At 32.2% G+C, this 120559-nt stretch overlaps 11 protein-coding genes across 24 annotated transcripts in view; 6 read left to right on the top strand and 5 right to left on the bottom strand.

The window, feature by feature from the left end:
- LOC105128395 (bromodomain testis-specific protein-like) overlaps window positions 1-1927 on the bottom strand; it is a 10321-nt gene extending 8394 nt beyond the window's left edge. For 4 of the 6 annotated variants that reach the window (XM_011030035.1, XM_011030034.1, XM_011030036.1 and 1 more), the window contains exons 1-3: window positions 1695-1927; window positions 686-1172; window positions 455-532 (exon numbers count right to left, since the gene is read on the bottom strand). In XM_011030035.1, coding sequence (XP_011028337.1) covers window positions 455-532; window positions 686-1162 — 555 coding nt within the window. In that variant the 5' untranslated portion in view covers window positions 1163-1172; window positions 1695-1927. Of the gene's footprint in view, window positions 1-243; window positions 387-454; window positions 533-685; window positions 1173-1694 lie in introns of those variants that run through there. The other 2 variants (XM_011030038.1, XM_011030039.1) reach the window with 2 other exon arrangements.
- A 5174-nt stretch (window positions 1928-7101) lies between these two features.
- LOC105128394 (uncharacterized) lies at window positions 7102-8494 on the top strand. The gene has a single exon (XM_011030033.1). It carries the CDS (start codon window positions 7660-7662, stop codon window positions 8353-8355), a length of 696 nt encoding a protein of 231 aa, XP_011028335.1. The 5' UTR covers window positions 7102-7659; the 3' UTR covers window positions 8356-8494.
- Window positions 8495-10592: 2098 nt separating this feature from the next.
- LOC105128393 (ion channel DMI1) lies at window positions 10593-18014 on the top strand. The gene is made up of 12 exons (XM_011030032.1): window positions 10593-11236; window positions 11484-11552; window positions 11831-12457; window positions 13018-13200; window positions 13293-13352; window positions 13444-13647; window positions 14172-14420; window positions 14727-14825; window positions 14945-15139; window positions 16054-16146; window positions 17092-17358; window positions 17505-18014. The coding sequence occupies exons 1-12, from the start codon at window positions 10736-10738 to the stop codon at window positions 17721-17723; spliced, it is 2766 nt and encodes a 921-aa protein (XP_011028334.1). The 5' UTR covers window positions 10593-10735; the 3' UTR covers window positions 17724-18014.
- Window positions 18015-20454: 2440 nt separating this feature from the next.
- On the bottom strand, window positions 20455-51576 carry LOC105128389 (uncharacterized). Of its 5 annotated transcripts, none has more exons than XM_011030028.1 (5): window positions 51552-51576; window positions 41414-41421; window positions 22831-23052; window positions 20849-21183; window positions 20455-20764 (listed from the first exon to the last, which is right to left on the bottom strand). In XM_011030028.1, the coding sequence occupies exons 3-5, from the start codon at window positions 23043-23045 to the stop codon at window positions 20658-20660; spliced, it is 657 nt and encodes a 218-aa protein (XP_011028330.1). In that variant the 5' UTR covers window positions 23046-23052; window positions 41414-41421; window positions 51552-51576; the 3' UTR covers window positions 20455-20657. The 5 variants fall into 5 exon arrangements, with proteins under 5 accessions (XP_011028330.1, XP_011028329.1, XP_011028327.1 ...); XM_011030027.1 differs by lacking the exon at window positions 51552-51576 and adding an exon at window positions 46332-47007 and having other exon boundaries at window positions 41414-41429; XM_011030025.1 differs by lacking the exon at window positions 51552-51576 and adding an exon at window positions 33751-33756 and having other exon boundaries at window positions 41414-41426.
- On the bottom strand, window positions 37144-39041 carry LOC105128391 (Ubiquitin carboxyl-terminal hydrolase family protein). Its single transcript, XM_011030030.1, has one exon. The coding sequence runs from the start codon at window positions 38851-38853 to the stop codon at window positions 37549-37551; it is 1305 nt and encodes a 434-aa protein (XP_011028332.1). The 5' UTR covers window positions 38854-39041; the 3' UTR covers window positions 37144-37548.
- On the top strand, window positions 39840-49829 carry LOC105128392 (alpha/beta-Hydrolases superfamily protein). Its single transcript, XM_011030031.1, has 13 exons — window positions 39840-40262; window positions 40348-40409; window positions 40867-40964; window positions 41259-41348; window positions 42542-42664; window positions 43075-43152; window positions 44772-44857; window positions 45031-45079; window positions 47047-47103; window positions 47184-47314; window positions 48112-48195; window positions 48501-48570; window positions 49074-49829. The coding sequence occupies exons 1-13, from the start codon at window positions 39886-39888 to the stop codon at window positions 49509-49511; spliced, it is 1743 nt and encodes a 580-aa protein (XP_011028333.1). The 5' UTR covers window positions 39840-39885; the 3' UTR covers window positions 49512-49829.
- A 1619-nt stretch (window positions 51577-53195) lies between the features above and the next one.
- LOC105128388 (uncharacterized protein At5g49945) lies at window positions 53196-56671 on the bottom strand. The gene is made up of 3 exons (XM_011030024.1): window positions 55609-56671; window positions 53791-53994; window positions 53196-53702 (listed from the first exon to the last, which is right to left on the bottom strand). Exons 1-3 carry the CDS (start codon window positions 56587-56589, stop codon window positions 53472-53474), a joined length of 1416 nt encoding a protein of 471 aa, XP_011028326.1. The 5' UTR covers window positions 56590-56671; the 3' UTR covers window positions 53196-53471.
- Window positions 56672-60965: 4294 nt separating this feature from the next.
- Window positions 60966-89614, bottom strand: LOC105128387 (RNA helicase family protein). Of its 4 annotated transcripts, XM_011030020.1 has the most exons (34): window positions 89271-89614; window positions 89098-89203; window positions 88779-88987; window positions 88308-88361; window positions 87138-87288; window positions 86659-87053; window positions 85841-86059; window positions 83831-83942; window positions 83548-83730; window positions 83014-83093; window positions 82606-82728; window positions 82324-82410; window positions 80582-80682; window positions 79479-79536; window positions 79142-79207; window positions 78040-78122; window positions 77767-77950; window positions 76604-76750; window positions 76413-76514; window positions 76161-76313; window positions 74533-74637; window positions 72704-72844; window positions 72479-72568; window positions 72336-72392; window positions 70622-70705; window positions 68542-68640; window positions 68287-68427; window positions 67454-67524; window positions 66495-66564; window positions 66141-66233; window positions 64031-64243; window positions 63245-63337; window positions 62282-62404; window positions 60966-61218 (listed from the first exon to the last, which is right to left on the bottom strand). In XM_011030020.1, the coding sequence occupies exons 1-34, from the start codon at window positions 89565-89567 to the stop codon at window positions 61141-61143; spliced, it is 4368 nt and encodes a 1455-aa protein (XP_011028322.1). In that variant the 5' UTR covers window positions 89568-89614; the 3' UTR covers window positions 60966-61140. The 4 variants fall into 4 exon arrangements, with proteins under 4 accessions (XP_011028322.1, XP_011028325.1, XP_011028323.1 ...); XM_011030021.1 differs by lacking the exons at window positions 60966-61218; window positions 62282-62404 and having other exon boundaries at window positions 63271-63337; window positions 64003-64243; XM_011030022.1 differs by lacking the exons at window positions 60966-61218; window positions 62282-62404; window positions 63245-63337 and having other exon boundaries at window positions 64063-64227.
- Window positions 89615-93227: 3613 nt separating this feature from the next.
- LOC105128386 (WEB family protein At1g75720-like) lies at window positions 93228-94226 on the top strand. Its single transcript, XM_011030019.1, has one exon. The coding sequence runs from the start codon at window positions 93352-93354 to the stop codon at window positions 94063-94065; it is 714 nt and encodes a 237-aa protein (XP_011028321.1). The 5' UTR covers window positions 93228-93351; the 3' UTR covers window positions 94066-94226.
- An 8464-nt stretch (window positions 94227-102690) lies between these two features.
- Window positions 102691-106567, top strand: LOC105128385 (nifU-like protein 2, chloroplastic). The gene is made up of 4 exons (XM_011030018.1): window positions 102691-102920; window positions 103026-103137; window positions 103297-103607; window positions 106192-106567. The coding sequence occupies exons 1-4, from the start codon at window positions 102834-102836 to the stop codon at window positions 106378-106380; spliced, it is 699 nt and encodes a 232-aa protein (XP_011028320.1). The 5' UTR covers window positions 102691-102833; the 3' UTR covers window positions 106381-106567.
- A 6851-nt stretch (window positions 106568-113418) lies between these two features.
- Window positions 113419-120559, top strand: part of LOC105128384 (Transducin/WD40 repeat-like superfamily protein) — an 8763-nt gene continuing 1622 nt past the window's right edge. The window contains exons 1-16 of one of the 2 annotated variants that reach the window (XM_011030016.1): window positions 113419-113673; window positions 113935-114018; window positions 114403-114507; window positions 114622-114776; window positions 117294-117411; window positions 117538-117639; window positions 117837-117993; window positions 118073-118181; window positions 118261-118363; window positions 118463-118613; window positions 118708-118840; window positions 118923-119029; window positions 119113-119183; window positions 119307-119367; window positions 120109-120336; window positions 120430-120514. In XM_011030016.1, the coding sequence (XP_011028318.1) occupies window positions 113530-113673; window positions 113935-114018; window positions 114403-114507; window positions 114622-114776; window positions 117294-117411; window positions 117538-117639; window positions 117837-117993; window positions 118073-118181; window positions 118261-118363; window positions 118463-118613; window positions 118708-118840; window positions 118923-119029; window positions 119113-119183; window positions 119307-119367; window positions 120109-120336; window positions 120430-120514 (1913 nt within the window). In that variant the 5' untranslated portion in view covers window positions 113419-113529. Of the gene's footprint in view, window positions 113674-113934; window positions 114026-114402; window positions 114508-114621; window positions 114777-117293; window positions 117412-117537; window positions 117640-117836; window positions 117994-118072; window positions 118182-118260; window positions 118364-118462; window positions 118614-118707; window positions 118841-118922; window positions 119030-119112; window positions 119184-119306; window positions 119368-120108; window positions 120337-120429; window positions 120515-120559 lie in introns of both variants that reach the window. The other variant, XM_011030017.1, reaches the window with a different exon arrangement.

Genomic DNA, 120559 nt, shown 5'->3' with positions numbered 1-120559 from the left:
TGTGGTCATGGTTTAATAGCGCATAATTTCCTCTAGCCTAGGCAGCATTGCTTCATTTAGCAAACAATAACACCATTAGAACATTATGCCAACCATTATTCCTCGCCCTTCCAAGTTCAAGGTCAAAATGAAACAGAAAGCTGCATATATGACATCACAAATTACTTCAGTGATTATCCATGCAACTAAGAGAAGGATTAATGCAAAGTGGTAACTGGACACATATTAGAAATGAGACCATTCCTTTTATTTCTCAGTTAGTGCCTGAAGGTCCCACGCTTGACCCATAGATGTTCTGGACACATAAACTGTACCCTCACTGCAGTGCTACCACATCCAGCACTCGTACTTCCACATGAACTTGGGGTCACAAGCAGTTTCCTATCCTGCCAGTTTTAACGAGTACACACCCATCCAAACTTATGCATTACACTAAATAGCAATTCATACTTACATGTAATCCCAGAGAAGCAGGATCCACAGGGGAATTGAAAGACTTGGCCTCATCCATTTCCATTATCTTCTTAATCACCTTGAAGACAAATCCAATAACAGAGACCAAAAGAATCAATAAGTTCAGTATTGAAACATTGCCTAGAGTCTAAACTTAACAAGAAGAAAGTCCTATTATACACAAGTCAATAAATGAAAAACAATCATTAACCATAGAAATTGTCAGACATACTGCAAAGCAAGCTTTCAATTCTTCCTTGTTATATGTAGGATCGTGAGGTGGCATGTCTGTTTGTTTTCCTTTCCTAAACGTAGAATGCAACCCCTTTGATGACTTATCCTGCACATCCATAGCTTTGTTTATTACTTTCCCTTTCTTAGGAGGTCGGCCACGCTTTTTAACTGATTTTTGCACTCCCTTATCATGTGCTGGTTCATCACCACTGTCAACATGCAATGATCCATCATGTCCACTCGAAGATGATGCCGATGAGCTAGACTCTGAACCGGAATCAATTTCACCAAACTTGCCAACACAAAATTCATTAAGCCCAGTATTTTGTCCAGCATTTTGGTCGACTTCATTAAATTCAGTGTTCTGTTTGGCATTTTGGTCAACAAAGTTCAAGAACGCTTGTTCATTACTAGTCACAACAGGGGGCTTCTCTTTTGTGATTTTCTTGTTAGCACGCTTCTTCTTCCTCACCATTTTTCTTTCCCTGCCAGATAACATCCTCTCAGTTCGCATTCTTCCGGGGAAAAAAAAGAAAAAGATTCTAAAACATTATCCCAAACTTCTTACGCTACAAAAATCAAACAAAACCTATGCTAAACTAATTACCACAACAAAAATTGCTAACCTTTTTTAGCTTAAAAATTCACTCCACAAAGCTTAAAAAATTATTAATAACATCTTCACCACTTAAAATCTTTAGCTTTGTCTGCTGCTAATTAATTCTACCAAAAATCCAAATAAGAAAACAACATTATGATCAGAAATTTAAGTTCAATAACCCATAAAACAGAATAAAAATTACATTTTTACTCTTACACAAGAACAATAAAAAACAGAAACCCCAAAGAAAAGAGCTTAAACATTCAGTAATAAAAGGGTACAAAATTAAAAAAGAAAAAAATCAAAACTATTTCATTTATTCATCAAAAATTTAGCTGCTTCTTCTACAAGATCAAATCATTTCTAAATAATAAAAAAAAAACAGAGAGAGAGAGAGAGACATTACCTAGTTTGGTTTTGGTCTGAGATTGAGAGTGTCTAGGGTTTAAAAAATATGGGGGGGGTTATTTAGGGTTTAGAAACGGAAAAAAAATAGCCTGTGTGTCTGTTTGTCGCTAAAAGTACAGAGAGAGAGATTAGCGAACAGCTTTAGTGGCAGGGGTTTCGCTTTCACAGCAGGCAGTGATAAAGAAGTGTCACTTTTTGTGGAAAGCCAACGCTAGAAACTTAGAAACGTCAGAACAGGCACTCTATGTTCTTTACTATTCACTCCCTCAAACTTATAACTGCCCTCCTTTTCTTTTTCTTTTTCTTTTTTCTTTACCTTTTTCAGAATTTCTAAATTTATTTTTTGGTCATATAAATGCAAATGATCGAGACGTTTCATGGTATTTGTTCTTCAAACCAGAAAAATTCATCATTTTTTTTCTAAGATTTTGATATTTATAACCTAATTATAAAATCTTAAGTAATATGATAAATGGATCGGAGCTCTTAACTAGTTAAAATTAAAAAAATAAATAAAACTTTTAGCTGATTTAATTAAAATTCTATATTCAACTATCAATTTAGTGGATTTAATTATAATCCAATAAAAACTTAATTTTTAATTTGTTAGATTTTTTAAAAAGTATATATTTTTAATTAAATTAATTTTTTATTAAAAATAAAAAATAAACCTTTTTTATTCATGATTCTTTCTTATCTAGGGTTAGGTTTTACAATTATAATTTATAAGGTTTCTAGTATCAAATTTCAAATTATCAATGATTTTAAACTTGAAAAATACTTAAAGTCTACAAAAATAAATCATATAAATGGCATGTTTGAGATTTTAAATAGAGAAAATTAAACATATCATGGTTTATTATGAGTTATAATGGTAAAACAATGTTTTTATCCTTCAACAAAAAACCAATGAGGGTCGATTTATCATTCTAGAATCGCTAGGCAATAACTCTCTTCTTTTTTTTGTAATTTTTCATCCCAGTTAAGTTACTTGGTTATCCTTAAACCTAGGGATATTTGAATATTTTTAAAATTTTATTTTATCATGCACAATGTCATCACTTTATTGTCCTTGTACCCAAAAAAATTTAGGCTTGGATCGAAGAACATATTAGTCATTTTGTTGATACTATTCATGTGATCCTGGAATAATTTAGTAATTTAATTAATAAAAATATTAAAAAAAAAGTTGTTAGTATGTTTATAGAACACACCAACAATTAAGTTACGAAGATACTGTTTGGAAATGTGGTGTAAATTGTGTTTTTAAAAAATTTAAATTTTTTTTATTAAAATTTAATATGTTTTGGATTGTTTTGATATGCTAATATTAAAAAATTTTAAAAATTAAAAAAATATTATTAACATGTATTTTAATACAAAAATTTATTTAAAAATTAACACAACCATACTACCAAATACTCTTAAACAATTTATACAGTGGCTTGCAAAAAGAAAAAATATAACCTTTTTTAATATTTTATAATTTATCACGCATGGGGGTCTATCTTTTTAAGTGACACATGTACTTGAATTCCTCCTTCTTCTTTTTATCTTTCTTTTCTCTATATTCCTTGGTTTTCATGGTGTTGCAACATTTTAATAAACCTTCAATTTGTGTTTTTTCTAAGTATTCAATTTATATTTTTTTAATTTATATTTTTTATTTGAATTAATTCATTGGATTGAATTGTTTTTAAATTCACCTTCCATCAATTTTTTTTATTTTTTATTTGGTTTTTATTTTTTATAGTTTTTAAATTGATTGTATTTTATGATTTCATCCTTTTTTATTATATTTATATATTAAATTTTATTCCTATTCTTTTGAATGTTATTCTTGTTATCTTGATAAGTTTTTTAAATTGATATTCTTTTCCTTTTAATTTCATTTATTAATATTAAATTGAGTTTCTTGATTATTTTATGTCTAAAATTTAACGGGTTATGAATTTAAGAGATTAACTAGGTTTAAGAAATTCTCTTAGGTTCATTTGTTTTTTTTTAACTCAAGTTTTATATTTTCATCCTCTAGCATTTGATTTAATTGGATACTGAACTTCATAATTTTTTTTATATAGAATTTTCATTAATTTTAGAAGTGACCTAAATTATCTCAGATTTTTTGATTTGTCATTCTTTGTTAAATTTAGCTTTTTAAAAAATAAATTTGTTTAGAATTAAATTAAATTAATTGTTCAATATCATTTAGTATGTCATCATCTCAAGTTTTTTTTACATTTTTTAAAGGTTAGGAAAAAAATATCCAACCTACACGAGGCAAAAATTCATTTTTTTTAGATTATGTTTTTTAAGTTTCATACTTTAGCATTTAGTTTGTTTTGAGATTGGACTCTGTTATTTTTATTTTTATTTTATTTCTATATAATTTTTCATTAATTTTAAAAATAACCTGGGCTGCATCAAGTTTTTTATTTTATTGTTTTTTATTATTTTTTAATTATATTATTAAATTAATTCAGCTTAATAAATCTAGTCTGGTCAATAACCACTCGAGTCTTGAATTTTCCTTTCTTCTTTAAAAACATTGGCATCGCTTAAATATCTTTATTTTACATTTAAAATAATTTGGTCCGAGCCACAATAGAGCACGAGCCACCTATCTAAATTTTACATTTAAAACAATTTGGTCCGAGCCAAAACATAGCACGAGCAACCTATTTAGATTTATTTGAATTAATTTTTATTAATTTTTTAATTAAATATTTGTTTCATTTTAGACCTTCAATATTTAGTAAATTAGAATTAGAATTTCTAAGTGATCTTGATTTAAATTTCAAGGGGTTATCATGAGCTATATCCCTCTATATCACATTGGGTCAAACATTGTTGGTTAAAGTTGATTTAATTTATTATAATATTATTTTTTTTAAAAAAAAATATCATCCATACCAACTCAATATTTTAAAAGTATTTTGTCCATTAAACATTAAGATTTTAATTCCCCCATGTCCTTATAATTTTTTTAGGTTAATTATAAAAAAAACCTAGTAACTAGTTATGGACAGCACCCATAAATTAATATTTAAAGCACCTAAAAGAGTATTTGATTAATTTTTCATGTACTTTAAAAACAAAATGATTAATAAGCACCATAACATATTGAAAATATAAACATTTTTTTAATGAGAAAAGTTAAACTTTATCATGTGCAAGTATAAGGTAACACACAGCTAGAAACAGTGAAAAACTAACAAAAAGATAGTAGAAAACACGATAACTCTTTGAAAATAGATTAGATGCAATCAAACATATAAATATAATACAAGGATATCTGAAGCCATAGATATTATATATTTAAAGAAAGTATCAAATATCAATGCTTCAATACTCCCCATCCCTTAATTTATTTCTGCATTATATCTAATTTTCCACTATGAAAGTGACCTTTGATCTAAGTGCATAAACACTGCAAGGCAATTTGAGATTTTTGTTTCAAAAACAAGAAGAAAAACTTCAAGTAAAGCGACATGTACAGTACTGTTGTTAACAGGATAGTTTTTCAAACCAAAACATTAGAAGAGGTTGGATTGAGGGGGGAGTTTAGATAGCAAAGCAAACTTTCGCAGATAAAAATGGATCCAGATAGAATTGAAACGAAAATGCACTTTCCTTTTCTTTCTGAACTTCTTGAAAAACCAAGCACGTACACATTACAATTTTTCAAAATGGTTCTGCGACAGAAGGTAGATTGTATGTTTCTTCATGTTCAGAATAATTTCTTTGAAACCCCATGTTTTTATAGTCGTTTAGCTGGGGAGAAAAGCAAGAAAATTTAGTCCAAAGTTCATGAAAGAAATCAACAGATCATCTCTCAGGTTGGAAGCAACTCCAGATTAAACCTGTCATCCAGCTGAAGTAAAGGTGCATGTTGAAGTAATATGAACACGGGGCCTTTAAATATTGAGACCAAGCACAACACGAGATAAGATCAGTTGTATCTATCCTGTATTTATTGCTACATTATCATCCACTACTGTGCGTTTTTCCTTTTCCTTAATTTCCTTTAACAGGTTTTCTGTATCCACGCTTCTTCGCCCTTGCCACTCCCTATTTCTTTCTTCTATTTATACAACATTATCCATATTAGCTTGCTCTACAATGAGCACCATAACGGGCTGAGAAATTTACAAGAACAAGAAATCAAGTGAATTTAGGACTTCCAAAAGGAACCCAAAACAGAGAATACTCATTAGATTAGCGGGTTCATTTCTAAACAACAAATAAAGTAAAAAATACATATATATTTTGCGATGGGTTTTTCGAGTACTCGTCAAAGCTCCAAACTTTAACTTCAAGTTTCCAGTTAAGAAGGTCTGCCTCTTCATTATTCAATTCTTAGATGAGCAACATCAGAACAGCAATTAAAATTAATTATGAAATTGAAGTATAGAACGAGAGTTTTGATATATAGAGGGAAACACCTTGACTGACAACATGTTTTCTTATATAAAAAAGACTTATTACAGAGCTGGGATTAAAAAGAAGAAGAAATTGAGGATGGGAGGAAGAGGAGAAGAGTGTAACTCGGTAAGTTATAAATTAAATATTATGTTAATAAAAATGATATATTATTGTATATTTTAGCTTTTTTATTATTATTATTGTAATTTATTCATTATATATTGATGAAATATTTTTATTTTTATTTATCAATAAATACAGTGAGAAAATATTCTATCAATAAAGTTCATTGTAATCTATCAATTATATTTTTTTGTTGATATTTTTATTTATATTTGTTAATTTTTTAATAAAGTAAAAACATCTAATAAATACCATTAAAGTATCAAGAAACTAATTCCTCAACTAAAAAAAACCCTAATATAATTTATTGACATGAAAATTGATTTTTTTTGCTAGAATATAGTCTACCAACAACTTCATCTCCCTTTCATTAATGTTTGGTGACTCTTTTTCTCCACTTTTAATTGAGGGACAAAAATGTGATAAAATAAAAATTCAAACCAAAACATATATTTGTCAAATTAAAAGAACCAAAAAAATTAAAAAAATTCAAAGGAGATTTTTTTTTCAAAACTGCACCAAATACATAGTACAAAAAAAGCTATAATTTTATAATCATTGTCAATTTTGGTCCTCCCATTCTCAACTTTCTCCAAACAATAATTTTTTTTTAAATCAATTATTAGTTCATTGTTGAGATATTTTCTTAGACACCATAATAATCTTATAAAAAATAAATTAAAATAAATTTCCTAACTCAATCCCTAATTATTAATGTAATATAAAAAGATAAAATTAAGAAATTAAAAAGTTTAATAACAGGAGCACCAAAAATGAAAGGACTAAAAAAAGGAAAAACAAAACACCATGAAATCACCACTTTTTTAGGGTTTTATTTTTATTATTTTATTGTGTACTTGTTTCGTTTGCAATATGATATAGAAGAACTCCAACAACATGGGGCGAGTCACCCACGAGCAAAGCAATACACCAACTATTACGTACAAGCAAACCCTAGAAATTTGGGCACATGACATTTTCCATACTCAGGCACTAGAAGGTTCGGAAAACGCAAGTCCTCACAGCCAAGATGACGACAATGTCAATTGCCCAGGGCATTGACACTCTGTAATTATACCGAATGGATAATTATTCTATAAAACAATCCTCAAAGCTTAACGTCACGCATACAAATTGAGACTAAATTATGCATGTCTACACATGGTCACGGCGTTGAAGTCGTCAAAAAGTTTGAGCCTAACAGGAAAGCAAAGAGGAAACTCCATGGAAATCAACAACCTTTCTGGCCAAGTAATTAGTTAAACATACCTAATCCCCCTTTTATTTTTATATATACACACATAATTATCTTCAACCTTCTTCAAAATCCTTCAAAGTAGCTTCATAGATATCTTTCTGGTCTCTATATCCTCACAATTTCTCGGAGAGCTTGACGACCCAAAGAACCCAGCAACATGTCTCTTAGGCCGCGAACCACATCCTCCACCAAGCAATTATCCATACCTGAGGTATCCGCACAAAGTTCTAGCTCGACTACGAGCAACGATAACAGTAACAACGTGCAGCCTGAGACTCCAAAATCCCCATCAAGACCACCCACCTTGTCTCAACGTGCAATCTCGCAAACCCTAACAAGCACAGCCAACCTAGCCAACCTTCTTCCTACAGGAACCCTCTTAGCCTTCCAGCTTCTCACCCCATTCTTTACCAACAACGGTGCTTGTGATTCTGCCACACGCCCAATGACTCTAATCCTCCTTGCTCTTCTCGCCCTTTCTTGTTTTCTTGCTTCCTTCACGGATAGCGTGAGGTCACCAACGGATGGAAGAGTTTACTATGGTCTTGCAAGCTTTAAAGGGATGTATCTGTTTGACTGCCCTGATCCTGCTGCTTCAGGCTTGGTTGATCTGAGCAAGTTCAAGATGAGGTTCATCGACGTGGTTCACGCAGTTTTATCAGTGCTCGTGTTTATTTCTGTGGCTCTGAGGGACAAGAATGTTTTGAGCTGCTTTTATCCTATGCCTAAACATGAGACTCAGGAGGTTTTGAGTATTGTCCCAGTTGGGGTTGGTCTCATCTGCAGCTTGTTGTTTGTGGTTTTCCCTACCAGAAGGCATGGGAGCGGCTACCCCGTCGTGCAAGGCAAATAATTGCAGCTAGTCCTTTGTATCATATGATCTCTTCAATTTAATTTGTAATATTTCTTAGATTTCTTTTTTTGCTATTATTCTTTTTTTAAAAAAAAAATAATTGTTGTTGAACATTCACTTGCATTATTTTAATTTTTACATATATAGAAATTAATGGGAAGGTAATGAGATTAATTCAATTCATTGTTAACCAGAAAATTATCTTAGCTTATATTTTTGTTGTACAATTAATAATACATTGGTGTTGACCCAATGTACTTGATTGAATCGAACCTAATTATCTTAATTAAAAATTAATTTTATTTTTTTAAAGAAAATTTTAGAAAGAAATCACTTAAACTTTTTTCTTTTTAAAAAATCTTAATTAAAAAATTAATTCAATTCATTGTTAACCAGAAAATGATCTTGCGCTTATATTTTTGTTGTACAACTAATAACATATCGGTGTTGACCTAATGAACCTGATTGAATCAATCCTAATCATCTTAATTAAAAATTAATTTTATTTTTCTAAAGAAAATTTTAAAAAGAAATCACTTTAACTTTTTTCTTTTAAAAAAATCCTACTCTGATTTAGATCAATCTCGTGATTTAAATTTTGAATAGAATAATGAGTGGTTTAATAATAGTATTATCATATGCAACTCCCTAAAAAAAAATTGAACCCAAAAATAAATTAATTAAAAGAACATATGGCTGCGTGGACTTTGATTGAAAAAAAATTAATTATATAATGCATAGCAGTACAACAAAGAATATGTCAATAATGCCTTTTTTTTTGGGTAATTGGATGATGACGTTTCATGAACAAAAAAATCATAAATTATGCTGTATTTTATTTCTTGGAATGTTTCTGTCTATGTCTCCTTTAATAAATGTGTTCCCTGTCACAACTTTATTGTATTTAAATAAGAACTACTGATATTGATTAATTATAAACACCAAATACGTGTTATATATATATATATCACAATAAATTTTATAATATGAAAAAATAAAGATTAATCTAAAATATAAAATAACTATTAATAACTAAATAAGGCCACTCAACCTTTAAACTTGTATGATATTTAGAGGTACTTTTATTATATTAATAATAACTACAGTTTAGACAATATATGTAGCCCACTATAATTATTATTGTTAATTTTTTTATGTCATTGAATTTATCCTGTGAACATTTATTTTTATGGTAATAAAGCTTCGGTGTATTTTTTAGATTTGTTTCTCTCCCCAAGTAAAATTTAAACTATATTATTTTGCTAAATTCTCAAATAGTTCTAATTTATTTTTTTTTTAAGAAAAAATGAATATTTAGTTTAGTGTGTCGGCTGGGAGACAACAATTATTTGGAAATTTCGTCGCCTGAAAAAGTCTCCATTTCAGTGTCTGGTTATGTCCAACAAAAAAAAAAAAAAATGGTAGCTCGCCGAGTCAAGGCTGACAGAGACCGGCGGCACCGCGTGCATTCAATTCGAGAATGCCGCCTCCGAAATTTCGTCCCATGACTCACGCTTGTATTTTCTTGACCAATCATCAAATTTCTTTATTGGTTTGATAGTTAATGTTTTTTATTTTAATTTTTAGGCTCTAAATCCTAGAACTAACAATCCAGTAAAGTTTATTATATTTATCACATGTTCTTAAGATTATCTAAGTGGTCTTATTAAACTAAATCTAGCATAATAGATCACCTTAATTACTCGTTAATCTAAAACTTAATTTAAAACAAAATTAGTGTGGATAATATTCTTCCATGGAATTAAAAAAATAAATAAATAAATAAATTTCCTAGCATTTTGGAAATTGGAATGGACCCACCACCGAAAAAAAGCACTTCTCTTTTCAATGAATTGTTCCTACATAAAAAGAGAATAACATCTGAAAAGATAACAGAAAAAACTGAAAGAGAATCCACCACCCATGTGCTGCTACGTGTTCACGGGCCAATCGAAATGGAAAGAAAAAGGCGGGTCCACCATCCACTTGCCAAGCACCCTCTCAGTACTCCAACTTCTACATCTTGCATCTTTGTCCTCTCTCCGGTGACATGTGCCCCGCTTTGGTAGCTTCTTTGGGATTAACAGTTAACCACCTTGTAACTGTTTAGATTTCTCTATATTAGTTGTTAGTTTAGTTAGACTTGGATTCAAGAAAACTCCCTTTATTTTTCTCCATCTTACAGTATAGTTTTCAAGAATCAATGGCAAACGTAAAGGAAGACTCGGTCTCACCAGCAGCTACAAATGACGACACGAAAAGGGCAACTGAAAGACCACTTCTAAAGAAAACAAAAGGCACATCATCATCAATATCGGATGACACTCGCTTTCCTGGCCCACTGTTTCCTTCTGTTCGCCGGACTGCTGCTCCGCCACTAATGCCATCCATTCACCACCACCACCACCACCACCACCTCAGCCCTCAGCCGTCGGATCTCCTTCTCTCCAAAGATTCAGTCTCCTCAAACAATAACTTTAACAACAGTAGTGCTAATGGTGCTACTAATAGCATTGATATTAGTGGCAGTAATATTTCTAGTGATAATTCAAGCTTCTCGGTTGATAGGGACTGGATGTACCCCTCTTTCCTTGGGCCCCACGTGGCTAGAAATCGGGTCACGGTGAAGGGTAGCCGTGGTAATAATAAGGCGGATGTGGAGGTGGAGGAGAAGCAAAACACCGGAGCTGCCGCCTCTTATACTACTGCTAGTCATGATACTGATCAGGGGAGAGTGAAAGATGAGAACTTGTTGAAGGTAGATAACAATAATAATATTATTAAGGAAGTGAAAACAGCTGCTACTGCCGCTCAAGTTTTGGTGACTCAGTCTAGCGTCAACAGAAGCAGGGGACTCAAATCTTCTTTCATCTATTATTTGGTAATAATTACTGCCTTTTTTCTTTCTTTCTGTATAGTTGTTACTATGGTTTCTTAAAATGGAAATGAGTGGAAAAGTTTCTGGTTAATAATTTTTTTTTCAGGCAACCAAATAGCCAGAGAGCACTTATATTTCAACTTGATTTCTTGCTATTTTTGGCTTATATGTTGAATTGCAGTTCCTTTCTGGGTTTGCTTTGTTTTGATATTGCATTGCTGATAATTTCGTTGCTAATCTTCTATTGCAGCTTAATTTCACTTGTATAGTATCTGTGTCTTGTTCAATTTACTTGTGGGATAGAATCGCGAAACTGGAGGTATGTTTTATGTACATCTCTTGACAAGTTGAGTTATGGGTTCTTTCTGTTGAAATCTGTTTTTGTCTTAAACAATTTGGAATATGCTTGCCCAATTGCTGAAATATAAAAGGAAAGGTGAAATTCAAGAAGACTTGGGTATTCTGGTTCTCGAAAAGGGATGGTTTAGGAAATGGGGAAAAAAGTAAACAAATTCTTGTAAAATGTTCATGGTGACTGAAAACAGGACTGTGTGATTTCTGCTCATATGTTCGTAATTATGGTTCTTTTACTTGCAGGAAGAGAATATTGACCGCCGTACAGTGTGTTGCAATAAAGGTGGTGATGGTAATGACAGCAAGGGAGTTTTGCAGGCTGAAGACAACAGTTCGTTTTCTTTCGGAAATGCTGATAGTAGGACTGTTGCTTTTTATACTGTCATGTTCACACTCATCATGCCATTTGTGCTGTACAAATATCTTGATTATTTTCCCCAAATAAAGACACTCTCCAAAAGGACAGTGAATAACAAGGAGGAGGCTCCGCTGAAGAAGAGAATTGCATATATGGTGGATGTCTGCTTCTCTGTTTATCCTTATGCAAAGCTCCTTGCACTGCTCGTTGCGACCATCTTTCTTATAGGATTCGGTGGGTTAGCACTGTATGCTGTCAGTGATGGTAGCTTGGCCGAAGCCCTTTGGCTTTCATGGACATTCGTAGCTGATTCAGGAAATCATGCCGATAGGGTTGGCACTGGCCCAAGAATCGTTTCTGTCTCCATAAGTTCAGGAGGCATGCTAATATTTTGCATGATGCTTGGACTTGTCTCGGATGCTATCTCAGAAAAGGTAGATTCGCTGCGGAAAGGAAAGAGCGAAGTAATCGAAAAGAACCATATACTAATTCTTGGATGGAGTGACAAATTGGTAATTCATACATGCTACTTTGAACTCTCATTCACTGTTTCCATTGCATTTTCATTTTCAGTAACTAATGTGACTTGTGCATAAATCAAGAACTTGTGAAAAAGCAAGTGCTTAGCTTTCCAGGGAACTAAACATGATGCTATATTTTTTTTCAATAGGAAGGAACTACACATGATTTTGGCTGTTCAAGTTACTTGGAACATGAAAAATAGGACTGTTATGTCTCTTTTTTATATGTAAATTTCTTGGTTCTTAAAAACCGATTTGGCTGTAGTTTATTTCAGTGCTTGATAAGAAGTAGAGGTTTTTTGCTTTGGGTTCTATATTATATGTTTGCTTCTGCATCTATTCCATGTCTTGGAAGGTATCTATCTATATTGATGTTTCCCTTCCAGCCACAAACTGAGCCTTGTAAATGTTATGATGACAGTGCAAGAAGCTAAGGTGTTCTTTGAACTCTTCTTATACTGATATGAGAAGTTGGCCATGTAAATCTTATGATGATGATGATGCAAACTCATTTTAAGACTAAAGTGTTAAAGATGATGCATTGGTTGCAGGGCTCACTTTTGAAGCAACTAGCAATAGCAAACAAGAGTGTCGGTGGCGGTGTTATAGTTGTACTAGCAGAGAGAGACAAGGAAGAAATGGAGATGGATATAGGAAAGCTCGAATTTGACTTGATGGGAACTTCTGTTATATGCAGAAGTGGAAGTCCTCTTGTCCTGGCTGACTTAAAGAAAGTATGTTTAAGTGATTTTTGCTTCTTTTTTTTTTTTTTTTGCCTTTCGAAGTCTTTTTTTGTGGAATAATTTTTGCATTTTCATATTCGTAGGTTTCAGTATCGAAGGCACGTGCTATTATTGTTTTAGCATCTTATGAAAATGCAGATCAGGTTCTTTTCGTTCTCAATGTTGTTATGCAACTTCTGGACTTTTATGCTTCTCTGCAATAATTACAAAAAACTTCTGCATTTCCATTACCAGAGTGATGCGCGAGCCTTGAGAGTTGTTCTCAGCCTAACAGGAGTTAAAGAGGGTTTGAGGGGTCATGTTGTTGTAGAGATGAGTGACCTTGACAATGAACCTCTAGTGAAGCTTGTTGGAGGGGAACTCATTGAAACTGTTGTTGCACATGATGTAATTGGACGCTTGATGATTCAGTGCGCTCTACAACCAGGTCTTGCACAGGTTTTACCCAGATGAGCTTTCACTATTCTTTTCATAAATTCGAGAAGAAAATTTTATTTTGTTATTTTTTATTTTATATAAAAAGCAAGAGTTTTATTAAAGAACAATTAGCAAAAAGGCTAGAATCCCAAAAAGGACGAAAACACAACACCGTACCAAAGGCTCCCAGATCCCTGAAACAAAAGAAGTGAAAACACTATTAGAGGAATTTCAATATCCAGGCTAAATGACCTACCACGCAGGATACTAATCAAAATGCAACTTTCTGGAGAAGCTCAGAAAGCAACGCGAGTCAAGAAATTACCAGACAAGTAGGAAAAGCATATGGAAACTAGCCACCAACCAAGAGCAGCAACAAGAAACCGGTTTCTTTCTTTGTTTTTTGGGCAATAGAACAAGGTGCTTCAGTTGTGTTATGTTGTCATACATGTGCCATGCTCTTTTAAATCTCCATGCAATTCTAATTTTCCAGTTACTCTTGTTTTTTGTTTCAACAATTTAGAGTAATTTTTTTCTGTGGCCAGATCTGGGAAGATATACTGGGGTTTGAGAATGCAGAGTTTTACATCAAAAGGTGGCCTCAATTGGATGGGCTGCTTTTTCAAGATGTGCTCATTTCATTTCCTGAAGCAATTCCCTGTGGAGTTAAGGTTGCAGCTGAAGGTGGAAAGATAAAATTAAATCCTGATGATAACTATGCTCTAAAAGAAGGAGATGAAATCCTTGTTATAGCTGAGGATGATGACACCTACGCTCCAGGTCCTCTACCAGAGGTTATCCTTCTTTTCTCACTCAGTGTGCAGAAAGTTGCATTCTCGTTGATGATTTTCAAATTTAAAATTTTGCTAAATTAATCTCTTATTGATACATTCTATCATCTGGCTAAAGTTCATCATATCCTTAGAAAGAAATGAACAAACACCAGAACAATTGTACATCAATCAGACGGACAAGTTCATCATATATGCTTATCAATTTTTTTCCATTTAAAAACAGAAAGACCACTTGATACATTCTTCGTGAAACAAAAATGTATTTAAGATGTGTTTTCTTATCTTACATGCCATTTCTGATTCCAGATACATTGGAGTTCTTGTCCGAAAATAATTGATCCTCCAAAATATCCAGAAAAGATACTATTCTGTGGCTGGCGACGTGACATTGATGACATGATAATGGTATAATGTAGCCCTAACCTCCTCCCCCTTGCAGTGGAAGGTGGTTGAATTGGAGTAATTGACTATGAAACAAAGGGAAAAATTAGCCACGAGCTCTAACTTGATTCCTGTTTTCCCAGGTTCTGGAAGCATTACTTGCTCCAGGTTCAGAACTGTGGATGTTCAATGAGGTCCCAGAAAAAGAGAGAGAGAAAAAGCTTACTGATGGGGGACTTGAAATTCCTGGATTAGAGAACATCACACTCGTCCACCGTGAGGGAAACGCTGTCATCAAACGGCATTTGGAGAGTCTTCCTCTTGAAACCTTTGATTCTGTAAGTAGCATTACCTTATTTGATATATCTCTGTCTCACTCTGAGATTGAAGGTGACTACTACCTGTGGATATAAAGGTAGGTTTTTTTAAGGGCTTGCTCAAAGTAGTAAAATGTCTATAAATCCTGATATTAGGTTCTTGGTAATGGTTGAAACTCCAAAGGAAACAAACGTCTGGATACAATTTTCAAATTGATTGTATTGACAATTTCTACTTCGCTTAAAAACACCTAGCACCGATCCACCTGCAACATCCTAAATACTTCGACCTGCTTCGATTTCACACTGAGTATTGTTAGAGAATTAATTCAGAGACTCAACCTATTTGATGGAGGAGCATTCTTACATTAACACTGATGCACCTCATTTAGTCCATGTGAGATTGATCAATGCTGCCCTTCATGTAAGAATAATAGCACGATTGACAACAGTACTACGAGGCAAAATCTAAAGCCATGTAGAATAATGAACCCAAAAGTTGAAACTGACAAGTGGAGAGGCCAGTATTTCATGCGATGCTATACCATGTTGTAATAGTCAGTATGAATTAAGGAATGTCGGATTATCCAACGCCTGTCTAACGGTTAAGGTTAGCAGGATTACCAGTGGGAAAAATAACAGGGAAATAAATATTTATTGTCCTAAAATTAGTGTGTTGAGATGTTCTTGCACAATATTAATCACAAAAGGGCTCTTTCTTATTCTTTTTCCCTGTTTTGGTTAGAGAGATTATATTTACTCTCCTTACTTGATAAATATGGGACGACTGGACAATTATTTTTGGCTAGGTATTCACATTTGAAGTTGCACAGTTAAATTTTCTTGCTATCTTGCATAATTGACATGCAAAAAAACCTTATAACTTTCTTCCATGAGCTCAATTCCACTACTGATTGCTTACTTTAAATGGACAGATATTAATTCTTGCAGATGAGTCATTGGAAGACTCCATTGTGCATTCCGACTCAAGATCTCTAGCCACCCTCCTCCTCATTCGAGAGATACAGGTAACTACTATTGCAGTGTCCTTCCTTATGTATTTGAGATTTCTGATTAAACCAACAATTTGAGTGCCTCCCCACCTCTCCTCTCTTTTTCCTAGCTATTCTTATTTGCCTGTGCCTTTAAGGAAAAACCATGGTTTTGCTAGTAGATCTATGTCTTCCAACTTTCAAGGTCAATGCGTCAGTTTTACATGAAACATTTCGAATCTCTTGAACATGGTTTTATTAACAAGAAACTAGAGGATGGTGCTCAGGTGATGTACATTATTGTTCTTGCTTAAGAATTAGTGGAGGTTTACTTTGAACTCGAGGGAAACAGTTTGACAGAGTTATATGGAACTTTGTATGTGGAAAATTCTGAGAAGTTCCATGATGACACTTGCATGTGTAGTTGTCACAGTTGTGATGTAGCATGGCATGAAAGGTAGTGTTTGAGTGAAGTAGAAGCCATACTATCCCGTAGTCATTTCCGCTTTCCTCTAGCCTAGCACGAACAATATCCTGCTCCTTTTCTTTTTATTTATCTGATAACAAGAGAAGAGAACCCACATGGGTATATTCAGTATTTCACAGAACTTGTGATTGTGAATTCATCCTCCCTTTTCAGATCAAAATGGATTAGTTACATAATTAGTCATTAGCCTTAATATTGCTTGCCTGTATTGTTTGGAAGAAGAAAAAAATTCCACCCCTCAGTCTTGCATGTGCCTACATTTACAGCAGGGAGAGGATTAAGTAATGGGAGATGAAGTGTAAAAGGGCTTGGAGGAGATTAGGTTCAGACGTGTAGAATTGAAGAGCGAAGGTTTAAATTGCATGTGTTTTTCCGTTCTTGTTTTTGTTATCAGAAAACCTGAATTCACTTGTAAAAGCCGTTTTGCAGCATGTACATGTTTTGAATAAATGATCACTGATAAAGCTGCCTCTTCTTTGCTTCATGGAATGCAGTTAACGCGTCTCCCTTACAGAGATGTTAAGCCAACTTCTTTACGGGTTTCTGGGTATTCTCACAGCTCATGGATCCGTGAAATGCAACAAGCTTCTGACAAATCAATAATTATTAGTGAAATCTTAGACTCTAGGACTAGAAACCTTGTCTCTGTGTCCAGAATCAGTGATTATGTGCTATCAAATGAGCTGGTAAGTATGGCACTTGCAATGGTAGCTGAAGACAAGCAAATAAATCGTGTTCTTGAGGAACTGTTCGCAGAGGAGGTACCTTTCATATCTTATCTAATGCCTGTTAAGCTTTGCCTTACGTAGTAAATAAATGCATGGATATCTGTCCCTGCAATCGTCTCTTCTTCTCCCAACACCCAACTTCGAGATTTTGCAGGTTGACGACTTATTCCTGTTTGCAGGGCAATGAAATGTGCATTAAACCAGCAGAATTTTACCTGTTTGATCAGGAAGAGATTACTTTTTATGAGATAGTGATTAGGGGTCGTCAAAGAAATGAAATCGTGATTGGTTTTCGCCTTGCAAATGCCGAGCGCGCCATCATTAACCCTCCTGGAAAGTTGCAACCAAGAAAATGGTCCCTTGCTGATGTTTTTGTTGTCATCTCGTTGGGTGACTGAAAGGACACATGCACGTTGCTTTCCCCTGCCTTTCTGCCAAGTCCTCTCTACTATACATTTACACACCAACCCCAACACAACTCACTTCTATGTTGTCTAATGGGCGCATGGCTACTTGTAGCTTGAGAATTTTTATCTGACAGAGGTAGGTGCTGCAGAAAATAGATTACAACTATAAGATAATTCGAAAAATGGGTTATGTAACATTTTCTGAGGCTAAATCCCTCATGATTTGTTCAATGTATGAGTTATCAGGCATTGATTTTGGCACGATTGTGAATGTTTTGGACACTTGAAATAGCTTTCTATCTTTTTCGTAGTTCCATACACCGCAGGTGTGTTCTGCTTCACCTTTAGTATGGACACATCCCATTGTAATTGCCAAGAACAGATACGTTTCATGGATGGGGATGCTGCATGAACCAGCCCCCTAGTTCATTCAAAACCAAACCTAATTTGCTCAAGTTTTGGGTGAACATATCACCGGATTAACCTTTTAAATCAGATCGAATACATGGGGGATGAAGTGGAATTCACTGAATATTAATAAAGAAGAGTTCATGAGGGGAGAAAATCAATCAATTCTTCCATTCTTGTTCACATTATGTCTTGTTATTAAAATGTAAGGAACTCTTGTCCTAGTTCAATTAATATACGTAGTTTATTTTTGAATTTTTTAACATAGTTGTGTATGGAAGAAATTAGGGATTTGAGAGATTTTTGCTTGGCTTGTTTAATTTATATTGGAATCATGTTAACATGCATATTTAGTTGGTAGGACAAGTTAGAATTGAAGCAATTAAGGAAAAAGTTAGTGCCTCTTTTCTTTAGTGTAGGTGTCGGCTTAGGGGTACCAAGGAAGGTGGCGAGGAATATTTTCTTTATATTGGTTATTTATAGGATATGTAAGTTTGTTTTGATCTTTATAGTTATGAATTCATGCAAAGATTTGAAGGAAAACAACAAGAAATCCATGATTTCTTTGGTATTTAAGCATTGATCTAAAAACCATTGAAAATAAATGGGTGAGTTTAAAATTGATTTGTACGTGTTAAATATATGCATAGTAAATGATTATATTAAAAGGGATGTGTAGAATGAAAGAAAACAATTTTTAGAATTCTATGTAAAGGTTAGTCGAAACAATTCCTAATGTGAGAAATGAAATAATAAATGTTATTGATATATTTGACATAAAAATATGATAATTATTTGGAAATAATTGAGTAATGTGTTATATGGGTGAGTTGATATAAAAAAATAATAATAAAATATTTTGGTTGATAATAAAAGTTATTAAAAAATAATAATAAAATATTTTGGTTGATAATAAGAGTTATTGTTATGGTTATGGTTAGATCTTAAGAAGCGAGAAGTTCAGGATTAGCATGTTAAATATATGAGATTTTTTCTTGATTTATTTTAACTAATAAAAATTAAGAATTAAAAATAATTTTGGTATATCATTAATATATATTTGAATTATTATTATTTTGGTTATGTTGGAAAAGAGAAAAATATAAAGAAAACTTATAAATGAGAACTTGTTTAGCCTACTAGGAACTTAGGGGTTAATGATATCAACATATGTAAGGGTTAAATTAAAAAAGAGAGACTAGAGTGACAAAAACAGGTAATTTATGATAGGTGTGCAATTTATTTGAAAATTTTATTTTTATCTCTCATTAAGCAATTAAGTATATTTTATAATTAAACTTGATTTTTTTAATAATGTTTTTCTCATATTATAAAAAATAGTTTTAAAAAAAATCATATTATTAAACTTTATAAAATACATGGACATGTTTATAAGTTTGACTAGTTGATCTAACTTGAAAATCTGGTTAATTTAACTATTTCTTGTTTTTAATTATTTTTTTAATATCTTAGTCTTCAATTAGTGTTTAATTTTTCAATTATTATCTTAGTCTTCAATTAGTGTTTAATTTTTCAATTATTTATTTTTTTATCATATAGTTAAATAAAAAAATTATTTTTAAAAAAATTATAATCTCACTGAATTCATAGCTGATTTATAAGTTTAGTGTACTTGTTCAAATTATCTAGTTCATAAATATCAAGATTGTATTTTAGCATATAAAATTAATTAATTTAAATCAAGTTAGTTTCCTTGTAATTTAGTTGGAAACTTGAGGTAAACAAATAAGTTGTGAGGATTTAGGATTGATCCATTAAACCAGACTTACTCAAAAAAATTGTTTGCACTTTTAATTTTTTTATATATTTTAAAAAATTAATCCCAACCATGGCATATCACGTGCTAATAAAATATATTGATTGTATATGATGTATATGTCTAATGAATGGATATTGTTATCAAAAACAAATTAACATACGTATAGACACAGACCCACACAGTGCAGATTGATAGTGGGGTTTTTTTGGAGCAAGAATATTTAGATCAAACCAATAGATACGTAATTAAAATCAAATTAAATCAAATAAACCTCAACAACTTTTCTACTCATTTATAGAATTGTAGATTAGTAAAATTTCAGCTCAATTAGTCGCCATGCTTGTTTTCATAGTAACCATGTGAGATTTAAGTTCTCCAAGTCAGGAAACCTAACCCTATCTAACCACAACTTTTCTTTGATCGCCATTGAAACCCCACCAATTTGCTGTCTCTGGTGTTTCTATAATGAATGGACTTTGCTGGTAAAGAGAAGATCAACACAAAGAGAGACACAGACGCGCAGGGAGCACATGGATGAACAGTGGATCAAACTGAGCACTACATATATATATATAAGAGTTATTTAATAGAAATCAAGAACGTCCTCAAATCCTAATCGTTTTTCTTACATTACAAAGCTTTAATTTCAACCTCTCTTTACAAAACGTGCATGAAACAATTTTGCAAGCAAGTTGCAGAAGAACCAAAACTTGGCATCCACCATTCTTCCTGAATCCTCATATTGAAAAATCCATCATGTTCACCACCAAGTTGTCCATCATCAGAGAGGCGACTTCCGCGAAGCATTGCAACTCCCAATTCTGCTTCCCTGCCATTGATTTTCCTGTAAATGTTAGGATCGTAATAGATAATGTATAAGAGAGAAGTTAAAATCTCAGCAGCAGTTTCTGCTTGGAAAGAACCTTACCACACAGTGATGGTACTGATGATGCCAGCTTCCCGTTGGTCTTAGGTAAATTGATGGGGCATGCAGAGAGTGGAAGAACAGGAAGATTTTGACAGTTGCATATTTCCACCATGTGGCCATCAGGGTCATGGAAGAAGAGCTGGTCAACTGTGATGCCACCTTCTTCAACCACTGCAGTAACATATTCAATGTTCTTCTCCTCTAGTTTCTTGATAACAAGATTCATGTCTGAGCATTGAAATGAAATGTGGTTGTCTTTTGGATTGATCTTACTCTTCTTTGCTGGGGCCTTGTCTGATTCAAGCAGATGGATGCCTATACCATAGTTGAACAACCTGTAAAGCACCCACTCAATTAGTTCATTGATTAATAGACAACAGGCATTAATTACTATTATAATTCTTCCAGTTATAGTACAGCAGCCATTGATTACTATCATCAATGCCAAAAGTTCATCAATCAAGCCTACTTGCAAATTAACTCTAGCAAGCACATGGGTAATGGGATCAATGCGGCATGATGGATGATCCACATGCATCGATGTAATTTTTCTTTTATTTACCAATAAAAAAAAATTAAGATCAATTTATACATCATCATGCATAATTGGCCATGCTATTATTCATCATAGTTATAAGACATGCCTAGCTCGATGATTCGATTCAATGACTTGTTGATCTAGAACTTTCTTATATAAAATTCATTTTGAAATTAAACGTGTTCAGCTTAATGAATCAATTCAATGACCCTTTCATCTAGAGTTTTCTTATATAAAACCAGTTTTGAATTAGCTCATCCAGCTGCTAGTCAACCCATCAGATGGCCAAGTTGACTAGCAATTCAAGAGGGACAGCATATTATTAGCCTTTTACGTCCCAGAAAATTCCAACGTAACCTTTTCACTTCTAAAGGGTTTTAAGAATGCTTGTGAGGTGCTGTAACATGTACATGCATGGAGATCTAAGAGTAAAAAACGAATGAAAACAAGAAAAGAAAAGGTTAATTTCACTAGTTGCTTAATAGTGAAGGACCAAATTGGAACTTTGTAAGAAGAGATAGGATTAAAAGTGGAAAAAACACTTTATCCTTTTTATAATAACAAAAAACATGGGCGAACCACAGAAGTTCACCAGGGATCAATTGATTAGCTGGTTGCCAGCACACCTCCATGGTTATGGCAGGAGGTTCCGGGTGCGATGGCACAGGGCATGGGGCACTCAGCGTCCCCACTTTGCCATGATCAATAAAGAAAGAAAAGAAGGCTCAACAGGGACATTAATGCAAGACTTTTGAGCTGTATCGTAACGAGTGATGATTATGCTTAAGGCCTGGGTCAATAATTCAGGCTATTCATCATAAATGAGCATTATTTTAATTTACATAAATTCAAGGGGTGGTTTTTGAAGTGTTATTATCAATTTTTTTGAAAAATAATATCATTAATATATTTTAAAACAAAAAAATATTTTGAAAAGTGCAATTCCAATCACGGTATGAGTATGTAAAATGGTAAGAAAAAGGGTAGTATTTCCATTTTTCTCTTAGAAAAGAGGTAAAAAGGATATTTTAAAAAACCAAATATAGGTTGATGATATTGTAATAGTGAACAATCTCTCTAGGATACAATCAATATATATATATATATATAGAGAGAGAGAGAGAGAGAGAGATGGGTGGACAGATTTCAATTTTGAATGTAAACATAAATGGTAAATTAACATTATATTCTTATAGGAGTATTGCTCTAGACTCAAGAGTATAAACCATTTCAATTTATTGTGTGGAAAACATAAGTTAAGCTAGGAGGAGGAAAGATCGAGACTATATATAACAGTAAGTATGTAAAATTGTTTTGCGCATCTGTCTTTCATGATCCATTTTCCTATGAAGTTAGAGAACAAAGAGGCCATATATATATATATATATATATATATATAGCTAGAGAAGATGATACAGAGAGAGAGAGGGGTGTGGATACGTACCATGCTCCTTCAAATTTGAAGGAAGAAGGTCTTTTGATGAGAACAAAACCCAAAACATCATAGTAGAACTCGACAGATTCGGCAACAGACTTGCAAACAAAAGAGATATGGTTTAAGGCTAGAGGCATGGGTGTTGTTCCTGTTGAAGGTGGGAAGGCCGGTGAAGGAGAAACCCACCTCTCTATTTCCTCCTGAATCTCTCCAATATTCCCCATGATCTCTCTGTCGAAATCAACTTGTCTGTTTTCTCCTGGATAATGCGTAACGTTGTCAATATAGGGTAATGGTAGGGAACAAATTAGTAGTGTATTTGTAAGGGACAACAGCTAAAGAAGACGAAGAAGAAAAGCCAGAGTTGTCGTGTTCTCCATTTATTATTAGTTGGAAAATAGTCGGAGTAAATGATCTTATCAACTACAAGCTACCAATCACCCACCAACACAGTTAATTATTAGTTTGACATTATAAATTAGCACATTGTTAGCTTTCTTTCACGTTTCTAATTTATGTACCTGTTGTACTCATGAACTCTCCTCTCCTAAATTTAAAAATATTAAAACATAATATAAAAAAACAAATTTAAAACAAAAAAACAAACAACTTCTAAAACTTACTGGCATTGTAAGACACTCGTTAAGTTATAGAGACTTTGTTTGTTTTGGCGGCATAAATGATATTTTCAAGAAAAAAAGATTTTTTTAATTGAATTTCTTTTAATAATTTTAAATTATTTTGATATACTGATTGTTATAGAATAATCTCAGCATAATATTTTAAACTATTAAGTAAAATTTTAAAATATCTTATATATTATTTTCTAATATATCCTATTAAATGAAAGTCCTTCAAACTTGAAATTTACATAGATTCATACTATTTTATATTTAATTTTTATCAGATAAATAGAAATAATTAGATTTGAACTCGTAATCGCTTGGTTATTAAGGCTTTAATATTGTGTCAAAGAATCATCTTAACACAATTGCTTTAACTATTACATAAAATACAAAAATATAATTTATATTATTTTTTAATATTGAGATAAAATATATTCAAATAAAAAATACCTTTACAAAAAAATTCTGCCCTTTATTATTATATACACACCAAATCAATTATGTTGCTTGTAAAGTTTTCATGTTTAATTATCACAGGGATTTTGTTTTTTTTCTAAAATTAATTATTTAATAAAAAAATAGTAATTTATTCAGAAATTTAGATTACCAAGTGAAGTTCAAGAATCATCATTATATATTTTTCAAATTTTATAAACAAAATATGTATAGACAAATTATAATTTTATAAGATATAAAATTGAGAACGACTCAATTATCATAAAATTTTAATTTTTGAATAAAAAATATCAATATACTCTCATATAATATATATTTTTTTAAATTATCTCTTTCTATAAAAATATGTAGTCAATTATATTTTTTAGTTTATACCATTTGATAAGTTCATCCATCAATTATTTTTCTGTTATAATTAATAAATTCAGTTTGGTGTTAGGAATTTTAAAATGTAGAATGCCAGGAGTATGTGCCATTTGATAACTTAATAAATAAATAAAAACTTCATGTGAGGAGAATGTGGAGAAATGTCATAAAAACTAATCAATCCCAAGTTAATTCTTAAAAATATTAATTAAAATAAAATATAACATCGATAATCGCTGGCCGCAAAACTCTAAGTCTCTTGTGTGAATGGATCCAGCTACATATTTACAAATTCTACTCACGTTGTATTATTTAATTTCTACTTGTCTCCCGATAAAATTTAATATTTAGAGTTTCATAAAATCAAAAACAAATCTCAAGATTTTAACCCATGCATCACTACATGACAAAGATCAATTCTCACACTTTAAATTAAAATGATTTTGTAATAAAATATTAAAAATTCTCATATTTGTAATTTTTCAATTAAAAAAATTACATATCCAAAATTATAAAATTTCATCTAATAACTTAATTTTTTTAATTATTATGTTGTTTATCATTCTATTACTTTGCGTAAATTTATAAAATAATTTTCAACAAATAAATTAAATCTAAAAATTAACTATAAAATATTTTTTATTAACCAATTTATCTTCAAAATATTTTACAAAAAACAAATACTAAAATTTTTCAAAAAATATTTTTCCATAAAATATTTTACATAACAAATATACCTGAATCTAATTGCAATTCATGTTGTTATCTCAAATGATAGATAAAGAAGATATTTGAAAGTATAGTAGTAGTTACGGTTTAAAGTATTTTTATTAAAAAATACATAAAAATAATATTTTTATTTTAAAAAAATTATTTTTAACATCAAAACAATCTAAAAACATAAAAAATAATTTAAAAAAAAAACTAAATTTTAAACAATACAAATCTAAAAACATAAAAAAATAATTTAAAAAAAAACGAAATTTTAAACAATACAAATTCAACCTTATTTCCAAAACCAACCGTGCGTTTCATGCCATCAATTTAAAATTGTGTAATCATTCCTTCTTTTCTTTTTTCTTTTTTGGTGGTTCAAATTCTTGTACTATTTTTATTTTATTAATTAAAGATGCATAAATGGATCTGAGTCATCGTAATCGATGAGAAGAGTTTACGGATTCTTATTTATTCTTGAGGTGTAAGAATCCGAGTCATCATCTGTATATATTTGATGGGAAATTGTGAAGGAAAATCAATGGAACTTCGTGGCCCAATGATATATATATAAAATAATAAGAAATAAAATAAAATTTGAAAGTGTTGCTGTCTATTTTACTTCTACTCATTAATTATCTGCCTTCGCATGTAATTTCGTCCACAATCATTTTCGTGTCTAATTAAATTCAAATAAAATCAACTACCTACAACGAAAATATATCAAATCATTGCTCAGCAACCACAAACTTAAATATAGTCTTCTTTCCCCCAGCAGAAAAATAAATAAATTTCAGTAAAATCAACAAGTTGTTTCATAATTAATTATGGGAGGGAAAAAACAAAGTATGGCAACCACGATACTCCAAATTGAAGATGATCTTTCAATAAAGAAAAGAAAATATTATATTAGTCTAGCTATGTGTTTTTTTTTTTTATATAAAATTCAATAAATAAATCCTTTGCCTTCAAGACCATAAGTTAGTCTCTTAATCAAATTTTATTGTTAATTCTTGTTGGAATTTCAAAATCACCCTATTTAATTTTTAATTATTTTTTATCTATAATAGGTTGGATTAGAAAATTTAATTAAAACTAAGGAGAAATTTAAGACAAAAACAATTAAATTATCGTGAAAAACACACATCCTTCTGGGAGTTTATACGTGCATGGTACAATAATTTGAAGCCAAACTTTATTGAAAGATTCAGTTAATCTCTGCGTCAAACTAGTGGCACACTTCAACACCAACATGTCTTCCAAGAAAAGCTCCACAAAGCTATTTGATATTGTCCAACAAGAGAAAAAGTTTACTCAGACATATTCCTCCCTTATACCTATCACTCAGATCACCTCAGGATGTATAATCCTTAATAGGAATGTAAGTTTATTTTTGAAATAAAAATAATGCATCTCTAATATATATTTGTTATCTACAGATCTCTAATGAGGAATTCCAGACATTTTCCAAGGAAATGATTGACTTGGTCTCCCGAAGGCAATAACATAACTCTCCTCCAAGAGGATCTACTTGGTTTCCCTAGGGCAACAACCCTATAATCTTTAATAGATAGGTATGATGTCTCCCTATTACAAAAATATCATTCTCTAGATGATGCCTAAGAGCCTTTCACCAATTCACTAAGGTTGATTTTAAATCACTTATTCTATACTGTAGTTTTGAACTGACACATTTTTTAGGTGATGCTAAAAGACCCCACCAATTCTCCAAAGATTAATCTTGGATCTCTCGCCTCTCCAATAGAGTCTCAAACTGGCATGACTCTTTAGTAGGGCTTTCAACCTTTATATTATCTCTAGGGATGATATTAGATCTCTCACTCTCGGGTATAACCTCTCTCCAATATAGGACTCTCACATCGTATTACATCACTAGGAAAGCCACAAGCCATCCACTATCACAAAATAACCACTCTTCAGTAGAGGCTCTTAAGCCCTCATACCATCACCAAGGAGGCTATTAACCTCCCACTATTTGTAAAGATCTTTCTCCAATTAAGGGTTATCATACCTCATGTCATCTTAGAAATGTTACATATCTCTTACACTTCATTATCTACTCTTCAATAGAGGGCTCTCATCTATATCATCTTAAAAAGGTCACATACATCTTATGTAATAATATGATCAATCTTCAAATGATGAACTTGATCTTTATGGTGCAATAAAACCACTATTTATAGGTTCACCCCGTTTACCTCTTAGAATTTTATCTAAGTATAGGCATCGATATAGGTCTGTCCCCTTAGCCATTTAGAAAATTTTTTAAGTATAGGCTTCTCCTTTATAGGTTTCCTTTTCGCCCCTAAATTTATTTTTTTTCTAAATATAAGTCCTCTTTTATGGGTTTGTCCCCTATACTCCTAGAAATTTTTCTAGGTATAAGTGTTGACATTAAAATTATTTCACCTCTAATAAAGTGAAGCACTTTACTCAAGCTTAACACTCTTTAGAAATTTTTTTCAGGAGCCTACGCGGGTCTATTAATATTTTATACTGATCCAATACTTATTATTTTGAGTATAATACAATTCAAAATATCACAAGGGTGAAATAACACTTTAACCCCTTTTCTCCATAAAAAGACAAGATTCATGGGTTATAACTTCACCATGAATCCTTTAAGCTCTAAGTTCATAATCTCTTCATTTTTAATATTTTTAGTATACATATTTTCACAGTTTATCTCTCTAAAATATCATTGTATTTTCTCTATTTATAAAGTTATTGACTTAAATATATTAGAGTTTTTACATCCATCAAAATGAATCTTTTTGCAAATACTAGTTACCAGTCATTTTAATTTATTAGACATCACTAGTTATTAGTTATAAATCATCTAGGTTTTTCATATCAAGCTATTAGACAACTTAGCTAAAAAAATAAATCAAATTATTTAAGTTAAGAAATTAACTGATTATTCAATATATTAATTTTATTTTTAAATATCTTAAATTTTAGAACGTTATCAATAGAATCCAAAAAAGAGACTCTCAAGAAAAACAGGTTATCCAAAAGAAACAAATTCAAGACCATTTCCGATCGTGATACCATGACGAAAGATGGATCCAAGGACTCGTTAACCCCACTTTAAAATAAATATAAAGGTAGAGTACTATGTTAAGACTAGACTTGGTAGAAGAAAAGTATTGATTATGTGGTTCAGTGCAGGGAAGGAGAAGGAATCGGGAGGCTCTCTAGTCTCGAAAGTCCAAGCATGTGCATGCGAAATTTATTTAATACATGTCACCTTTCATTTTCTGGAAATCAAATTTCTTTCACCAGTTCTTTTGTACAAGTAATGTAGTTTGAAAAGGGTTACTTGATTGGAATTAAGATTATACAAATTGGTAAACTTTAGAATATTATTAGGTTTAATTAGCTTGTAATGGTTACCCCCGAGCTAGCTATACCAAACAAACTTGGATGTGATTTATGACTATTTTGCCAGGATTACTCTATGAATTTAAGCTTCCAACTACGTGCAATGCATGCGTTTTTTTTTTATAAATAGTATTGGGGTTAGAGTTTTTTTATATATATAAAGATAGTATTTGTTTGTGAAAATAGCACAATTTATGAACACATGAAGGTCTTAAATATGTGCAACGACAAGATGCTTGGGTTACACATGATAAGATGCGGAGGTGAGATCTGTGCATCCAGCAAAGACGCGAATGTGCGACCTTAACATTGCAATATTATTGGTGTTGTTCCTGCCTTTCAACTCTCTGTTCGAAAAATCAATAAATTGTGATGTTTTTATATTTTTAGTTGTGTTATTTTGTAAAAAAACAATGTCATTATGCTATTTTTCAAATTAAAAAAAAAAATCTATGCAAGACATCAAGGAATTGATTTGATAGCAAGTAAAGTATGTTGTTGTTTTTTTGTTTTTTAAATTTAAATTATAGAATTAATATTAAGATTAACGTATACAATATTAAGCTAAGCACATTTACTATTTAATAAATAAATAAAACACCATGCTAGGAAATAACTAATTCAAATCTTACAACATCCCATTATTCCCATATATATATATATATATATAGGCAAAATGCAATATTATAAAGATAACAGTGGTTTTCAGCTATTGGATCTGACATGGATCCTACAAAGCTCATACAGAGATATGATCAAAGATATGGAGGCAACATCTTCTATTGTTAAGACGTATGGACATGCTCAAGAGCTGAGCTGTAAGCTTGTACACATTCACATGGTGGGGGTGGACAAGTTTCTCCATGAAACACTTCCACGTGAAACCTTTGATTTAGGGTTTTGACTTTTCAAAATTGCGTGTTGCCACCTATGATGACTAGTCTGCAGCAAAGACTGATCAGCAGCTGCCCAGGCTGTTCTTGCCGAGGGTCTGGATCATTCTGATAAGACTTCTTGTCTTCTTTCTCCCTTAATTCTTGGCATTTTACAGACAGCGAGAGGGAGCGTCGAGTGGGTTGAAGAATTCTTTTGCCTCAGGAACTTGACAAATCATGATCTGGCGAGGGAAAACTCTAATCGGAGGAGGGGTAGATGACTTCACATTCATATGAGAAATATTTTAGTTTTGATTAATTAATTTTAGAATTTGAACGAAAAAAATAAAATAAACAGTTAATTAGCAGCTCATAAAAATAATTAAAACAAAAATAAAAATAAAAACATTAAGAGAAGATATGGAAATAGACAGCTCGCAGCTCATGATCAACCATGTGTGCTTGCATATATCTTGGCCTTCTGTGGAGAATGTATTTATTGTGTGATGTTTCTTAAAAATATTTTTGAATTAAAAATTTATTAAAATAAAGATTTTTTTATACTTAACAGTAACATATTAAATTCATCCAAAATTATCTAAACAAATATAAGTTTAATGCATATTTAAATAAAAATAATTTAAAAAGCATATAAGGTTACTTGTAAAAAAATAACTAAGGTCCAATTTAAAAATATAGGAATGAATATAAACCTTGTCCAATCCTGTATAGTTTAAAGAAGTTTGCTTTTAATAATATTAGCAATTTGTACAAAAAAAGAACAATAAAGACTTTACGAGTCCTTTTATATAAAGTAATCTTATAATTATTGGGTTTTGTTGACCTATTTTTAAGTATTTTTAGAGTTTTTATAGTCAAAATAAAGTGTAATAATTAACTTAGAGATAATTTAAAATACTTATTTTTTATTATTTAAGATTTTATATGATGTATAAATAAGCATTTAAAGGAAATAGGAGATTAACCTATATTTTAGAAATTATATTAATTTTTAATCTCTATCTTTTTAAATATTGAGTTGAATTTATATATTAGCATTGACACATAGTTTGAAGTAGCTTGTATCCTAGTGTTATGTTATGAATGGACAAAAAAAAAAATTAAACGTGAGAAAAATTTAGGTTTTGAAATTTTTTTGGTATTGTTATTAAACCAAAAAATACAACCATTTTGAATGTTTTTTTTCATAAGGATAAATTTCTATATTAATGTGTCTCTTGTTTATTGTAGCCAACATAATATTTTTAATTGAAATCATTATTTTTGTTTTTAAAAAATATTTTATGGTTGTTAAAGTAAGTTAAAAAGAAATATTTGTTCATATTTTGTGTGATTGGAAGCTACACAAATCATAAATATAATAAACCTATGTTCAAAATCTATTTGAACATTTTAATAATAAAACACCGATTTCAGTCCATTTTTCATGAAAAAAATTATTATTAATATTATTATTTTCAAATTAGATATAAAATAATTGAAAAAATAAAATTTAAATATGAATTTATAATAATATTTGAAAATTAAGTAAAATATGGTAAGTTCTTTTTAAAATGTCAAAAAACAAAACAGAAAAAAAATGAAAAAAACAAAAATGAAAAGAAAGAAATTTTTTTTAACAAAAGGCTGGCCTAGCTCCCAGCCCATCATAGCAGGCCAGGCATGCAAGGGCCTAGAGACTGACCCGCACGCTTAACTTGTTTTTATTTTATTTTATTAAGAGGGCATGTGGTCCGCCCCTTATTGTTCTTAAAAATAAATGTGATAATAAAAAAAATAAAAATAAAATATTGATTAATATTAATTATCAGTATTTATAAATAAAAAATTATTAAGAATTAATAACAGTAATCATAACCTTTAAATCCATGCGTGCTTGCATATATCTTGGATTTCTGTGGAGAATGTATTTATTGTGTGATGTTTCTTAAAAATATTTTTGAATTAAAAATGTATGAAAATAAAGAATTTTTTACACTTAACATTAACATATTAAATTCATCCAAAATTATCTAAACAAATATCAATTTAATGCATATATAAATAAAAAATAATTTAAAAAGCATATTATAGCATAAAAACAAACAAGCACTCAATGATTTCTAATTTCTATTATGATCTAAAAAAAGGCAAATGTAGATATAAAAAATATTGAGTTGAAGATTGATGTTCAAAAATAGAAATTAATTAAGGTTTTATTAGTAGAGTTCGTCGAAAGGTATAAATTTGTTACCCTAAATAAGCCAAAGCTAGCACATAAGACAATAACTAAGGTCCAATTTAAAAATATCGGAATGAATATAAACTTTGTCGGATCCTGTATAGTTTAAAGTTAATTTGCTTTTAATAATATTAGCGATTTGTAAGTAAAAGAACAATAAAGACTTTAGGAGTCCTTTTATACAAAGTAGTCTTATAAGTATTGGGTTTTGAAAAAAATTTGGCATTGTTATTAAACCAAAAAATACAACCATTTTGAATGTTTTTTTTCATAAGGATAAATTTCTATATTAATGTGTCTCCAACATAATTTTTTTAATTGAAATCATTATTTTTGTTTAAAAAAATATTTTATAATTGTTAAAGTAAGTTAAAAAAAATATTTGTTCATATTTTATGTAATTGGAAGCTAAAAAAATCATTAATATAATAAAAATATATTCAAAATCTATTTGAACATTTTAATAATAAAACACCGATTTCAACCTATTTTTCATGAAAAAAATTATTATTAGTATTGGTATTTTCATATTAGATATAAAATAATTGAAAAAATAAAATTTAAATTAGAATTTATAATAATATTTAAGAATCATGTAAAAACTAAAAAGTAAGTAAACTATGGCAAGTTCTTTTTAAAATGTCAAAAAACAAAACAAAAAAAAAGGAAAAAAACAAGAAAGAAAAGAAAAAAGAAAAATTCAACAATAGGCTGGCCTAGCTCCCAGCCCATCATAGCAGGCCAGGCATGCAAGGGCCTAGAGACTGACCCGCACGCTTAACTTGTTTTTATTTTTTTTTATTAAGAGGACATGTGGTGCACCCCTTATTGTTATTAAAAATAAATGTGATAGTAAAAAAAAATTGATTAATATTAAATTATCAGTATTTATAAATAAAAAATTATTAAGAATTAATGACAGTAATCATAATCATAACCGTTAAATAATTTCTACTAAAATTAATTATCACCGTCATAAATTTTTTCCTTTGTTAAAATTAAAATCATCAACATCTTTAATTTAAATGATGAAAAAAATTAATTAATTTGAAGTCAATCCATTTAAATTAAAAACTTAATTGATAAGATAAGAGGTAATATATTAAAAAAAAATTTAAAAAAAAATGAGAGGCAAGGAAGAAAGAATGAGCGAGAGTGGTGGATGAGGATATGTGTTTTGGTGAGAAATTAAAAAAAAATAATGATTTTGAGGGTGACTGTGAGTTTGAGAGTTGGGGAAGGAAAACAAATGTGTAATATTTTTAAAAAATAAGATATGCTGTGTTACAAATATTATATCATAAGGCGTTCAAAATAATTTAACATATATATATATATATATATACTACAGCATAATAATACCAAAAACATCATAAATATAAAGGTGGGCCCTCTGCCAAAAGGTGCATTTATAATTGTAATGTTTGAACACAACTCGGAGAGTTAATTATAGGGTCTCTGCCAATGAAGAGCACCTACACGTATGCAAGTCCTTATCCTTAACCTTAACCTATATCAATTACAAAATAATATTTTAAAAAATAATTCAAAAAACTGAAATAAAATTATTTTAAAAAAAATCTTAAAATTAACATAATCAGATTTCATTTAAGTTTGATTAGTTCAATCAAATTATAAATTAATCTTTCAAGTGACTTAAAATTGATTTTTCTAGTCAATATTTAAAACAACTTGAAAATAAATCTAATTTGGGGTGAGGTCCCGAATCAACATGCAAATAAATTAATCCATCATATAAGATAAAATTTAATAACTATAATCAAAATTCATGTTGAGATGAAATGGATTTAAAACCTGAGAGTGAATGAACTGTCCTCTCACCACCCGAAGTAAATCCCATGGAGGCAGACATAATACAAGAGGTGGAGCACATATCCTCTCACCACTCGAAGTAAACCTCCATGGAGGCAGACATGATACAAGAGGTGGAGGACTTATCCTCTGTTTACAGAAATGAAAATCGCAACCCAACATTGTTAGTTGTCATGTGGGCCAAATAATAAAGGGTGCTCGACGGCCGGCGGGACCATGACTTGGGGACTCATTTCTGAGGGTGAACCCTACATCATAAATGTGGTGGTTGATGATGATATCACTTTCTGATTATCGACTGACTTGGAAATATCACTTGCATTTTTAACATGGAAAAAAGATGATGCTTAAAAGCGTTTTCTGCCCACCAGACAAAACTAAAATATACTTCTTGCCGTCATGGTTATGAAACCTCATTCTAAGATTCTTTACTTGATTAATATAAATTAATTTAAAATATTATTGTTTTTTTTAAATTATCTAGCTGAGTTTTTGATTAAATCTGGTGGGTTGACTTATTGTTCTCGGTTATTATCTCAAGATAAAAAATACAAAAATAATAAAAATAGTGAAACATGTTCCAATCCTTCTTTTTTTTTTTTTGATAAGACATAAATTTTATCTATATAATTTATCATGGTTATCAAACCTTGTTCTAATCTAGATTCTGTATTAGTTGAATTAACTCAAATTAATATAAAATAACATTATTTTAAAAAAATTATCTAGCTCGTGAATAATCAAGTCCCTTGTTCTCGGTTATTTTCTTGAAATAGAAAATAATAAAAATAGAGGAAACATGTCCTCTATCTTTCTTGTTCTGATTTTTCTTCCAATCAAATACATTTGTATCTCGTACTTCTCTTTGGTCGGGGGACACTAACTCAATGCAACCTAAGCTATAGATTAGCGAACGTATCAATGGCCCCACTTCACTCAGTTTCCCACTTCTCTACCCCAATGTGCCTAAAATCAAAGCCGCTAAATTTCGGTGATGCCCAGAATCTAGAAAGAAATGATGTCAGGAAACTAAAAGAAAGCACAACGTCATCTCACTTATCTGATAACCGCAAACATTACAAGGCACTTGTAGAAGCTGACGCATAAATCCCGGGCCTCCTGATATGATTATCATTAACTGTCCGAAAGTCCCAAGTCCAGCACAGAGAGAACGACATGAAGGTTTTCTGCTCTTTCTGTAGCACCACAAAGATGATGCCACGTGGAAAACCCCCCTGTTTCACCTTCACCATCTTAACGGTTTATCATAATGGTCCAAACAACTACGGGATTTCAAGCCTTCACAGTCTACATCAATCTATAAATTTTAGTATCATTCAAAAATTTAATTAAGTTATATACAAGTTAGCCTGGATATTCATGTTAATGAAAAAAAATCAAGCATATGCACATGTTAGAGTGGAGAATGTCTGGGTAGATCATGTAACCAGCAGCCTGCAACTCACAGTTTCTTTGGCTTCTCAGCTTATTTTTCCAGAAGGCGTTGGTTAACTTGCAACTTTCTTAAGCACATGTCCCCCAGTATATCAATAAAGGCTATTAATATACTTTTCATTTTGGAACACTGACTCTTTGTAGGGCAATTTGTGCTCTCAGAACCAAAGTCTAGTATAGGACCTGCAGATGCATATAGCCAAAGCCAACAACTTGTAGGAAAAGTTTAGGATTTTAATGACAGATTGTTACGTGAAAAGTAGTTTTTTTAAAATTTTGAATGAAAAACATTTTTTAAAAATTATAAAAAAAATTAAAAATACTATAGTATTTATTATTACATTAAATTTGATTCTCAAATTTTTAATTATTATATATTTTATTTAGAATTTTTTTTTAATTTTATTTCTTAAAATTTAATTTTTATATTAACTTTGATCCTTATTTTTATAATTGTTATTTACTTTTCTCTTATTATTTTTTTAATTGAGACTTTTTTATCTATTAAATTTAGTCCTTATTCTTTTGATTATTACTTATTTTATTTGAAATAATTTATAAAATTATAATAATTATTATTTTAATTTCATCATCTTTAATTTTTTTAATTTATTATATTTAATCTCCATTAATTTGATTATTATTTATTTTATTTGAGATAATTTATAAAATTAGAATTTTTTTCAATTTCATTTTCATTCAAACATTTAATTTGTAAGATTTGTTTTTTTATTATTTTAATAAATTAAAAAAAAATTTAAATTATTTTCCATAACATAATTAAATATTAAAAAATATTTTTTAATTTATTTTTTATAATATTATTAAACATCAAAAAATAATTTATTTTTTTCAATTGGAAGACACAAGTCACTCTTCCTTTTAAGGAAGTGAATGAGCATGCCGTTTTCAGAAATTATAATTTTTTTATTTAAAATAATTTTTTATATTTTTAAATTATTTTGATGTATTAATATCAAAAATAATTTTATTTTAATATATTTTTTAAAAAAATAATATTTTAAATCCGCTACCGTAATTTCAAGCTATAGAGTAGATTGATCAGGATGTTGTTTTGGAAAAGCCTTCTGAACTTGACACCCAAGGCCAGAGGACATACCGTGATGATGACCAGAGTCCAGACCCTTGGAAAAGAAATGGATCCAGCAAAAGAGGCATGGACCACACAAATTGAGGAAGATTCTTCTGAGAAAGGAAATGAACCAGATGAGATTACTAGCAAGGCTCAGCTCTCTCTATTTCTTCAATGCTGCTGCTCTTAAAAGTTTAGCCATCACAAAAAACACTACAGACCTGAACCTTACCTGTTAAGATAACAGCTTCAGTTGGGATAAGAAATTAAATCCTTTACTAAGAAAATGATTGCCAGCCATATGAACAGCAAAATTCAGGGTAACTGGCATGGCAACATGTCTACTCGATAACCTCAAATATCTCTACCCTGAAGCAACAATTAGCTGTCCTCTTACTGTAATGCTTTGTAGTAGCAAGCTTCCCACAATAAGATAAATTAAATAGCAACATCACTTATCTGTGAAACCTAAAATTATTGCGAATGAAAAGAGGGAATTCTCAGCAAATACCTGTTAGATTTTTCAGGGAGGAAAACCGTAACCAAAGTCATGTTTCAGTTCTCGGCCTCCCATCAAAGGCATACATCACGACTTCAAGATGTGGAGTGTTAAAACTTCATTCATAGAAAGTGCATATGAATGATTAGCAAAGGCTGAGGCAGGATGCAGCAGACTCTCCTTTCATTGAAAAAGAAATCATAAATGAACAAGTCAACAAACAGTGAAACAAAAAGAGGCCAAGTTTGGGTTGCGATAAAGCATGTTATAGTAAGTTTTTTGTCTTTTTTCACAGTGAAATGCTTTCCCCTCTGGCTCTAGTTTCCTGTTTTTAGCTTCTTGTACATCATTAACAAGAAGTTGGAGATAAATACCATACCCCAAGTGATCTACAATACCGCAAAGAGAAGAAGCCTCTGACACATCAAACATTCAATCCATGTCATATTTGGAGCAAAGAAACAGCCACCAATAAAAGATGAAATGACTTGGTATTCGACTAAACGGAGCATATATGCCTGTAAAATGCACTACTATAAACTGGGTTGATTCATTATGATGTCAAACTGAGTATGCATGTAAAATGTCAGTCAATCAAATAAGAATGTACTGATAACACATATATAAGAGAGGATACTCCAATTTCTAGATTAAAAGATCTTTCCTTCAACGTCTTATGGGTTGGAATAAATGCAGTACCAGGAGAAGAGCTATGTTGTAAGTAGTTTGGTAGTTTTTGACTTCTTTTTTTATACTTTCAGTGTATGGGAGGTGGATACCCTCTTTTTGGTACCTTTATTGATATGCATTTGAAAGGGAGAAATAGTCAATGTAGGCAGAGAAATAAAACAGAAAAATATTTACAAGGTAGTGCTGTTACATATATGAGCAAAATCAAAACAATTAGAAACACAAGAAGGGAATCAACCCCCAAGAGGCTGTAAGCAACCCACCAGATTCCATCCACTGATATCAACCAATAATCTCCCTCTTGTTATCAGGTCCAAAGGTTATTGGACAATGCCCTTGCCAAATTCTTGTTTCCTAGAATTTTCTCCAACAAATGTAGCAATCGACAAGGCACTTTCAAGGAATCATTTCAATATCCTGATGGCGAGCTCTTGCTTCCTTGTTTGTGAGACAACAATTCTCATTGCACCAATTCACATCTTCATCTTCATCATCCCTTCATTATTCGCATCCTCAAGGTTGGAGTCTGAAGACCCCACATCCTCAAATTCAGATTCTGAAGAGTCATTTGATCTCTCTACTTCTTCCTCCCTGCTTTTATATTTAGCTTTTCTTTCTATCCCTTTTTTGGTAGATGAAACCTGCCTTTGCAATTGAGAATGTGAAACACCACCAACTGATTTTCTTCTCTTCTTCTTAGCTTTACTCATAAGACGAATATACCTAAACCTCATTCCCATTAGAAGATGCTTATGCACTAAGAAGCCCTTCCTATAAGCCTCTTTAAGCACCACAGTCTGTGTCCTAATCTTATTGGAAACATAAAAAATCCCTGGATGATGCACCAAAGCCTTATTAAACCTGTTCCCAAACCCCAAATAATCCCCCAATTGAAGCACATTCTCTTTCTCCGTCTTCTTTGACACTAACAACCACAACAACTCATGTAAAACCGTGACAGTCCACTTCTCAGCTTGATCCCCATTGGGATTCAAATGAAAAGCATTTTCATAGGGCGATATGTATGGCAAACCTTGCCATTCAAAAACCCAATCTCTCACTTTCTTCTTTAAATCAAACCCATTTGGGAAATTTAAAGGAAACCCAATTCTCTCCCCTCTCTTAACATTCCTCAAATCCTCAAGTGACACTCTTTTCTCCATTTCAGACACAGCTAACTCATCTTTCCAAGAAACCAGCTCTAAAAAGAACGTGTCTTTATTAGTTAAACAATCTTTATCCTCGCAGACATTGAAATATTCAGGATAATCTGATAAAAGGGCAGTAATATAATCATGAGGCAAACCCAAATCATACTTGAACCTATCAACAATATGCAAAGGCAATCTTTTTGCCCCGGAAAGCATTAAGAGTTTAGCTAACCTTTTTATGGTGTCATCACGTAAAGGTTGTGACTTTAGAATTAGTTGCTCCTCCTTGTGAAGTGAGATAGCTTGAGGGCTGAGTTTGATGTGGAAGGGGAGGGAAGGGGAGGGCTGGAATTGAGAGAAAACTGTGGAGTACTTGTGGAAGAAATTGAGGGCAGTAGTGGAGAGGTTGAAGTAGGGTTTTAGAAGGGAAAGAGAGGAAAGAGGGAGGGATTTCGAGGGAGAGGAAATTAGTTGGTTCTTGAAAGAAATGACTTGTTTCAAGTCTTTTTCTTTGGAAACAGCTGTGTCAAGGTAAGGGTCACAGACCCATTGGATCCTGGCAGCTATGAAGGTCCTGGCTTGGTTGAGTTGGTGTGAGAGTTTGATGCTGTAGAGAGACATCATCATCTCTCATGGAAGAAAATGGAATTGATGCTACTGTGTTCACAGTGTTGGGGAAGCGGGAGCGGTGAAGGATTGTTTTCTTAGTGATCAATGGTTTCCAGAGACGAAAACAGTAATCTTTAAACTTATATGCAGTGACAAGAGAGGATGAGAAAGCCGAATGACTAATTAAACAGAGAAAATTGAGTAAAATTAATTTTAAAAAAATTGTACTGAGAAAAAAACTTCAAATGAACAGTTTTTTCACCATCAATTCTCCTTTGAATACCAATTGAAAAGTTTATTCATATATTTAATAAAATAAATTAAAAATTATATTAATAAATAATAATAAATATACTGATTCCAATCAAGATTGAGTCAGTAAGCTATGAAAAAAAAATTCTTAGAAAAAAAAGGTTAAATATTCATTTTAATTTAAAATTAAATTCCTCAAATTTTAATTAATTTTAATTAATAAAATTAAATATTAACTCAACATCAAAATTTATTTTTAATACTATAAAAACTCTAAATAAAATAAATCAAAATAAAACACCAAACTCAATTCCAAGTTAATTTAATGTAAAAATATTAAATTGAGAATAAAATATTCAAGTGACAAAAAAAACAAAAAAAAAACATTACACTTAGGGTCTAGATTCCATGTTATATTGAGTTTTTCATGGTTATTTTATTCTATATTATCCCATTTCAAATATTATTTTATTGTTTATAATTTTACAATATCAAGTTAAATTAGGAACACAAACAAATAAAAAGAAGGGAATTTTTTTGGGTCTAGATGTAATTTTCTCTTTTTCATCCATCTATCTCTCATATATTATAAGTATAGGTAGGAACCATATATTTTTTTGAGGAGAGAAGTGGAGAAGAAATAATAAATAGAAATAGATAAAATATATAATTTCTAAGACTACAAGACTAATTATTTAGTTTCATTAAACTACAGGGACGAACTTTATAAGTAACTCCATCTTACAAAGCTTTAACCACCTTCTCTTCTCCAACCTCCGCAACCTCGGAAATCTTGAAATGGAAGAAAATTACAGAGCATCATCATACGACTACGACGAGCTCTTCGTCAAATCTCTGTCTCTTTTTTCAATCTCTCAGAACCATCTCCTACTCCTCCTCCTCCTCCTATTCCTCCTTCTCCTCCTCTTCCTAGCATTTCTAGTATTTTTCTACAACTTTTTTGAGATACACTTTCTCGCCGATTTACTCACCGCCTTCAGAGGCAACCCTGTGTCGCTCACCTATAATCCCAGCTCTCAACTCTACACATCCGTCGCTTCCAATTGCCGCATCCTCCACGGAAGGTTTTTGCCTACTCCATGGCTATCAAGTCCTCATCTCCAAACAGCTTTCTTGAATTTTGTTGCAAAATCTCCTCATGTCACCTACAAAAGGTTATTTTTTCTTTCTTTTTTCTCTTTGCTTTTGTTTTTTTCTGCAGACCCTAATTTTATACGTTTATTTTTTTGTACTCTGCAGACACATGTTTTATGCTACTGATGGCGGTACCATTGCTCTGGACTGGCTAATGTCTTCTGATGGTTAGTATAATACAAATTTTACGTGAAACTAGCTGAATCTTGAAGAAAACATGAGCTATCTTTGACTAGATTATGATAAAAAAATTTCAATCTTTGATGCAATAATTCGCAATGGCATTGGTGTTTGATCTTTTTTTTTTCCCTCGTTGAATCGTACTGGAGAACTTATGTAACTTGAAGTAAGCTAGGATTACTGCTAGGTCGAGTTCATCTTTTATCCACTGCACATTATGATCACTCTTGCTTGGAGTTTCCCAATATATTATTTTCTGAAAAGATGCAAACTTTGGGTCGAGTTGTGATTACGGTGACTTCGAACCTTGGGTCGAGTCGCGTGTATCATTTTTTATTGGGGAATGATTTATGTCTTGAATTTAACATGTGTGTTTTATATTTTTGCTGCTTTACTTGTTGTTTGGTATTGTTTAAATCTAATTTTTGCTTCTTAATTTTTCAGTTAAAGGTGCTTCCGGCACAAATGATGCGACTCGAGAAAATGATAAAACTCCTATTTTGATAGTGATTCCTGGCTTAACAAGTGACTCGGGTTCTGCTGTAAGTCCTTTTTATCATTTTGAAATTGAAGTTTTTTTCATTTTCATGTAGTTGGTACCTTCTGCTGGAGATTCCTTCACTTCTCGCGTTCATCCCCTAAGCAGGACCTCAGTTGGCTGAATAGAAGTAACTTAAGTTCCTTTTTGATGCTGCCCTTTTCAGTTATGTTGGTGATAGACATGCTGCAATAATTGTTGTGTCTCTTTTGAGGAGGTTTTTTCCCCCTCTTGTGGTCAGTAGGGTTTTTTTCCTTTCTCCTTTTTAAATGTCTCATGGAATTTTACGGTGCAACAGTATGTAAAGCATATTGTAGATAAGATGGCAAAGCATGGCTGGAATGTTGTTGTGAGCAATCATCGCGGACTTGGAGGCATATCAATAACTGTGAGTGTCAAATATTATATGCAAGCTTTTAAAACAACTTTTCCTTTCCATTCTTCATGGAGCACCTCTCTCTCTCTCTCTCTGTTCCCCTTTATGAATATTATACGTAAGGGCTTGCATTCATTAAGAAGTCATTGCATTTAGTATGATATCATCCAAACAAGGTTTTTGAAGAAGAAAAACAACAAATACGGAAGAGGGGTACAGGCTAGTAATTGTATCTTGACTTTGAAATTTAGTGAGAAAGAAAAAAAATGTTAGAATTTTTGAAGAATTTGACAGATCGGTTAAACCAAATTGAAAATCTTGTGAAGTTTGTTCTTTTGGTTTTCTTTTTCCACAGTTAAATTCTTGGAATATCTTTTAGTTGTTGTTAAAGTACTGGATCCTAGGCTTCGACTTTCCTCCTCTCTCACTCTCTTTATTTTACAACTTTATTGTCCCTACATATGATAGATTTTGGGTTACAACCAAGAGCTTATAGGTTACAGGAAAAGAGCAGTGTTTTGATTTAAAATTGTTTTAGAGGTGGGACTCTCTCTACGGTTTTCCTTCACAAAACCTTGTTTCAGTGAAACAGAAACTCAGTTAATTAACCAGAAGTTTATGAAAAAGCATCAGACATGTTGTGCTACATGCCCACATGGACAGATCATCAAAAGCCAAATAAAATAAGTAGCAAAAGCTTTTCAAGAAAATGCACATGGCTTCACTTTGTTAAATAGTTTTCTCTTAAGGTAGTTGTCACAAGTTAAAATACTGGAATGGAAGAAGGCAATTTACAAGAAACCTTTCTTTCTATTCATCCAAGTGAATAAAAGAAATATACTGCTAAGATGCAGGGAGCTCTTTTTGTTTCTTTTTTTTGTGACAATTCTGAATGTGAAATTGCTCATTCACAGACTTTTATGCCCATGGGTTTCTCTTTTTTTTGTTGAGAGGGGATTTTATATATGTTATTTTGTTAATAGATAATGTGCTTAATGAGGATCTTGTTATTCAGAGAATATTCAACTTTGCATAATTGTGGCTGCTTTTCTTTTTTAGGTTGCTTGAATATGTTTTCTTAAATGTCAAACTTTCATGTGTGTTTTGAGCTGCATCAAAGCTTGTTCTGACATCTCTTAGGGTCTGTACTTATTACAATAAATTGTTGACTAACAAGGTCATTTGTTATAAATATATATGGTCAGTCTGATTGCTTCTACAATGCTGGGTGGACAGAGGATGTACGAAAGGTCATTGATCATATTCATTGTCAATATCCTGAAGCTCCTTTATATGCTGTTGGAACTAGTCTTGGCGCAAATATTTTGGTATGCTTTTCCTTTTATTTTTTCCCTACTTGTGAAGGAGTATGTGTAGTTTTTATCTTGAAAGACATCATATTGTCATCTCAATAAACTACCTTCCTGATGAGATTTTTATATATTTCATTTTTAACCTGCCGCATGGCCATGTTGCTTCATGGTTTATAATGCCAATGCCTCCTGGTAGATATTGCTAAATGGATTATGACTTTATCAAATTCTGAACGAGTTTGATTTGTCTAATTTGGAGGATATACTCTAACCATTCTTATTTATAGTGGATTTGTTAAGCTAAATCACACAGTTGGTAGGATTCTTTTTGATGCACATTGAACAAGGGTGTATACTAGAAATTGCTTTGTTTAGAGTTGGAACTTTGAATCCAAGTGATGTGTTGTTAACTTTAATTGTTCCAGGTGAAATATCTGGGAGAAGATGGGGTTAATTGTCTTCTTGTTGGAGCTGCGGCTATCTGCTCTCCTTGGGACCTTTTGGTGAGTGCTTCATCTATATTTACATGTTATGGGAGTAGTTATATCTTTGCAGTTTTTGTATTTATCTATTGCCATGCCAGATCAGGTACCTTGGTGTTTCATTGGCACATCTTGATTTTTTAAGATGCAAGATATTGCAATTTATATATTCTTATTCGCCCCAGCAATGAAAACAGTTATGTGACCAGAAAATGTTAAAGGTAGATGTTGGTGTAGTGGGGCTCCAACAACCAGCGACATGTTGAAGTGAATCGTAGAAACTAAAATGTCTTCCACACAGAGAGAAAACATCTTCATTTTCTTTTGCTTTGTTTTCCTGAGAAAATTGCACAGCCATTACTTCCTAATAAGTGGGTTCCTCTAGAAGTACTAGTACAGTGAGAATGTAGATCTAGTTCTTCTTTACTTGCGGTTTTAGTTAAAGAATAAATTTACAGGTAGAATTTTAAGAGTACGTCATTAATGAGAAGAAGACTATATAGGGTGGTGGTGGAAGAGAAAAGAGACCACACCTGTTGCTGCTTTTGCTAGAGCAATGTTGGGAAGTAACCAGATGGGATCTAACAACCAGCATTTCACGTGAAGTTGCTGTTGTCTGATGACTCACTTCTGCTTTGCAGCATGGCATGGGATTTGTCCCATTGAACGGAACCACTTGCCTTCGAGTGGATAAACTAGAAAAGAGAAGAAATTAAAGGAGAGGGAATAGAAGGAACAACTTGCGTATCTTCATTGATTGTGGAGTACTAAAAGGAATAACTTGTCTTGCCAACTGCTCCCCATGCCTCATGTGCTTCGGAAAATTGCAAAATTTGTTCACATTAAAGGAATTTCTCAGTTTCTTTTTGCAAAGAAAGTATGATAGTTCTATTAAAAAAAAGAAAAAAAAGTTTGCAGTTGTCACAGTAAAATGGAAAATGGGTTGTGCAATAGTGATTGAACTGCAAAATCATGAACGTTAAGGATATTCTCTCAGTAGATATTTGATGGATATTAGTCTGTTCTAATAGGAAGTGTCTTTGCACTGGGTTTCCTTGGGCTTGCTTGACCAACCAACTTGGTTGTTTATATTAAATTTATGTGGTTTTTTATATGAATTTGTATAGGTTTTACATATAGTTTTTATTGAATGTTCATCCATATGAATTCCATGTGATGCGACCAACTATTTCTTTGATCATCTCTCCCTCTATATGCTTGGTTGTCTTTCACTTGGAAGTTCTTGTTCAAAATATTCCAAGCTTGTTTGAATCTATAATGTCATGATTTTATTTTATTGATACAATACTTAAAAGAAAAGACACATAATTCTCCAGTGGATGTTATTCTGAATATCAACTCTGGTTATGAAATTCCTTCATAAAAGTCAAAATACAACTTTGGAGGCTAAGTAGAAGAGAATTGTTTAAGAAAATTTGTAGAAAAGATGGTGGGATCAATGTCAAGATCTTTAGTTAGTACGAATCTGGACAGGTTCAACTAAATCAGAAGTTACATAAATTGCTTTCTTATTGAATTATAATTTAATATATTATTAAAATCCTTGTTTGTGTTAAGTAATCCACTTATGGAACTAACTGTTGAAAATTATTTGAAGTCCCTCTATTGTTGCTTTACAGATATGTGATAGATTTATCAATCGTAGACTTGTGCAGAAATTGTATGGCAAAGTGCTAACAGTTGGCCTACAAGGTTATGCACAACTGTATGTCTCCATCACTGCTTCACTAATTTTTCTGACAATGAACCTCTTTTTGCTTAGTTATCCTGTGTGAACTACACTTGATCACTTCAAAATTATGATTTCAGCTTGTGTTTTTAATTTTCAAAACTTCCATGGTTATTGTTTTCCAAAGATCTAACTGTATTGTTCTGCAGGCATGAGCCTATCTTGTCACGTCTTGCAGATTGGGATGGTGTAAAGAAGGTAATCGCTCAGTTCCTCAAAAAGCATCCTTATTTCCAGTTAAATGACTCATTATATCCTTATATAATTCATTAAGTTTCCAATATATCATTGTGTTTCTAATTGTGTCAATTATGTCATTGTATAATATCCACCCTCAGTTCCTCAAAAAGCATCCTTATTTTCAGTTAAATGACTCATTATATCCTTTTATAATTCATTAAGTTTCCAATATATCCTTGTGTTTCTAATGGTGTCAATTATGTCATTGTATAATATCCAATTCTCCAATATATTTTTATTTCAAGTTTTTCTTTTAAAATTGACATAATTATATTTTTCATTCTGAAAATACCCTTGAGCTGTACAGGAATATAATTTTAGTTGTTTAAGAAAAGATTGAAATCTTTAGTTTTTAAAATTTTAATGGTTGAATAATTTTTGAACTTTTTATTTCTTAAAACATTTTGATCAATCTTAAGAAATTTTTCTATTATATTCTTATATAACTCAAGGACAACTTTAGAATGAAAAAAAATGTAATTTTGTCAATTTGGGTGAAAAAACTTGACCGAATGACATATTGGAGAATTGAATATTATATAATGACGTGGTAGACACCATTAAAAATGTAGGGATATATTGGAGACTTGTCCAATTATATAAGGACAGTTTGAGCTATTTACCTCTTTATTTCCTTACCAAAATGCGTTGTCTATAAGGATCGGTTATGTTACTTGAATACTTTGACTCCTTAAAAATTAAATTCATATGCTTTTTCTTTAACTGCATTTAATTTGGAAGGGTAATGTAGTTAATGCAATAAAAATAGATGGTCTGGCACAACATTTATTTTCTTTTTTTAATATGTGTGAATAGTCAATTGGGACATCCTTTGTGGGATGGAGGGAGTGCCTTCATTTTATTTCTTTCTTAAACTCCTCTACTTAAAGTGAATATATGAAGTTGGTTGTTGGAGTAGTAAAAATATCATTCGATATGCTTTTAGAAGCAAGCCCATTTTAAACCATAAGGGATGCAATTATATATTTGTGAAGTGATAGTTTTCTAGTTTTTCTTTTTTACTTGTAGAGATATGTATATATTTGTGCGTGCATAAGATGTAAAGTAATCTATACAATAAGTGTAACAGAGACTTACAAATTTCTTTTTGTTCAGCTCATTATGTTTTAGATCCATGCCAACACATGAGATGCTATTTACTAAACTTAATGGTTAAGACATGTAGGAGAATTAGAAAAATATATATAAACTCTCTCTCTCTCTCTCTCCTTACTAACAATGTACACTATAATTTGTTAACACACCAAACAACCTTTGAATATTAACTTTTCACTTTTAACAATTCCTCATATAATTTGTGTTCTTGTACAAATTCCCTCTCATTTTTTAACCTTGTACCAAATGCCACTTTAATATTGCTTTTGGAGTTCAGCAGTCAGTACACTGCTAATGGAGCAAAGCACAAGTTACTTAAGGGCAAATGAAAAAAAAATTGTCATGTAAATCCAATATAACCAAGCCATAGGTGCTGCATTTCCCCCTAGTTTAATTTATGGGACATATTGGATTACCATGCATTCATCTTTAGAGGGATGCTGATTAATGAGATGTTGTATTGTAGCTCTTCACATTCAACATGCTCATCATCATGTTGTCAATTAAATCACATTATGAAACTGCATAAAATAGTTGCTTATTGTCATTATTTCTTTTGAAGTGAGATTGCATTGGAAAGTGGAAAAAGCCTATATCTATATAAAACTTTCCAAATTGATGGTTTAGATATATCACAAGCAAATTATGCTTCTACTTATTTTTAGCAAAATACATTTGGTTGGTACATGCTCTTTAAGAATCCATTGATATGTTGACATGTAAAGATGAAAAGTAATAAGAGGATTGTATTGGTGAAGCAAATGCCTTGCTTTTAAAGAATCTTTTTTTTTCTTTCCTTTGTGTGACAGTCATGTTCTGTTCGAGACTTCGACAACTATGCAACCCGCATTCTTGGAAAATTTGAGGTGAAAGCTGATTGATCCTCATTTTCACCAAAATGACTCATCATTTCTTGATTGACTAAAACCACTGTTCTTTTCCTCAGACTGTTGATGCATATTACAGGCGTTCTAGTTGTGTGAATTTTGTAGGAAATGTATCAGTGCCTCTTCTGTGCATCAGTGCCATGGATGATCCACTTTGTACAAGGGAGGCCATCCCATGGGATGAATGCAGGTAGGGAATCAGCTTCTTTACTTTTCTCCACTCTCTGATCATTTGAGCGTGTGATTTGTTCTTTATTTATGACATTACTTGAATGCTCAACATGGATTTCTTTATTCCGCTATCTCTGTTGCAGCAGGCCCTGACTGGTTGTTGGCTTCCCTAAAACCGCTCCAATTTGGCCTCTACTGACTATAAATGGGGTTGTTTGTAGGCACACAGACACTGTATAAAAGTTCTGGTCACATTTTCCAATTAAATGGAGGCAAAACATTTATCATGAAGCAAAAGTTATTTTGACTAACTAACACATGCTCAGAGATAGAATTGTATAAATACCATATTCCAAAAATTTATGTTGTGCCACAGCTAAAATGCTTTAGTTATAACGTGAAGGGATTTTGAATGCTGCTGACTTCTACTCAGTTAGCTGAGTGTCCTAGTAAACATTTTATTTCACACCTGGAGTTGTCACATAGGGAAGCAATCAACCATGGAGTGATTACAACACTTGCTTTTGAAATTGATAAGGAATCAGGGTGATATTGATGGATTTTAAATTCCCTCATAGTCTGAAAGAACCAGGTAGATGATGCTTAACACAATAGTTTGAAAATGCCACAACATGAAGCATGGTTAAAGATTTAGATATGATCAACAGTATGTGAATAGCATACCAAATGTATGAATTCTAAATTTTCATAACCGGAATAAGTCTAGCTGTTGCCACTATACTTTGAAGCTCATGATATCATGCGTTCAACAATGTTTTCAATCTATGCAACATTAAACTGTTTGATTCCTTACAGGGCAAATGAAAATATTATCCTTGCTGTCACACGGCATGGAGGACACCTTGCTTATTATGAGGGGATATCTGCAGATAGCATGTGGTAACTACTGTCTTCCTTTTTTGGCATGTTTGACAACTCTTTATTATCAAGCATGCATAGACATCTGCAAAAAAATGAGCATGTCAGAGTCTGTTGTAGTCCTATGTGGAGCTCAAGAGTGATTATTTTTTACCATCTATTAAGGGTTTGCATTAGATATTATGTAGGAGCTCACATGCTAACATTCTTTTTTCTTGGATGATAATCAACAATGTTGTCCATCATCTTTAGCAGCAGTTACTGTACGATTCTCATTTGGTCTCTTGATAAACTTGGATTGAATTGTTTTATTCATTTCCTGGCAGGTGGGTGAGAGCTGTAGATGAATTCTTTGATGTCTTGCAGTCTAGCCCATTAAGCAACAGAAGAAAGAAGGTGCAAAATAGTTCGCTAATGATTTTTGGAGTCAATTGATAGAAATTAGCATGCATACATTTTAACACACAAAGAAATGGACAAGGACATGCCACATACTCTAGCACCACAGAGCACATTGCCAGGTCTCATGGAAGTATGAAGGATATATTTTCCTATTGTTACTTCTGCTTGTTAAAATTCACCTTTCAAACATGAGATGGAGGAGAAATTTCCATTATTTGGCGGTGAAAGCCAAATGTTTTTGCAATAATTTAAACCTTTTTTTTTTAGTGGGTTAAAATTCCTGGGAAAGAGATTATGTTTTTGGAACTCAAAGAGATTAAAAGACCAGCTGTTTCCAGTGTTCAGTCATCCGATCAACTGTTACCAGTTATATTTGTCTTGCGGTGGGAATATCTGAATTTAAATCTTCCAACCCAAGCATTGCAAGGGGACACCTTATTCTAGTTTAACTGTCAGTTTCCAGGAAGTTGAAATTTCTTTGTTTGGTTGTCTTTCAGGTGGAAGGGCCTAGCGTGTCCATTCTTCCAGAGCCTTCAATTGATCAAGGACCTTATGTGAATGCCTCGGAGGATGGCATGGTGACTGCTGTTGGCAACAGTCAAGAAGATTTCATAGCTGAAGATGAATGCAATGAAGATGAGGACCACATCAGGAAGGATGAAGATGCCATTTTGCACGAAGAAAGAAGTGATCTTTTGACAGAGAAAACCCATTGTAAAGTTGACCTCAACCAGCCATTGGATCAGAATGTCAATGATTTGGATGTTCCTGTTAGAAGACGAATGGATCAGCTTTTACGACTGAATAGAAATTCGATCTGGCTCCTTGCTTACATTGCTATCGTAACAACCTGGCCCCTTGTCGGTTCTGCACTTCTTCCCTTTCTCAAGAAAAGATTCAAGAGCATCATACCATCTGCTTTGCGTAGAAGATAGCAATCTCAGTGGGTAATGATAATTATTTACTTTGCTGTATAGTAGTCATTCTTGATGAAGATAAAATGTGATGAATTATTTTCTTGAAAAAGGAAAGCAAGGGTGATAAATTATAACAGTACAAAACCGCCTTCATGGTGAAGGATAATAAAGGAGTCAAACTGTAATACCGAGAACACAGGTCAGTTGTATCTGGTCTCAAATTTGGAAGAAGCTTGGATTATGTGTTGCTACCATGCATAACATTCCCGATTACTGCTAGAGAAACAATGTTCTCTGAAAAAAGTAGAAGAAAATGAAAAGTACTTTCTTCATGCCCTCCGTGAATCTCAGTTTCTCGTCACTGCATGCTGAAGTGTGTACTTGTGCCTGATAATGTTAGCTTCATTTTATATGTTAGGTTTAAGCTGAGTGTGTTCTGGTCATTCTCTTTTCACCATGCTTCAGGGTGAGTTGATGGATGTGTTGCATTGAAGATTTAAAGGTATAGAGCACATGATGAATTATCAATTTTGGTCACTGATTCGTGTTTTGCCATCATTTGCTTCTAGTCTCTCATTTTAGGCCAGTGATGATAACTGGAAAATGATGCCAGAGATATTACCTTGTTTATGAGTTTAGTATAGGTTTAAATATTGTCATCAGACCCGGCTCCAGGTTTAATAGCTACAATTCGTGATAGTGGTTGTTTCTTCATAAATGATTCTGACTCTTTTTTTTTTTTTTTTCTGTTGTCTTAAGAAAAGTGGGTATAAACAAGCCTGTTTCTTGTAAAGGCCGTCAGGATCATATCCCTTAATAGCCTCCATCATGTCAGTTCTTTACAAAGTCGTCGGCGTGATATCTTTTAAGAGCCGTCATTCATGGCCTGGTGGGGATCACTGGAAGGGGGCAGGAGTTGTTTTTCCTTGGAATAAGTATACATAAATACTTTCATAAAGTCAAACCAGCAGGAGGTGCCCAACAAATTATTATTTTTTGTACGGCACACAACTGTGATAGGGAAGACTCAGAGTCTGGTTGTTTGATTCGGTAGCTTTTATACTGTTAGTTGTGATTAGGTCGATTGATATGATTTTGATAAAAATTACAGTTGAAGTTTATATATTGTAAGAAAAAATATATATATACGATAGTGTAGTTTTATAATTGTTTTTTAAAGTATTTTTTATTTAAAAATAAATTAAAATTATTTTTTTATTTTTAAAAATTATTTTTGAACATAAAAAAATTATTATATAAAAACTGTTAAATTTTGTTTTTTAATATGATCTCGTAGCATAAGATATGGTTTGATAACATTTGATGCTATTGTTTCAGCAAATACAAAAGTTGGCAGAAAACAAAACGCAGCTTCACTAAGGTAAATTCCAAACCCCCCAGAAGGGATCCTCTCCTGCATCGAGTCTTCTGCGTAATGCCATCATGCTTCTGTTTTATTAGTTGATACAAATTCGTTAATCACTGTGCGAGCTCTGGCCAGAGCTTTAGAAATGCTGGCGAATTCATATTTTAAAAAAAATTAATTTTTTTATTAAAAATTATTATCTATATATATATATATATTGAATCATTTTGATACACTATCTCAAAAATAATTTTTAAAAATAAAAAAATATTTTAATATATTTTAATATAAAAAACTTCAAAAATTAACTACAACTACATATACAGGCAGTGAGAGAGTATATATTTCAAACATAACTTACTTCTTTATTAATTTCCATTCCTAAATTAAGAAATCAAAACAATTTAGAGTTAAAAACTGACAAAAAGAGCATACAATTTGCAAGTTTATTTATAATTGTATGAATCACTTTTTCCAGGCTCCAATGTCGGGCTGCCTTCCAAGTTTCATCCTTTTCCAGCTTCTTTCTTAAATCTCTTTCCTTGAAAACTTGCAAATTTTCAATTCCAAAGCTTCTTCTCTTCTCTCTCTCAGATGGCAGCCTTTTCATATTTTCAGCGACAAATCAATCTTCTCTCGACATATTTTCAGCCTTTTCAAAACATGGATTCAAGCTTTAAGCTACCCATCCCCTCTCTCTCTCTCTCTAGATTCTTTATTTTCAGCAACAATTTTTTTTTTTCTATGTTTATAGGTACGAGTGTAAAACTAAAACCCCACTACTGCTTATAATTTAAACACATAGGAGACTAATGGTAAAAAGAAAAGGTCTTGCCTTGCCCCTACAACCAGCTCAATGATGAACACCCAGTTCTTTTGGAATTATTTTTCACTGTCACGTTTCTAAACATGATATGATATATTATGTTATTGTGTTTTATTATTGTTTTTCTGAAGTGTAATAATTATTTTGTTATGTTTAGAAATACTAGCATTTAGTAAATATTGTGTTTTTAAAACACGGAAAAATATGTTATTTCACTGAAAAAATTTAAAATTATATTATTCTACTAAAATTTATAGAATTAAAAGGATTTTTTTTAATAAAAGGAGGAATAACTTTAATAAAAGAAAAAATAAATAAAAAGAATGAGTGCCAAAATCTTTCAAAATAAAATAACAACTTTGATTGGATAATGAAATTAAAAAAAAAAACCTTAACAAATGATATAGCAAAAAATAAAAAATAAAAAGAATAAGGATTAAAATAAAATATAAAATATATGAGAAATTATAATTGAATGACTAGATTAAAAATAAAAAACTTCTAGAAGAAAAAATAAATAAATAAAAAATTAGAATTCAAATTGAAAACAAAATAATTATGAACTTTACCTGAGAGAGGACAAAAAAAAAGAAATAAATGTCAGTAATAGTTTGACCATTATATATCATCACACACGTCACATTATATAAAAAAAACATAACTATGCATTTAAAAAGAAGATGAAAAGTTAGGTTAGACTATCAAGTGATGTCACACATAACGTCTAACGTCTGAATGGCGTGGATGTCTTCTCCTTACTGTACTACTAGTTTTTTTATTTAAAAATATTAAAAAAATTAATATCAAAATACTTATATAATTCAGATAATTACCTAAAAAAACCTACATAAAAGTATAAAAATATCCTAAAATACAAAACTTAATTTATCTTTTCTAAGATCAAAAACTAGCCGCACATGAATAATAAAAAATCAAAACAAAACCTTGTCCAACAAACTTTTTTTTCACAGGATAAACATGAAATTATCAAAACACCCCATATAACCCAAGTAATTGCCCAAGAAAAACTGTATAAAAATATAAAATTACCTTTAAATGCAAAACTTAATTTATCTTTTCTAATGCTAAACATAAATAATAAAAAACCAAAACAAAACCTTGCCAACAAAATTTTTTTTATAGAATAAATAAATATTAATCTTGATCATCAGCTTTGAAAAAAATATTTTAGAATATAATCAAATATTTTTTTCTTGAAAATATATTAAAATAATATTTTTATTTTTAAAAAATTTATATCAACACAACAATGTAAAAATATATGAAAAAAATAATTTAAAACAAAACAAAATTCAAATATTAACAAAACAAATTCAACATCAATACCAGACAGCCTTAAATTTTACTGACCTGAAAAATTAAAAAAAAAATATTTTTATTGTGAAAAAAATATAAAAAACCTGAACATCCAATCTTTTAATAACGGGATATTTCCACTGAAGGATGAACAGATAATTTTATAACGGGAATCCGCAGTACATTATATCTCTTATTATAGTGAAAAACTCTTGCACTATAAAGTTTTGGTTAATGTGATCGAAGAAAAAATTTTCATGTTTCCAAAATGTTTGCATTTCGGTACATCCAAAACCCTTAAAGATGGGTAGTGTTGTAGACTAGCTAAAATATAACTGGAACAACTAAAGTACACTGCGTGAGAGCACAAAGTCCAAAAACCTATGGAAGGCATGGAAACACAACTAAAATTATCGCAAGACTGGGAAGAATTAATAAGAGGTTTTGCTCACTGATGGAAATATGAGAGCTAGTGGCCACGGGTCATCTTTACTTTCGGCATTGCCTTCTTCATCTGACGAGCACGCTCCTTTTCTTCTTTCTTGCGAATTGCCTCTGCACTGAGCTTTGCTTCGGCCTCCTCTAACATCTTTTTCCTCTCTGCCTTCTTTTTCTGTAAAGCTTCTTGTCTTGCACCTTGAAGTTCCTTGTATGCCTCTTGGGCAGCTTTTGCTCTGGCTGCCTCTGTTTTCGAATGAGCCTGCAGTACAGCAGAGCAGAGTCTTACGACTATCTAAATTTATAGAAAGTTAAATTAGATTATAGAAGACAATCAAAATCCAACTCACCTGTGAACTCAGCTTGTAGCGCCCAACTAGATCAATGTAATAGGGTACCAAAGCCACCAGCCGGGTCATGTCAGCCATGTTTTTGGCATCAGGAAGAGCAAATTTGAACAATAGCATCTTCTTGTGTGTGCCAGGGAGTTGATCAGAGACATGCATTGAGATGAAGCCCTTGCCATGTTTCTCAAATGATTTCTCGCCAAAAACCTGCACGTTTTAAATAGCAAGGAAATAATTTAATGAACATAACCGAGCATCACACTAATAATTTAATTAAGGTCAGACATTCAAGGACAAATTTCACATATAAGGAAATCAGACATAATACAAACATTCCAAGAAACAGATTAATGAAATGAGCATGGTATATTCTATAAACTGGGGGAATAAATCTAACAATACATGCAATCATTTTTACTCCGTGTGTGTGTGTGTGTGTGTGTGTGTGTGTGTGTGTGTGTGTGTGTGTGAGAGAGAGAGAGAGAGAGTATCCACACCAATCCAAGTCCAGCAATATAACTTAAAATTGGGGAAAAGGATAAGGTTACACAACTATCATAAGAAAGATTGAGAGTATGTTTGAAGAATAATCATTTTAATGTTCCTAGAAGTGTTTAAAGTAAATCACAATGACACCCATCCATATCAATCTAATCTCATTGCTATTATTAGGGGGGAAGAAAGACTTCGCTGTATTAGAATACAATGATAAACTCCTCAGTCCTTCCCCAAACATCTAATAAAAATCCCTAATTCCACCACACAACCTAGTGGGACCTCACGTTGAAGCTGGACATATTTCGTAAGGAGCAATTTTTTCCATGAGCAAGAACAAGAAAAATTATGAGGGAAATTAATGTATTTTTATTTGGAAACATGTGAAAAATTGAGAAGTACAAATTGCCACTGTTTCCTCATGAGGAAAATGCAACCAAACAGGCACCTGAAGGCCATGATTTAAAATAGCAGTTTTGGTCACTGACATGGGTGTAGCATAATAGATAATGTCATCAGCTGGTATTCCTATTGCGTCTTAGTTTGTAGAAGCCAATGCTCCTTGGACATGTGGTTTGGTGTTGTAACTCCAGGCACTCAACGAAGGTTCACGCTCTCATAGCAAGCACCAAACCAAGTTCCAGAAAACAATAGTTTTCAGTGCATTTGTATTCTAATTATGCTAATGACATCACTAAGACAATGTTTTCTTGCGCAGCCCAGCCACGCTTTTCAATTTTTTTGCTTCAATTTAGTTCTTTCTGGTGTTTTTTTTTTTTTTTTCATTTTGATGTGCTGATGTTAAAAATAAAATTTAAATAAAAAAATTTATTTTAATGTATTTTCAAAAGAAAAACACTTTAAAAAACAACTTATGCCAAAATGACAAACACTAACTAAAATTTATGAAGGTTATGGTACCCAATAGCATAGAATAGTTAAAAGGCAACGAGAAAAAGAAAACCTAAAAAACAGCACTTTGGTCTTCCTCTTTAAGGAAACAATTACAAAAGAATGCAGTAAATGAAAAATAGCCTCTGTAACTAGAACCTCATACCCAAAACTGAATCAAGCTAATTCTTTCAAGACAACCAAACTCCCTGTTTCTAACCTGATCATTCACAGCTTAAACATACAAACTTTCAAAACACAAGCCATAGTGTTCTTTTATCAAAAACTAAAACTCACATCAACAACATCAATAAACACATTCACAATATTAATAATAATAGTAATAAAAAAAACAACGCAAGTAATTTGTTCATTACCACAATGCTCAAAAATCATATCAAACCAACAAAAACAAAAAATCACACACAATCGAACCTGCTCAAGCACGGCCTCAGTGATCAAATCCCCAGCAACTTCCTTAGACTCAGAAACAACAGCCAACTCCTCGGCCACCCATTTCCTCCCATTAGGCGGCTGCACAACACTCCCAGCAAACCTCTGCAAATCCCTCAATTCCTTCTGCATTGCTTTCGCCATCTTCTTCCTCGCCAACGCAAAAACCACATGATCCATCGCATCATCATTCATATAAACCTCAATACTAATCTCATCCTTACATGGGACCACCATATTATATATCCTGGACAACAAATCATGCCTACTCTTCAACTCCATTGTCGCCAACAACCCTTGACAATACCTCCGCCCACTCGCATAGAATTTAAACACATTCTGCCCTTCTTTCAACAATAAAGGGGAATCATCGCCTTCTCCCACACCTAAAAGACTAAAATTCTTCTCAAAAATCGAATCTTTTGTCGCAAATTTCGCCGCCCAAGATAACGCCAAGTTCTCATTCTCTCTTTTACCAGTGAAGTAATTTATCACAAACATAATCAAGAAACTCACACACGCAATCTCCACCAAGTAGGACTGCTTCTTTTTCGAAACGGTAGCGGGTTTTGGATCCGGCGTTTGGACGGTGGCATCTGGAGTGGCAGACTCTGTAATTACCACGGATTCGATGTGGGGTTGATGAGAAGGGAGTCCTTCGAATTCGTCTTCGTCCCAGAACTCGAAGTTGGTAGTTGAAGGTGGGGGAGAGAGTTTGGAGGGTTTCGGATCCGGTTCTTTAGGATCCGGAGTTGGAGTTGAGATGGGCGGTGACTCGGACAGAGTTAAAGGGATGTCGGGTAGTTTGAAAGCGTTGGGATCTATTGTTTCCTCGACGACGTCGTCTTCTTCTTCAGCTTCGAATCCTTCGAAGTGGGAATCCGCGAGGACATGGTAATAGAGAGAGAGGAGGAGGAGAAGTAAGAGAGGGAGGAAGTAGAGATGGGAAATGGGTCGGGTCATGGTGGTGGGTTATTCGGGTTTTTCAATTTTAGAGAGAGGTGAGAGGTGGAGACGGGCGCTAGGACACTGTCATTGCTGATGGAGAGGCTGGGAATAAATTTAGATCAAAATTTGGTAAGTCACCCAATTATACAAATAGTTTTGTTTTAGTCACCAAAGACATTCTTATCTCAATTGAATCCCTAAGGACACTACTAAGAAAACCATTTTCTTTTTTTCATTTTCAGTTTATTTTCTTTTTCTTTTCTTTTCAGTGAAAAATTCAAAAATATGTTCATTTATTGAAAGAGGATGAATTTTTCTATAAAAAGATAAAAAAACACATCAAGATTAAGACTATTTTTCATAAAAAATCAAAATCTTAATTTGTAATGGTCATTTCATATATTTTTTATTCATGATAATCTCATTATAAAATATTTTTTATATTTTTTATATTAAAAATCATCAAGGAAAAATCATATTGTTTACTTAAAAAATCTTTATAATATATTTATAATAAAAATTAAATTTATAAAAGTATAAAAATATAAAAACACTTGACCCTTGCTAACAAAATGCTTGTATATAAAAGAATTATATTTTTTTTTCATTTAGAAAATATTAAGAATTAAAAAAAATTAAAAACCTTTAAAATATGTTTTGCAAACTTAATATAGATTTGAAAAACCGGAAAATTAATAGATAAATAAATATTATATTTGAACATTAAGTTTTAGATCTTTTTATAACTTTGGATTTTTTTTTTTAAAAAAAAAAAAGAGTATAGTCACTTAGTCATTCAACAATTCTCTATCCATTAAGAATTCTCTAAAACTTTAGTTTGGGCAGTAAAAGATGAGATAAGACTCAATTTGTCCATGTGCCATTATAAAAACCAAGAAAAATTATATATCTAAGGAAAAATAAATAAAAAAATATTATGGATTTTGATGGGTTAATAATTTTTTCCCCCCGAGTTCTCCCCTGCGGACAAATGAACTTGCTATGATATGATTGGAGTTCATGTTATTTTCCACGATTATACTTTGATCATAATAGTCTATGTAAAAATATAATTATTTATCTTTAATTGTTAATTGATGAGTAAAGTAGCTGTGGTTCTTTCAAACTTTAACCTATGAAAAATAAAATTAATGAGAAGAATTTTGATATAGATTATTAATGATTTTCATGTATATATGATGGTTTTTAATTGAAATACATATAAAAAATTAGCATTTTTATATATTATATGGAAAATGACAAAGTCTTTATCTTAACAAATAGCATTAAAGAGTTTTTTTAATTGTTATTAGAGATTCTTGTTAACCAATCACAAGTATATGAATTGTATGACGCGGTCTCGTAGTATAAAGTCATTGTATTTGGTTTTCAATCTAGTAAATAAAAGTTTCTTGATTTTAGTATGACCCATAACTATGTTAAGCAAAATAATTTTTAAGAGCTAATTTTCCACATTATAATCTAGATGTCATGCATGTTACAAAAATATATTTGAAAATATCTTAACACGATGATTGACGTTAAAAGGAAGATAAAAGACATGCTAACCACTTAACCTATTATTTAGGTTGTGTTTTGGAACGAGGTTGAGATAATATTTTCTAAAATATTAAATTTTGTTTTGCTTGAAATTATTAGTTTATATATGTTTTTTTACCGTTTTGATATGTTGATGTTAAAAATAATTTTAAAAAATAAAAAAATTATTTTGATGCATTCCTAAATAAAAAACATTTTAAAAAATAACTACTTGCACATTGTCAAACACTCTTAATTGAAGAGAAAATAAAAAACACTTTAAAAAATAACTACTTGTACATTGTCAAACACTCTTAATTGAAGAGGCATATTTGACTCTAGTAAGTTTTTGCATTTAAGATTTTCTTTTAAATTTTATCTTTCAATATTAAATTGGTTGAGAATTGATTTTTTTAATTGAATTGATTTTCATTGTTTCGGGTTAGAAAAATTAACCTAGATTTAATTTTGTTGTAGCAAAACAACATTTAGCATGTGTTTAGATTATTTTTTTTTAATTTCACTCGTAAAAGCACAATGCTAATGCTACATTTCCTTAAAACAAAAAAATTGTAAAGCTTGGCTTCATTGGCTTATTCATATATTGTTTTTTCTTGTTTTAATCATTTGGTTTTAGGGCAATTTGGTCTTTTAATTAATATTAATAATATTTTAAAAAAATTATTTCATCATTCAATATTAGTTTAATTGAAAAATAAACATCAAATATTATTTTTATTCCACTTTGTATAGGATTATTATGATTTTAAAATTAAAGAAATAGCACGCCATTAGATTGATATCGAAAAAATATCATGTCTTTGTCTATTTTTTTTAATTTATTCAAATAAAAAAAAATTTAAAAATAAAATTATTAAACTTTGTGAAGTTAATGACTAGATTTACAAGTTTAGAACAGTAACTCTGGTTGCCGCAACTCACAGATTTGATGTCATATTTTTGTAAAATAATTAAGTATAATTTTGATCATCTACCTTTAATCATATTATTTTAAAAGTATTTTTTTAAAAAAATTAAGTTATTTAACTTAAAAAAATCCATGCACTTGTTTGTAGGTATGACAGTTAGTTTGTAGGTATGATGGTTGGCTCAGTTCGTGAGTTTATCAAATTTGATTTTTGATAAAAAATAAATTATATATATTATTTTATTTTATCTTTCAATAATATATATATATATATATATTATGTTTATGGAGAAATTTTAGTCTCAGTTGTTACATAACGCAAACCACTGAAGTAGTATGGTTGTTAAGGTAATGTTTGGGACAGATAAAACGAAAGTAGGTTTGGTTAGCTAGAAGAAATTGCCAAAACGAGGGAAAAAGAGTGTGTAAAAGTAACCTTTTGAGATGTAGAAGGGAGTAAATTCAATCAAGCAAGAATTGCAGTGGTCCATATGGAGCACAACACATCTTCCGATTTTGGCTTTTTACACAATAATTGCTTCTGCACGTACCAACCCCGCTTTTGCCACAATTGCTGCCATGCCAATACAGCTACCTCAACTATCCCCTAGTATTTTCTTTGGCCCCCTTCTCTTTGCCCTTTCCTTTTCTGTCTGTAATTTCTTTCGTGTGCCGAAGTTTTCTTGTACAGAAAGTCTCGACAAGCACTAGAGGATAACTTCAATAGAAAGTTATTATTTAGGGTTTTAAGAATGATTTTATACTCCCATCTTTTTTATAATTGAGACTTAGATATATTTTTTTAGATTAACGTGGGTGTCCGGGCCAACTATATTTTTTTAGACTTAGGTATATTAATTTTACAGGTTCTCGTCAACAAGCTTTACTAGAACATGTGCTACGTGAAGCTCTCGCTTGTTTTTATAGAACCACCATATATTCGTTAATTTCTAAGGTACTTGGACGTAAGATTATTCACCTGCATTGTTACTCGTGCTGGCAACGTGTACGTGTGTGTGTGAAAATGGCGTCTAATGGTTCCATCTTTCATGTTAAAAACCCCCATGTCATAATCTCCTCCAGGAGATCTAAGATAAGAGTTCAACTCCGTCATCTGTGAAATAGATGCAACTGGCTTCAAAGCAACCGTTGAGATATTCTGAAACGGGCATTGAAATAGATGAATTCATAGGCACCCAACAGTATTCATATGCCGCCGCCGCCGCCGCCGCTCCATCATGTACAACTGAGAAACTAGCAGTATAATAACTTCCCTTATGACCCCTTTCCCCGTAAAAATGCCCACTACGCACACAAGAAACTAACAAGAGTTCTCCCATTGATTCTACAAGATATTTCTGAACATGATCTAATGTCCCACCAGGAGGCTGTGCAATCTGTGTGGCTCTAGAAGGACCCCCCAGCTACAGCTACATTATCAAGGTCACAACGAACTACCAGTCCACGGCAATCCACCGCATAAAATTGATTCTTATAGCGAGCGATGTCTTCATAAACCAAGGAGGGAACTTCAACGTTAGTCCGTCTCTTGCACCCAATCTAGCAAAGGCCAGCTTGCGATATCTTCCGTTTATGGCCATGACAATACAATCTTGATCGTCAGAAGTTGAGATGAAGGGCGAAAACTACGCGGTTGTAGAGCAACTAAGAGAAAATCTCTAATTTTATAAATTAAGTTTGAATCCAACAATCATAAACTAGACATTCCACTAAAAATCCCCACGTAGAAACATGATGCCTAACTAAACTTACCTACCAATAAAATTCATTTACCATTAGGATTCGTGAATAATAATGCTAATCATGTTAAAAATTCTAATCTAGGAAAAAAATTCAAATTCATAAATAAAAACACATTTATTAATTTTAATACTTTTAATGGGGTGAGTTTTTTATTTCCGTGTGTTCGTATCTTGTTTTTTTATTATGTTTAGTTTCTTTTTTTTAAAAAAATAAATAAAATTGAATCTACATGTTTTACATGCCAAAATTTGATCTATATAAAATAAAGCAGCACATTTTTTATTCAAATATCAAATGATTTATAGTACGACAGCTAGCTAATGATGCTCACGAATTCATGTTTGGGGTTTGTCTTCATCTAACAACAGCTGAATCATGGATTTGACGACCTCGTTATCCACAAGAGTTGCATTCTGCCAGACAACAGTTATTCATGATCAGATGGAGATACATGGTAGCCGTACAGAAAAGAGTTAAAAGACTCGGCAGTTTGTCAAGACAAGAGTGATTGCAGCGTGCATGGAAGCGAGTGAGGGAACAAAGCAGCTTACTAACAAGATTACATATAGAACGATAGCATGCAGATGTCACAAGTAAGACTAAAGGCTTGGCATTCCATATTCTGAGGAAATAATTGCTATATTCTGGTGAAGCATGGGGATATTATGATCAATTGACTTCTATTGTTCCAAAAATATACTTTGTATTTCTCCTTTCTTCTAATATTCTTTGACTTTTCTTCCTTTCTTTCTATATTTTTTGGTGCTTCACGTATCTCCTCCTAGTATACTTGGTACTCACTAGGTTGTACCACCCTCGCAGCATTTTGATGAACTTCTGTTTTTCTGTGCTTCTGTAAAAATACTGGCCCGCTAATCTACAATGGCTAAAGAACATTGGTTACTGACTTCCAGCCTAGCTCTCTCCAGCTAGGCAGCCAAAAGGATGATGAACTACTATTATGCATGTGTTACTGCAATTGATAGGATACATACAACAATTATTTCAAGGAAAAAGCTGGCAGTTCCTGAGAAGCAACCAACAAGTATGATTTTTTAGTTTCCTAAACTTAATACTTCGAGTTTTCAGTAACCAAGCAATCCTGAGCGTTTCTTCAGATGGAAGACGTTGTTATAAAAGCTTTCTAGTAACTGATCTCAAATATATTATCCCCAAAGCAAAATCATCTTGCTAATAATAGTGCACAAAACCAGTTTATGAGCAGGATAGCTCCACTGAGACAAACCATTCAACAACTGTGGGCAGGATGCATGTTCGCCACCCAGAAACAAAAGCAATGCATTGCATGTATGTCACAGGCCTCACACTCATTAAGCAATCCCTCAATGCCCATAAGATGAAGAGAATTAACACGTTTAGCATATGGGAGTCCATTTACCAAGTCAAGCACCATCAGCATTCTAAAATATGCCATTTGGAGATTATATGACAAGCTTAACAATGCATGAAAGATACCTCTGGCTTTCGAATCAGCTCCTTCAATAGAGCATGAAGTGTTGACCGGAGTTCTTTAAATAAGACAGCATACTGGGCTGAAGCTGTCAGCTTTAGCCATCCATCTATAGTGAGAAGACCAGTCTAAAATTACAGAAAACAAAGGCCAATCAAGAAGGAAGAATATCAAAAGCAAATAAGCCATCATATGTAGCTTAAGGCACCACCAAATATCATGCTATTTCATTTATCTGGACCAAGAAAGAAATAGTTTTACATGATATCCAATGCCTAATGGTTTTTTAAGGGTTGTATTAGCATTTGCATCAGGATCATCTGTGACAGCTAATATGCAAACAACAATTATAACTTACATCACAAACATTATATTTAAGGAAATAACACAATTGTCTTTCTTCTTTCTTTCAAAATTACTGTAAAAATCACTCATTTCTGCTGTGTACTTTCACTAGTCTACAGTCTCAACAGTGTGAAATGTCTATATGCATAGTTATTTCAGTTTTATGAAGCAGCTGCAACTGTTACGTAACACAGGTGCCAGCTAGCAACACGGTGACATGACAGAAACCATGATTTAAACCATGCCAAAAAATGAATAACAATCACAAAATCAATACGTGAAAGAGCAAGAGAAAATAGTGCCTCTCATTATTGAGCATGATCAGATGATATTACATGAACAGACCAACAAAAATCATTAAATACTGTTTATACTTGGTAGAAAGACAATTTAATCCAATCAGTCCAACAGTTTAGTATATACAAGATAATAATCTTCTGCCATGCATGTAACTGAAGAAAATAGGAGAAGCATATAACAGGGGGAAACCATAAGATACACTCAACTCAGTTGCACCTAAATTGCTAATGCACACATCTTGATGGGTTAGGTGCAGCTATTTAAACACTGATTAATGCATCTACAACAAATCTAAATTATTTGTGTACTGACAGAGAACAGACCTGGTGTTGAATGTTAATTGCGCCACCAAAGAGCAAGATAGAGAAGGGAGATATAATAGTAGTATCTCGCAGAAATACTTTGTTGGTCTCAACCTGAAAAACGAAAAATTCCAACTTATTCTAAGCCTAATTTATGTAAATCATCCAGCTTCTATTTCACAATTGCTGAAAACATGGTTTTTTTAATAATACAACAGCTCAAGATACAGATAACCTGATATTTGCAGAAGCAAACTAACTGACATCCCAATGCCCCGCTGAAAACTACATCCTGCCACTGCTTTGTCAAGTAACAGAACTATCTAGTTTCAAAAAAGTTTGAACTACTATTCTTGAAGGAGAGTTTGTTATTTGTTAAATCCCAACATGTCTTATATCCTATGAATAATGGAAAATCAACTAAATAGCCATATAGAGTATCAATGTCTGGTACAACGGATTTGATCTCACATCCAATACCTTACAATGAATTTATTTGATGACTGCCAAAAACCACAGGATGGTTATTTTTGCAGCAACTGGTAGGGAAACTATTCAACAACCTTATTTCAAACCTATTAACAGTCCATCTCATTTTCTACGTACATATTGGCTCATCTACCAAAGCAGTGGAGAAGCTTAGATGCTAGGTTGAAAAGAACAGCAGCAAAAACAAGTGAAGTAGATATTCACAAAAGTGAAATATTGTAAGGGTATGACCACACACCTCTATTCAGAAATAATCAAAAGAGAAATACTGGTATCAAAGTAAAATATACCAAGCTTCAGGGTCAAGGGTTTGAAAACCTTTTCAAGGAACACAAGAAATGGGTGTGGAAATGCTTTCACATTACAGTTGACCGAAGAAGGGTGTATGTGAACCTCTCTTCTTCCATCGTACCATATTGGATGACCCTTTTTTCCTGGCCTGCTGGACTGTTTTAGGCCATTGAGAGTTGCTGCAGTAATTCCGTGTTCGGTTGCAGCAACATTGGGGTATAAACCTGCACATAAAATTGCCTGCCAAAATGTCTTGAGAATTTATCTAAAACCATAACAAATACAGCAAAATTTAAAATGATCTTTGATGTTATTTTGAGCTCTAATTAGGTTTTGCAAAATGAAGAAATCACACAAATAATGTAAGCAACAGGAAAAAAAATGATGTTTCCTTGAATTCCATCATAATAAGAACTTTAAGCAGCTGCCTAGAAAGATACAGAAAAACTGAATCTAGAACTCCTGGAATAAGCACTAAAGTTCACCAAGAAAAAATGCATGTAATGCAAAAGATTTCAATCATTATATCCCTTCTGCCATAGACTTGGATATAAAATCATGCTTTTGCATTATAATAATATCGAAGCAAAATACAATATTATATTTCCAGGAACATCTATAGGAAACAACAAATACATAAATATGTATCTGTATATGTTAAAGAAATAGAAGCATAATCATTCAAATAACAAAACAAAAACGAAACATCATGTTTTACTTGACTCTTGCTCGTCTAAATTTAGTCAGTTTATGTCTGTGCCAAAGCTAATTGAAGCATCTCGAGCTCCACTCATTCAAATTTTACTTGGCTTAAGATTTGGACAAATTTACTATTGCTAAAAGTTGATTTATGACCTAAACTAGGCTTATTATCAAATTATAGACAATGTATAAAAAGATTAAAATACATAATATGAACCTAAAAAATATCATCTAACACATTTGTCTTGCCTTGGATAAATTAAACAAGATTGATAACAAAAAAACAGTTATTCTATATATAAAAAACCCTGAGCCTGTTTGGTTGGCACCCTCTAAAGTAATTTTTTTAAGAAAAATTAAGCCACAAGGTGTTTTAATTGAGATCCTCGAAGTTAAATTCCATAAAAAAAAATCCAGTTGCATTTCATGTGAAAATCATGTGATTCATCACTACAATTCTGAAATCACATCTGTTTCTTGAGAAAAACACAAATTTACAATCAGCAAAAAATTGACAGGCAAAAAACATCAAATCTAAATTTTGTAAATAATGTTCTTATTGAAAGAAATATTTAGAACTAGAGAGAACATCCAACATGTTTAGGTATTTCGAGTTTTTAATGTTTTTTTATGGTTTTGTAAATAAACATGGGACACCTGCATATTATTTAACAGTTTTTATGGATAAGACGTAAACAAGGGGGTCCGAATCAAGACATCCCATAGTTCAAGTATTGAAATCCAATAAAATCAGTTTAAGGGTGTTGATCAAAACAGCTTATAGTTTTGGGGGTCATTTGAAGGACTAGCCATATAGAAACTCTCCTTATTCAAGCCTTAATTAATACATTAACTGAAATTTGTTTATTAAATGCAAGCTTGTTCACAGGTTGTTTGTATTCTAGTCAGGTTTCTGTGCCACTTGAGCTTAAGTCATCAAGTTTAATGAACAACCTTGAGCGAGCCCACATCAACCTAAGCTACGAGTAGATCAGCACATTTGCACCTATGATAATGACATAGTTCTGATGGTTTTAAGAACACAAACAACAAGAAAAACTTAGGCAGCTGATTTGAACATTATTGTTCCACTACCAATTTATAAGATAGAGCACCTCAAGTGGCACTTTTGAAGCTTTCTGATGCCAATAATCAAATACCATGTCATGGTGTGAAGGAATCCCAAATGGTAAGGACTGTACTGTTGATAATTTCTCCATAATGCGAAGAAAATGTTAAAGGGAAATATATGATAAAATCAAAACATTATATGTGACATCAGCATTCACAAAACCTTGTCCTCTGGTATGACCTGAGGCAACACATTAGTGGAAAGTATGATGTGTTATGGAAAAAAAAAATGCAGAAACAATTAATTACCCAGTAAAATGGAAAACATGAAAGGAGATAAAAGGAAAAATAATATTAGTACTACCTTCACAAGTGAGGAATGATGTGAATACATGTTGAATGGTTGTGATTTTTCAGACAGCCAACTATCAAGATTCTCTTTCTTCATTCTCCCAGCCTATGCCAAGAAACCAAAGTGTTGCGAGCCTTTTTAACATGAAGCTTGAAAAAACAGCATTACTCTAGGACATAAAAGTTAGTCCCTCAATTTCAATTTTTCTCTATTATGATCCCTCAATCTTTTTTTTTCTTTTTCTTTTTTACTAATCAGTGTGAAGCTTGTGTGGGTTCTTCATCAGAATCAATTTATTAAAGGTTATTACTGAAGCACAACAGAAAAGAATAGAAATCATGCATGTATCAACTGAACATAACTTACCTGATAACTCTTTGGAATACTGATAAGCCCAATGTCTGCTAGCAGTGTTCCAAACTGTGTCCTCATGTCCCTGACATTCAGCAACATATAATAAACTCTCATAAGTTGCTGATTTTTTGAGGATAGTAAATATTCATATGACTAATGTCTGCTTATTCTTTGATAGTGTTCTGTAACATCCAAGTTGTTGCAGGAATATGCTCCTGGATACCAACACCAACGCATTTTGCAGCAGCTTTTTTATGATAAAACATGTTGTTCCATCCCCTATCTTGGTCTGCTAATTTTCTTGTCATCTTCTTTTCTCCATCCAATTTCATGTGGAAAATCAAAGTACCCTAAGTTTAAAATTCTCAATTAACTAACTATTTATTTGCTTCAAGTGGAGTTATTTCCAAATATTTGTCATTATGAGGGTAGAGTAGCATATGCCATCTAGGTGGGATTTTGTGCATTTCAACAAAGGATTTGAAAATTTCAGGACTCAATCTCCAACAAATGAATAGAATCATGTTTTTCTTTTTTCCTTAGTATTCCACTTTAAATGTCATTACAAGGCTTGTCTTAAACATTAAGAGGACCAGAAGGGGAACTTTGGTTTTGATATGTTGCAGTTTCCCCATCCAAATGATGTCTGATTGTCCTCGCTGTACGTTTGCTCATCTTTACCACTAAAATATTTTTTTTCTTGATTCAAAAAATAAAATTGTCGGATCTCGATGAAGAATGAATATCAGTTAATTTATAAAGTTTATCAAGATGCATATTCAAATTTTAAATAAGAGAAAAGGATCCATGACACAAAGCAAGATCCCACAAGGAACCATTCACCAGATGAGAAGAGGGGAGTTGAGATTATCTTGCTTGTCACACTACGTAAATGTAAAGGGCATAAAATACTCATATTGGCATTCGAAATATATATGAAATATAAAAGACCAAAAGAGGAAAAAATAAACCTTATCATGTGCATAACTGAACTGCTCAAAAAATAAGTAGCACAAAATTGCTGTGCAGCTTTAAATCCCCTCTGCAAGTGTGAACTTTAAAATGTTAGTAGATAAAGTATTTACTTTGACACTCTACACATCTTATAAAAGAATTATCGATGAATCATCACCATGAATTATATTTTAACACAGGCCAAGAAAATCAGCAGTATTATCTCATCAAGTGATGATGTTGACTAGCTAAACACATGACAATACAAATACCGCTATCCGTATCCTCTGGGGATGCATTATTTTGCTACCAGACTTAGACTACTATAGTAGTCTGTTCGACCAAAACAAAAGCTTTTCTATTTTCCAAATTAATGTACTGCACATGCATCAGATAATTACATGCAAAGAACAACTCAGTAAATGATAACAGCATGGAAATACTGTTAAATTACCAATTTTCCAGACTATTTAATGAATGAGAATTTCCATCCATGTCCAGGCAGGGTTTTTTAAAATATCATATCAAGGCACTTTTAAGCATCACAGGTCATTCTTTAGTTGAGAAAAAATCCAATTCAAAGCCCAAATTTATTACACATATGTGCCACATAAAAGTCCCAAAACCCAAGGAATAGGTTGCTGGAAAAACTGAAAATCACATGGTTTTAATGATTTCTTATATAAACCCCTAGCTTTCTTCAAACCAACGTAAGTCAGTTCCATTATGCAATGCTTAAAACACATTTCGAAGCACAAAACAACCATTTGATTGCACACCTACACCAGATGTCAATTACTATTAATGTAGAGGACAACTGCTTAATAAGGTAAAGCAAACCATGACTAACCTCGCTCAAAATCTTCTCCCATTTTTTGTATGCAACCATCATTAAGAGGTGGTCAGAAAGCCTGTCATTATAATTTGAATCATTTGAGCCATCTATCTTGTCAGCTAACAGTGCAAGCTTTGCCCTTTCAACATTTTGCTTCTGGAAGTTATAAAATTACAATTGCCAAATTAGAAAAGATGTCCAAAATGCAACTCTTTTGCTTTTATAGCAGTACGAAGCAGTAAAATCTTGTTGCTGCATTAGAACACAGACCTCATCTTTTGGGTACACAAAAGGTGACTTGTAACTCAGGAATGCAGAAATTGACAGAATAGGTGACAAGCAACCAAATATTGCACCATAAAGCAGCATCTGCAGTTAGAGAAAACAGTTTAAGAGTACTCTAAAGAATCTGACTGGGAAAAGAGTTAAAACATCAGGAACAATATGTTCTCTAACATCCCTTTCTATGTGTTAGAGAATAATATAAATCATATCCTGAGACCTCACCTAACAGTTTAAGCTATTAGGTTGAGTTGGTTCTTAGACATGGCATCTGAGCCTAAATGACCAAGTGGTATCAAGTTCGAATATCATCATCCCCGTTTATTTAATAAAAATTAAGTACAAGGTAATATGGGCTTGTGCAAGTTTCAAGCCCAAAAGGCTTTTACTTGAAGGAATGTGTTAGAGAATAATATAAATCATGTCCTGGGATCTCACCTAATAGCTTAAGCTATTAGGTTGAGTTTGTTCTTTGACACTGTGCACTAAAAAATATAAATAGCATGGGGTAAAATATAATCCAACTAACTAGTACTAGCCTACACCAGCAAAAAAAAAAAAACAAAAAAAAAATTGTTTAAGAATGTTACACTAGAAGAGGCCTCAAGGACAAGCTGCAAAGTTACAAGCATAAACCAAGATAAAGAGCTTATTGAAATCAGATATCCATTGGAATCATAATACAAATACAGGTAGCAAACTGAACCAAAGAATTTACAAACACAAAGATCCACTATTGAATTGATACTGACAGTTGCATATCAATACACTAAACATGACATCCATTTTAAGACATAGGAAATACACATACATACCAAAAATTTTAGGTCATAAAGGCTTTGTCAAAGCCACTGAAGAAATTCAAAAATACTTCCATGAAATAGCAGTCCTCACAACTTTATATCTTCATTTTGAGTGGCACTTTGGTCTGATATCAAAATATCTAATGGATATTATACTTGAGTGGTTTTATAAATTAAGGCATATTTTGTGTGAAAATATCAGTTTCAGGATAGGCATTTATGCTATGAGTTTTGTGCACTTCTATGATTAGATCAAAAGAATAATTTTAAATTCCTCCCAATAGATGTTATTTGGCAGTTTTGAGGTAGTTTATTGTCTGGAATTCCCAGGTCTATCTTGGAAAGGAAACAGTTCAAAGGCTGTAACTTCTTATCTTTCATCATCCAATCTAAAAGGTTTGGCTTATGACTAAAAGCATGTTTTCATCTCTCTTTCCCCCGGCTGCACCTTCTATTCTACTCGTCTTCAAAAATCAGCCCTGACATTAAGACATTCAACCTCATGCCTCAACAGATCATATTTGCTTATATTAAGCCTGCACTCTCTTGCTACTTCAAATCAATATATCCCCAAGTAATAGATAAAATGCTCCACAACAAAACAAGTTCTTGAAAAAAGGATCGTGGGTGTAAAAATGTCAACCAAAATAATATCTATTAAAAATGAGTTCAGGATAAGAAATGACAAATAAGAGGAGAAATAAATGGCAGTAACAACTGAAAGGCTAGGGGGCAAACATTAACCAGTATAATACACGTATGCATCATAAATCTTATTAGCACATTCATTAGGTTTTTTTTCTTTTTGGGGAGTTGGGTGGTTGGTTTGCATTCCATGAAACTCCCTTTAAAAATTGTACAAGTTCAAGAGTGGTTCTAAAAAAAATTCAAACTTGGGGGGTGGGGTAGCACCCCCTGAGTTGTTCTCTGGTAACCATTTCTGTTTCAAAAATGGCTGCTGCTACCTAAGTTGAAAAAGTTTGTAATAATACAAAATCTGAAGATGAGAACTTCTCATAGACAAGCAGACACTTTCAGGCAAAAGAACCTAACACAATAGACCAAATAAGAACTACAAAAAAGAACAGAGGCGCCTACAACTTCCTGACACTGTTGAACTAAGCTGTGCCTAACCAAAACAGATGATGACTCTAGGATTCAGTCCTCAGTCCTGGGTGCTTTGTCAATTTCCTCCTTTCCTTTTTTTTTTTCTTTGTTGGGGGTGGGGGGGAATATAAGAGGTATAAAAAGTTTTTGATGAACACCTTTCCAATAAGTACATCGACAGGAAGTTTTGCCAAATGATGTCCAAGAGGTGTCAATTGTTCATCCCCTTCTAAAGCTCCAACCTGAGAATGGCAAGGTAATTGAAGTAAATTACAAGCATTACAACACGTAGCTAGTTATTCTTTTGCAAAAGGAAAATACTTGCAATAAGCATAACTTCCATTGAATATTTAATACCAAGAGAAAAAGTTCCAATCAATTCAAATTAAGAGAACAGCACCATATCATAGAAGAAGAATCTCATTTCACCTAGGGTCACAAAAATCCCAGTCATGACAGATCCACAATAAATTTCATTAACAAAATAGTAAAACCTTTAAGAGCTAGAAATTCCTACTAGGTTAAAGGAAAAATTCAAAGCCGATAACTAGCATCTACATCTACTTATACAGATTAACATTGAATGCTTTCACTAGGAAGGATCCTAAACAAATAAAAAAATTTCACAAAAAGGGAAACCAGAACCAAATAAGAATTTGAGGCATATCCTAAGAATTCCAAGTGTAGATGTAAAAAGAACAACAAATATGTTGGTAAACAAGCTTTACAAAAACCTACCAAGTTTTAGTAAAGAAGGTTCCATAGGAAACTGCTTAATTATCACTGGTACACATCAGCCTAAACTTTATCTAACAGCATTTAAATAAACTGACACAAAGAGTAACAAGATTTGAATCCTCATTGAAGCAATCAGTGCAATATAAAATTAGCTGGAAACCAATAACAAAGGTTCATATCTGTTTGCAGTCCAGTAAATTAAAATTCAAGCACAAGTACACGATAAGATCAATTGAAAAGGAAAAGAATAAACAACAAATGCCAAGAACAAAAACTGCAAGCAATATATCTAGACCAATCCAATAAATGTAAGGAGTTAGTTTGTTCGTCCACTTCTAATATTGGAAACTTTAGATGATTATTTTTCTTCAATATTCACCTAACTCTTTGAACCCACAAGCTGAACTTCTTTGAAAGGTCATATTGAGTTGTGTGCCAGATGATCTGTTGAGGATGTTTCTAAATAGAAAGGATCTTGATTCTTAATTTCCTTGATGGAAGTAAGGATTGGTTCTTAAAAGCAAAAACATTTGAAAAATACCTCCTATTGGAGGACAACTCTGCTAGACAATATTCTGACCACAATAACCCAAAAAATAAGCATATTTACTTTCGCTTACTGCTTCTCATATGTTGCACCAGTTAAGTCTTGATAGACCAAAATTATACTTCGTTCTCTTTAGCTCTAAGACCTTCAGTCTCTTGTTTTTTTCCAGAGAGAACTTCTGTGACGAAAGAATATCTGCTCCCTTTGGAAAGCTAAGTCAATGTTAACTAACTCTTCCTCCCTACACTGCTCCGTAGAATTTGTCCACATTACTGGACATTAGGAAAACACCTCTATTCCATAGTCTCCATGATATTAAGTACTGTACCAATCCCCTCAAAACCCTGGGCACAGCCCACCCTAGTATCTAAATGAAAAATAGAAAGAAAATGAAGAAAAGACCAAGATTTTAACGTAAGAATGATTAAGACCAGTGTTGATTGGTTGACAATCACATATCACATGAAACAAGAAAGTTAATGTGAGTGAAGCAGCAAGTAGCACTCATATAAGACAGATGTTTATGCATATATGGCTCTAGTTGACAAGAGCATGTTAGAACCATAGTTTAAACAAGATAAACCTACCTCATATAACAGTGAAATTGCAGAAGTCATAGCCTCCTCCCTTGGAGGTTCTAAAGCCTGAAAATAATGGCAAACAAAATCAGCTTCAAGATCTTATCAATCAAACCATCAATAATCTAGAAACCAAAGATAGAATTAGTTACCTTGGATAAAAATGGCTTTATGTGTCCCAGAGAAAGTAATTTAATTTGCAGAGAAAGCTCCACTAACGGCATCCGAAGCATCTCGGGAACCTTTCCATTGAAAAGATACAAGGTAAGATGACAGTAAAAAAATCATGAATAGAAAGCTTAATGACATAATAAAGACAGAATACAAATCACAGGTATAGGTACCAAAAGTCTAATGGATTTTCATGCAGAATCTACCTGATAAGGACGCATGAGTTTTTCAAATCTGTGGCGTGTGTACAAGCAAAAGCAAATTCCAGGTTTCACTCGTCCAGCTCTCCCTCGGCGCTGCCTTGCATTTGCTTGAGATATCCAATCTTCAACCATGCTTGTCAATTTCTAAAGCAACAGATATTACAGATCTCACTTAAGTTTGAGAAAGTATATTTAGATAATAACTCTCATCATTGATCTTGTTGCTGGTGGCATCACATAATTAAGCCATCCAAAATTAAAGATGCTATCAGAGACAGTGTACTTCTAGGAAATAGTATGAATGGAAAATTGGAGGTTTTTGGATTAATTTAGCATGCAGAGTTCCTGTTTCTTTCATTATATGTTTTGGAACAGCAGGATATTATAATGTGCATGCTTTCCAATCTTTCTATAAGAAGAATAAAATCCAATTAATAGGAGAGATCCTATTCCCTCTATCATGCAGAAATGTATGTTAGATCACAGTTCAAGGCCAAGCCATCTCCACAAAATTAGTTAATATATCGATTTTGAGCAACCTTTAAAGCACAATTTGCATAGTCTAAAAATACTACCAATCAAAAATGCTGATAGCAAAATGCTTGCTGTTTTGATATACATTTGACATGAGAGTTAAAATGAAATTTATGGACCATACCTTTTCTTCACCTGATTTCTTTGACCTTTTCCTCAAGAATAAGACAACTAATTTTTGGAAGATAATGCTACTTGTTATAAAAGGTGAATTTTATAAGAAAGGAAATAATGTCAAAAAATGAGAGAATAGCATATCCTCCAATTGAGAAACATACTCTACGCTCTAAGAAAAGAGTTTCCAATTACACTGAATATCTGCTAAGGATGAAAGATGATCTTTAGAAGTAGCTAAATGCCACTGCCAATCTCATGATTAAAAGAAGAGTTTCTAACAAGAGAAAGTCCTAAGGTCATGTAAAGACTAAATTTCTAGAAGTTGATGAACCATGGAAGATTTAGATGTATTAGATCCTAAACTTGCTCTATCAACATTTTGCGAAGACTCAATGTTGATCAAAGCATTTGGTGGTAGGAAGCAATACTATGGTCTTGCAGAAGAAGGATCTAGGAAAACAGTATGAATTACAGCATTCTTTTATGAGGTGCTTCTCTCAAGACTCTTGCCAGCATGTCAATGATTGCCAGCTCAAGATTCGTATCATTGTACCAGATAATAGCTCATCAAGAGTGCAAATGCTGCACAACATTAAGGTTCTCTTACATGGTTCAATACCCCTTACTAGTAAGGAGGTAAGAAGAAAATGGAGTTAAACAGGAGCATATTATTTTCATCAATTACTAATGACACACAGACACAAAAAAGGAACAAACATGTGGATATAACATCTCAACATTCAAAATGACAACTGACCTCTAAGAGCTCCAGATAGGAGAGGATAATTATAAATCCAACCACTATTCTTAACGCAGTTAAAGGAAAAGGCCCTAGAAAATGAACATAAACCAGAACAATAATTTTTGGTTCTTTAATTCAGATTTACGATCTATAATAAATCTAACTTGATGAAACTAACGTGATCTATATTAAAAAATAAATAAGTAAACATAGCTGTTTTCTTCATGTAGGCCATACAGCTGAAGAATAGCATTAATTGTCCATGCACTGAAATTTTATGTAAGATAGGCGAGTGCATCTAATTAGGAAATAAACTATTTTCAATATTACTTCCAACTTATCCACAATACATCAAACATATCTCGATGTTACTTCTTTAAATTTGATAATTCTTAATCAAACTATTTTTGCCTTGAAAAACAAGAAGAAATGCACAAACCTTCTGAGGATTATAACGATTTTCCTTGTGTTTTCCACAATCAATCACATATACAACATCATCTATTGTTAAACTTGTCTCTGCAATGTTGGTGGCTATAATAACCTGGATAAAGTAAAAGCAAAAATTAGCAATTCTTATTTCATATATCAATGGCCAAAACAAATGGAAACTTAAGGGCCACCCCCAAGAGAGAGGTGTTGGCAAGCTACTAGGAAGATCAAGCATTCACTTAATCAGTTGAAGAATAGCACCATGATATACCAGCATTATGGCAGGCTACTTACCCTGCACTTACATTTCTCTTATTTCCTCAAGGTTTCTTAAGGTTCAACTTTCAAAAAGCTAGCTTTTCTTCTCTTCTGTATCCCCTCAAGTTTACCCTTTCCTGTAGGGTTTTGTGAACTTGTTCACAAATTAGGTAAGTCAGTGTCGTGCCCGCTTCTATTGAACAAAAGTTATCCATATTTTTAGCTTTCTTATTCTTTTTTTTTTTTTTATTGGAGTAGTTGTCAATCTGAACTCCACCCTTTCTTCTGTCATTAGTCAAAACACTCTTAGCCTCACCTTCTTGATTTCATTGCAATTGCAATAAAACAACCACCTCATTCATTCTCTCTTTATATCCATTTTACAAATTTGTGCTACTTTTTCCAGCTATTTATCTTGCAGGCGATTCTTTTTATCATACAATTTCTAGGACATGGTAAACTTGATTCGCACACTGATGGTCCTTGCCAATCTAAGATAGAAATCCAATTTTAACATCATTTCTTGGTGATGGCTTCTAGAAATATTTAAAATAAGTCACATGAGTAGGTTATTTGATTTCTATAGTAACCACATCCAGTTGTACAGAATAATTTTCCCAATAATATGCTGTTTGATTTTCAATTGATGACTAATAATGGTGTATTTCAAAACTGTACAAGCCCCTTCTACAAAAAGGAAATCTTGTTTCTTTCCCAGCCTCCTCTGTGAAGAACATGCTTGATGGTCTGACAACCCACCTTCCATGAAAGGCTTTTAATTGCTTTTGACACATCAAAAAGGTCATTTGCTGGTCTCAGGGTGGTCTCATTTGCTACAAACAATGGAGGCAACAATTGCAAACTCAACCCACCAGCCTAACCCAGCTGGAAAACAGGATCACAGATCTAAATTTTAACCCAAAGTGACCAAAATTTTAGGGTTTCGTTTGGATCAACCTCCAGGTATCCCGTTAGTCAGCCACTTTAAAAGCTTCAGAGTTTGAGATCCCTAATTTTACCAAGTATAAAGCAACAACTTAAGAAATGAGTCATTTGATCTCTTGTTTCTTTCTCCTCCCATTTGTAAAACAAGTTTTTGGCATGCCATTCAAACCTTCATGCTTGATATATTCAAGTTATAAAAGCTGTTATCTTTCTATTATTTGATTAGTATATCTGCCTTTTGTTATATTTTATATCATTTATGATTTGCCTGTGTTATAGGAATATATGAACATATGAATGCCATGTCTTAAGGCCCCTGCCAGTCTAAGAAATGAACATTGTAATTTTACAATATCATAATTTAGGGTGGAGACACAGCTTATGAACCCAAACCTGAATATGACCGAACAAAAATAACTGGCTTTAAGTTACCTTGCGTATGTTGTCAGGAGGCCATAGAAACACCTTTTTTTGGTCCTTTGATGCTATAGATGAATGCAAAGGAAGAACCCAATCAGAAGATGGTCCTCCAAATCGATAAGAAGCAACCAACCTATCGAGTAGCATGTAAATTTCAGACACGCCCTGTTATAGCGCACAAATTGTATAAGAATGACAGTTCTTGAAGAGAATAAGACGAAGCCACTCAGTTGTTGATGAAAGAAAAATATTGAACAGACTTACAGGCAAAAAGATGAGTATGGCACCCTCACCACATGTTTCATCAACATAACATATCAAGTCTTCAAGAAGGTCATAATCAATGATTTCTTCATTCAATCTTTTCTGTAAAAAAGAATGAGCATTCAGCAAGCAAAAAAGCATCAAAGTAAATGGACTGAACTCTAAGCCACTACACAGAACTAGCACTTTACCAAATTCTTTTGTGTTTGCTCACTGTAAGTTTGGTAGCTAGTTGAAATATAATGGGGGTTAATACAGTCTTCTGAAAGCTGAGAATCATCACCCCATGCAGATAAAACGAGATTCTTCTTCCCTCTGTGGTTATCTACAGGACCACTCTGCAGGTGTCATGCACATGACAAGCTAAAATCAGCTTAAATAACAATGAAGTCATTAATAGGGAGCAAATTAAATTATTACAGAATTTTAAGCCATTTAACCATACACAAGATGAGAATGCAAAACCCAGTGCAACATAAATTACACATCTTAAGAAAACCAGAGTTAACATGTAGGCATGGTTTATTCCTCTTTGCCTCAACCAGACAAATGTGATAGATTCATCTGCTTGCTTCCCCACTTATTGCTATTGCAGTTGTAGGGTATTCATTGTTGGCTGTACTGTTATTTTAATGAGGTTCAACTTCCAATAGTACGCTACAGAACAGAATCACTATCACTATACAGCTGAGTTATCTACATTTTTAAGAAACATGTTAGCTGACTTTGAAGACCTGAAACTGTTAAGGGCAGGGGTAGGAGATGGGAAAAAAGGTCATGATGATTAAACAAATTACACACACAAACACACAAAGTGAATAACAGAATGGAATAGATTAAAGCAGACAATCCACGTCAGTATCCTACTCACCAAGCAATCATGACCATCATCAATGAACCAACCACATTATGCAATAATAAACATTACCTAAGTTGAAAAAATTGAAAAACAAATACATTACTAGCTTCTTTCTATCATACTTCCCTTATGCTGCAATGATAAAAACTTAAAAATCTTCATCATTAAGTGATTAGTAAAAATTACGGGTCTTCAATATGAAATATGGGTATATATTATTTGCATCACACCCAGCAACCTGTCCATTGGGCATCTCCTCTGCTCTCAGTTTTTGTTCCTTTTTCAGGTCCCAAAAAGAGTAACAGATGAATAGAAAGAAGTCGAGAGAGAGGTATACATGGTCATGATTACTGAATTACTATGTGAATATGCACAATATGGAACATTTCAGAAAAAACAAAGATCAAACCATAGATTAGGGGAAATTAAATAGAATAAAGCAGCAAAACAATATGAAAACAACAACCACTTTCTGGAATAAAAATGTTTAAGCACCTTATCAATTGCAGATGTTTCGTATCTTAAAGCAGCTGGAGCATCTGAAGCCAGGTTGTAATTGATGTATTCATATATATCCTCAAGAAAGTAATTTGTCACGGGATGTGTACGGCCTTGAGCAGTAAGTACAGGGCATTGTCCAAAGTACCTCGAAAATAAATTTGAATCTACTGTGGCAGACCTGAACAAAGTGATTGAATAAATAAGAACACATGCAAGATTATAGAAAAACAGAAGTGCTAAGAAAAAACTGAAAATGAACAAACATACATAAGAATAACTTTAAGTTTTGGTGTGTCTTGAGAAGATTGCTTCTCAATCAGGTTCTTCAAAACAATGAGTAGAAAATCACCCTGTCACAGGAAAAGAGTGATTAATTTTGTTTAATTCAACTTTTGGTTCTTCTGATATAACTGCCTTTAGCCGGGAACAGGCCCCTGTCTATTACAAACTAAGTAAACAAATAAAATAGAAAATAAAGAAACCAGTACTGATTAGGCACTTCCCAGATTTAGCAGCAGTAGAAATGCTTCAGGAAAAAGAGGGGAAAAAATCGTAAAGATGTGAATCTAACCCATGTTAAACAAATCGTGATAACAAATTGCTCCTTCAGTTTTCCTTTTCTAGATACTAAATATGCTCCCAGCTAAGGTTTCCAAAACATCAATTATCAAACACTATGAAAGCAAATTAGAAAAGGCTCATAAGCATCACATTTTTCATAACACAGAAATCACATGAATGTCAACAAACCAAGGTCAGCATAGCATCAAAGCATCATGCACAGGTTACTGGAGTGCTTAGACTGTAGAGCCATGTTAACAAAGTGGTGATCCCACCTAGACATGTGTCTGAATCCTGGATCACATGAACCAATAGCAACACATTCACAATCCAAACGAGCAGGATGATGAGTCCCACATATCAGAGTTTTCCGATATCAGATGAGGAATTGAGAAGGCTAGTAACAGAGGAATCTTAAAATTCAAGCAATGCATACATTGTGAATCGCAGTGACTAATGGACATGATAAATCTAGTCATATTGCATCAATGGCATCCACTAGTAAGCCTGGTGACATTTTGAATGACAACATGTGGGGTATTGTATATGCTATTAACATTTACAAACTAGCCAAGCCAACTATATATGCCTTCTGCATATGAAAAATCAGTGCTTCCAACAAGATGCAACCAAACTACCTTATAATTCAATTCTGTGTAGGGAACTAACTTGATGAAAATAGCACTGAAGAGGAACACCACATACATGAGTAAGAGTGCTAAAATAGAAGGAATCCAAACGAAACTACTTTTCAAAATCCAGGAGATCAAGAAATTAAACTACTAAAACTATGTTAAACTTCACTCACCAAAAGAGATCGTTCATGCACTTCATCAACTATGACATGTGTTATTCCACTCAAACTCCTATCCCCCTGCAATTTATAAGATCCATAATCAGATAATGCCATGCATATGAAAATGCAGTGCCAAATATTTTTTTTCTAATATGCAAAGCTATAAACACTTGTCCTCAAAACTTGAAGATCTTTCATATCACCGATAATTAATCCTAAATAATTCTTATAATATACTACTTCCAGAAAAACAAAGAAATTGGCCTCTAAATATTTGTTGGTGAAACATTATTTGGGACAAACTTAAGAACCACGGATTCAACAGAGTTAAGTTAAATAATGGGCATACCGCAAGCTTCCTTAGAAGAATGCCTGTTGTACAAAAGAGAAGTTTTGTTTTTTCATTCCTGGGAAAATAAAGCATGAGAAAAAAAAATCAATATCAATAGTAAATATTCAATATTCAATATAATATTAGGATAATCTCAGAGTCATTTGTTTCTTGATTGCCCAATTGCAAGGGGTATGTGACATAGATCATCATGCACAATTGTTTAAAACTTAAATCAATATGTAAACACAAATTTAATAATAATGTGGAACTTTTTTTTTTGATAATATAATAATGTGGTACTTAAATTGTGTAGCTTTAAGTGTGAGTTTTGGTGAATATGTAAGCAACAGGAGAATCATAACTGAAGTCATTTTGTGCAAATAGGAGCATCAGATTATATCCATATTTAAGAAATATTAAGCATCTTTCAGGAAGCTATGGCTTTGCTTTTGTGAACCTATAAGTAAAATAATGAGTCAAGTTGGTTAGACTTATCATATTCATATAGCCCCAATTGACTAGGCATTGTAGGGTATCTAAACGAACATGAACTGCAAATATTCTAGTCCAAGCCTATAAAGCCAAGCAGAACCCAAAAAGAAAACTTTATTTGGTTGTATTCAGTTTTTTCTTTCATTTGGTTTGGTTTTGCTCACTTGGAATTCAATACTTCTGTTCAGTGTCACTTTTGCCTAAAAACCCAGGCACAGCAAACCATTTACAACCCAAACGGACACACACAAACACGGGGGAGAGAGAGAGAGAGAGAGAGAGAGAGAGAGAGCAACCAACAAACAAACAAATGCTTCCCATTAGCTTCTCTTATCTCAAAAGCAAATAAAAACTAGACACTTTCCAAGAGCAATAATAAGACATGAATTGGCATATTTACTGATTTTTTTACTAATAAAAATCCTAGTTTGATATTTCAATTGAATCTTGAAACAAATGATAATTTCGATAGTATGTATGCATATGTGGTGAGAGGGTTTGCAACAAAGTAATTGAATACAACAATTTGATAGCATCCAAAGAAATGAGGCCAGAATTATGAGTTTCTTGTTAGTGCATTCATAAAATAATTAAAAACAGAAAAAATAGACAAGGCAGATTAAGACCTTGCGCTATCAAGCCGAACTTGATAGCCAACCAAAGAACCAACTGCACCAGGAGAAGGTTCACAGCGCTCATCAGCAACTCTTTCAGCGACAGATATAGCCTACATGGTGATGCAGCATCACAAATTGTAGATAACAAGTACATAGGGCTTACATGCAATTCCTTAATACAATCAGAGAAGCAGAAAATAATAACCATGGTGCTAAATGAGCTTTACTGGATTAGTATTTCATTATAAGCATGAGATGACAACCATTTGCAAGTGTAGGTGAAAAAAGTTGTAACAACCACCAAACCTCAAAAGGAGAGAATTTGTAATTCACCATTCCAGGAAATTAGTCAGGCTCATTTCACAAGTTAACTGTAACTGACAAATGGATGTAATCCAAACAATTCTTAATGTTTGGTGAGGGGCGAGAAAAAAAATCAGTGAATAATTGAGACACCTCACAAAACCTCAGGGGGGTCCTTGAAATCTACCAAAATAAAAACTTTTCAATTTACTAAATTACAGATAAAGGGATAGAAACTCTGATTCTTCTTTTCTTTGGACTGCATCAACATGACTAGGGACCGAAGAAACCTTCATTGTAAAGTCACCAAATAAAGTAACAGGGCTCATCAAGGATCTGGAGGCTCCCAATCATGGGATTTTCACTTTATATTTTTCTCATGAAAAAGATTAAAAGAAGTAAAGAAGAACATGAAGGAGTTAAGGTATCATCCTAAATTAAAAAAGAAAAGAAAAGCGGAAGAAAGAAGGAAAGACAGGTAAGGGAAGGAACTACCAAATGAAAGCAATCAATTTCACCAGATATTAGCTAAAGACACTCCTGGAAACACCCCAGATGCAAAGCACCATAAAGAAGAAAAATGTTACATGAGGGAGATAAGGTATCATACTAAATAAATAAATAAAAAGGTAAGGGAAAGAACTATCAAATGAAAGCAATCAATTTCACAGGATATTAGCAAAAGACACTTCTGGAAACACCACAAATGCAAAGCACCATAAAAAAGCTATAAAAGGGTCCTGTCCCACAATAATTTCTTGGAAAAGGAGTAGTTTTTTAGTTCCATTACATCCAAAAACTCCAAATAACCACAAAGACAGCACATCATATTCATTCACATCCATTGCGTCTGTATTGCCATTGAGGAAAGGATGGATTTTTGCTCGATCTTGACATCTAGAAATTCAAAGGTAATATGAAAAGGTATCACCTGCCTACTGTTCACACCACCTCACAAACAATCTATTCTTGACAAATTATCATCAGTTAACTGGTCCTTGGCATTCTAGCTTTCCCACTGATCCAATAGCTCGAGGGAAACATGAAACACTCTTATTGCCCATGGGCGTTTAGTCTCCATTTATAAGCACCCAATGACCATATCAAACAGGGAACACTCCCTGTTCAATTATCACAATTCTCTCTGAGGACAGCCATGGAAACTTCTCAATGGTCCACTCTTAAGAAAACTCAACCTTAGATTCTATCTTCTAGATCCTAATTAATCTTATAGAAAACTTGTTTTCTCCGGTAACAGTCATTGTACGACCCCCTGTTCCTCTTTTCCTACATTACACAAAAACATAGCTGCATCCATATGATAAGCCTTCTGAGATTGGGTGAACTAGACAGAATAATATGGCACCATAAGTTTGGAATAACAATAGCATGAAACAAGATATATATCTAAGAAATGAATACAGTTGAGGATAAAAGCATGCACCCACCGCTATTCTTCTTGGTTGTGTGCATATAATGTTACAGTTTCCACCATGACCTGACTCAATCATGTCATCCAGTATAAATTGTGGGACCTGTACAAAGGTGAGTTAGGGAACACATGGTATGACCATTTCCAAGCAAGAAGATCAACAAAATAAAAAAGTACCCTTTCAAGTGCACCAACTTCTTTCTTTAATTTAGACTGGAAACAAGAACAGAGTTGTGTGCAGACTAATGTTTTTTTTTTTAAGATGTGAATGAATATATCGTAGCCAGGAATATGAGACCTGAGTAGTCTTTCCAGAACCTGTTTCTCCACAAACAACAAGAACATCATTCTCCTTCAGCATTTGTAAAATATCAACCTTCAATCCAGCAATTGGAAGTGCAGCTCTAGAGCACAGCATTTCCTAAAGCATAGAGGTAATGTGTAAGAGAGAGAGAGCGAGAGAAAGATCACCTGAAGAAGCAGATATTCAAAGGAGTAGGGGGGGGGGTGTGAATGGGAAGAGAACAAATGGTATTGACAAGATTTGGAATAGACAAACTATGTTCCATTACAAAACAACTGACCATTTACCAACATAATAGCTTAAACCATGACATTTCCATTGATATTTGTGATAAATATAAAATAGGAATCGCAGTCAACAAACACAACAAAACAAAAGGAATGGAGAGCAAAACACACCAACCTTGTATTTCTTCAATTTCCTTTTAGACTCTTGCTCCTGTCTCAAATAAGAACTTTCTGCATCCTTGGCATATTTTTTTCCTAGACATGCAATGGTAAAAAATTAAAAAAAAATTAAAAATCCAATGATAACAAAATAGAAGTACAAATTTCATTCTATTGACTTATACTCACAATTTGCCACATAAACTTCAGTATGGAAGCATACTCACAATTTGCCATATGTTGTCCAAAACATTTCAAGAATTTAAAGATTAGTTTAATCCTTCTAAATATTAACCATTATTCCACGGTGTCATTATCCTTTTATTCACTAGTAGGAGAAGACTTAGAACACATATATGGAAATATGATAAAAGGGAAAAAGAAGAAGAGTATAATAAATAAACATGTTCAGCCATTTGTGTTTGAAAATAGCAGTAGAGTAAACCAAATAAAAAAGGATACCCTTTTTTATTAGAAATCAAATTTGAAAAGACAGTGAATCAGTAAAGGATGTTGACTGCGAAATTCACTACAACAAGAAAGAACATACTGTCTACTTTTTTATCAGCACCAGAATCCTTGGTTTCTTCGATGTCAGTAATTTTTAAAGTTTCTTGAGAGCTAGTTGTAGCATCAACAGCAGATGAACTAGAACCATCTGCCTTCAATAATAGATCCACAAAACCAGCCCTTCGATCCTCCACACTGTCTTCCACTCTTTTTGATGTTTCCCCTATAAGTATTTGTAAATTATTGCATTGCTCAAAAACTCCCACCAATACAGAAAATACTTCAATTAATTCAATTTTGTGGCATAGATTTTAAAGAATTACCTCGTTTCCACTGCAAAACAAGAGAAGAGTAAGGGTTGATGATTGCTAGGTGAATAGGGAGATCAGGAAAGAGTTGATGAAGAGCAAATGCTGCAACTCTGTTCTGGGCATCCTGCAATCCAAATAAATTGCCAAATATAAATGCATAACAGCAATCTCTAAACATCCAATTTATTTTCTTTTTTCTTTTTTCTTTTTTTCCTTTTCTTTTCTATCTGGGTAATCATTTTTTTTTATAACCTAAATTTGATGAATGTGGGAGTGGGGGGGGTGGGGAGAGTGGATGGAACCAGATGATGAGCACCAGAGTTTCAGGGCCAAGACAACTGATGACAAACAAAAGTTGAACCTTAAAAATCTCCACTAATCAGATTGATGTGATGCTAGCTATAAACTCTCTTCAACTAGAGACAAATACAAAAAAGGCTTGATTGCTATTAATACCACACATGTGTAGCGCGGTAAATGCACACAGTAGCCAAAACCAATGGCAGATTAGGACATTTTTTAAAGGGGAATAAACCAATTATGATATTTTCCAAACTAATTATGCTGGGATATATCTAGAAATACCCCTGCAGAAAAATTTACTGGGTGAAATATAAACTGTCAAATCATACAGCAAGAATATATACGTATACGTGTAAGAATTTAGCAGAATACATTAAGAAGGAAATCAAAATTGAGCATTGGGAGCTGTCATTTTTTTGTGGGATGTGCTAAATTATAATTACACACAGCTTGTAAGAAGAGACAAACAAGAAAGGGGCAATGGGTAGAGAGACGTGCTAGTAAAAAATAAATACAAACTAAGAGAGGAGGAAAAAAACACAAGGAGGAAAGGGGGGGTCCCATCAGAGAGAGAGAGAGAAAGGATACACGGGTATAGTAGATGCATGATGGGAGCACGTGCTTTTAAAACAAAATAGAAGTTTATAATTTCAAGGCCTTTCAGGGAGATAAAATGTTCCTATCTTTAGTTCAAACCAGCTAGGTGTCAGCACCTCACAGACTTGCTTTTACCAATGTCACCTTATCAAGTAAATATCAAGAGCATTGAAGCCCAGCTTCCCATGAAGTTCACCATTGGTAAAGCTTTTGGAATCAGGGGCAACACCCCACCTCACTCCTCGGCCAAAACCAATTATAGCAGTTGTAAAACCTGCTTGTTGTACACCACTTTTCAATCCTTTGATAGTTGTATGGTATCCTAAAGGCACACCCAAACTCATTAAAGATTGCAAATTAACAGACATGTGTTGACATTTCCACTCTCATTCCCACTTGCACTTTGCAAAAGGAACCAAAAAGAAGGCACCTGACCCCTTGCCCAAAAAAAAAGGTGAACATCATTGCGATGCTGGAAAGAAATTCAATCATAATAGTTGGTGTGGAGGAGAATGAATCCAAAATTTATTGCACCAGGATGCTAAGAAAACACATGGATCTCATTCTCGATTGAAAATGACGACACATTAGCTTTTCTTTATTCCCTTGTGAGATTCTATTACAATTAGGCCTGAGCAGAAAACTTGGTTTGACAACATTATTGCATTCCTTGACTACAGCCTGGAGAGGTGAACATTCATGTGAAGGAAGATCCAAGCAAAGGGTTTATAGAGGACTCTAAAAGTGGAACGGGCATATAAGTACTCTCCAATGAGTGTTTGTTTTTTTGGTTGGACCAACTTTTCAAAATACTTTTCAAACTGGTTTTTGCCAGAAAAGGTATTAAATCGATGCTTTTTTAGGTTTTTTTTCAATGATTTTGATGTGCTAATGTCAAAATGAAATAAAAAAATTGAAAAATGTCATTTTGATAAATTCTCAACTGAAAAGCACTCTTGAAAAGCAACTTGCACCGCATTACCAAACACACACTCAAGCATCTCCCAAATTACCACTTCACAATTCACTTAAATTGTGCCTTATGCCAAGTTCACAGAATGGACCAATAGAGTGATATGAATTATGAATATGAATTATAAGGGCAGGATAAGGGGAAAGTACCTCAGCAGATTCAAATGTCTCATCCTGATCAGGAAGTTGAAGGGTGATAAGCCCCCCAGCTTTTCTGCTCTTGCCCCTCCCACTAGCTTTGCGTAATATGCTAACAGCATAAGAGAAACGTAGTTCCCTTTCAAGCACTTTATTGAATTTTGGAGCTTCCCAGCCTGATTTTTGACATAGTTGGTGAAGAACAGCTTTAGGAATCTTTTGCGGGTCCCCCTGTAATCATTTTGACTACATCAAAAAAATAGCAAATGAAGAGATGACAATTGCAACAGAAGTATATCAAACAACCACACAAAGGAAGCAAATAAAGGAGAACATATAGTAATTGCCACTGGATAATCTTCCCAAAAACAAATGAAATGAGAATGAAGGGAATTTAAATCCATTAAGATCAAAGAAACCAGCTATGTAGAAAGCACTTTGTATTAAATATTTTACAGCCAAAATCACCCAATAATAAGATCCTTTCCAAGTTCATTTCATAGTGGATGTTCTCCAAGAGACATGAGACTAAAAAAAAATAGATAAATAAATTTAAACTATTATCAAGTAGACGTTATATCCAAGTTTGGTGTTTGAATCCATTAGGACAAACAACAACATTTTTAATGCATCACAAATTGTCCTCAAATCATCCAGTTACAACAAAAAGATAAATGAATGAATTCACTGCATAGTAGATATTCTCTAAGAGATCTGAGGTTCGAAAAAAAGTAAATGCATGAATTTTGGACCGAGTATCATGTATGGCATTATGATCCAACATCGGTAATATTATCCTAACAAGTTTACTATATTTCAGACATTAGTACCTTCTTCCAGATACCTTCTAATTTCTCTAAATTCTTCTCACTACACAGCTCTCTCATTTTTTCCCTCTTCTGTAACTCCAATATTCCAGGAGCTAAAGCATCATTAGACGATGCATCATCTATGAAGAAGTCGCCAATCTCCACATCTTCCAATTCTTCTGAGACAATCTCTCCCTTAAGGGGCACACTAGAGGGAACAAGATTCGATGGAAAACCAATGGAGCTTGAACTTTCCAAATCATTTTCATCAACTATTGATTCAACAATGGTGGAATCACCTTCCACGTCCAATGATGTTATTGCCTCAAGGTGCTCACAAGGAGTGGAAGTAGAAAACATGTCCTCAGAGACATGCTGATGCCCAAAATCTTGTTCCAAGAGATCAAGTGATAATCCTGATCAATGAATGCAATACAGGTCATGGAAATCAGAACAATGACCATGTTTTTATACAAATCAAGGAAAAAAAAAGATTTAACCTAGAGCAGACATTTCTTGCTTGAGTTTGCGGATAGCATGGCCTGCCTGTTCTTGGCTCTTCTTGTCCCCTTTTTCCTTGGCCTTTGTAGCTTCCAAACGCACTGCATGGTACTCTTTGGCAATAACATCATAAGTTCTTGGTTGTGGATCCTATCAAAATATAGACAAAAGGATATAAACACCAATCAAACAAAGTCAGCTTCCAAAATATTCTTCAGCTTCCAAAATATTGTTTCTCTGAAAATTATAAATCGCATACCATATACATAATATGACTAGTCATCATGTGTACTAATTAAGCACACTGTTGGAGCAAGCAATTAAAGCTAGAATCATGATGATAATATTAAATGACAAAAGAGTAACTTGGTGTGAAATTCACTTATTAGTAAGATGAAAATCATTATACAACCAGGAAGCCAGCATGTTATCATCAAAAATGAAATTAATAGCATGAATCAACCCATCACATCAAGTTAAGGTTTAGCCAGAACCAGTAATTTTCACACATGAGAACATAAAAAGACAGACACAGTTTCCCCAGAAAAACACCATTACAAACACAAAAGGGAAAAACTATAATATATAGAGATTCCCCACCTTGGTAATACACTATTGGAGCTAAAATTTCAAGATTATTGATTGGAGCTGTTCAGACTCAGTCTCCATATGACAGCATCAGGAACCAAACAGGTAGGCTGAATTGAAATTTTTTATTTTTTTAAATCAGAGACAGAACACCTTGGTAATGCACCAGTACAGCCCTAGCTTGAATATAACTATCACAAGATTTTCAAGTTAGCATCCTGCAACTTATAGTCAATAACACAATGATCTCAGTAGCTTTTCAGCAGCTTTCATAAAGTTAACTGCTTAAGAAGGCAACCTAACAGCCAAAAAAACAACTATCTCTAAAAACTGCCACCTACAGATATTCCAAAGTTAAGTATGTACTGGTAATTCCTAGTCACCAACATAAAAACAAGCCTTAGCTCATAGCCACCCCATGGAAGCGTGGACAAGAGGAAAGAGGAAGGGAGGGCATATGCATGCGAATCAGACATACATAACTAGCCATTTACATTCCTCTACTCAAAATAAGAAAAGTTAACATTGGTCATAGTACTTTAAGAAAAACATTAAAACACAGAGAGAAAAGGATTATGGACCTTGTTGGTGAAACTTCCATCAACTGAATCGTCTTCCCAAGTTTTAGATTCCTCCTGCAAATTTTACAATACCGACAGAATTCCTGATTCATTGACTGTATTCCAACAATTTTTCTCAAATGAAGTTCGAAAAGGAAAAAAAAAAAAAACACAGCTAAAACAAACCTGAAGCACTGTCCATCAGCAACATTTTCATGAACCATACAAGTACATGATTAACCATTAAACACAAATTAAAACAAAGTTGGGCAAACCTCAAAAATGTCCTGGCCTATTTTTCATCTCAATTAGGACCCCAACATATCAGGATTCTCAATTTGATCCTTCCATCAGTTTCAGTTAGCAAAATTGTTAAGTAGGCAAAACCCATGAAAGTACTAAAATCCCCCATCACTTTCCTTGTTTTCAAGAACAAAATAGATGCATATAAAAATATAACAAGCAACAAAAAAAAGCTCTCCTAACGCATACCTCTTCCTGTTGCTCTACATACTGCCTAATCCAATCCGCTTGCGACGGTTGGCGGAAATCAAGAACATTACCATCACCATCCTCCTCATCCCACCGCGCCTTGGCTCTAACCAAAACTCGTTGCTCCTCCTCCTCACCCTCAATCCTTCTAGACGAATCCACATAAGGCACCCAATCTTCCCTGGCAGTCGATACCACACTAACAGACCCTACAAAATATGCGTCAACAACATTCCAAAAAATACAGACATATATAGACATAATTAAATCATAAATTGGACCATTATTATACCTAAATAAAATTATAAAAAATATTCACCTCGATCGGAATTGAGAGAAGTTCCGCCAGAGAACTTCAAAGGAAGCTCATTTCCGGCCAAATTCAAGCATAACCAATCAAGCGCGGTCTCAAATGTCGCATTATCCTATCCAAAAACAAAATTTCATAAAACGGCACTGTTTTTGAAGAAAGCAAACAGGAAAAATAACTACCTTGAGAGAAGAAAGAGCGAGTTCAATGTGATCATTAGAGAAGCCTTCACAGGAGAGTTTCTCGTAAATATTCTTAAGCTTTTTCGCTTTTTGTGCTTTAGAGAGAGAGTTAGTGTTATCAGTAGCGGTGGTTTGTACAGGCGGAGTGGTTGTGGAGTTGAGTAGGAGACGGCGTAGGCGGTTCTCGTTCTCGGCTGAAATCTGGAGTCTTGGACCGGAATTAGAAGATGATTTTGATTTCGAAGAGGATGCCTTGTTGTTGCTGCTGCCTCTCTGTGGCTTCTTCTTGGGAGCCATTTTTTCCCTTCCTTGGGAGTTCTGGGTCTGGGTTTTTCGCAGAGATAGGAGAGTATTTAAGTACTTAATGGTTTGGTGAAACGGTACCGTGTGATTTGATTCTAGCCTTCAAGCTAACTCTGGATAATACATATGTTTTCTGGTTTTTTTAACTTAAATCAATTGAAAATTTAAAAAGAATATTGAAATTTTTTTTATTAAACTTTGAAAGCAAGAAAACATCTATAATATTATTTTTATTAAGATCTCTTAAGTTATTTTCAAGTTTATAATAGGATAGGAGTTGAATTATGTATATTTTGTTAATTTATAGTTTACTAATCACTTATTTTGCTAATAAAGTTAGGAAATAAAGAGATAAGAATAATAGTGTTTCATTGGAACATTAAGGATGGTTAGGATTTTTTATATATAGAATATGCATCCAAAATGTATAATATGCTATTCTGAAAATATTTTTGATAATTATATGATTTTTTTATTTTTAATGTTAATTAATGAGTAGTTTTATAAAAATTAAATCAAGTAGATTCCAATAATTTATATAGTTTTATATAAATAAGACTAGCTTCGAGTCTAAATTATTGATTTTATAGATTGATGATGATAGGAATTAAAAAAACTGTATGATTGTTTCTTTATTTATCATGGCTTGCTATAAACTATAATTTTATTTACTATTTGTTATGCTTTCATGTTAGGATAACATTATAAGAATTAATTTAGGGTTGACTTAACCTAAGATTTGGGTTGCAAGCATGTTCAACAAGTAATAAATTAATTTAAATTACAAATTATAAATAAATAAAACAATATTGATTTGATTTGATAAAAATTTTATTTACAGTAAACTCAACCTAAATTATGTTTTGAGTTCATAATTATAATTATAGGGCTACGCTAGTTAATGTTTGGATTTAATGGATATTTTTCTTTAAACTTTTATTGTCATTTATTTTTTATATTATTAGCTTGTCTCGAAGTGTGATTATGATTATTTTTTAAAGTATTTTTTATTCAAAAGTATATTAAAATAATATATATTTTTTTTATTTTTAAAAAAATGTTTTTCATAGCAATGCATCAAAATAATCAAAAAAACACAAAAAAAAAATTTATTTAAAATGTATCAAAAAAACACAAAAATATTTTTAAAATACAAAAACAAATAGAATCGATTAATTTGAGATATTTGTAGGTTGAACATCACTTTCAAAGTTATTTGATTTCACAACTTAAAACTATATTTTATTTTAATTTAAAAATAAAATTTGAGTCTGAAAAACTTTATAATTTATAACTATTTTTTTAATCCGTCTCTTGCAAAACACTAATGTAGAAGCTATTATAATATAAACACACACAAAATGTATAGTAAGAATTAGTTGTGCTAGACATGGTCATGTGTTATGCTACATTATTATTATTATTATCATGAAAAATAATATTTAGATGTCACAAATATATTTTAAAGAAGGAGTGAATATTTATAACTCAAGTTATAACAATGACCAATCAAACAAGTTGATTTTATTATAATTAAATGATAAAAAAATTAATAATAGTAAACAATCCAAGCAAAAAACAATTTAAACAACCACAATAATTCAAGAAAAAAAGTCATTTTCTAAAACAAGAAAAATTATATGATTCAATTTTCAACTAATTAAACATGAAAGAATAAAAAAAATTAAAAAAAAATATAGGTTAACTTGTCATGAAAGCATGAAATTAAAAAAAAAATATTTAGGTTAACTTGTCATACCCATAACTTAGGTTATGAGATCAAAATAACCTGATAAAAAATAAATTCAAGAAAACTATAAAGCTATTTTAAAAAAAAAAACGTTATGTCAAACAATAAAAACAAAAAAAAAGTTTAAAAAAGAAGAAGAATGTCAACCTTTAAAAACTTGTGATCACAAGCACAAGCACCTTACATGAAAAAAAATATGAAACTCAATTCCCAACAAATCAAATATTGAAAAATAAAATTAGAAAGAAAAAAATCAAAAACAAAAAAATAACAATTAAAAGAACGAGAATAAAAACCAAAATACAAAATAAACCAAATGGCAACTATAAATTTTTTATTGAAAGGTAAAATAAAAAAAAATAACTTTAACAAGAGAATTAAAAAAATCAAAAGAATAAAGACTAGATTAGAAAAATAATATACAATAAATTTAAAATTGATGATGAAATTAAAAACAAATAAAACTTTATAAAAAGATCAATAAAAAAAATGAAAATTAAAGAATAAAGACTAAATTAAAAAATAATATATAATAAATTAGGATTGAATAATAAAATTAAAAATAAAAAAAACTTTTACAAAAATAATTAAAAATAAATAAAACTTTTACAAAAATAAAAAAAATTAAAATAACAAGAATTAAAATTAAAATATCAATAATAAAAAGAACCAATATTAAACTTTTTTAAAAAAACGAGAAAAAAATAAAAAACCTTTATAGAAAAGAAATAGCTCCGCCAACATCGACATGTCTCCCGAAAGAAAATGATGCAATAGCACTTGAGGTCTTAGCCCAGTGGTAGGAGGGACTTGTTCCCTTTTTTTATACCTGGGTTTGAACCTCATTGTACACGCCTGTCATCCCCGTAGCCCAGTGGTAGGAGGGACTTGTTCCCTTTCTCTGTACCCGAGTTTGAACCTCATTGTACACGTCTGTCATTTCCGTAGTGTCTTACATGTTTACTGGGCTTGCAGGATATTCAGTGGACTGTGGGATTAATCGTGGTACGCGCAAACTGACACAGACATCCATGTAAATCTGGGATTAGTCATGGTGCGCGCAAACTGACACAGATATTCATGTAAATCAAAGTTCACTGGGCTTGCAGGATATTCAGTGGAGTGTGGGATTAGTCATGGTGCGCGCAAACTGACACAGATATTCATGTAAATCAAAAAAAAAAAAGAGAAGAAAATGATGCAATAACTAATTAAATTAGACCGCGGAAAGACATTTTTAGTTATTGGAAGGCAATGCATGCATTGCTTTAGCATCACCGTATGAAATTTTCAATTTAAATAATATTTAATGTCCATTAAAGGAATAAATTACCCTTGATTTCCTTAGTAATAGGGAAAAAAAAACCAAAGTAAAAATATAAAAAGACGATTGAACATAAAGTTTATTTATTTTTTTACATTAAAGGGTAAATTTGTAATTTTACTATATTTAAAAACGTAAAAAGAATAAAAAGGCCATTGTTTTTAGACTCTAAATATATTGTTGGGAAGGGTAATTTATCCATTTTAATGTTTAAAAAAGTAGAAAATACAATCAGACCCTCGTTACTTATTTGGCGGATCCAAAAATGACAGTTGCAGAGATAGATTTCCCGTTAATGTTTTTGTTGTTATTTTTTAATTTTCTATTATTGATAAATTTCAAGTTGCTTTTTGAGGTTTATATGTTGTCTCAATTACTACGAAAACCTTTGATTTGTTTTAATCACACTTAAGCAAATCTGATCTCTTGATCAAGAGTTAATTATCCTCCGTACGTGCCCGAGACTCCACCTCGCATGCCTCAACCGTTGGTAGTTTACTAGTCTTTGTCTTCTCCTCCAAACTTTCTGATATTGTCTTAACCTTGAAACAACAGTCTCCATTTCCCATACCTTCTTCTTTCTTTTTACTCTCTCTGTAATCTTTTGAAGTGAAAGCAAAGAAAACCAGGCCCAAGCCAACCCTGCAGGCCATCATCAAATATTCCCTCTTACCCCTTCCAAACACACCACTTTCTACATCAATATGGAAACCCTAATTACTCCTTCTCCAAAACCAGCAAAAAACTACAGCTCCTCGGTTGACTCTTCTCGCCCATTTCGATCCGTCAGAGAAGCTGTTGCCATCTTCGGCGAGAGATTTCTCGTAGGAGAAATATACTCTCCAAAGCCTTATTATACTCCTCTGAGAGAAGAAACTAATGCATGGAGGTTCTTATCACCAAGCCCTAGTTACAAAAGCCCTGAAGAAGATCATCATGAAGCACAAAATGACCGGGTCTTTGGTACTCTAAAGAAACTCGAGGCTGAACTTGAGGAAACAAAGGCAGAACTGAAGTTGCTAAAAGAGAGAGAGTCCGAGACCGAAATTGCACTGGCTTCATTGAATGCTGAGCTTCACATGAATTTGTCTAAGTTGGCTGAGGCAGAGGCAGCTGCGGCTAAAAAGGCGGCAGAGTCGACAAGAGAGGTGAGTTTTGAGAGGAAAAAGATGGAAGATCTTCTCAAGGAGGAAGAAAGGAGGAGAGAGTTGACGATAAGAATGGAGAATTTTCCAACCTTGGCTCAAATATTGAATCTTGGGGGAGAGCAAGGGTCCTTCCGAGGGAAGAAGGAGAGGAAGGTAATGAAAAAAAAGCCTCTTGTTCCTCTTGTGGGAGATTTGTTTTTCAAGAAAAAAGGTTCATCTAATACTCTTAACAACCCTCTATATGCATCCCCTGAAATGTATTTTAATTGAGAAATTTTGGCAAAACTTTCCATTGATGTTGTAGAAAAGTGTGTGCATGCATGCACTGTTGCATGCAAGGTGAGTTAAATTTCTGTATATGATGCATATGTAATGTGTTCTTTTGTGTCCCCGCTATTAAAAAACTGGAGAATTTCTCCATTGCTTGTTCATAGTTTTGCACCCTTGCAAACCCTAAATATACCAGGGCAGAGGGAAGAATCCCGAGTTGATTCTTCCACTGACATGGATCTTGGGTCATGTTTCTGTCCTTAACTAAGCAAACACAAGAACAGTGCTAGCTAGCTCATATACATGGCTTCAGGCACTCCACAATATTTTTGGTTCCCGAAACTAATTATTCGGGAAGAAAGTTAACTATGGATTCCAGCATCCAATAATACAAAGTGCATGAAGACTAAATGCATTGGATGGATTTTTCTTGTGTTTACCTTGTTCCAGCATCACATTTTTCCAAGTTTCTTGCAGCAAGATTAAAATCAAAATCAAAATCATTATTACTATATATATATATATATGTTCTTAATTACTCATGAAACAGCAAGGATGTTCTAAGCATGAAAATAGTAAGATATTAGGACATTAATAAAACTTGGAAAAATTACTTAAAATCTCACAAGAATTGAACGCGGTAATATCTTCCCTTCAACATTTAAAAAACTACACTTTACAGACCATGCTCAAACCTTGAAAGGTTTTATGTAATTTTTCTATAAAGCAAAAGCATACCATGAATTTCCTAGAGGATGTGCGCAATTCCCTCTACCATAATTTTGCAATTTACGGATGGAATATTATGTCGATAACTAGAAATTAATTTTGTTGGCATGACTTTTACCGACAGGTTAATAGACAATTATTATTCATTGAAAAGCTTTTATCCATTTTATTCTAGTATATTTTTCAATAAATATAAAATTTTATCGTTAAAAAAACTATATATAATTTTGCTAATAATTTTTTGTTAATATTATCAACAAAATTAAACAATCAGTGATGGATTTACAGATGGAATAAGCACACTAAATAAAAAAAAATTGTTTTATTCTGTCGATATATCTCTCTATGAATATGATATATCATCATTAAAATGACCATATGTAATCCTATCGATGATTTTTTTAATATTATCGATGAAATTAAACTATTAATGATTAAACAATAATAATAATAATATTTATAATAATTCTTTTCTAATTATTTGGATTATACCAACAAATTTAATCCATTGGTAAAATCATTAGTAATGTTTAAAAATAATAGAAAATAATTAAAAGAAATTAAATTAAAATGCAAATAAAATATTTATTTTAAATTTAAAAAGTTATCAATTCAAATACAATTCATCTATAACAGAGGGTTTGGAGGAAGAGGAGGATTCGGGTCTTTACCGGGACCATAGGGCTAATAAAAAGGACAGAAGTAGCGCTCATTTGTGATTTTAGCTAAAAGTATAATCACTGGAGTTCGGTCATCTCAGCACTAAATCGATTTGTCTCATCAATAAAATAGGTCGTTCGAGCTTCAATTTATTGGTTTAAAATCGCCTTAAATTTGAGTGCTCAGAATCAATTGCGAGTATTCAATAGTTGAAATACTCCAGGTTGTCTGCAAGTCCTCGACTGTAGTGTTTGAAATACCATAAACTTGATTTTCATTAATCTGTTGGACAATCCTACCTCAAACCATAATTTTGGATTGAGTTTCGAATGGGTTAAAAGATCATCTTCATATCTTTTTTGTAACTGGGTGTTATATGTTTTCTGGGGAAAAAAGTTAGCAAATTCAAAAAAATAATAACTTAAAAAGAGAAATTATTAAAATCTAACATACCACAAAGTATTAAGCTCGACTATCAAAGAGCTGCTGCACCCCTTTTTAATGGTCATCATTTTGCATATGCATTTCTATATATAAAAAAAAGCTTCATTCGTCTTGATTCACATCCAAGAACTGTAACCTGCAATAGAAAATTATTGTTAGTTAAATATATTCATTTAAAACAATAATTTAAAAAAAAATATGGATATAATGGATCTACTAGTGTGTGTAATAATGGAATTATGAATTTGCCTATTCTAGTTCTTCGCTCCAAATTGTGACTATCACACGAAATACCAGACATCACGTGTTGAATATATCCTGCCCAAACAGCCTTTCCAACCTAGAAGCTCTCTTTATTTAGCATTTTTTGGCTTTTTTTTAATGTGACTCGTAAAAAAATCACGCAACCTATATGATACAAATAAATTATCAGTTAATAAATGAAAAAAAAATCTTGACATTTGGATAAAAAACATTTATTTTGATTCCAATATTATTTAGTTGAAGCATGATTCACTTAATTAAACCATCTTAGTAGCACCATAATTTGCCTTATCCCATAATTTTTTTTCCTTGCAATTCAAATTGGTTAAAGAATAATTTAATTAATATTAATCAACTAAATAAATTAACATCATAATAATAATAATAGAAATAAAAATGTTTAAGATAATGCTAACCTTGAACTTTCTAAACTTTCAAGATTTTTAAAAACTTGACTCCATTGAAACAATGACACTTTTATCAATGATTTCATTATTGATGGTATCATTTGGGCAGTCTCAATATTTAAAAACCTAAAATCATATTTATTAATTGAAATGTATTTTTCTAAAATTATTAACTATTTTTTAAAATAGTGTATGAAAGGAAAACAAATTTACATTGAGTGGTTGGACTTCCACTATGCAAGATACTTCCTAGTAAATGAATCTTACTTTGAAGGGACCCCTCGGTATGGCAGCATTGCACTCAATGAGACCAGGTCAAAAGAGATTGCATGTGCCTTGGGTGTTTGTTCATGGTTGACACCTAACGACTCATGGTTGTCAGAAGCACTGCTAGAAGAATTAGTAATGATCCTTTTATATGATGTGCTACTAACTTTTTCCTAAGCATTTAAACAAATTAAATTATTTAAAAAGGTAACAAAAATTAGTAATGATAAAAATAAAGACTAAAATTAAAACATAAATAACCAAATGAGTCAAGTTGTAATTTTTAAAGGAGAAGAGAGGAAAAAAAGGTTTGTCGGTGACAAACTAGACCACCAACGTAGACACATGCCACTCCACAAGTAAGAGGACACAATGACACTTTCAATGACATGGTGAAATGATACTTTTAGACGTTGAGAAGTGTCGTATGCGATGCCTATAGGGTGCCGACAGCTCTTATTTATCAGGGAGTACGTCGCATGCATTAGTCGATATGTTTTTGTTTTTTTTTTTATCTAGCCAGATACCAAATTGCCTTTAATATAACTTAATAATTATGCAAAGATCATTGTGAAAAAACCAAAAAGCTCTTGATTCTAGGTTTAACTTTTTTGCTTTAAAACGTATTCACATAGTTTCACTACGCATTCTAATTGTTTATTATTTTTTATATTTGCTTTAATACCAAACTCCCCCTCAAGTGAGATTATAATAACAAAAGTAACCCATTGTTCAAATAAAAAAATGCTTATTCATGTTTTGGTTGTTTCGCCATGCAATCAAGAAGGAAAAGATTTATTTTTTCTCGATCAATTTCATAATTACAAATGAATCATACAAAAAGACATTAATATCCTTGATAGCTAGTGTTAAGTTTTTTTTTTAATATAGAGAGACAAAATCACCATCACATTGTCCCAATGAACATTGTAGATAAGCATGGAGCTATAATGTTTTTCCAGAGGATTTTAGTTCCTTTCAATAGTATATTATACAAATAAAAAATAGTTATAAAATCGGTTAGCTCAACAAATTAATTCAATGATACATTAATTCTAACACTTTCTTTTGTAGCTTCAATTAACATTTAAGATGTCTCTTTATTTTAAAATAATAAAAATTTAACAAAAATTTATAGAAAAAATAAGAGAAAACTCATAAAACAAAAAAAACATTATTTATATATTATTATTTTGATTTATACCATTTAAAATTTCATATCATGATATTAAATTTAAGAAGAAAGTTATATAAGTAAAAAATCTACCACCAATAGCATTAAAAAGTCAATGGAAAATCACATGCTCTCAAAACGATGACCCAATTAGTTTGAACTAGTTTATACCAAGAATCCAACTAGTGACTTGTTGTCTTTTATGAAGGTGTTTGTTATCAATAAAACACTAATTGCGTGTTTGGTATTATGATGTATGGTGTATTTTAAATAAAAATACATTAAAGTAATTTCTTTTGGTTTTTTTTTAAAAAAATTATATTAGTATATCAAAATAATCCAAAAAACACTTAAAACCTGCATCAATTTAATGTTTTTTAGGTGAAAAACAAATTAAAAAACAAAAACAAATGCCAGGCCAAACAAGCACTAATACTTCTACATATATAAGTGACTTGTTGATTAAACCATCGAATTGAAGATTTGATTGGAAAATCGGTAAACTTGTGACCTTGATCAAGTTAAAGTTCTAATAATATTGTATTGACTAACAAGTTGGGCTATAGTTAGAAGACACAACTTAAAGGTCGACCCAATCTAAGATTCATGTTGCAAATCGGTTGCATGGACACGAGCTAACCCAATTTTTTAAAAAAAAATCCAAAATAATATTGTTTTTTTTTTTAATCTATTTTTTTACCGACTTAATTCAAACTAGACCCTAATCAATGAATCATTAAATTAACCCATCAAATTAAGTCCAAATAGGTCTGGTCATATATCTATGTATAAAGTTGTACTAATCAATTGGCCTGTGCTACATCACATTTCAGAGAAAAAAAGATTAAGAAAAAAAATGGTCTAGGTATTGGAATTAGGTCTCATAAAAGAGAAATTAATTTTGACAATGAATTTAACGATATTTTTATCTAGTATTAAAATTAAAAAAAAAACATTTGATTTACTTAGGCTGACCTGCGAAACTTGCAAGGATAATCTAGAAAAAAATTAAAAATTTCAATCTCAAATTAACTTAATGTTGAAAGACTAAATTGGTAAGAAAACAACAATGTTTAATTTTTTTTGAAAAAAAATGAATTTGAATTAATAAATCAAACTCGTGACAAAGTTGTGCACAACATTGAATTCAATAAAAAAATTTGTCTCATAGATTATTTTTTATTTAATATTATGACAATTAAACACATGATAATTTTTTGTATGTGTTTTTTTAAAAGGAAAAAAAAACCATGGTAGGTGTGTGAGGTTGGAATAGCAAAACTAGATTATTGATAACAAATTGTATTACATTCTTTTAGGTTTGAATTAAATAAAAAAATAGATCATTAATAATAAATGGCGAAAAATGTTTTTTTCAAAAAAATAAGGGATAGAAAAAGAATTAAATAAAAAATTAAACAATAGCTTGGATATTGCGAATTAACTCCTTAAGCCTACAATTTGGCTCATGAACTCAAATAAGTTCAATGATTTTTTTAAATAATTTTTTAACTCAAATATAAAAAAATAAATTAAGAAAAATGAAAGCCCAGAAGTGTGGGCCCGATGGACTAACTTACCTGGGCTTTAAAAGAAAAATAAGTAAGGCTCTTGGGCCTTCTAGTCCAATCTATGTGCCTAAGTTTTTTTTTTTTTTCTTAAATGTTCTAACTTTTTTTTTTTTAAAAAAAGATAGTAGACAGTGCGCCATCATCTTTCTATATATTTGAGCTATTAGACTCGTTGAAAAAACAAGGCCTTAAGTTTTTTTCGTTAAAAAAACCCCTTTCAACTTATTTTTAACCCAAAACACCTTAATAAATCTATCAATAACCTTAAAAGAAAAAACCAAAATCAACCCAAACTTAAAAATATTCTTGTGGTCAAATTAGCCTCTTAAGGAAAGAAGAAGGAAAAAACACCTGGGTGAAACTACCATTATAAAATGAAACTCATTAACACTAATATCAACTATTTTTATGTTTAGAATCATTGCTAATGTTGGCTTTCTCTTTTTGTGCTAGGATCGACGAGCCTCTTTTTTCTCTAAAAAAAAGATTGAAAAAAAAATTGGTACTAAAATTGATTTTTTAACAAATAAAATGATTAGTTTGCTAATAACTAAGAATAATAAGGGACCAAAAGGAACTTTTCAAATTAAATTCGAAGTCACCACTTGTGGCATCTGTCATTTTCATTTTAATCTTGTATCTTTTAATTCAATTATTTCTTAAAAAGAAATATAAGTAAATTGGTGTTAATTTGGATTTAAATGATTGAATTGTGAAAAAAAAAGTTTAAAGATCAAATTAAAAACTAAAAATTAAAATTTTTAAAAAGATTGACCATTACATTCTGTAGTGATGGTGATTTGTGATGGAGTGTATAGTACAAATGCTATAATAAATTCAACTTAGAAGTTAGTTTTTTTACTATATGACTCGTCATCCGCAACGAGTTAGACATTTTTATTTTCTATAAAAATAATTATATATATAGGTTTTTTTAACTTATTTTTGTAGTTTAAAAAATTTAAGTTCAAATAAAAAAATTTATACATACATGCAATCAAATAAACCGAGAACTACGCGTGTGAATAAATAAATTAAAATTCATTAAGGATACCTAAAAATAAAACTTGAAAAATTGAGATACATGTATAAATCAAGTTATTTAATATCGAAAGACGGAACATTTATTCAGCTGTGTTTGCTAAATTTGTTTATTAATATAATTTTTTTATTCAAGCAAATAATAATAAAAATAAAGATACAAATTAAATTAATTAAATAAAGTAAAAAGGAGAAAAAAAATCATGCAAGGTTGCACATATTAGAATTATTATTTGAAAATATTTTTAAAAAATAAAGTTCATCCACACAAAAAATTAAAAAAATTATAAATAAATCATAAAACTCTTTAAATTTAAATGCCAATCAAAAAAATAATCGTCATTTTAAAGAGATTTTCTAAACAAAATAAAAGAGCGAAGGAGAATTAAGCTAAATATAAATTAAAAAAAAAAGAAGAAAACCATAAAAAAATATTAATTCAAAAAAGAATTAGAAAAGAATTTATAAAAAAACAAGAAGTAAAAGTCAGATGTTGTTGGGCTTTGCTAACCCGTTTGACCCTTTTTTTAGAGCTTGCGTGACAGGGTTTTTATTTTTTTGTTTGCAACGAGGGTGGGTAACATGTCAATCGACCATAATGTTTTTGAAAAAAAATTAGATTATGCCTTGTCGAGGTAGATGATATGTCGTCTAATTTGTCTAGATTCTAGTGACTATAGTGGTAAAAAAAAATTAAGGCTTAGGTTTTTTTTGTAAAAAAACTTATTTTTCAATTTATTTTAACCCAAAACACCTTGAGAACTATGATAAACCTATCTATACCCTAAAAAACCCAAAAAACCATCCTAAAAATTGAAATTAACTTGAAACCAAAAAATAACTTGAGTTTAAATTTGTTTTTTCATGAACCTTAAAGGTAAAAAACAGCTAATATAAATTTTTCTCATCAAATAAAATCATTTGACACATACATCATCTATTTTGGTGGTTTAAATCGGTGTTAATAATATATTTTTCTTTTTACCATCAAAATCTAATGACTTCTCTCTTTTTTCTCTTAACCAAGACTAAAATTAACAAAAATAATTTTTTATACATGAATTGAATTTAAAAAATATTGAGATACTAAAATTGAGGTTGTAAAATAATTTATATATATATATATTAATATTTATGGTTTTTAATTTAAATATTGTAGATTTAGTTATTGCTATTACATCGTGAAATAAATCATACTTTATATAATTTTTTTATTATTCCATTAAATTATCTACAAATCTATTACATACAAAATTCATCTGATAAAAACTACAGTTTTTATAATTTTTTGAGTGTACAGTAAAATTAGGTAAAATATTATCAGGAATAAAATTGAGATTATAGTATGAATAAATTTAATTTACCTTAAACTAATTTTTTTAAAAAATAAAAATTATTATTTACATTCACATGAACAGTGCTAGTGAAATCAATTAACTACATTGATTTTTTTTAAAAACTATTAACTAGTTTTTTTTTAAAAAAATACTATTTAAGTGAAGAATGCAACTGAGAAGGGATGATGCACTGCTCACTGAACAATGCAGCATAGTGCAGCTGCAAGAAGTAGGTATAACCTGCTTTCATTTTCCATACATTTCAAATGTATAATTTGATAGGATTCATGAATAGTAACTTATATTCTTTTTGTTATCAAACATTGTTGTATCTGCATTTTAAGTAATACACAGATACAACTACGTAGATAAACACTCTTAAGTATGTGTTTGAAAATATGGTTGTGGTTACTTTTCAAAGTACTTTTCACACGGAAAAGTATGTCAATAATATTTTTTATTTTTTAAAAATTATTTTTAAAATTAACACATCAAAATAATTTAAAAACATCTAAAATATATTAATCAAAACAAAAAAAAATAATTTTTTTTAAAAACTCTTTTAAAAAACACAATCAAACACCCCTCAAGAGGTGAAAGGATAGCAGCATCCTTTTTTATAGTGAAAAAATAGATAAAACAAAAAAAAAATTAATTTTATAGTGAAAAAATGGACGACTTTTAGTTTTATACTTTAAAAAAAAAATAAAAAATTGGTACTAGTAATTATTTTTATGCCTTCCTGGCGGAATCAGCACCCCAAACAAACGGAGACACAGCTTTGCCCACTCCTCTTTCTTCCCCATCTCCCATAAGCCACTGTCCGCTCTTCCCATTTCTTGCCAAAATCCAAAATAAAGGAAGAAGTAGAGAGATGCAATCGGTGGTCTGGAACCCAACTCACTGTAGTGCCCAACAAACCCTAGACACCCCCTGCAGCTCTCCTCTTCTTCATCATAAGGTCTCCTTCTCTCTCCCTGTCTCCCTTTTCTTCTTCTTTTTTCCTGGAATTATTAATCAGTTCTTATTATGAAGTTGAATATTTGAATCCCGTATGCTTTCACAGAGTTGTAAAGGCTTTTTTGGTTCCCATGTGAGGAGCGCCAATCAGCTGCGGCAAGGCAGCCCTTGCCATTCCTTACAGGCTCGACTGCCTTCTTTCACACAGAGGAGGCTAGGTTCGTTTTTTCTCTTTTCATTTCTTTCTTATAATTCAGGATACTGATTCAATTAACTCATCATACCCATATCTCTTCTTTTAATTTGGAATAATGGGTTTATTTTATTTTATTTTATTGAGTAATGTTGCTGAATAGGCATTTTTTGGTATTGTATAGTTGTAAAGGCTGTTGCTACTCCAGATTCGGCGGTAGAATTGCCGTTAACCGTGGATAATGTTGAGAGTGTATTGGATGAGGTTAGGCCCTATCTGATTTCAGATGGTGGTAATGTGGCATTGCATGAGATTGATGGGAATGTTGTACGGTTAAAACTACAAGGAGCATGCAGTTCTTGTTCTGCTTCTGTTATGACAATGAAGATGGGTATTGAGCGTCGTTTAATGGAAAAGATTCCTGAGATAGTTGCAGTAGAAGCTATATCGGATGAAGAAACCGGACTTGAGCTGAAGGAAGAAAATATAGAGAAGGTAATCAAATTGGAGCCTTTATTTTTAGTGCTATTATATGTTGTGGAATTGAACAGTTATTGAATGGTGAATGACCTCGGGTGAATATCCACATTGTAATGGTTGAATGAAAAAAATTAAAAATCGAAGATGCTAAGTTGCAGGGTGCAAATTGAAAAAGAAAATAACAGAGTGTAGGTTTCCACTCGATTCACTAAAAGCGTAAATCATCTCTGTGGTTCTCTACTTGTTTATGGAATTCTGGAATATTTTCCTACATTTACAACTTAATCTTTACCGGCATGGATTTGCATCAACTATTATTTTAGCTCTTGGTATGTAATTTTGGTCTAGGGTGCTGTGTTTGTTTAAGATACATCTTAAAGTTGTCTAAACTAGGATGCACTTTGAGAGTCCCTTCTGCCATATTCCACCAACTGCATCTACTGGCTAAGCAGTTTCAACCCCCTACTGTTTTTTCCCCTCTCTTGGAGAAACTTAAATTGCAGGTGGTTACTGCACAGTACCATTATGGAATTTTGAGCAAGGTTAAATCTTTGAAATCATTGAATGCATGGTTAATGGTCCTCTACTTGCTCAATCATGCCTAATACCAAGGCTTCCCTCCCTTCTAAGAGAATTTTACCTTTGCATGAAAATGGAATTGGAATTATGGGCTAGGTTCATTCCTGCATGGCCTATTATCAAATGGTTAGCTTATGTTGTCCGAAAACTATCATCAAGGCAACCGACAAATAGTTGCCTAAATTGTTTATAAGATTCTACTTGACTCCTTTGTATCCCAATAGGGTGCTGCAGTTTTTGTGATGTGCTCATAACATATGATAGGTAGCCATTAGGTAACGTCTTTGACTGGGATGTCTATCAATAATAGCCTTAATTGTAAACAGCTTTCACCCTTTCGAATAGGGTTTTCAAAATCTCTGGGTAGTCTTCAGTGTTCTATACCTTATAAGAGCTGCTTTTAACAAAGGTTTGAGGGTGTTGGGATTTCAAAAGGAGTAAGTGTAGTGAAACTGGGCTTTGTCATGGATTTGAAACCTTTGGTTGGAGGGCAGCTTTAGAATCTTTTAAACTATGTTTGGTGTGCGTGAGGGAAGGGCAAGGGGGGTGTAAATAAAGGTAAGGTATGGAAGGGGAAGGGAAAGCAAAGGTGGGATATGAATTATTTCCTTGTTTGGATCAAATGAGGGAAAAGGAAGGTTATGAACCCACCTTTGTTTTGTTAGAGGAAGGAAGGTAAGGTTTAATTTTGTAATTACTAAAATGTATTTAATTATAATTTTTAATTCTTGTGTTCATGTACAGGGTGTTAAATTGAAACAAACTTGATGCATCCAATAATCAACATAAGCCAACATTATTGAAAATTAAGTGATCAAAGCTAGCTTCAAAAAATACATAACAATTGACATTAAAAATTCAAAGAACCAAACACTATAATTATATCAATTACCTTTTTGCAGATCTTGAAATGAGCTATTGTAGGAGAGCACAAAAGCTAGAGAGAAGGAATAATAAATTGGCAGATTATAAAGGAAAAACTCAATCAAACTTTTGAAATAGGAGATTTGGTGTTTGTTAACTGAAGATTTATTGTATTGTTGTAAAGATACGGGTTTAGAAAGAAGATAGGCCATGTACGTTTTGATTTATCCTTCTAATAGAAAGGATAGATCTGGAATTAGACTAAAAAAAAAGGTTAACAAAGGAAAAAAGAGGCCAAAAATTATATAACTTGTACCATTCACTCGTTTGGAGTGTTAAGGATTTTAGCAGTTACTGGATTTTGGAGGCTTATAGAAAACCGTCCCATTCCCTTGCAAACCTCCCATTCCCCACCCTTCCTCTTAAAAAAAATTTGCAAAACAAAGTCTGGGAGTTCCAAGCCCACCCCACCCCACCACTTGCCATTAAACCCCCAAAACAAACAGTGCTAGGGTTAGAAGCATTTTTTGGTCCTGCTTTAGGATTTAGTCATAGTTCTACTAGCTTCAAATCAGTGCCGTCACATTAATATGTAGTGTTCATCAGCAGGTTTGCAGTGAAATTGGAGAGTTTGATGTCATACCATTGTTGTTTTTGGATGGTTCTTCACAGCTTTTTTTTCCAAGGGTGAAGTCTCTTTCTCCTGCATCAAACATCCTTCCCCTGTTCTCTGATACTAAAGTTTATTTTTCTATCGAAATATATGTTTGCTTCTGTCAAGTCTAAGATGGTCAGAAGTGCAACAGGATTTTTTTGGTATTGTAGTTCATTTTATAGAGGCCCCTGAAGTTGCAGCCTTCAAGATACAATATCTGATAAGAGCTGTTTCTGACTGGCAATGTTCTGCTTTTCATTAGTGCCCAAAGCCTCGATATGGGCTGATGGCTGGGTTGATGGCTGGGTTGATGGCTGGGTTGATATGTATATACATGTATCTTCCTCTTTTTTCCTATGTCAACACCCTTATTTGCCGCTCCCAGAAGAAGCCTATAATACCTGCATGTATATGTAGATGCAAGTTATAAAGCATGTGATGGCTGTTTTCTTCTCGAACTTCAATGTTTTTAACTGATAACTTACTTGTTAATTGTGCCAGGTGCTGGAAGAAATAAGGCCATACCTTGTTGGGGCAGCTGGAGGATCTCTTGAACTAGTGGCAATTGAGGAGCCAGTAGTTAAAATCCGAATAACAGGACCAGCAGCTGGGGTCATGACCGTACGAGTGGCTGTTACCCAGAAATTACGAGAGAAAATTCCAGCCATTGCTGCAGTTCAACTCCTATGATATTCTTGCATATTTCTAGGTCGGGACATGAGTTTATCAAATAGACAGTTGTTAAACTCCCAATACCTGTATTCTGAAAATCCAGCACTTTAGCTTGTGTACAGTTTAGATGGGTGCAATTGCTTGAGTATTGACATTCTGAAAATCCAATTAAAGGAAATTGAAACTGCTAGTCATTTTGTATTCACACATCTATCTTCACCATGTTCTGTGAAATATAGCTGTAGATATTAGATGATTTAGACTATGTTTTTGTAATGTGTTTAAATGTGTTTGGCTTGAAAAAATATATTTATGTTTTTTCAGGCATAAATATGTAGATAATCCGGCACTTAATGAGATAAGTTGGGGAAAAGGTGTCCTGTAAAACTCTGGTTATTGGTGCTAGGTTAAAAACTGGAGGTGGATAATTGCAAGCTTGAATGAAATGTAAAATTGTTTTCAAACATAACAATTCTTAGCCTAATTTTTTTTTTTAATTTTTAGTTTTTATTACTTGTATTTAGTAATATATAAAATTGAAAACTCTTGAAAAAAATGTCCAAAGAAATATATTTTTATATTATAAAATTAAAATTTCTACCGTTACTAAAATTACTTTTTATATTACTCCTACAATTTTTGTGAATTACTTTACTTTTGTCTAATTTTTATTGTTTTTCGAATAAAGCATATTTGATAGTTGCATAAAGCATGAGACCTGATGAGTTCATACGGCACCAGACATATATCTACTAAGAAGAAGAAATCCCTGTCATACCAAAATTGAGGATTCACCTAAGTTTGCTTCCAATTCCCAGAAGTATATCTGCAAATCTTCATCAAGTAGTTCTTCTTGCTTCTCTTTGGTTGCGCCACATGAGTCTTTGGGGTAGCGATTAGTTAGTGTAAGAGACAAAATCATGATTAGTTGAAACTAAAACATAAAATAAATATGATTTTGTAATAGTTTTGGAGTGAATTTTTATATTTTTAAAATATAAAGTATATAGATATATGTTTACTTTATCTTTATTATTTTTATCTTTTCTATTTTGAAACAATAATTAAACATTATCTAATAGTATTTTTCAAAAAAAAATATTCAGTCAAGAGAGTTTTTATACCTTCAAGATGTTTGGGAATATAATGGCAGTTGTTTAAAAATATTTTTCATATCATTATATCAAAATCATTTAAAATATAAAAAATAATTTGAAACCATGAAAAAATAAAATAAAATATAATTAAAAAAACATTTTTAAAACACACCATCGTTTTTGTCGGTTCTGTTCAGCTTTTGTTTCCAAGGATTAAGCCACTTCCTCCTGCATTACACTTCCTTCCCCTTTTCTCTCTTACCAAATTCTTGTTTTCTATCAAAATACATGTTTGCTTTCGTCAAGTCTAACATGTCCAGAAGCACTACAGCAATTCTGTGGCAGTGTAGTTCATTTCAACAGGCTCCTGAAGCGACTCCCTTTGAGATACAATATCAGATGTAAGCTGTTGAGCTGTTTTGGACTGGCAATGTTCTCCTCATCGCTAGGGCTAATAGCCTCACAGGCTTATGGTTGAAGTGACACACACACACATATTTCCTTCCTTCTGCGTGTAAACAAACACCCTGCTCTCCAATCCCAGAAGAAGCCCAAGTTGTGAAGAATATGATGGTTGTTTCTTCTCAAACTCCATCGCTGTTAGCTTACAATATGCTTGATAACTGTGCCAGGTACTCGACGAAACAAGGCCATACCTTGCTGGGGCTGCTGGAGGATCTCTTGAGCTAGTGGCAATCGAGGAGCATATAGTTAAAATCCGAATAACAGGGCCAGCAGCTGGATTCATGCCTTTACGAGTGCCTGTAACTCATAAACTACGAAAGAAAATCCAGCCATTGCTGCAGTTCAGCTCCTCTAGTTTTGCTGCAGATTTCTAGCCCGGGGCATGAAGATGATGAAGATAATAGATTCATTATCTTTACGTGTTAGATGTATCCTCTTCTGTGTCTTTTTAAGAGTTCTTTTTTATATAAGTGTATTCATATTTTCTCTATATGCTCTTTCATTACTTTTTAAGCAAAATTTCGCCAAAGCTACGGATGATAAAATCAATTTTGAAAGAAAAAAATAATAAAATTAATTTGATAAAAAATTTTAAAAAATTAAGAAATTAGAAACATTTTAAAAATTATAACAAATTAAAAATCTAGACAAAAACTTGGAGAATCCCAAAAAACTGAAATAACTCATAAAATATTAAAAAGAAAAAAATATAGGAAGCCAATGAAAAATTAAAAAACTCATGCTGCAATGACATATTTCTATTACAAGGTTTTATGGACATCATTTATTTTAATTTTTAGATTTTATCTGTTAGTTTCATTTTTTTTCTTTTTAGGTGTTTCTATATTTTATTTGTTATAGGGTTTCAAGATTCTTTTAAGTTTTTTTAAAAATTACAACTTTTATTTTTTATATTTTCAAAAACAAAATTTATATTCAAAAATAATTATAGAAAAATCTAAAATACTAGAGTTTTTACTATAGCAATCCATGGTGAAAACTCTCTATGCCTTTATTTACACAACGCAATAGGCAAAGGATAGGGGTATCATGGTCTTTTCCATAATCACGGGGCACAAAGATCATTTTGTCTTCTCTTAGAATAGGCAAAAGGAAAAAAAAACTTCATAAAGAGAAATTGTCGTATAAGGGCATTTTAGTCTTTCAATCAAGGTAAAGGAAATGAAAAACATAAATAGAAGGTTAATATAACATAAAAAAAAAACTTGAACATTATAAAATACAAAAATAGAGAAAATGATCTTTATATGAATACCAAGATATCTAAATGTATGGTGAATATCTCATTTTATAGACTAAAATTCAGAACTATTAATTTGATAACTAATTATTAAGTGGATGACCAACTCTTGACTTGGTGACAACCATTATTTTCTTGTCTGAATAAAATATCATTGCTAATGTCAAAATTTGAACATATAGTCTACATGAAAGTTCTGGACATTTGTCTCAGCTTTCCAACAAAACAAAAATGTGATCATTTGAACTTCTAGAACTTGATATATGGATTGAATACAGAACAATGTTTGAGCTGCATTACAGATTCCGAATTTTCTTTTATTGCTACAATTTGAATTTGAATATAGCCGTTTTGAATCTTGAATTCTCATGAAAATTTTAGGTCTTTGTCTTAGCTTTCCACTCATATAAATCAGACCTAAATCCATGCTCTATTGCTCCAGTTATGATCCAATAATCAAATAATATTTCAATTTGAATTGAGCCAACATCTCTTCTTTAAGCTTAGCCCTCTCTGTCTTTTCATTTTCAATAGTTAAATACATCAATTAATCGTTTAAATTATAAGATATGTCTATATTCAAAATGACATTTACTATAAATAAAAAATATCTTATATTATTAAACTTATTATTATAAAACATGCTTAAGTTAGAAAATATAATGACACTTTAAGTGTAATAAGATAATATAAAACCTTAATGAAAATGCACTTTTAAGTACTAATTAGGTTTTCACTATAGCAATCTAGAGTGAAAACCCTATTTTTGCATGAGCTTTTTGATTTAAAATTGTAATTTTTGCCAAAAAAACATGTTGGTAAAACTTGTATATCTAATTTTTTTTTATTGAAAATAAAATACAACTTGCAGCATAACGTAGGTTAGGTAACTATTATTTTTCCAAAATTAGTACAAATATATAAAAGAAATTGTAAGATTGTTTAGAGTAAACTAGATTATTGACCTGTGATATACTGTAGGTTACATAAAAAAAAACTTTGAACATCTAAATAAAATATTCGGGCGTTACTAATATGTTTTATAGTGTAAAAAAAGTAAAACCGTAAGGTGGTTGATTTGATATAACCAGGTTGATTTTGCAAATAAAACAACAACATGAATAATTGATAAAAACATATTTTGAATAAAAAAATTCAAAACAATATCTTTTTTAAAAAATATTGAGACAATAATATGTTGTATTGATTTAGGTCAACCTGAGATAACCTTTCAATTTTGTAACTTAAATCATGAGACTATAATAGTCATGTAGAAAGTAAATTGAACAAAATTATGAACCCACATTCTCAATTAACCAAACATTAAATGATTATATTTTAAAAAATTCAATTAAAAAAGACCAAAAAAATATCTTAAATCAACTCGGGTTAATTGGCTAAACCAATGATCCAGGTCATTAAATTATGATAACCTTAGAGAAAGTAAACTAAAATAAATTATGAATCATAATTCATAACAACTCAATATTGAACAATGAAATAAAAAAATGACTTGATTTAACTAGATTAATCCACTAAGTTTGTTATTAGGGTTATGAGACCGAAATAACCTTATATAAAACAAACCAAAATAAATTATAAGGCTCAATTTTTAATCAAATATTGAATGATAAAATAAAAAAATTTAATTAAAAAAACAAAAAAAAACTCAAGTTAGTCAGGTTAATCTATCAAACTCATAACTAGAGTAATGATATTATGATAACCTAATAGAAAAAAATCAAAAAAAATTATAATATTAAATGTTGAGAGAATAAAATTAAATATTAAAATAAAAAACTAAATCACTATTCCAGTTCTGAGTGATATGTGAGTAAGGGAATAATGATTTCCCCTCCTCAGTTAGTTCTAGCTAATATTTTTAAGAATAAAAGAGAAAATACCAAGCACTTGGGATATGTTTCATGTAAAATAAACAGTTTTTTTTATTAGGAAGCATTTAATTATTGTTTTAGAATAAAAAAATAATAAAAACAAAAGGAATATATTTTTTGTATTTTTTTAGCTTTGAGAGCATAAAAATTGATTTCAAATCTATATTAAAAAGAAATTTATTTTATACTAAATATCTTGTAGTCTTTCTATCATGGTTTTCTAATTATATTTAGGAACAATAAGGGATATTTTTGTATTTTAATAATATAAAAAAGTTGTTAGGCATAAATCTCGTATGCCCTAATGAGAGGACACCATTTATGCCCTTTGAGTGACATGTGTGGCGGCGTTCATTGTTGGAATACTTTCTTCAACGATAATATTAAAAGAGTCATTGTATCATTTTTTAGTGTGTACGGTGCATGTAGATAGTATATGATATGTTAAACATCGGTGATTGTTTTTCTTTTTTCTCTCATCCTAAAAAAATACATTTAAGTCCTTTTTTAATATTTAAATTCCAGTCTTTATTTCTTTGATTTCTTTAATTTTTGTTCTTAGCTTTTTTATGAATTTTTTGTTTATTTTCAATTTAGTTCTTCAATTATAATTTCTCATATATATATATATATTTAATTCAGTCCTTATTTTTTTTATTTTTAATTTAGAGTTTTTTTAAAAAAATTAAAAATATGTTGGGTTTTCACTATAACAATCCATAGTAAAAACCCCACTTTACCCTTATCTACTCAAAACGAAAGATAGGGGATAAGGGTATTATGGTCTTTTCATGATGCCAAATGTCTTTTTCAAATTTATCAAGGGAAAAAATGTCTTTTTTTCTAGTTCTTAATTTATTTAATAAGATTTTTGCATGAGCTTTTTGGTTTACAATTGTAATTTTTATGCCAAAAAACATGTTGACAAAGCTTGTATATCTAATTTTTTAATGAAAAAAAACTCACGCGTCATAACGTGAGTAAGGTCACTAGTATTGTTTCAAAACTCGTAAAAAGATATATGAGAAATTATAAGAGTATTTAAAGTGAACTAGATTATTAACCCACACTATATTGCAGGTTAGATCAATTTTTTTGTATATCTAAGTAAAATATTTAGATATTACTAACACATTTTTTATAATATAAAAAAATTAAACCATAAAAGAGTTGATTTGATGTAACAACTTGATTTTGTGAATCCGAACAATATAAGTAACTGATAAAAATATAGTTAAAATAAAAAAATCAAGACAATATTTTTTTAAAACAATATTAAGATGACAACATGTTGTATTGATTTGGGCAACCTATTAATTTTGCGACCTAGATCACAAGACCATGATAGATTCGTAGAAAGTAAATCGAATCAAATTATAAACTTAAATTCTCAATCAACCCAACATTAAATGATTAAATTTAAAAAAAAATTCAATTAAAAAAATCAAAGAAACATCCCAAATCAACTCAAGTTAGCTAGTTAATCCCGTAATTCAATTCATTAAATCATGATAACCTTATAGAAAGTAAACTTAAATAAATTACAAGTCATAATTCATAGCAACTCAATGCTGAATGTTGAAATTAAAAATAAAATAAAAAAATAACCCGATTCAATGAGGTTAACCCACCAAATCTATGATTCGGATAATGAGATGAGAATAACCTTATATAAAGCAAATTAAAATAAATTATGAAGTTTATTTTCTAATAAAATGTTAAAGCATAAAATATAAAAAAATCAATTAAAAAAGAAACAAACTCAAATTAATTAGGTTAATTATCAAATTTATGATTTAAGTAATGATATTAAGATAATTAAATAGAAATTTTTTTTTTTAAATTTAACCCTACAATTAAATATCAAAAAAACTAAATTACCATTCCAATACTAAGTGATAATGGAGCAGGGAAATACTAATTTCCTCTCCTCGATTAGGTAATATTTTTAAGAATAAGAGAGAAAATACCTAGTAGTTAGGAAATATTTCATGTAAAACAAATAGTTCTTTTTATTAGAAAGCTATTAATATAGTTTTATAATAAAATATATAAAAGTAATAGAAAAAAAGGAATATGTTTTCTATATTTCTTTTTTTGAGAGCATAAAAATTAATTCTAAAGCTATATCAGAAACAAATTTATTTTATAACAAATCTTTATTTTTTAAATTAAATACTTTGTTTTGTCTTTTGTATATGAATGCTTTTTAAATATGAAGTGTCGTTCTTATGGGCTTTCCTTGCTTGTGGGTTTGAAACTTCAGAATTGGGCTAACAATGTACTAGTTAGCAGTTCAGCCCAGTAGTTTTTGCCTCCCTCTAAAACCCTGAAACCCTACCTTGCGAATCCATTTTCTTGTTGCAGGCAGCCTTCTCTCCCCTGCAAGGATCTACCTTCAGTTTATAGAGAGAAGGGAAGAGTTTTAGAGAGATAGACAGGAGAGACAATGGGGGCGAGCAAGAAAGAATCAGTTGAAGTTGATAAAAAGAAGAAGAACAGCAAAAAGAACCAACCCCCCAAGAAAGAGAAGCACGACACAGAAGAATCCGTACTTGCTCAAAAACTAGAAGACACAGCAACTGATTACAAGGTATGCACCGTTTCATCTTCTGGGTTTTGCTGGGAAGCATGAAATATTTCCACCGTCTGCAGAAACAACCTCAGTTGTGCTCATAGAAGCTTGTGTATTTTTGTGCTTTAACAGCTGGTACTTATAAGCTGCTGTGGTTATTTTGTGAGAAATACTTGATTGGTTATTGCTGTTTTGGTTGTTTGCGGTTTTAGTGCTGTGCTTGTTCGACTATTTGTTCTGTAACACGTTAATGAGTTTTGAGTAACTTTTTTATGGCAGGAACTTTCTGCGGATGATGATTCTGAGGATTATAAATCAGTAGGAGAGTCAGAAGCTGGCGATGGTGAATCTTCTGGAGATGAGGTACATGGTAATTGCCTGCATTTGCTTTCCATCTGCATGTGCAATATTTACCAACATAAAAAAATGTAATAAATCTTGATATTATCTAGCATGTCCTCTTTCAGGGCAAAGAAAATAAAGAGAAGGCTAATTTTATTTAAAAGTTAGTCTAGCCACAATGCTTGGTTTAGAAGTGGTTGTAGTTTGAATGGGCTCTAGCCAAAATTAGGGCTCAAGGTTTTTTATAGTGAAATCCTTTTTATAGATTCCTGGCTATTAAAATTAAACAGAGGGAAATATTTTTCCTCTGTTCTTTGACATTATGAAGTTTCATGTTTCACCTCGAAACGTTTCCATGGTATTGTGGTCATTTGTACGTTAATATCTTAATAATAACTATTGCAGGGCATTCACAACACTGGCAGTAGTGAGGGCTTGGCCATTGATGGTCACAGTGAAGACTCTGAACCTGATCAAGGAGCTGAAGAAAGTGATTCTTCTGAGGACGAGGTTCATTTTTTCACCTTCCTTTGATGCTGGAAAAATAAATTATAATTTATTTCGGTATTTTCTTAATTCCTTAATGAGCGGAACTTATTTTGCTTGGTTATTTTCATTCAAAAGGTGGCTCCTAGAAATACAGTTGGTGATGTTCCCTTGGAGTGGTATAGGGACGAAAAACATATTGGGTATGACATTGCTGGAAAGAAGATAAAAAAGAAAGAAAGACAAGATAAACTCGATTCATTTCTGGCAAATATTGATGACTCAAAAAATTGGTGAGTTTTTCATTTGTGTCCATGTCTTTCTCATCCCAATACTTATCAATGAATGCAAAGTACTTTTTTACTTTATTTTTCTTTTGTTATCTAGGCTTTTCTCCCCATCTGCTCTTAGTTACTTGCTGCATTGTTTTTCCCCAATCTTTGGAGTTATCTTATTCTATTCTTCCTATGTTTTGTGGTTCTTTGTGCAAGGACTGGTCAGCTGTTGTTCCAACATAAATATCATAGTTTTCCTTTCTCCTTTTTGTGATTGTGACTAGGAATAATTATTGCCATATATCATTGAATAAAAGGCATCCTTCCAGAAAAGAAAAAAGTAGAAATTAGTACCAAAGGATCCCCCCAATTTTTCATTTATCTAGTAAGAAACCCCTGTATTTAACCAGCTTTAGAGCATCAGAAGTTGGGGAAACTATTTTATCAGATACGATAAAAAACAATTCATTTCCTTGAAAGATTCTCAAGCTAAACCATTCTTGTCCACAGAAATATTGGGTAGATATCACAATGTTATGAATTAGATAGGGCCCAACTGTGTCTCTGATTTCTCTGGTTTGACACTTCCTCACACTATACTGTTTATAACAAATGGTTGCTTAGTTCTAGGAAAACAGGGAAAAGGAGCTGTCTTAGTTGGATTTTTAGAGGGTTTAAAATTTTGTTAATTGAAATTTCAATATATTGTTGGATGTGAGAGAATTTAAATATGGGTGGAGGCATTGAGTTAGAGGTTGCTCATCCTCCACCATGTTTTATTGTTACGAGGAGCTTAAAGCATCATTAAAGGGCTTGTGACCTTGTGAAAATTATCCTTCATCTTCTTTCTTATGCGAAGTTGTTGTCATTGTTCTCGGTAGAATTGACGGAGGAGTGACGTTGAGCCTTGTGAGAGGGATGCATTTAGGTGTAGAAAATTTCATTTTGTTTGATTTTGAGATGTCTCATAATAGGAATGACCTCGTACTCTGCTTCTCATTGAAAGATATTACGTTCAATAGCATTTTGGGATCATGTTGTCAAGAGAGCTTTACCCAGTCTCGAAAAGTGATAGAACATATTTTCTATCGGGGTTTGCATTATCATCATTCAAGCATGCTAGTTTCCTATTTAGAGTGTGCTTGGTAATGCTATGCAAGTGCTTTTGTGAAAGTGTGTTGGGTCTTCAAAATATCAATTTAATATTTCTTTGGGTGCTTTTTAATGGTTTTGACATCTCCATATCAAAATCATCTAGAAGCACCTAAAAAAAGCACCAATCTGATGCCTTTTCCAGCCAAACGTAGCTTAAATACATTACCAAACACAGCTTTGGCCTCTACCTTTGTTTCCTATTTATGTAGCGGATGCTGAATAAAAGAAATGACTGATGAGGGATTTACCTCAGTGGTAGCAAGGGAAGGAAAGGAACGGTGACTATTTGGGTTGTTCATTGTTGGCACCCTAAATTAGAGAGGTTTAGGACATGGAAATCTCATGTTCTAAGGAAATTTGTTTAATGTAAAAGATTGCAACTGAACAAGAGAAAAAAGAAGAAAGAGAAACAGCACAAAAGCATGTAGTCAAGGAAGACAAGAGGGGCACTATCTTTCTCATCTAATGCTCATTCTATGCTTAACGAGGATGATGTTTTAATCTTTTGGAAATATTTTATTAGTAATTTTTCATAGTTTTGTTGATGGTAGAGTCATTGTTTGAATCATACACATATCGTTAAAATGTTCATGTTTTGTAAGGACAATAGAAAAGAATGCAGTATCATGTCTTAGTGTTCAATGGTTGGTAATCATTATGCAGATTACTAGATAGAAAATTTAAAACATTTAAATAGCCTGGACCTAATTTAGCCCTACAACCTTTGTGCAATAGCACAACAGTCTACCATTTCTTATTTGGGTAGATAAGCTATTATTCTAGATCTTTTTTAGTGCTATAGAAACGTGTGTGCCAGGCATATGTGCCTGTGCTTTGCTTTTTGTTCATAGGCTCTAAGAGCGGTAGTGGATCACAACTTTATTGTCCTGAGCTTTTTCAACAACATTGGGTGTGAAAAATTAAGGTTGTTTAGAATTATGCTATTTCTAGTGATTTTAGCGTTTTGATTGAGAGGGAAAAATGGTCAATAATTATTTTTTGTCAGAGCAGTTATTGTGGAGGTCGGATATGGAGTGATGTTCAACTCTTGGAACTTTTGTGGATTGATTTGGCACTCCTTGTATGAATTGAATTGGCCGATTTCAACCTGAACAAAAAAAAAAAACTTGGAACTTTATAATGACTATCTTGATTGTTTTCAGCATGATTGGACCACACTCATCCATTAATATTTTGCACTTCCTATTCAGGAGGATGAGTCATTTTCTTCTCCTTTTCTATCTTAATAAAATTTATCTTTGAAGTGCACATGCACATAGCAATCTCATCCAAACCCTTGAGAAAATTGTGAAGTATCAACTTTAATCAAGTTTAATCTAAGCTAATGTGTTTGCTAATGGTGAATATTTTTGTATTCAGGCGCAAGATTTATGATGATTACAATGATGAGGAAGTGGAGCTTACAAAAGAAGAAACCAAACTTGTTCGTAGAATGCTCAAAGGAAAAGCTCCACATGCTGACTTTGATCCCTATGTGGTCTGTAGTTCTCATTCATTTCCATGTTCAAATATTTTATACAATTATAATTTTGGATTATCATTTTCCACACATATAATGCTTAACATTATATGCTCAAAATTGATATCTTATGTGTTCATTCAGCCTTATGTTGATTGGTTTAAATGGGAAGATGCAAAGCATCCATTGTCAAATGCACCAGAGCCAAAGAGCCGATTCATCCCCTCAAAATGGGAAGCTAAAAAGGCAAGTCATTTCATATTTTATTGATCCAAGATCGTTGAGGAGATAAATAATTTATGCTCAACTTAGGGGTTTATTTGAATGGCCATTATTGTTTTAATGACTTACCATTCTGAATTTTATCTGGAGAGGTTCATTTGTGAAATCATGACATGGTTCTATGCTTCATGTTCTGCGCCTTTTGTTTTATGAATCTACAGGTTCTTGGACTTGTCAGGGCAATTCGCAAAGGATATATAAAGTTTGACAAGCCAAAAGAAGAACCACGTTTCTACATGTTGTGGGGGGACGATGCTAGCTCATCAGAAAAGACTGGGCACTTGTCTTACATTCCTGCACCAAAACCAAATTTGCCAGGCATGATATTATATATCTCTTTTTTTTTATTCACATTGCTTGAATGAATGGGACTTATTAAACTTGATTCTTCTTTTAGGTCATGAGGAGTCATACAATCCTTCTCTAGAGTACATCCCAACACAAGAGGAGATCAATTCTTATCAGTTGATGGATGAGGAAGACCGTCCTAAATTTATCCCTAAAAGGTAACTCAACTCTTGACTCATTTACATATCTTGTTTATCTTTGAACACCTAGCATCTTAACAATATTTCATCCACTCAGGTTTACATCTTTGAGGAGCATCCCAGCTTATGAGAATGCTGTTAAAGACTCTTTTGAGCGTTGCTTGGATTTATACTTGTGTCCTAGAATTCGCAAGAAACGTGTAAGTTACCAGTCCAAATTGGAGATTAAAGTTAGTCTGCAAGTTATCCAAAGTTCTACATCATAAAGCTAATTAGAATCTGGACTCTTGATATTGCAGATTAATATCGATCCTGAATCTTTAAAGCCTAAGCTGCCAAGCCGAAAAGATCTTAGACCTTACCCAGCGACGTGCTATCTTGAGTATAGAGGACACACGGATGCAGTTATGTCCATTTCCACTGAAGCTTCAGGACAGTGGATTGCTTCAGGTTTGGATGTTCTTCTTCAGCATTTATTGTATTATCCATCAAACATCAAATTTATCCTTGGATGTGGATCTTATGTTTTCATGCTCTCTGAAAGGTTCTAGTGATGGAACTGTGCGCTTGTGGGAGGTTGAGACTTGTAGATGTATTAAAGTCTGGGAGTTTGGTGAAATTGTCCAATATGTAGCATGGAATCCTTTGCCGGAACTTCCTATCTTGGCTGTCACTGTGTAAGGCTTATTGTATTTATCAGTGGGTTTAATTTTGTTGAGCCTTTTATCACACATAATTAAAGCAAACATACTTTGGCAGGGGACAAGATGTATTTCTTTTGAACAGTGGGTTGGGAAATGAAGAAATACAGAGAAAAGTTAAGGAACTTCTGCAAGTTGAGACACCTACAGCTCCAGTAGATTCTGGTTTGTAAAAAATGGTTCATGCATTGTTATTTTATGGCCAACGGGAATTTTCTTAATTTTTTCCATTTATTGGTTATTTATAGGCAACAAGGTGTCTGGCTGGAGCTGGCTTCAAGATGATGAGCATGAAGGAATCAGGTTAAGGCATTTCAAGGTAATTTTCTTTGCTCATTTTGAACATTGGTGAAACAGACTATTTTACTAGTTTTAATCGGCGAAGATAATTTATTTGAAAACTTTTTTCTTATTCATCCCTCACTTTCTTTTGCTCTTGCAGGCTGTATATTCCGTTGAATGGCATCGTAAAGGAGACTATTTCTCAACTGTGATGCCAGCTGATATCCTTTTCTTTCACTGTCATTTGATTGTAGTTTTGTTTCTAGTTCTATAGAGTATTGTTCCATGCATGAAGTCTACCGGCCTCACTTAACTTTTCTGTGCTCATTTTGGTGACTTAGCTTTCCTTTTATTTATCCTTTTCTGGCTCTTATTCTTTATGAGAAGACAATTTCATGATTGCAGAGGAATGCTTTTTCCTTCATATGCAGTGAGTGATGTGTTGCATTCAGTGCCAGTGGTTGGTAGATGAGCTGCATGTTAATGTGGATGATGTTTCTAAGCTAAAAAAGCATGCATTTCTCATCTTTTGTAGATTCATTGGGTAGTTTTTATTTTCACTTTTTGACAATCCTTTGATCTTATTATGTCCATGAGCTTAGAATTGCCACCACTTTGTGTTCTAGTTTTACTTGTCCATGGGGATTTTTTGCATCTTTTTGCCAAAGCAAGGCCATGCTCTGAAGCTCACACGTCTTGTATACTGTATTCTGGTTTTGTTTTCATTTGATTCCAAGGACTGTTAATCTTGTGAAATTAAGACGTGTAATGAGGGAGACTCTATATTGAAAAGTGTGATATTCATTTATCAGAAATAGGTAGGCATGCATGCTCAAGTCACTTTGAGATATCCATGAAATCAGACATGCAAACAAAAGCACATGTCAGAGCAATTTTACTTGAAGCCAAAAGAAACAAGAATGCCAATTGCCTATGATTTGTAGCCTTGACCAATTAATTACGTGATTCAAAAGCAATTCTTATCCACCAGCTCTCTAAGAAATTTACTCAAAGACATCCATTTAAGCTGCATGGACTTCCGGTGTCAGCAGTTTTTCATCCTACTCGCTCCATCTTCTTTGTTTCAACAAAGAAGAATGTCCGTGTTTATGATCTGTTGAAGCAAAAGTTGATTAAGAAGCTGGAGACTGGATTACGTGAAGTCTCCTCTATTTCAATTCATCCTGCTGGTCTGTTCCTCATTTTTGTTGATAGATTTTCCAAGTCATCACATGTATCTCTTTTCCTACAACATTCTTATTCTGGGTTTGACTTCCATGCAGGTGATAATGTAATTGTGGGAAGCAGAGACGGAAAATTATGTTGGTTTGACATGGACCTTTCATCTAAACCTTACAAAGTTCTCAAGTATGCTGTGACATCTCCCCCCCCCCCCCCCCCTCGTTTGCCTGT

The sequence above is a fragment of the Populus euphratica genome, unplaced genomic scaffold (assembly GCF_000495115.2).
Source record: "Populus euphratica unplaced genomic scaffold, PopEup_1.0 scaffold14.1, whole genome shotgun sequence".
Classification (NCBI taxonomy): domain Eukaryota; kingdom Viridiplantae; phylum Streptophyta; class Magnoliopsida; order Malpighiales; family Salicaceae; genus Populus; species Populus euphratica.
Note: the sequence above shows the minus strand (reverse complement) of the source record. Positions and strands in the feature narration are given on the sequence as shown.

What these genes read in the sequence shown, in the direction of transcription:
- LOC105128394 (XM_011030033.1), top strand. Translation starts at nt 7,660, where the DNA reads ATGTCTCTTAGGCCGCGAACCACATCCTCCACCAAGCAATTATCCATA.
- LOC105128393 (XM_011030032.1), top strand. Translation starts at nt 10,736, where the DNA reads ATGCCATCCATTCACCACCACCACCACCACCACCACCTCAGCCCTCAG. An exon ending in ATAGAATCGCGAAACTGGAG is followed by an intron (nt 11,553 to 11,830) that starts GTATGTTTTATG and finishes TTTTACTTGCAG; the next exon opens with GAAGAGAATATTGACCGCCG. An exon ending in CTCTTGAAACCTTTGATTCT is followed by an intron (nt 15,140 to 16,053) that starts GTAAGTAGCATT and finishes TTAAATGGACAG; the next exon opens with ATATTAATTCTTGCAGATGA.
- LOC105128389 (XM_011030025.1), bottom strand. An exon ending in TTCAAATTTGAAGGAGCATG is followed by an intron (nt 21,184 to 22,830) that starts GTACGTATCCAC and finishes GGTGCTTTACAG; the next exon opens with GTTGTTCAACTATGGTATAG. An exon ending in ATCAGTACCATCACTGTGTG is followed by an intron (nt 20,765 to 20,848) that starts GTAAGGTTCTTT and finishes TAACATTTACAG; the next exon opens with GAAAATCAATGGCAGGGAAG.
- LOC105128391 (XM_011030030.1), bottom strand. Translation starts at nt 38,853, where the DNA reads ATGATGATGTCTCTCTACAGCATCAAACTCTCACACCAACTCAACCAA.
- LOC105128392 (XM_011030031.1), top strand. Translation starts at nt 39,886, where the DNA reads ATGGAAGAAAATTACAGAGCATCATCATACGACTACGACGAGCTCTTC. An exon ending in CAAGTGACTCGGGTTCTGCT is followed by an intron (nt 40,965 to 41,258) that starts GTAAGTCCTTTT and finishes ACGGTGCAACAG; the next exon opens with TATGTAAAGCATATTGTAGA. An exon ending in ATCCCATGGGATGAATGCAG is followed by an intron (nt 47,315 to 48,111) that starts GTAGGGAATCAG and finishes GATTCCTTACAG; the next exon opens with GGCAAATGAAAATATTATCC.
- LOC105128388 (XM_011030024.1), bottom strand. Translation starts at nt 56,589, where the DNA reads ATGACCCGACCCATTTCCCATCTCTACTTCCTCCCTCTCTTACTTCTC. An exon ending in CTGAGGCCGTGCTTGAGCAG is followed by an intron (nt 53,995 to 55,608) that starts GTTCGATTGTGT and finishes TAAAACGTGCAG; the next exon opens with GTTTTTGGCGAGAAATCATT. An exon ending in GCTACAAGCTGAGTTCACAG is followed by an intron (nt 53,703 to 53,790) that starts GTGAGTTGGATT and finishes GCTGTACTGCAG; the next exon opens with GCTCATTCGAAAACAGAGGC.
- LOC105128387 (XM_011030020.1), bottom strand. Translation starts at nt 89,567, where the DNA reads ATGGCTCCCAAGAAGAAGCCACAGAGAGGCAGCAGCAACAACAAGGCA. An exon ending in AGCAAACACAAAAGAATTTG is followed by an intron (nt 76,515 to 76,603) that starts GTAAAGTGCTAG and finishes TCTTTTTTACAG; the next exon opens with AAAAGATTGAATGAAGAAAT. An exon ending in AGCTGATTCGAAAGCCAGAG is followed by an intron (nt 61,219 to 62,281) that starts GTATCTTTCATG and finishes GTTGTCTGGCAG; the next exon opens with AATGCAACTCTTGTGGATAA.
- LOC105128386 (XM_011030019.1), top strand. Translation starts at nt 93,352, where the DNA reads ATGGAAACCCTAATTACTCCTTCTCCAAAACCAGCAAAAAACTACAGC.
- LOC105128385 (XM_011030018.1), top strand. Translation starts at nt 102,834, where the DNA reads ATGCAATCGGTGGTCTGGAACCCAACTCACTGTAGTGCCCAACAAACC. An exon ending in CTCCTCTTCTTCATCATAAG is followed by an intron (nt 102,921 to 103,025) that starts GTCTCCTTCTCT and finishes ATGCTTTCACAG; the next exon opens with AGTTGTAAAGGCTTTTTTGG. An exon ending in TTTCACACAGAGGAGGCTAG is followed by an intron (nt 103,138 to 103,296) that starts GTTCGTTTTTTC and finishes GGTATTGTATAG; the next exon opens with TTGTAAAGGCTGTTGCTACT.